The sequence below is a fragment of the Rhipicephalus microplus genome, chromosome X (genome assembly GCF_043290135.1).
Source record: "Rhipicephalus microplus isolate Deutch F79 chromosome X, USDA_Rmic, whole genome shotgun sequence".
Classification (NCBI taxonomy): Eukaryota; Metazoa; Arthropoda; class Arachnida; order Ixodida; family Ixodidae; genus Rhipicephalus; species Rhipicephalus microplus.
In genome coordinates, this window is record NC_134710.1 from 49,472,937 (window position 1) to 49,617,115 (window position 144,179).

The following is a 144,179-nucleotide window of genomic DNA, read 5'->3' on the forward strand; positions in this document are numbered from 1 at the left end:
CGGAACGGAGTGAGTCAAACTCACCAGGTATCTTGTGTGCAAGCGGCACCGAAATCTGATAATAATGCCGTCACTGATGGATTCGTAGAGTTGAAGAATGGGGAGAAAATTCCTATTGTGGGGGCTGTAATGTCAAAACAGCCAACCGGTGTTACGAAGGGAATGCCAACGCTTCCTGGAAAGATTGCAGGCAAGAAGATTACGGTTCTAAGAGACACCGGTAGCTCCACGGTTATCGTGAGGAGAAATTTGGTACGGGAAAGAGAGTTGACAGGCAGAACGAAACCGGTTTGCCTAATTGACCGTACGGTCCGGATGCTTCCCGAAGCAGAAATTGAGGTTGAAACCCCGTACTTCAGCGGGAAGGTTACTGCGCTATGCATGACGACCCCCCTGTATGACCTTGTCATCGGAAACATCGACAGGGCGCGAGGGCCAAGTGATCCAGCATGTTTGGGAGAAGACCCGAAGTTAGAGCCCTCGCCAACACAGCGGCCGCGAGACACAGTGAAGGAGCAGCCCGTGACGGATCTCACTAGAGCCCAAGGCCAAGCCGCGGCGCAAGAGACAGCGAAGGAGAAGACGATCGCGTCGAATAAGTTCACGGGCCGAGCAACCGGACTTACGTCGGCACGACCTCAACCGACCGACAGTGTAAAGGAGACGGAGTTGGCCAGCCGGGCAAAATGTAGAGGCATGATCAAGCGGGTAAATAAACAGACAGGACCCGACGAATGTAATGACGCGTTAACGGTGTCGGAAGAGACAACGATGGCTGAGACGACGCCTCAGATATCGTCGTTGGAAAGGGCTCGCCGGAAAAGAACGTGGAAGCACAAGAAGAGATCGAGCGAGCACCGCAAAAAGGGGCGCAAGCGCTGTTCGAAGTATTCAGGATAAGTGCTGAGGTCGAATCAGAATGTGTTTGGCAGTGTTGAGTGCCATATGTTGTGTTAACGTTGTGTTATCCTGTGTCACAAGTGTCGAAGTGTTGTGCTGTGATGTGATGTATAGTATTGTACCTTTGTTGTACTGAGAGAACTTTGTACATTTGTATTATTGGGAATGTGTGGTGGAGTGTTGTACTCATGTGCTTGTGGTTGTGTTTTCACGTGTTGTTTAATTGAATTACAATGTACAATTGTATTGCGTGATATATTGTGAATGTGACGTGTCACGAGCGACGGATTGTGTTACAGTCTGTGAGAATGCGTGGTGACTGTTCGCGCTCGTTTGTGTGGTTTTGAATATTATGAGATAATATTCTTAAAGTGGGGGGCAGTGTCACAGAACGAGCGCTAAAAAAGAGCGCGCCGCCAAATCCTTGCGACAACGGGCGGCAGAAACGCCGCGAGGTAAAAAGAGAAAAAAAAAAGAAAGCAAACATCGAGGGCTCCCGGGCGCGCGCTCTTCCCGCAGAAGCACGGCTCCGCAGACGAACCTCCTCACCCCACATCGGCGGCCCAGCAAGCCCGCGATTTTTCCAGAAAGAAGTGGGCGGGGCCATACCGAGTTGACTCACCGGCCGGAGAGGGCATTCCAACTGTCTCGCCCTCTTCCCAGCTTTCGCCGCGTATCGCGCCGACGAAATGACCAGAAATTTCTGGAAGGTGGCGCGGAAGGTATTTAATCGAGCGGCCGAGACGACAGAACAGGAGGTGACGGAAGTTAACGCCAGAGCGCGTAGGAATTCCGCCGTGGAGTCGGCGAAGGTTCTGCCCGTAGTGACGGAACAGGAGGAGACGGAAGTGAGCGCCAGAGTGCGTAGAGAGTCCGCCGTGTAGTCGGCGAAGTTTTTGGTCCGTAGGGACGGCTCGAGCTACAGGCAAGAGCGTGGGTTTACCGCTATCGAGCGAAGACGCGGGCAACAGCTGCGTGTGTGAAGCCGACGGATTTCCGGCGAAGAAGTTGAAGCTTGGAGAGTGGCCTATTGAAGACGGGAGTTTTCCTGGAAGAGAAACTCCGGGGAGGTTTCCTGGAAGAGAACTTCGAGAGCTGCGGAACGACAACAACGCTGGACTTTGAGTGAGTGATTCTCGGAAGAGTATCATTCAGACTTTTGTTCCATGGACTTTGGACTGAATAGGTTTTATATCTCTTTAGTCTTTAAGTGTCTTGGTTGTTCAATGCATGCGACTGCATTGTAGTGCGTATTGTTGTCTGTGTCCGTTGTTTCAAGTGTGGTTGATTGTACTGTGTAGTACATTGTCTGATTGGTGACGTATTATATGTAACTATTGTGGAGTGTGCATACGTGTGTATTGTTTTTGATTTGCCGTTAATGAGAATATAATTTTGTTTGTTTATCAACTCTCGGCTCTGTCTTGTTCTTTGGGCCACAGCCGGCGTCCGCTGGCGCACCAATAAGGACCACTTCTAAATTGTCCACGCTTTCGTGGTGCGGTTCGGGGGGCCGATACTTCGGCTCTTGGAATTAGCCCGGCGATTGCCTCCCTAATAAACGGGACAGGTGTGACATCAGCACATTCGAAACACGCGGAACTGACGCACAATGGGTAAGGACTAAGTTTGTCTGTGGTGAGGGAGTTGAGTTTTTAGCAGCGCACAACAGCGTTCTACGATTATGCATGTCGGCACGTTTTATTGCGTCATCAATTAATTGAGGCGGATATTTTTGTTTGACTAGAGCATCCTTTAGTGTTCTGCAATTTTTGTGAAACTCTCATTGCTCTGAGCAGATTCTTTTAAAGCGTAAGGCCTGACTGTAAGGGATGTTAGTTTTGCAATGTTTCACGTGGCTACTGTCAAAGTGCAAATACTATTGCCGATCTGTAGGCTTCCTGTATAGAGCAGTGGATAGCTTATCATTTACAATCGAAATGCTTACATCAAGAAAACTAAGCGTTGATGTGGAATAGGTATGAGAAAATGATATTGATGGATGGGCATCATTAAAGTCAGATATGAAGGAAAGCAACTCCTGTTCACCATGCGGCCAAATAAGGAAGATGTCATCAATGTAACGTTTATAATAAAAAGGTTTCAGCGCGCGGGTTTGCAAAAATTCACTTTCAAGATGGCCCATGAATATATTGGCATAGTTGGGTCCAATACGCGTACCCATTGCCGTGCCGCTAACTTGGACATAGTGTGTCCCTTCAAATTGAAAGTTATTTAGCTCTAAAATGAGCCTGAGCAATACTGCTAATGTGTTGCTGTCGATGAATTTACCCGGTGATGCTGCTTCATAGGACCTGGCGACTGCCGCTATTCCGTCTACATGCGGAATGTTGGTGTATAAAGACGCTACGTCTAGCGTGACCAAAAAGAAACCTTGAGGAACAATCAGATCAATTATACCAGAAACAAAGTCGGTAGTGTCCCTTACGTAAGACGGAAGTGATGCTGGGATACAACTGATCAGAGAATCGACATAGCTGGACAATTTTTCTGTGACAGTACCTATACCTGAAATAATGGGACGGCCGGGGTTGTTTATCTTGTGTATTTTAGGCAAAAGGTAAAAACAACCAGGAACAGGACTTAAGGGAATAAGAGAATGAATCGCATTGTCAGGCACCTTTTTTGTTTTCCAGAAGCTCTAGCAAAGTGCTCTGGACAAGAGATTTAAATTGTTCAGTGGGGTCGTGATCCAGACGCTTGCACTCGTGCCACAAACTGTATTCTGATGAAGGCCGGACCCACGGCCGAAACGTCAATAAAATCACTTCGTACGTGCGTCTTCTTTCCTATACAAATATATATATATATATATATATATATCTGTGCAAAAAGACCAGCTTGTGGAGTTGATAAAGAAATTCGCAGAGTGTTTTTCCTCTTCATCGAAAGTCCGACGTACTCCCGTAGCAAAACACCGCATTGTAATCGAAGGACATGTTACACCAGTATGGCAGCATCCATACCGAGTAGCTCCGAAAGAAAAGGAGGCGATAAAGAATCAAGCACAGGAGATGCTCGACGACGATGTCATAGAGCCCTCCAAAAGCCCATGAGCATCACTGGTAGTACTTGTAAAGAAAAAGGACAACACCATGCGGTTCTGCGTTGACTACAGAACACAACTTCGTCACGAAGCGCGACGTGTACCCACTCCCACGAGTCGACGATACGTTAGATAAACTGTGCGATGCTCACTTTTTTTTCATCGTTGGAACTGAAGAGCGGGTACTGGCAAATAGAAGTTGAACTAGATCGTGAGAAGACGGCGTTTGCGACACCCGACGGACTCTACGAGTTCAAAGTACTCCCATTTGGTTTGTGTTCTGCTCTCGCTACCTTCAAGAGAATGATGGACACTGTGCTCTCCGGCCTCAAATGGCAGTCATGCCCTGTCTATCTTGATGACGTAGTAATTTTTTCTACTACGTTCGAGCAGCACGTACAGAGATTGAGAGCAGTACTTGACGCTATTCGCACGGCTGCACTTACAATCAAAGCCGGAAAGTGCCACTTTGGATTCCGTAAGCTTCGGTTCCTCGGGCACATTGTCAGTTCTCACGGTGTCCGCCCAGACCCGGATAAGATCACTGCGGTCGAAAATTTCCCAAGGCCAAGAGACAAAAAGGCTCTGCTTATTATAGGCTCTTTGTTGAAAACTTCTCCAAGATTGCGGAACCACTGACACGGCTTACGAAGGAAGGTGTACCATTCATCTGGCACCAAGAGCAAGAAAACGTCTTCTCTGAGTTACGACGGCATTTGCAGTCACCTAACATACTCGGTCATTTTGGTGAAGATGCCAAAACAGTCATTTATACGGACGCCAGCAACGTTGGCCTCGGTGCTATTCTTGTTCAGTGGCAGAACGGAGAAGAAAAAGTTATTTCTTACGCAAGCCTCAATCTGTTGAAAACTGAGAATAATTATTCAGCCACAGAAAAGGGATGTCTCGCAGTTATATGGACCATCAGTAAGTTCCATCCATGTTTATACGGTACACTATTCCGAGCCATCAGCGACCATCATTCGTTGTGTTAGCTTGCAAACCTCAAGGATCCATCTGGAAGACTTGCTAGATGGTGCCTGCGTCTACAGGAATATGACATCACCGTAGCCTACAAGTCTGTCCACAAGCACAATGACGCAGATTACTTGTCACGAGCCCCAGTCCAGACATCATCTCCTGAGCATGAAGAAGATTCCGCATTTCTTGGAGCTGTGAATGTGTCACAGATGGCTCATAATCAGCGGACGGACCCAAAGTTACTTCTGCTCATTCAATACTTAAAGGGGCAGCAAGTCAAGTACCATGAGTTTTCGCCCGTGTACTACGTTCCTACGTTCTCCGCAACAACGTTCTCTACAAGAAAAACTTCGAACACACCAGTGAAACATTCCTGCTTCTGATACCATCGTCACTGCGAGCGGAAATTTTAGAAGCGTGCTATGCTGACCCATCAGCAGGTCACTTGGGCATTAGTAGGACTTTGGCGAGAATCCGCCAGAGATATTACTGGCCAAAATTGATGGATACAGGGCATCACTAAGTAAAATCATGCCGAGAATGCCAAAGACGCAAAGTACCACCCCTAAAGCCAGCAGGTTTTTTGAAACCGATAGAGCCACCGAAAGTCCCATTTGAGCAGGTTGGAATGGATTTGCTAGGACCATTTTCTATGCCATTGTTCGGGAAGCGCTAGATAGTTGTAGCGACTGACTACATGACCCTGCATGCCGAGATGGCATCTCTCACAATAGGAACGGCAAATGAAGTGGCTTAGTTTTTTGTGACCCAGATAATGCTGCGACATGGCGCAGCTAAAGTCCTTATAACTGACAAAAGAACTGCGTTCACTGCCAGGCTAGTACAGTCTGTCATGAAACTAACGCACACCGACCACAGAAGAACTACAGCGTACCATCCGCAAACTAACGGGTTTACTGAAAGGCTGAATAGGACGCTTGCTGACATGATCGCGATGTATGTGGACGTCGAGCGTCGGACTTGGGACACCATATTACTGTATGCTACACTTGCATGCAATATTGCAGTTCAAGAGAAAACCCACTTCACGCCTTTTCAACTTGTTTATGGTCGGACAGTAATAACGACACTAGACGCGATGCTGCCTGTCAACAGCACGAATGAAGGGGACCCTGACAAAAGCGAATGTGTAGAAAGGGCAGAAGAGGCGCGACAACTAGCACGGAACCGCATCATTCAACAGCAGGACGTCGTCGCGCACCGTTACAATCTAAGACGAAGGGACGTTCAGTACTCCCCTGGAGACCAAGTGTGGTCTAGACGCCTGTACGTGCACGTGACTTGTCAGAAAAGCTTATGCGGCGTTATTTTAGACCTTACAGGGTTCTTCGTCCGCTGGGCCCATTAAACTACAAAGTGATCCCTGAAGGTCAAGTATGCAAAACATGACGCAAGAATGTCCCGGAAGTTGTACATGTAGTACAGATGAAACCGTGCTACGACAGGAACTGAACAAGCGAACTGACTCACGTCGTCTAAAACAAGGACAAGTCCTATTGTTTATAAACTGTCAGCCGGCTGTACGCACCGGGGCGATGCGTGCTAGGAGGGGGACTAATGCCCTTGTTCGATATTCGCAGAAGACGCTTGCAACGATTTGCGTTCTAAAAGCCACCACACAAATAGCAGGAAAGCCGCGCCATGAAACGCCGTCCTGCACGCGCCACGATGCTACGCCACGGGACCGGCACGAGACTCCAGGGGAAGAGGAAGAGACCGACGAAATTGAGACAGCGAGCAAGAGACATTTTGGCTGACCATTTAGTTTTGAGTTACAGTCACAGGTTTGTCCTAAATAAATAGTTTGTGTAGTACCAGGTGTTCTTTTTATTGCAAAATATATATATATACATATATATATATATATATATATATATATATATATATATATATATATATATATATATATTGTTATTTATTTATTTATATTAGATCTCAATAATACTGTGTAAAAACACTAAAAACGAGCCCTTAAGTATACACTTGCTTTCCTTATTCATTAACGAGGGTCTCATACTGGCAGACTTGGTGTCTTTAGGTTGTATACGGGGGACTACTGATCAGCTGCCAGTTAGTAATAAGTTCACGTGCTACGTGACGCCAAACAGGCTCATAAAGATTGTGCCACACTCGCCGCCATGGCTAATAGTGGCACTGACCGACACTCTCACGTTTAAATTGACATAGATACCCAATAAAGTGGCTGGGGGGTTAGCTGTCGTGGTAGCTCAGTGGTAGAGCATCGAACGCGTTATTCGAAGGTCGCAGGTTCGGATCCTGCCCACGCCAAGTTATCTTTTCACCCACTTTTCTTTCTTCTGATTTACATTACAATTGGCCTAATAACTTCCCCTATACCTTCCTTGGCATTATTGTCTGTTAGATCTCAATCATACTGTGTAAAAACACGAAAAACGAGCCCTTAAGTATACACTTATATATATATATATATATATATATATATATATATATATATATATATATATATATATATATATATATATATATATATATATATATATATATATATATATATATATATATATATATATTTATTTATTTATTTAAAGGTAGTTTCAAGGCCCGAAGGCACTACCGAAAAAAGTGGTGCAAACAATCGCAAGTGCCGTTTAAATAAAAAGAGAAAGAAACAAAAAACGGGAAAAAGACAATTTAAAGGGCATCATGTCCGGCGAGCTTCAAGTCCTTTAGGTCCGCTAGACAGGTGATGGAGGCGGGAAGGTGGGTCCAGGCGGTGCTTGTCCTTGGCACAAATGAATCGTCACACGGTGTCGTGCGACAGGAGGGTAAGCCCACCTTGAAGCGATGGTCGGTCCTTGGTGATATTAGTCGAGGTGGATGAAAGAGGGCGTCCTTCAAATGGCTTTTATAATCATGGATTTTATGAAAAAGGGTAAGACGAGACAATTTGCGGAGCAATGAAAGATCAGGCAAGTTTAGGGTGCTCTTCGTGGATGTGAGACTGGAATGAAGTGAATAATTCACTAAGACGAAACGTGCTGCGCGTCTGAGTGGCTTCGAGAGATTTAATGATAATGGCATGAGTTGGGTCCCATTATGGCACATTCATACTCCAATTTGCATCTGACCAATGTTTTATACAATGCTAATTTGAGTCACGATGGAGCTGAGGAAAAGTTATGGCGCAGATAACCAATCACGTGGTTAGCATTCTTAATCACATATTCCGTGTGTTTATTCCAGGAACGATTAGAAGACATGTGAACACCAAGATATTCATAAGTGTCCACAGATGGTAATGGAACGGTAATGAGAGAATAAGTACGCAGACAGTGGGTGATAGTGCAACGGGAAACTTGCGCGCTCTTACATTTCGATATATTGTCATGAACCATGTGTTGCACCATGCGAATACGCTAACTAGGTCACGTCGAAGTTAAAGATGATCCACATGACTGGTTATTTTCTCGTAGAGGACACAGTCGTCTGCGAATAGAAGGACAGCAGAGTAAGAAACACAATAATGTAAATCATTAATGTAAACGAAGGAAAGCAACAGGCATAAATGGACCCTTGCGGTACACTATAGATGTTACTGCGGAATTAGGTGAACAAAATGATTAGCTGCCACATACTGGCTGCGGTAAGAGGGGAATTATTTGATCAATGCAAGTACTTCGAGGTCGATGTTCAGCTGAGTAAGTTTGAAAATCAGTAGTTCATGTGAAACGGAGTCGAATGCTCTCGCAAAATCTAAGAATATGCAGTCAGTATCAAACTCAAGATCTGCGTTAATTTACAAGTCATTAGTGAAACACAGCAACTGTGTTTCACATGAAACTGTTTTTCGGAAGCCATGCTGAAAAATACTAAAGAAAGAGTGTGATTCAAGATATTCAATGGGGTGTGAGTGTATGACGTTTTCTAACATTTTTACTGGTATGAATGTCAATGATATGGGCTGGTAGTTATTGGGGGAATGTACATCACCAGATTTGTCCACAGGGACCACCTTGCCAACCTTCCAGTCAGATGGCCACGGGGAAGTCTGTAATGACTTAAAAATTTTTGACAATAATAAAGAAGAATAGACTTGGGTACACTTCAACATTTTTGACGAAATGCAATGTGGATCATTCTATGATGACACTTTCAAGTTTGCTACAAGTCTTTCAAAACCAACTGCATCATTGAAAATGGGGACCATTGGCAAGAAATAGGCGCTTATTGAATGTGAAAACAGACTGGGGATGCTGTTATGAAATCGTGCAGCAAAGATATTACTTAGAACGTTGCATCACTGGCTAGGAGCGACTGGACCATCACACTGGATTAATTGGATATCTCGCATTTTAGTTCCGCTAATGATGCTCCAAAACTTACGTGATTTAGAGCGCAGCAGCGAAGGAAAAGTTTCATACAAATATTTTTCGGCTTTCAAAACGCAGTACAGAATGCTCTGTTAAGTGTATGATAGGAGCGACTGGTCTGTTCTGGCTGTTGATTTCGCGTGTCTGAATAGCGGCTTACATTAGCTGATTAGCTATTGCGTCGACCCTGATGGTCACGAAAAGTGGCCATCAGGGTCAACGCGAGTGATACGAAAATTCATGATATATCGATGTCACCTCATGATGACATCGTGAGGTCACCGCTCGCGAAAATAGCAGATGCCATAATGACATCGTAGTGACGCAACTGGGACATCACAATGGGGTGATAAATGATGACGTCATCACATCAAATCGTCATTTGGTCATGCCTGAGAGGAACTTGGCAGCACGTGACGTGCAGAAATCCTGCAATCTCTCCGATCACTGAGACCGTGCAAAATCCCACTAGGTGCGAAATTCTTTGGAGGTTGGTTGCATCCACATGATCGAATTAGAAGAAAAAAATTAAATGACTTTCGCTTTCCAGACATTTTAAACGTATGCACAAGGAACTACATCAGTTTTTCCGATGTCAATAACTGAAGGAAACGATGAAAAAACGTCTTTTTATAACGGATTGTGTGAACGTTATTGTTACCACATAACGGCCGAATGTACGGCTGATTTAGGGGTCTTAACCTATAAAAAGTCACACTTTCGCTGATAGGGTGAAGCAATGTGACAGGAAGAAATTAGAACGTCACTCGAAGAATGATAAGGAGCTTGATACTTTCAGAGCACTGCTGCCGCACCAAATGTGAATTCATCATCAGCATCATCATCAGCCAGACCACATCCACTACAGGACAAAGGCCTCTCCCAAGTCCCGCCAGTCAACTCGGTCCTGTGCATGCTGCTGCCACTTTATACCCACAAACTTCGCAATCTCATCTGCCCACCTAACTTTCCGTCTTCCCCTACCAATCTTGCCTTTTCTGGGAATTAGTTATCTTTAATGACCAGTAGTTATTTTGCCCACGCGCTACATGCCCAGCCCATGTCAATTTCTTTTTCTTGTTTCAACTATGATATCCTCAACCTCGTATTGTTCCCTGATCCACTCTGCTCTCTTCTTGTCTCTTAAACTTACACCTATCATTTTCCTTGCCATCGCTCGCTGTGTCGTTCCTCAATTTGATCTGAACTCTTTTTGTAAGCCTCCAGGTTTCTGCTCCGTAGGTAAGTACCAGCAAGATGCAGCTGTTATAAACCTTCCTCTTGAGATATAGTGGCAATCTACCAGTCATAATTTGAGGGCGCTCGCCGAATGTGATCCACCTCATTATTATTCATCTAGTTACTTCAATCTCGTGGTCTGGCTCCACAGTTATTACTTGTCTTAAGTAGACGTAGTCCTTTACAACTTCAAGTGCACTATTACCTATCTCCAAAAGCTGTTCTCTTCCGAGGTTTTTTACGATACCATTCTGCTGTCCATGTCTAATTGGGTAATTATGAATAGCAATTCATCCCCAAGTCGCCCCTTTTTCATATATATAGATGCGAATACATATACGGTGAATCACGGTGACGCTGACGCCGGCGGCAAAAAAACAGCCGATAGTGTCCATATATATTGCTATCGATAGAAAAACTTGGCACAGCTTTAAATTTCAGAACCTGCGAGCTTAGGCAGGCTTAGTGCTCTGAATGACCCTCCCTCTCACCCGTTTATTCTCTCCTTACTTCTTTGTGTTTCGCTAAATTTTGACATTGTTGGCTTCAAAGTGTCCGCAATCTCACCTATAGATTTAAAAAAGTAAATACATAAACTGACACGCTAGAAGCGAATTAATCAGCTAGTAGTGAGAGGGAAAGCACGGGATTTCAGATTTTCGCTTCAGAATAGATTCGCTGCTCTAAACGAGGTAACCGACGTTAGCGTGGATAGAATGAACGATAATATTACTAGTATCATCAAACAATGTGCAATGGAAGGTACGATCACTAGGCAGAACACTGGCAAACTATCTGCGGAGACAAAATATTTATTTAAGAGACGACAAACCATTCAAACCTCAAATGCGACCGACAAAATAGAGATAGTGAGGCTTTCGAAGTTAATCAATAAGCGTAAGGTAGCCGACGTTGAGGTACAACATAGAGAGAATCGAGCAGGCTGTAAAGAGCAGCAGAAGCCTGAAATCTGCAAAAGAAAACTTGGGCATATGCAAACATCTGATGTACGTGTTAAAAAACACGGAAGTTAATGTCCTAACCAACACGGATAGGATAGTCGAGGTGGCAGAGGAGTTCTACAGAAAGCTGTACAGAAAATGAAACAACCAGGGTGATATCGTAAAAAGCAAGAATATATCCCAGTTGAATTCGACAATATACCAGAAACGACAGGGGAAGTAAGGAAAGCACTAGAATGGATCCAAAGAAACAAAGTCGCTGGTGAGGATAAGGTAAAAACAGACATCTGAATGATGGCTAAGAAATTGTGTCAGAAAAATCGACCACCTCATTTACGAAGCGTTCTTGACGGGAAGGGTACCAGAAGCAAAAGAACGCCAACATCATCTTAATCTATAAGAAAAGAGACATCAAGGACATCAAAAGTTGTAGGCTGATCAGCTTACTGTCAGTTGTTTACAAACTATTGAAAAACACCGAGGTTAAGGACGTCATAGCTAAAATCAAGAAGAAATGGACATGGACCGGGCACGTAGCACGTAGGCAAGATAATCGCTGATCCTCAGGGGAAATGGCTGGATTCCCAGTGAAGGCGAACGAACAGTATAGGAAACAAAACAATAAAATATTTATTTATTTAATGCTAACAGTTTCGGCTGGGGGACCAGCCTTCTTCGGAGGATCTAAGTGAAATGGTACAAGTTCCCGTACCATTTCTTCGGAGGACTTAGATCCTCCGAAGAAGGCTGGTCCACCAGCCGAAACTGTTAGGATTAAATAAATATTTTATTGTTTTGTTTCCTATACTGCACTATTCTCGAAGTTTATAACTTTTATTACGGTAGCCGGAAGAAACTCTGATCATCTATTTCATCTATATATATATATATATATATATATATATATATATATATATATATATATATATATATATATATATATATATATATATATATATATATATATATATATATATATATATATATATATATATATATATATATATATATATATATATAGTCTGCCAGTACGAGACCCTCGTACTGGCAGACTTGGTGTCATTAGGTTGTATACGAGGGAGTATTTGTCAGCTGCCCGCTCGTAATAAGTTCACGTGCTACGTGACGCCAAACATGCTCATAAAAGAGTGGTTCACACTCGTCGCTTGGCTTATAGATGGCGCCGACTGTCACTCCTACTTCTAAATTCACATATAAACCCAAAGAAGTGGATAGCTCAGGGGTTAGAGCATCGAACGCGTTATTCGAAGGTCGTAGGTTCGATTCCTGTTCACGGCTGGTTATTTTTTCATCCAGTTTTCTTTCTTCTTATTTACATTCCATTGGTTCTAATAACCTCTCCTGTACATTCCTTGGCATTGCTGTCTGTTAGATCTCATTAATATTGTGTCAAAACACGGAAAAACGAGCCCTTAGGTATATATATATATATATATATATATATATATATATATATATATATATATATATATATATATATTTATATATATATATATATATATATACATAAGGGTACTATAGGTTGTGCAACACTTGCCACCATGGCTACTGGTGGTGCTGACTGTTACTCCCACGTTTAAAATACACATATATGCCCAATAAAGTGCCCGCGTCATTAGCTCCGTGGTACCTCAGTCTTGAAGCACCGCACCGAACACGTTATTCGAGGGTAGCGGGTTCGTTTCCTACCCATGGTAAGTTATCTCTTCTCCCACTTTTCTTTTTTGACGTTTACATCACAATTCGGTATAATAAGTTCCCCTCTATTTACCTTAACATTATTGTCTATTAGATCTCAATAATATTGTGTCAAAACACGAAGAATGAACCCTTAAGTATACACTTGTTTTCCTTACTCATTAACGAGAGTGTCGTACTGGCAGACTTGGTGCCTTTAGGTTGTATACCAGAAACGATTGGTCAACTCCCAGCCAGTAATGTGTTAAGGTGCTACGTGACGCCAAACAGGGTCATAAAGAGTGTGCCACATTCGCCGCCATGGCTACTGGTGGCGCTGACTGTCACTCCTACATTTAACATTCACATATATATATATATATATATATATATATATATATATATATATATATATATATATATATATATATATATATATATATATATATATATATATATATATATATATATATAAGAAGTGTATACCTAAGGGCTCGTTTTTCCGTTTTTAACACAATATTAATGAGGTCTAACAGACAGTTATGCCAACGAATGTACAGGGGAAGTTATTAGGACAAATGGAATGTAAATAAGAAGAAAGAAAAGTGGATGAAAACATAACCAGCCGTGGGCAGGAAACGCCCGTATGTACCCCTGCCTAGCTATCACACTAAGTTGAAGCCATGTGACAAAACAAACGAGCTGGCCCTGAAGGATAAGGTTACCAGCGTGCGAGTTCCATGACCACCACTTCTGCATGAGTCAGGAGAGTAAGCAGTCGCGCTGTTAAAAAAAATAACTTTCAAAGACATACCGCTTTACTTCTTGGTAAATTTTTCTACTCATTTGTATACGTTTTGCGACCAGCACGGCAACTACAAGTACCAATCTCGGAGGCTTTGTATATCAGATTTTCACAAATTACTTCAGAGGGCGCTATCGGGCAGCGGCAAAGTAGTACGGTGTGCTCCGGCACTGCTTGCTGTCATCGACAAAAAAAAGCCACCTCTGGGGCGTCAGACGGCACATTGCCGCATCCAGTACACCAGATTCAAGCTGACGCATTTTGCTGAGTGATGCAAACACGTCCTTACTTTCGTGCGAAGCTTCTCATTCCTCGCTTTCTATAATGAATGGATAGACTTTATTTAAAGTCTGGCAGTTTTGACGGGTGAGGTGGGGAAAGAGGGGATTAACCCCTATCCCTTCCCACTCTCTGTTGTTTATGATGGCGGTGCCTCAGGTGACCGCTCGAAGTCCTTGCACACGGGCGGCATCTTCAGCTTTCTGGACGGCCCAAAGCTGGTCGGCCAGCTTGTCGCTTTTGAGGGCGGCCTTCCAGCGGCAGCGCAGCTGACGCCGCCGATCGGCAACAGTGACCGCAGCAGCGGTGGAGGCCGGCCCCTGCTATGGTGTCCCCCTGCTTTCTCGCGTGGTGGTGGCAGCAGCACTTGGCCTCGGATCTCGTCCCGGCCTAACATGCGTCGCGAAGGGAGCGGTGGCAGGGACGTTAACTTTTTCAGCACACTCCCCAAGCATGTGCTTCAGTGTGGCGCTTTACCCGCACGCTTTACACGCGTCCGTCGGATATAGGTGAGGACAACACAGGCGTAGGACAACCGGGCTGGGGTACGTATTTGTTTGTAATAATCTCAGAGTTACGGCCTGTTTTTGTCCAATTTGTTGTGTGGTGGTGGGTATTTGCGTCTGTTTAGTCTGTAATGTTGTGTAATGTCGTTTAATGTGGTCAAGCGATCCCCCCACGATCATTCCAGTTGCTGTTGTGTGAATTGTGCCATCACCCCGCTCTCGTAGGTGAAGGCAGCCACCGAATCGGCCGTGGCTCGGGGGTGAGATCTCGAGTTGCAGTGTGGGCCACCTGGTTACCTGCGAGCGGGAAGCTGGTGTGAGCCGGGGTCCACAGAAAAAAGACATTCGCATTGTCAGTTTTGAGATACGAGGACGACGACACCGAGGCCATCGCTCCTCGAAACTCGCCACCGTCCTTGTTGCCGTAACTTGATTGTAGTATCCGGGCCGCCAGACACGAGATGCGACCAAGCGCGAAGCCACGGATGGCGGCTTGCGAGTCGCTGATCACGACCGCAGCTTCCGGTGCTGCGACTAATGCAAGATCAATCGCCACCTCTTCGGCCGCCTAACTATAAATAATTCACTCCTTACATTTTCATCCACTATTTTACGTTACTAGGCTAACCATAGATGGAATTACTAAAACGTATACCTGACTCCCGACTGAGTGCCACTGTCTACTTTTATATCTATTTACCAGAGTTTTATTTTCGACTCCAAAACAGCAACAAAACAGGATAAGCCTTGAAGGCAGCGCCTTTTTATTCTTTAGCAGTGTGAATTTATTCGCGTTTAATTTTCATCCACTCCAACAGCCCGCGACGTGTACGCTTAAAGTAAAAATCGCATAGACGTAGCCTACTAGTTCACAAAACATGTGACAAGAAACGTCAAAGTAGGACTGCGGCTATTGAAAATCAGCAAAACTCTGACATTGCGGACACCTTCAAACGAACAATGTCAAATTTCAGTGAGACTTGAAAGAGTTACGAGAGAATAAACGCGTCAAAAAGAGGATCATCCAGGGCCCTAAATTGGCATACGCACGCAAGTTCAGACGTTCGAAACAGCTCCGGGTGTTTTTCTTTCTTTTTTTGAAGAAAAAAATGTGATTTAAAACAGTTAAGAAGAGAAGGCCAAAAAATCTACGAGTCAGGTGAAGTTTAGAGCTAAGAGGCAGTCAGGTGGTATTCTACAGTGCTAAGCAAGTGCAACCGAAGACCCTTCTTAGAGATAGCGAAGAAGCCTAGCATGTCATGGCAAAATTCGGTTCAAATGGAGATACCGGACCATTCCCAATCGTATATTTACTGAAAACCCGTGATTAAAAAATTGTTAAAAAGAAGAGGTCTAGATTGCGGCCTCACTGACAACCAGCTTCCGGTAATGCACTCCTTCACCAGAGCAGGATTTGCCACCCTGGTGCGGTACCTGGCCGCAACCTCCTATGGATACAGCAATTGCCCATTTGCCTACACTCGCCAGCGGCTGCGAAGCAACTCTCCAAGGTGGTTGCCAGACCTGCTACGCAGCAAAGGGTGCTAAGAATCTCTGGGTGCGGAGAGGCCGCTATTGGAATCTGAACTTGGCTACCTTCAACGCTAAAACGCTATCAAGTAAGGCTAGTATAGCTGTGCTATTTGATGAGTTAGAGAATGTAAATGAAATGTATCAGGGCTCAGTGAAGTTAGGAAGACATGTGAGGCTTATGCAGTGCTGAAGAATGGGGACGTCCTTTGCTACCGTGGATTAGTTGCAAGAAACCAACTAGGAATGGGGTTTCTTATACACAAGAAGATTGCTGGCAACATAAAAGAATGCTATAGTATCAGTGAGAGGGTGACAAGTATTATATTTAAGTTTTACAAAAGGTACAAGATGAAGGTGGTACAGGCCTACGCGCCTACATCTATAGCCGTGATGATCATTTTGTTTAATGTTTCTATGAAGACGTAGAATCATGGGGTAATAAAGTGAAGGCACAGTATACTATTTTGATGGGCGACTTTAATGCCAAAGTAGGCAAGAAACAGGCCGGAGACCATGCAGTGGGGAAGTATGGCATTGGTTCTGGACATTCCAGAGAGGAGATATTAGTAGAGCACACAGATCGTAATAATTTACGGATCTTGTATACTTTCTTCAGAAAACGGGCCAACCTTAAGTGTACGTGGCGAAGTCCTGATGGCGAAACTAAAAATAAAATATTCTTAACTCTGTGTGCACACCCAGGCATTGTACAGGACGTAGAAGAAGTTGTAAAAATCAGGTGCAGAGACCATGGAACAATAAGTGCTTTTATTCATCTAGATTTAAAAAAGACAAGACAAAAACTGATATGCAACAAGTCAATGAACTTGCGGTGAGAGAGAAAGTAGAGGAATTCGTGCAAAGTTTCGCTTCAGAATAAATTTGAGGCACTCAAAGAGATAACCGACGTTAGCGTTGTCACAATGAACGATAATCGTACTAGTATCATCAAAGAACTTGCAATGAAAGTCGAAGGTACACTCACTAGACAGATCACTGGCAAATTATCTCAGGAGACAAAAATTGTTATCAAGAGCCGACAAACCACGAAGGCCTCAAATGCAACCGACTAAGTAGAGCTAGTGGCTGTCGAAATTAATCAATGGGCGTAAGGTATACCGACATCAGAAGGTATTCGCGGGTTTCATCGCCTAAAGGGGGAGCATAGGGTGGTTCAATATGGCGCCCACAGAGACTCGGTATCGGAGCCACTGAGCAGATTTGCGACCTGCACTTCAGTTTTTTTCCCCTCTGTGAAAAACAGTGGCTCAACCATTTTTTTTTTTTTTTTTGCAGTCGGAGTTTTTTGCAACTAGACGTTTCAGAAGCTCTAATACGATGCCTTGTTCTGAATGTCATGCATATACTTTGTTGTGACGTGAAGGCCTGCAGCGCATCACTTGTCGTTGTGCAAGGACTACACCTGCAGACGTCTCATGTCGGCCTGAATCCATATAAGGTCTAACTCACAAATGACGGGGAAGGTTCCATAAAAGAACGTTAGCTTGCTTTTCGTCTGTTTTCTTTTTCTCGCTAATCGTGCCGGACCGCAAGCGTGCCTTTCGTGCACCAACGTTGAATGACACAATATAATCTTATTGTTCTTCAATGCTCCGTACGTGTGTATCGTGGTAGTGTGGTGGTTACGATGCTCTGCTCTGACCAGAACGTTGCCTGTTCTACCCCGGTCACAGGGGTTGCTTTACGATAGAGGTGGAATGCTAGAGGCCCTGCACTGCGTGGTGTAAGTGCACCTTGCTTTCCACTAACGGCGTGCCTCACGATCATTGCGTGGATTAACACGTAAACTCCAGAAAAATCCCAGCATATCTACGGAGTGAATGAAGATGAGTGGGGCGAAGCGTCCATTAGTCCGTCCGTCCGTCCGTGTGACCGTTGTGAGTTCGTCAATCTGTGCGTCAGTCAATCCGTCCGTGCATGCGTCGGCACATCGTCCGTTCATCATATACAAGTATCATATCAGTATCAATCAGTATCAATTAGTATCTATCATATCAGTATCAATCAGTATCCATGAGTATATAACTATCATTCATCATATACAAGTTCCCCCAACCAAGGATAAACGAGAGGTGACTAGCTACTACTACACTCGGTGACAGCTTTTCTTGGAATTGGAGCGAAGGCTACAGTGCCGAGTTGCGTGAATCCTACCACCAGTGAGCGTTGTTTCACAATAGCGCTCGTTTTTTCATCGTGAAACATAAACATTTCTCTTTTATTTCCTACGTGGCACTATTTGAGACACGACGCAGGTCACACCAATAAGGTAGTCATAATTCCTTTGATTTTTTCCTTGGGACTTGGCGTTTTTGAACACATGAGAAAGTCCCGCCTTTTTACGTTTACCTCAAAGCGGCGTCGGCGTCTACATGAAACGCTGATGATGCGCCACTGTCACTTTGCACAGCGTTACGAGACGCGTGTCAAAACGAACTACTTCGCGTAGTGCTACATTTGCAGAAGCTCCGCCTCCATAGATTTGCCTTCAGTGCCAAGAAAAGCGTTCGCCGAGAATACTACTACTAGATACATCGCGAAAGCACGACCCACTGGTTAAGGAGCTTCGCCCCTAATAGTGTTGTATTATTTCCTACGTCCTTTCACGACCTCAGGTTTGGGCGTCTTTTTACTGATGTAACATTTCGCTAAGTTATCACAAAGCCAATATTTTTACGCATTTTTGCAGAAAAAAAAGATAAAAAAACTATGGGCCACAATACTAGCATTAATTTATATTCGCTGGTGCAGCTGTTTGTCGTTCAATAGCAAAAGTCCGGTCAAGAATTCAGTGCTAGGGCTTTCTGTTGTGCCACTTTGGTTTTCAGGGCCAAGCACATCGTCGCGATGTGCTTACAGCGACTGCTCGAAACAGGCAAGCTCAAGGGCATCTGCAATAATCATTACAAAAACCCTTCTGTAATATTATTATTTGTTGATTGCTGCGTGCTGTGAAACTGTGCCAATATAGGAGCTCAGGCAATAAATCAGCTCGTTTCGACCCAAATTAGAGAGGTGCTGCATTTTTTCGAGTACAAATCCTGGACTTTCTCCACCACCACGCCTCAGACATGCATGGTGGATTTGCATGTGAAGCTTTTAACTGTTCGGTAAGTTTTATGCTATACTTGCAGCCAAAAAATTTTGAAAAAAAATCTTTATTGGGCACGTGCCACAAGATGAACTAAATATTACACAGTAATGCCGGAATAATCTGCACACATTTTCAAATAATAAAAACCTTGAGAGCGCCTCACTGATACACGGGTGGTACGTTCGGCACCGGCTTGCGTCCTTGACAGGTTCTCCTTGTCGTGAGGCCACAGAGGTAAACATGGAGAATGCATAGCTGATGGTTTCAGTCGCTTCCTTGCTGGCTTCCGTATTTGCGGTTCTGCATATCAAAACACACATTCCAGCTTCACCAACGAATCTTCCTGCCAGGAATAGCTTTAAAACACTGATTACTTTCCTCAACACAGGACCTCGAGTGCATCTTTCACTAACCGTTACGTCTTCCTAAAGCATACAGCATGGCCTAAGTTGCTAGTTTCCATCACGCTGACAACCAGTGTGCAGCTCGAGCACGTTCAAGTGGTGGAATTACGTGTGCAGGATTCTGATGAGGCGAGATGTAACAGCGACCATAAACTGGGGCTTGACTCAAGCAAAACCTTAAGAAATGTTATATAAAGACCACAGCAATGTTTGTGCAACGCGATGTCGCAAGCTTCGCTTCATTTTTAATGAACGCTTCAATTGACCTCAGAAAAATAAATGAAGGCATGCACACAAATCAGATATATCATGTTTTTCTCTACGTTGCTGCAAAAGTATTAGGTGCTGAAAAAGTGCGCGCTGTACTTTGGCATCGGTGACGTGAGCGACTTGCGGAATCTCAACTTCACCATTCATTCTTTTTTTGTTGTTGTTGATATTGTTGTTGATGCATCTCTTGGGAAGGCGTGGAGGCGGACTCTTGTCGATGCTCTCTTTGTAAACTGCGGCACGCAGCACATACGATTCCATTTAAAGCCGTTAAATTTGGCCATTTCGTGCTAATTACTGCCATTAGGTGGCCGCGATCACAATTACTCGAAGAAAGAAAAAATTGGGAGATCCCACGTACACTGGGAATCGATGATACGCGAAGCAGGAATGAGAAAGGTTGATATGTCACTATAAAATCAGCACAACGTTAGAGACAAGCGTAAATTGTGCCGTACATGACTTCTATATCATGATTATCATGTTTGGAAGTATCATATACCTTTGTCATCCATTGACGTTAGGTCACCACAAATATGGTAAATGTGAAGCTAGCAAAACGACGGTGAGTACACTGTGAGCGTAGCATGTAGTTATGTTTTACATGGCACGCATCTCATGATTATCATGTTTGGACGTCTCATTTACCTTCGTCGTGCGGAGGACTTCGGCACCATGCCGTCTGTTTCGCGCGCTATAACGCTCGCGGCGTGACGTTGACTTTCCGCAATGGAAGAAGCGAGCCCATGGAAGCGTCGGCGAGGTCCGAAGTCTTGTTGTTTCGTGGGCTGCCACAAGAATGCAGACAACATCAAGGGATGCTCTCCACGGGCAAGATGTATCGGTTCCCCGGAAAGTTGTGCCGGGCAGCCGAACACTAAGCCGCGTTCGTAAAAGATAGAGGAAGCATGACTCGACAGCAAAATCGAGGCGAGCACTTCAACTTGAATGACAGTGCTCAAAGCTCAGCTTGCTGGCCTCGCGGCGAGGTCAGCGAGTAATGCTTCCGCGGCACGGAAGACATGACTCCAAAGCTTCTCGGTCATTTATTGCCATGTTCATATATGTTTAGTTTCTGTTTATTTGTAGAAAACCGCAAGTGTTTGCACATGACAGTACACGGCTGCTACTGCTAGATACTACATCAAAACCACAATTGCATAATTTTCATAAACGTCAACGCAGCACATAGATAAAGTGCGTAGCCTCGTGTCGACAAAATGAGATTAATTACCTCGAGGCATACGTCGTACACGGTATTCTCATGGACCTGAGAAATTCATTTCTGAGTGGCTGAGGCGACCTCGTCTTTTATAGCCTGCTTCAAATCATAAACGTGACTAAAGAGCTTTACTCCTGCTGATATAATCTATTTCCGGAAGTACTTGTCCAGCTCAGAGATCTCTTTGAAGCTGCACTGCAGGCGGTACATTGTGAGATGGCTCAAACGCATCACACGCGCTCTGCACGAGGGTGTAAGCGAGCGGCAGCGCGCTGACGGGAAGGGAAAACACGCGATATACATCCCCGATATATACCAGATATGGCACTGCCTGTCCAGAATTTTAGTGCCATCATGCGTTACCACCGCATGCAAGCCAGGACAGCGGACACCGGAGAGACAAGCCTAAACCCTGATGCAATTCGCCCCTCCTCATGCTGGCGTAAAGTTTCTGTCACGTTAATGGTGGTAACTATACTGGCCATCTAAATTTTATAAACGTTGCGTATGTACTCCGGTAATACAGGCGGCACGTCAGAATAACGTTACTTGTATACTTAGGTGCCATACAGGGAAGTTGGTCTACGTAGCACCATGCAGCCAGGGCTATAATGCTAGCAAGCTGTGTTGCGGAATGTTCACTCCGGAATTGGAATGACTCCAGAATCATTCCGCATTTTCGCTACAATGGAGTGTAATGCGATTGTACTTTTTTTCGCTTGTAGGAATGTGATGGAAATACAATTACATTTTTTTTTCGAAAATAGAGCACGTTTTCATCTACGCACACCTTTTCCAATTTCCACCATTAGTAAGTCAGAGCCTCGAATCTGGCAATAAGGCCGTATTTTTAAAATGGCTTGGCTGATTACAAGGATGGTAAATTTATAAGCAACGCGCCTAGTGCAATTCTGTCGTTATGTAGGCGGTGTTGCTTCGTTGTTAACCTTGAATTTTGGAGTCGTTTCTTCTCTTTTTATTTCTATTACCCAATTGTCTTGTACGTTCAAATTATCACGCAATATAATTAAGTGTATTTCGATAGTAAGTTTTAGTTCATTGCTGTCAAGTGTTACTGGTTCATATAAACTTATTCTTTCAATTAAGGAGTTTCTACTAATTTATGTTTTTTTTTTCTTTAGTACAATAGGTGCCCTTGCCGCCTAGACCTATAATTTGTTGCTTTATAATTTTTACTAACTAAATATCTTCTTTTTGTTTTCAAAGTATAAAAATAGCACTTATGTCTCCTCGAGATCTTTGATGCCCGAAAAACTGGAAGGCAAGTGCTTTCTAGGGCAACTACCGCAGAGGCAGCATCTGTTGAGACACAGTGCGGCAGCGAACCGGAAATCTAACATGAAAACTGAGTATATATCTCAAGTGTGCGAATATTGAGTGGTAATAAGAAAGGGTTTCCTTATCGATGAACATTATCAGGTAGATTGGAATGCGCTCAGTTTTTCAAAAGAGGAAATGCTTTTTTTTATCGCGTCAAGTTGAGTGCTGTTGCGACCGGGGTTTGCAGGCACCGGAGGTCCGGGATGAAGTTGTCGAGGCAGGAGGAAGAGGGACTTGGAGAGGGTTTATTTACATTATATACAAGGTGAGCTCTCGTACATGACGAGCTCTTTCTTACATGGGGATCTTTCGAATCTGGCGTTCCTCTACATGGCGCTCCTTCAAATGAGCTGGGCGGCTCATTATAAAGGGTATATTCTCCCCAGATCACTAGATCAGGGAACACGTGACGACGGTACTGTCCAATCACAGATCATACCCATTAAAGTGGCTTGGGAGATAGCTCCGTGGTGACTCAGTGGTAGAGCTTGGGACGCATTATTCGAAGGTCGCAGGTTCGTTTCCTGCCCATGGAAAGTTATCTTTCCTCCTACCTTTGTTTGTCTATGTTTACATTACAATTCGGTCTAATAACTTCCCCTATACTTTCCTTGGCATTTTTTTTTTCATTTAGATCTCAATAATGTTGTGTCTAAGCACGGAAAGCGAGCCCTTAAGTATACAATTCTTTCCCTTATTTATTAATGAGGGTCTCGTACTGGTAGACTTGGTGCCTTTACGTTGTATATGAGAGACTATTGGTCAGCTGCAAGCTTGAAATAAGTTCACGTTTTAAGTGACGCCAAAGAGTCTCATAGTGTGTGTGCCACAATCGCCGCCTTGGCTACTGGTGACGCTGACTGCCATTCCCACGTTTGAAATTCACATATATACCCAAAAAAGTGGCTTGGGGGAATGCTCTGCAGTAGCTCAGTGGTAGAGCATTGAACGCGTTCTTCGAGGGTAGCAGGTTCGTTTCCTCTACATGGCAAGTTATCTCTTCACCCACTTGCCTTTCTTGACGTGTACATAACAATTCAGTCTAATAACTTCCCTTATACTTTCCTTGGTATTATTGTCTTTTAGATCTGAATAATATTGTGTCGGAACGGGGGAAAACGAGCCCTTATGTATACACTTCTTTCCCTTATTCATTAACGAGCGTCTCGTACTGGCAGACTTTGTGCCTTGATGTTGTACACGAAGGGCCATTGGTCAACTGCCTGTTAGTAATGAGTTCAAGTGCTACGTGACGCCAAACAGGCTCTTAAAGAGTGTGCACATTCACCACCATGTTCTACTAGTGGCGCTGACTGACACTCCCACGTTTAAAATTCAAATATATACCTCATAATGTGGCTGGGGGGAAAGTTCCGTGGTAGCCCAGTGGTAGAGCATCGAACGCGTTATTCGCATGTCGTAGGTTCGTTTCCTGCCCACGGCAAGTTATCTTTTCACCCGCTTTTCTTTCTTGAGGTTTGCAAAATTTTGGTTAGTGTGAGTCCTTGTGAGTCTTATGCGAAACAAAAAACTTATAATTAATGAGGATGTATTCTTATTTGGCTGACCTACGGTTACAAATATTTATTGTCTTATTTTATGGCGTGCCTTGTAATCGTGAATGTTCCGGGTCGTAAAGCAACATAATTGATTTTTGAAATTGTAAATATGTCCCATTCTCCACACCCTTAGAGCTCGTTTTAGTGAAGGTCTTTGATAAAAACCACTGGCTCATATCTTAGAATAAAAATGATAACCTTAACTTAAACGCACGGATTTAGATGTGCCATAAAATGGACTACTGCAATTAGACATCAACAATAAAATGCTAACATGACTAAGAACCTAATGTATACTGCCTACTTCCAGGGTGCACACTTATTTGTAAAATTGTTTGCAGTGTATTTGGCCACCGAGCTAATGCCAGTCGTGACGGCGTGGTTTCACAATTTAAAGCTAGAATTTCCAACAAGACGTTAGGAGTTTCCCCTAAAAAGCCTGTAATTTTTGGTGATGTAACAAAGATTTTATGGATCGCACTGGCTTCAACTTTAGTGCTCATAGGTAGTGCGTTTATAGAGTACACCCTTCGCCGACTATGACTAAATAGGTTGAAGAATTTATGTTCATGCATACTACAAAGCTCGTATGGTCTTCTTCCAGAGGAGAGAGGAACGCATATCGGATTGCGATAATAACGAGAGGAAAAACTGAATAATTGTCTATATCTCAATTATTGTGTATCTATAGTGTAAAGTGGGTTGTGCAGCATGTTCTAGAACATGTGCAATGTGTAGGCCCGTGTGCTCAGATTTGGGTGCACGTTAAAGAACCCCAGGTGGTCGAAATTTCCGGAGCCCTCCACTACGGCGTCTCTCATAATCATATGGTGGTTTTGGGACGTTAAACCCCACATATCTATCAATTAGAACATGTGCAATTCACGGGAATTTTATTACGCGACATCGTGAAAACATTGAGCGTGATCGACAGTTACGTACCAAATCAACGGAGAATGGACACTGTATTCCACCTTCATAAATCATGCGGCTTCCAAGGCGACAGAGCAGCACGATTCGCGAGCAATGAGCGCCCCTTCGCTATCTCCTGCATTGAACTGCTTGTCCTCAAATGCCGCTTCCATTTTTGCATGGATAAATGTGGCCATTCTGAAATTACGAAGCGCAAAACGAAATATTCACAAGAACGAGAGAGACAGGACGGGCTTTTGTGAATGATCTGTCGATGCATTGCTTTGCGCTAAAACATTTCCAATAGCAATGCACCATCTCGACGAATTTCAAATTCTGATCAAAATGTATACAGACAACACAGGCTATCAACTTTTATATCATTTGCTGTCATGTGACACGTTGAAAGCGTTCCGAGTGGATTTCAAGGAGGAAGGGGGCAGCAACACACTGCTCTTTTGGCCATATATGCACTGCACCGTGCTCCCTACCGGTCTGCAAAAATTAGGTGTCTTCTTCCTCTTCTAACCACTACCACCATCACCTTCACCCGTCATTGTGTTCGCCCAGTCCATTCTGCGAAAGGCTTGACGACACGGACATTTCTCAGGCTCAAGTTACTTATACCTGAGCTTTTTCGTTATTTGTACGCCCCTGGGAATGCGGGGAGGCTACAAAACGCACCAACGAGCTCTACTTTCCAGGTTTCGGGCGTGCAACACAGATATCTGTATTCTTTCAAAAATGAACATTCGGCATAAGTCTGGTTGGTTAGGATAGCATAAAAATGGAAAAGAAGAACGGAAAACTCCAGCCAATATTTATATTAAGAAACCCGATGTTTTGAATCTTGATCAGCATTTTTATTCAGGGGTGAGAAGACCCGAGATGTTTGCCGCGATTCGTCGCAAGCCCTGGAAGTAGTGGGAGGGCAGGGTCCCTGGTGGTGCCGTTGTTGTCTCCCACTGTCTGCTGACTGTGCCAAGATTCAAAGGGGAGCCGCCGGTGAAGGCTTCTTTCTGTTTAGAGGATCACCACGCCGTCGGGACTGGTATGGTGGCCAACCCGCTTGCAGTGTTCTGCCTCTGCGCTCCTTTCACTGTTCATTTGACGGAAGTCATTCCTGTGCAGCCGCATTTTTTATTGGAAGTTCTTGGTTTAGCGGGCGCACGCGATCCTGCTCACGATGCCCTGCGCTCTTCCCGCAGATGCAAGGCCTTTGGACCAGCGGAAGAAACTGGCGATGGTGTTGGAAGGCATTTGGCAACGTCGATTCCTGCCTTTTTAACTTCACTGGCGCCCACGATGTAGAGGATCGACACGTGGCGTTGTTGCGGCGCAATTGGTGTCACATTTCTCCCTTCTTTTTTCTTACAGAGGGCTCTGCGAATAAACATCTTTGTAAATAACCATTGGTGCCGAGGTCATGAATTATTTTCTTTCTTCCGCCGCTGTGGTGACGAGTGGTGATTGGATGGTTGGTTATTTTGATTGGCGTTTTTATGTTTTTCATGTTTTCATCTTTATTCTTCCCCGAGAAATGTGATCTAGAACATTTTTGTACGTGTATGGTTGCTTTTCAGTGGAAGCTTGCAGTAACTCACCTCACCCACAGCTGCCAAGCACAAAACTAAATTTAGGAGGGGGGGGGGGGTGATGAGAAGGCATGGAGATCGCACAGCAAGATGTAAAGAGAGCATCTTTTGCGCAATGAAGCGTTGCTAAAGTGTTTGCGGCGCGGCAACCATTTAATTTACTACCATCGCATTTTCGAGTCGTACATTACGCCCTATCCCTCTCCCACCTCCGCCGTCCCCAACACACAGTGATAGGGGATAAGACTAGTGCGCGTCATAAATAGCCACCCCCCCCCCTCCTTTTTTTGTCCCTATGAGCACAGAAGCACTTATACAAAAAAAATGTAGTTTTTTTTTTTTTTTCAATCCATGCAGGGCCGGAAAGCTCGCTTGCTTGAGCGCGCGATGTTAATTGTTGAAGTCTAGGTTCCACAGAGCGCCGAGTGAGGCAAACCCAGAGGGGTTTTCGCATGAAGGAAAGGAATCCTAGCTTTTCGTGCAAAGCTAACTGGCTAGATGGACGCACAAAACCGCATGCACGTGAATCACCATATCAAAAAGTATTTTTTAATGTGGTTATTAAAAAGAAACGAAGAGAAAAGTGAGCCCCGTAACTGTCTGTTTCTGGTGCGACACCTAAACAGTAGCTCAGAAGGGATGGGCGTAAGGAGAGATTAAAAGGATAGGATTAAAAGGTATATATAGAGAGGGAGAGGCGCGGGGACAGGGAGCGACGGAAGTAAAGAGAAGATGGGAAAGATGAACGCGGTCGCAGGAGTCCGAGGACGGGGTACCACTGGCGAGAGCTCTTGTCGGCAACAGGAGATGGCGTAGGGCTAATCCAGTCAGCCTGTTACGCTGTCGTCATCGTCGGGGACCGGCGTCAGGAGGTGGCATAGGACCAACCCAGTCGGCCAGAGCTGCACTGTCGTCGGAGATCGTGAGGGCACAACTGGTCGGCACGGAATCAAGCGAGCGAGTCCCGAAAAGTCTTCAACGAAGGCTTTGTGGGCGCTGCTGCAATTTCCTCTCCGGCGTTGTAAATATGCGTGACCCCTTCAAAAAAGCTGCTGAAGCGCGAACACCAGCCTTTGTATTTCCGTACAAGTCTGCCCTCTTCCCGTGACTTGCTCGCTGGATTCCGTGCCGACCGGTTGTGCCCTCGCGATCTTCGACGACAGTGCAGCTCTGGCCGATTGGGTTAGTCCTACGCCACCTCCTGACGCCAGTCCCCGACGACGACGACAGCGTATGTCTCTGGCCGACTGGATTAGCCCTACGCCATCTCTTGTCGCCGACAAGAACGCTCGCCAGTGGTGCCATGTCCTCGGACTCCCGTGACCATCTCCATCTTTCTTATCTTCTCCTCACTTCCGTCGTTCGCTGTCCTTGCGCCTCGCTCTCTCCTTCGCCTCTCTCTATCTCTTTACCTTTTAATCCATTCTTTTCCCCCCACCCCTCATGAGCTACTGTTGAGGTGTCCTCCCCTTGAGGGACAGTTACGGGGCTCGTTTTTCTCTTCTTTTCATTTAAAATCACTCCCCCCCCCCTCTTTTCGTTGAAATGGTTCGCCAGGAGAGAGTGGCAGCCAACACAAAACCCGTGACGTGGGGGGTGGTTGTTTGTTTACCCAAATGACGAAGGCATATTTAGTATGCCGTATGACCACACGCAATTCAAAATTAATTTTAAATACGTTCTGGGCTACAATATTTGTTTATACATTTGGTAGATATGTGTATCTACACAAATTTATTTGACAGGTTATCTCGCTTCAAAATTTTGTTTCAGTACTAGGCATTGCTTCAACTCAAGGTACTTGTAATTTAAGACAAATAACAGGAAGAAAAGAGGGTGAAATAAGGAATATCAGACATGAGGTGGTTACTGCTTTTAAAGGAAAGAAAGGGGGAGGGAGTATTGGCTGGTATAAATATAAAAAACGGTCTCATAAATAAACGAGACTCTAACACTGCCCCCCCTCCCGCCAAACACACACACACACCCGCTTGCGTGTCTCAAGAATGTAGTCTTTGAAATAGGAAGCAAAGAAAAAGCACATGTCTTATATTCATTTCGCTCCTCTTGTATTCGTTGTAGCAATTGCATCATAAGTCGCTGAGCAGTGATGATGATGATGATGTACCTTCAGTTTGCTGGCGCTCGCCCACAAAGGGGGATCGGCCAAGAACCGGGCGGCAGGATCATAAAGTGTGTTCAGTCAGGCATTCAGGTAGTCTCGTAGCCGTATATAATAACAATAGGCTAACAGGGTAATCTCTTTGTTGCCCTTATTTACTCGCACACAGCAGAGAAAACCTCCCTGTGGCTATAACCAAATGTAATCCCTCCGAAGGATAAAATTAGTTCCACGTTTATTTTTAAACCTAGCTTCTCAATTGGTTCGACCAGGAATCTTTTTTTTTTGATAAGCATAACGTTTACAGTATAAAAAGAAATGATCTATTGATTCCGATTCCTTGCAAAAGAGACACAACGGAGATGCTGTTAGTCCAGCTTTATGTAGGTAGTAATTCAGATGCTGGTGATTGTAGTTTCTAACTGCCGAGATACACACCACTGTTTGTTCCAGCAATATCTTAGATGTACAAAGTCTCTGACTTTATCCAATGATATTTTTTTTTCTATTTCTTTGTGCAAACAAGCCTTTCTATATCATAGTGCTGTTACGTAGGCGAAATCAGGTAAAATAGGTAAGATTGGTCCGCTTAAAGATGCTTTGGCTAACGAGTCTGCCATCTCATTTGGATAAATTCCGCAGTGGCCGGGTATCCATAGCAAGTGAAATTTTTTCAAATTTTTTGGTAATAAACTGCTAATCATACTCATTATAGTCAAATTTTTTGCTGTTGATAGTGCAGTGCATACTGAGAGAGAATCGGTAAGTATGACCGCTTCTGATTCGCTTGCAGGAAGTTTACGAAGCGCTAGAATTATAGCAAGTAATTCAGCGATAAATATAGGCGTGTAATCTGGTAATCGAATTGAGAAAGACCAGTCGAGAGAAGTACAGAAGATGCCTATTCCAGCCTTTTCGTTCAATACGGATGCATCCGTCGCAATAATGTTGTTTATGGACAGATGAGTCAAGTAATCTTTTAACCGAATATTTAAATATTGAAGGGGCAGTTGTTTTGCATTAGAGGGGAAAATATCATCAAATTTAATTTTAAGTTTTGAATTAGGTGTCTTCGTTATGCAAATCTGATAAATATTTACATTGAGAGGCTCTAGCAACGCTTGGACGAACCTAATCTGAGGGGAGTGTAGTCTAGGCCATTGTGTTCCAAAGAATGCGGTTGGTTCTTGAATAAAAACGTATGAAGCTTGTCGCAGAGGCGAATTGTATATTTTTAAGAAAGTTTGGACTGTAAGTATTCTAAACCGAGTTAACAAAGGTGGAAGGCGCGCTTCCACATACAAAACATTATTTGCCACAAATTTTGGGAGTCCAAGACACAGGCGCAAAGCTTCTCTTTCTAATAATATTAATTATCTCATCTTGTAAGCCGCGCTGCCTGAAAATAATACACACCCGAATTCCATAATAGGTCATACATACATCTTGTAAATCATTATCAATGAACTCCTACGCAATCCTATTTTTCTGTTTCCCAATTTGCGTAACCACCCCAAGGCACGTGACGCTTTACAGCCAACCTCGTCTATATGGGTTTTCCAATTTAGCGTTCTATTATATACGATGCCTAGGTATTTCAGGAAATCGACCTGGGGAATGAGCTCGGTACGATACATGAGGGAAATGTTGACACGATCCTTAAAAGAGAATGGCAGAAGCGCGCTTTTTTTGACGTTCAATGACATATGAATATTGTCAAGCCATCCTTCTAGCATGTTCATGTAATTCTGTAATTTCTGATACAATGAGTGCAGATCACTGTTTGTTGCAAGGAAAGCAATATCATCTGCATATACGTAAAATTTGGATATCCTGATGAGTTGGAATGGAACTTAGTAATATGTTGAATAACACCGGGGATAATACTGAGCCCTGAGGTACACCTCGTGTCTGCCTATATTTTTTAGAAGAGCCTCCATCCAAGAAGCAATAAAATTCTCTGTCTTTCACAAACTCTGTAATCCATGCTGTTATATATTTTGGAAAGCGATGGTCTTGCATCTGCTGGATTAGGATAGGATATTCCACTTTGTCGTACGCTTTAGCTAAGTCTAGAGTGACTAGTGCACAGTATTCGTGGCGATGCCGAGCCAGCTGTATGCGACTTTCCAAATCCACATGTGCACACCAAATAGAGTATCCCGATCTAAAGCCAATTTGTCTGGGGTTTAGTATTGTATGTTCATTGATGTAGTTTATTATACGGGCATTTAAGACTCTACAAGCTTGACCAGGTTAGATGTCAATAAAATAGGCCTTATGTTATCCAGAGTAAACTCCATTCCCTGTTTCTTAAGTATCGGAATTATTTTGGAAAGCTTCCAATCGGCCGGAATCCAAGAATTTTTCAGTGAATAATTAACTATATTACGGATTTCATGTGGCGATATTTCGTATAACACTTTAATCATTGTAGAGGTCACCCCATCAGGTCCGGGAGCAGCGGACGGTAAGCCCTTCATCACATCCGCCAGTTCCGCTAAAGATACCTCCTGGAAATCACAATCCACCCTTAATTTCACGATGGACTTTGGCATAATTGTCGTAAACCTGGTTTGCAAGCCTTTAGCAATATTTTCCAAGAATTCAGAGAGTTCGCGAGGAGACATAATAGTGGAATGACTGCTTTCTGTCTGTGGAATCGTTTTTCCCGCACGTAAAAACCTGAAAAGCATTTTCTTATTTTTAGACTTAGACAGATAATTAAATTTATTCGTATCACAGTCTTTTTTTTTTGCTTTGCGCACTAGACGCTTAAAATCGGCGGCCATGAATTTATAATCACACCAATTTTTGGGGCATTGGTTAATTAACAGCTTTTTCCAAGCTGCTTTTCGCTTTCTATACCCCCTGACACATTCTAGATTCCACCACGGGCTAAAAGATCCCGCTGTGTTCGAGTTTACAGTAAACGTTGAGTTTTTTTTAGTGATCGTTTCAACACCGCAGATAGACTCATAGCCCTAAGGTCTTCCTGCATTTCCTCGCGAAAAGTTAACGTAGATTTTAAGTCTGTTTGTAATTTAGCATAATTTACGAATGAGCCAACTTTCCCTGCCAAACTAAACCTCGGGAACTTAATTTCAAACGTAATGGGAAGGTGGTCGCTGTTTGTAGCCCAATCTAATATATTCCACGAGGATATGCTTAAAGTGGGGCTGGAAAATGTTAAATCAATAGTCGATTTAGAGTTACCTTTTACAAATGTAGCAACGTGTGAGTTCAAGCCGGAAAAGTTATTATCCAGCGTCCATTCCCACAAACGTCTTTCGCATACATCAGATTTGAAGCCCCAAGAAACATGGTGAGAATTGAAATCACCACACAGTACTATTTCTTTTCTGCATGAAGCTACCATAATATCGAGGCATCTCGTGTCTTGAACTCCTGCAGGAAAGTATACATTTGCAAAAGAGAAAGGCGAGCAGTCTGGTAGTGTTATGTCTAACACCAGAATTTCGTAATTCGTATCCATACACTGATACGATATCTTGGCTCTGTGACTAAATTTAGTTGATATTAAGAAAACCAGACCACCAGCTCTACTCGGCCGATCCAGCCGTATTAATCGATAATTTTTCATGTAAAATTTTTCACCGTTACCAAGCCAGGTTTCCTGAATGGCAATTATGTCGGGAGAAATTTGCGAAGAAATATATTGTAAATCTGTCAGTGTCTGAATCAGCGCCTTTTTCGTGCATTTCATGAATCACTAATGCCATTGTGACCTACATAAATTGCCCATCTGTCTGTTACTCAAAAAAAGCAGTGCATTACGCACGAAGCCTGCGAGCTCCACTTGCCCCTACTTACCCATTGAAAGGAGGCTACTGCATTATTCATTTAATAGTAGCCTCAAGGCCGGAAGGCGTTATAGAGGCAAGTGGTACATTAGATAATAATTAAACGATTACCAGCTACTTGGAAGTAAAAAACAATACAAAGTGCAAGTTAAAAAGGAGTAATACTTAGCAGATATAAAGGAGAGTAAAAAGAAATAAATTTTGTTGTGATACAGTGTTAGCTATGTGAACAAATGGGGTGTGCTGACAGAACATTTACTCAATATGTATGCTGAAAAATAAAACACAGAACGTTTGCCTGTCCTCTTACATCTCCTTGCTGTTCTCTCAGGCATTACTCTTAAAAATCCTGAATTTCAGCTAAATAAGCAGATAATGACACAGTAAAGTAGCTTTTTTTTTTATGAAAATGTAGTTTTGGTTTTCACACCGCCGCCGACGACGAAAAGTGGCCGTGCGCCGCCGCCGATCATTTTGTCCGGCGTGCGCCGACGACGACGCCGTCGGTCGAAACCGCCTCGGCGCACAAGTCTAGGCAAGACAGCTGTCTGCGTCTGAAGCGGAAAACTACATTCCTGTCAATTCGATGTGTCTAGTTCATTGCAAGCCGTGGTTGAATAAAGAACATGAATTCGCTGTTGCAGCATGTTTTAGCAGTACTTCTTGACGGTATCGGCGCGCGATTGTACGCATGCTGCTCAACCGCGTCATACGGTGCATATCGGCTCGGCAACTACACACTGCGATAATCCTTTCGCATTTCGTGGGTTGATACATGAAGATGCGTCAGGCCGTGCGCCGGTCCGACCAATCCCACGGCGCCAACGCGCAGCACAGGCGACCGAACAGCCAAGCCGGCTCGATCGGTGTCTCACTTTTCCCACAGTGCTCCGCGCGCTTTCGTGGTGCCGGAATTGGTAGGCCAGTTTTAGCAGCAGACGACACGCACCAAAGGCGGCCCATGCTATGCGCGTGCTTCATTCGTGATTGACATTTGTCAATGAAACCATGCATTCTACCTGCAGTGTCCTAGGAAAAACTTTATAATTACCACAGCTTTTTTGCCAGCATCTAGATCATAGTGATGCAAGCAAAACACCCCTGCCTTACGCTGGCTGTTCGGTGGTGGCCTCTCTCGTCGTTCCTCAGAAACCTTGCATAAAAAAAATAAGAAGCGCGGCAGAGAAAACAAGATACGTAAACAAGCGGCAACCAAGCGTGTTTGCGAGCATTGCATCGAACCGTCGTCGTATAGAAGAAACGTAACTAGCATCAAAAGCACTGTCAATATGACTGATGTGATGAGCGCACCAACACGAGTTATTCCTAACGCCGCTAATGGGCCAAGCTCTTATGCGATTACTACCACGGACTGCGGCGGTCGGCTCGTGCTCCCAGATCTTACTGCCGGGACGCCCGCCATTACGATGTTTCCCTGGAGCAAATGTTTTTTCATCAGACGTCCAATTCACGGCACCGAACGGAGTGAGGACGATACCAGAAGTGAGGATATTCACTGTGTTAGTCAGTTGCGTTTGCAACTTGACGGCCGCCTATTCATATCTGGTAGTGTTTTCCGCCTCACGGAAGTCCACGAGGCGCGTGGCTCCTTGGATGTAGAAAAAAGGTTCCCGTGTGCTGATTCCCTTACGGGCGTGTATTCCATTTATCGCGGTACTTCATTCACTCGTAGTCAAAGGAACCGTTCTTCTCTATGCACAATTCCTGTAAAAGGCTCGTCGAACTTAAGCCGCCTCGAAGGGTGGGTTGTCGTCACGTTGCCCCGACTTTATGCTAATTTATCCTTTGGAGCTGCCATGGAGCATTGGTGCGCTGAGCCTATGATTTTGCGAGCATCGCGGCTTTGCATTAAACCGTCGCATCGCCACGACTGCGCCGTCAAGAAAAGAGCGGCTACCCCGAGCGCTCTGCCTCGGCTCCTTGTGCGACAGTCAGACGGCATGCTCATGCTTTTGTTCTACACCGTGGCCACTGATCCCTCTACTGTGTCTGGCTCGTTTTGTGCTTGTAAATCGGCTTTTCAAATAGTGTTCTCCAGCTACCACTCACCCGAAGAAGTGAACACCGTGGCCATGGCAACTCCGTTTGCAAACAATTCCCTGGGTGACGCATTTAAAGTGGTCAACCTCCAGAAGGCATTATTCCTTTTTCTCTACAAAGACAAGTCCGCATTTGGTTCCTGGAAGACGTTTTATGTTGGCACAGACTTCGATAGTCTCCAAGAATTGGAACTGGAACCTCCGGAGGCCGTGCGAACCTCTCTGACGGAAAGGGTGAGATTATTTTTATTTTAGTTACGGTTTTTGTTTCGTTTCTGACTGACAAAATATGCGGGCCACCGAACGTGTTGCTTTTGCCTAATCAGTATGTTGCTGTCGTTGCTGTCGACAAGCTCCTTGCTTAGACTCGAGCCGGTAAGGTGATCAGCTTTCTAATGTACTGCGATTTAAATGACACAAAAACAATATTTCGTTTAGCTCTAGTAAACACATAGTCACAATGGTGCTCTATAATTAGGATGAATAAATTGAACCTTTATTTCAAAGAAGCAGCTCTAGGCCGCAGTTTGGGAATAGGTGAGGATGGTTGGATGTGTATAGCGTAAGTATATTAAAACTTCGTGTTTACCATTTAACTTCGTGTTCATCTGTTTTCAGTAGAAGTTTCATGGAGTCGCTCTCGCTCGGGATGGTTGACCTCTTCTACACGACCCGAAACAGGCCACTTATACTAGGATAGGTCGCAAGTGCTTTTTGTGCTTCATCATTACGTTGTAGCGCAACGCCTAAGCTTCTTATGTATTTGCTTGGTAGATGTTGGATGTGTGTTCTTCCTCGCGAGAAAGCAGAGCAAACCAAATGAGATGGTGTAAATCTGCTCCGCATACTTCTTGGCAATGTGGGCATTGAGGAGAAGTGTTTGCTATTGTTTGTCTGGCTCCAATTCATTTGTCAAGTATAAAGCAAGAGCCGCCAGTTTCTGAACTGTGGTTCTTGCAGATCGAACTAAATAGTCATGTGCAGCATGTGCCACGAGCGCCTTACGTAGTTCAGTTACTACAATCAGAGCAGGGACGCTTTTGAAGCAAGGATTGGTACACCCGCCCCGAATGCCCCTGCACCACTCTTGTGTTTGGTAATACCCCCCCTCTCCCTAAAAAATATTCCCATTGTGTTGATCGAGAAGTTAATTGGGATTGGAAAAAGTACGAACTGGTTAAAGTTTCATGTCTTGGTGCCAATCCTGCTATAGATAAACAGAACAGTGGTCAACTTGACCATTGAAAGAACAAAAAAGTGGTGGCTTGCATTGCATAGGTGTAAGTGGCAAGCTTTCACAAAAATGGAAGTTTTTGCGTGTTAATTTCACTGTGTAAAAGAGGTGATATTTTATAAGACTGTTTTTTTTTAATGAGCAAGGCTAATTTTGGAGCATGGGTGAACCATGGCACTAAGTGTTTTTATGATCATGTTTTCTTAAGGTGGTGTTTGGTGAAGTACATGTGTTTCTTTTGTTTCAATCTTCCTTGAAAATTATTTCTTGTGTACTGGGCACATAAGTTTATGCACTGCAGTCATGGTGTCAAGCACCATGAATATATTTAGAAATTGCAGCACAAAGTTTGTGTGCCATTTAGGGCATGATTATTCAAGCATGTACAGGCTGTTCCACATAGTATAAAACAAAGAGTGTATTATAATGTACAACGAGTTGCCCCTTATGTGTGCGACAGCCTGTATATTTGGTTACCATATGTAAACATTATTACCCATTTCATTTACAAGATTCCGAACCCAGCTACTTGCTAGGGTTCAAATTTTCAGAAAACGAACCAATTTATGGGTTGGTTCCCCCCAAAGGGACAAACTTGCGAAGTGTGAGCTTTGAGTTAGTCTTTGTATCATTTTTTATCACATTTTTATCACATTTTTATCACATTAAATAAATATATAACTTTACCCCTTCTCTTGTGACCATTGAAGTAATATGTCGGAGATCAAGTGTTGTGCTTGGTGTATGACCAATTTTATCCCTTAGGCAAGGCATTGCAGAGAAACAGCATATAGTTGAGGGACAAAGATATGAAATAGTGACAGGAATTATATTAACAATTAACACTTGTGGTGCTTAACTTTTTTGTGGACTGGCTAAAACAACAGAAGCAGAAAGCATGCAAGATAGGATTTTGATATCTCTTGCTACTCCTTGAAGAATTCAATGTGTTTTGAGGGCTGCAGTACATTGGTAACATTTCTTACGAAAAATGTTGTATAAAATATAAAGAAAAACATTACCTAATTATCCAAGCTCATGTTTCATGTCTTTCTGCTAACTCCATCCTATTGATGGATGCACAGTTGCCCTGGCTTTATTTTGTCCCACTAAGGCATATAAAATTGATGTGTAATGTAAAATGAGCTTTGAAATTTTGCATGAATTTTGTGCTGACCTACTCTGAGCTTGGCAATGTGCTTGTGCCTTTGCTTTGTTAGTTGGCTTTACACAAACTATAGCAAAAAGCTGTTGTATGCCATAGTGCATAGCCAGCGTTATTTTTATATATGAACATTCATTCTACAACTTTTGTAAGCTTAGCGTGTGGCCAATTTTTATTAAGTCCAGCTCAGTCTGTCATAGTTGCATGGGTTTTGCCAATGCCTTTTAAGGTTCACAGTTGGCCTTATAAAATTAAGCGAGTTTGCTAGAATATAAAAAATAGAGCCAGCTCATACAAGATAAGATAAATTGGAGATCATTAGCAGAAGTTTTAGTCCTGTGGTTAACCTAAAAACATAGGCTAATGTTGGTGACGACCTACAGAAAGCTGTGTGTAATTTTGGGTGTGTACAATTTCTAATAAACTTTTTTCTGGTTTTTACTTTTTTATGTATTTTAGTGATTTGTATCAAAAGCAGTGTAATGTTCGTTTTTTCAGAAATATATTCATTAGGTGAAAAATAACAATGTCAATGTGGCTTTCCAGACATATACAGATCTATTCTCATGATGACGCTGTAGTAATCTGAATGAGAAGTGTTACTATGTTGCCTAATTGCCACTTTGCCATTTCATTTCTGATACAGCTGTCCCGGCAGACTGAGTTCTCAAAGTGCAACTCAATTGAATCATCTGAGAACAACAAAGTGAAAGACAAGGCCAATTTGGTGTCAAAGGCCCAACCTGTCGGTAAGTGAGAAGCTTAAACAAATTTTGCACTTATTCACTACAATCACTTTGTTGTTGTTGTTTTTGTTGTTGTTTACCAGAGGTTAATCATTTTGACTGAAGAGTGGAAAAAACAGTATGAACATGATGCAAACATTCTCCACATAATCCAAATAATTGCCCACATACTGGATCATTTTCTATTTCTTTTACATCTACATTAGGGCATTATCAGGGGAAAGCTCAAAGTGTCACCGGGGTCTTTGAGCTCACTCTTAATTATTTCATGCTTATAAATGAATTGTTCTCAAATAACAGTATAAGGTTTCTTGATCTTGTCTTGCACTTTCAACCTGACCATATTTGTTAGGGATGTTCATCCTCGTCAAAAAATAGGTTCTTGTCCTTCAGTGCCACACTCTCGAAGGCTGTAAAAAAAGGCATTGCCTTGTATACCATGAAGAATGCTTTATTCCACTCTTGGTGTTACAGTGGCTAGAATAGGAAAGTGTGATGAACGCGCCAGCTAGTGCATAATGCCTTGGGAGGAAACTGCCAGGTGGCGCTAGCACACATTTGCACGTCACCCAAGGCGGTGATGCGCTGCAAAAAGATGGGAATCAACCACGCGTGTGGGCGATGTGAAACGTTTAAAATACATTTTGTTGCTCATGGATCATCTCAAATGGCCACCGAGCAATTATGCTAGCTTGTGGAATTACAGGATGCCTGCGCGAGTGCGCGACTGAACCGAAATATTGACAGGGTGAGCGCGTGACGGCCCTGAAACATTTTTATCGATGTGAAGTGGTAGAAAAGTGTAACGATGAACTCAGTGGTGAGCCATTGCTTGCAGCACCTTCCACAGCAAACAATCGTTTCCTCAAGCACTAATCTGTAAATAAAGCCCCATCATTCATAATTAGCATGGCTCGCTATAGCTACTTCTGCTAACGAATAATCAAAATCTGTGATGAGAATAGCGAGCGGTATCTAGATGAAACTATTTTATTTTCTGCACACTGGTTGTACAATGCATTTACGAGTAGTGACTCACTGCCAGTTTACAACAATGCATTCTTAATATTTGGCCGCGCTTTTTTTTATTCACAAGAAAAAAGTTTCATATAGTTCACAAGCGCACCACAGAACATCGTTTCCCTTGACTAGGTGATGCGTCTGAGCTTCAGGTACTTCCTCTTTTCAAGGAAAGATGCTCGCTCCTTTTGGAGTGCCTCTGTGTGAAAACGCAAATGAGTGAGCAGAAAAAACTTGATCACTTGATTGGTGAGGCTTGGACCATGTTGTGCACAGCCCAGTGTGACATCTTTTTTTTTGCAAGCAAGAAACAAGCTCTTCCAAGCTGTAACTGTGAGTCTTGTTGTAGCTAAACCACTTTGAAAAAGTGATTTCAAGGGTGTTTACCAATGCGAAGGGCTTCTCTGAAAGGCCTACCCATAGGCGTCCACACGAGGGGGGCAGTCGCCCCCTCAATCACCTAGAAGGGGGGCACTGCAATAAACCTTCGCTCCTACCCTTTCTGAACAGGAATCCTGCCCACGCCTATGGGCCTAACCCTTTCAATGCGGACGATTTCGTCGTTCACAGTGTGCTCGAACTGCCGGGCGATGTACCTCTTGTCGAAGTGCAGCTCGCACACAGCCGAGTTTTCTTGAAGCTGCTTGTCGGTGCGCGGCATCGCTCTCCGTCACTGCGCAAACAAAGATTTGTCCTTTGGAATGCTGAACAACGCATGCTTCTTTTTAGCTGGCTTGTAGCCTGTAGTGCACCCCGAGATGAAGCAATGACTTTATTTTCGCGCCATGAGAGTGCACACAGAAGCATTGGTGTCAGAGTGCCACCTCACAAAAAGAAACAAGGATGAACGTGCCGGATGAAACTGTTAGAAATGTGCAAACAACGTATAAACGACTGCGCGCGCACCCACGTAGCTCCTTCACAGAGGCTTCACTGTGCTTCGTAGGCGCCGCTTGCCGCTCATCACACTTTCCTATTTAGCCACTGTGTGTACACAGGGTGCATCCCACTGTTGCCAACCAATTTTTGAACATGCCCTGCATCATGGTCTCAATTACTCTACATTACCCTCGACATTTTTTTTCTACCCCACATTTTACCTTACGCCTAAAAATGGCACAGTGTAACAAGGAAAATGTACATACTGCACTTTGCTGTACCACATGCAAACGTGCAGTGGGGCTGAATTGGGCAGTTACTTTGAATATTGGCATTTTGAAAAGAGAATAAAATTCGGAGTTGAAACTTTTGAAGAGACAATGAGGAACAAGAAAGACAGAAGGTGGGAACAGGAAGCGTCATGGTACTTGTATGAGAAAAAGGTTGACTCACAGTTGAGAAAAAGAGCTAGGGGACTTTTCATCAAGTCTACATCTGGCAGTGTAAGTGATATTGTTGTGGGAAGAAAACAGGCGCACGAGTGCAGAGTTTGTGTGTTGACAGCAATTGCAGAAGTTGCCAATGCAGCGATAAGCCCCGCATCTTTCTCCAATCTGAGCAAGCTTTCCCATTCTCTTTACCGCAACATTACCCTCCCGGTGGGCATAGCTCCATTCCTGTGCAAATCATGGCACATCAGTTAAGGCGGGTATGTACTGCTTAAGCCCGGTCGCATAAACAACGTCGCTATTGAGGTGAGGTAGCAAAGACCTGTTGCCTGGTGTGATCTCGTACGTGGCGTCAGACAATTGGCGTAAGATCTTTTACGGACCAGAGTAGCAACAGAGGACTTTTTCAGCCAAGCCGACACAGTGTGAGGGCGTCCAAAAGAGGACAAGAGAACCAGAAGGAACTTGTGTGTCTCGGTGCTGGCGATCGTAGCGTTGCTTTTGAGAAGCTTGCGATGTTGTGACGCGTTGACGAGCAATTTCTCGGGCATGAGCGGCCAAAGTGATTGCATCGTGGGTGTAATCGGTCATTGAGAATTTGACACCAGATGGTAGCAACATGTTGAATGATGTCAGCAGTATTTTTGTATAAAGATGTTTTACTACAATGTATTATAGCGCTTGTTCTTTTCTCTTCCATTGTATAATTTTTCTTCATTTTATTCTTTGATGCAGTTTCCTTAATCTTTATGCTTTATTTATGGTGAATTTTCTGTAACCCCCCCCCCTACTCAATGCTCTTCGAGGCCAAAGGGTATTATGAATAAATAAATAAATAAAGCAGGGTCGCAGCGGTACAAATGGGAAAATGGCGGTAATACGGCGGTTTCTTGGCGGGCTGCATTCTAAGCAAAAATTATGTATGATAAAGCGACGTCGCAGTCATGGTGATCGTCAGAAATGTACATGACAATATGTCAGTTAGAGTGCAATTCAGTCACTTGGGGAACCAGTTCATTTGAGGGTGGTACGCAATAGCGATCTTGTGTTCAGTGGCACAGGAGCGGAGCAAGTCATCAACAACCTTCGACAAAAAGTAACGGCCACGATCTGTTAGTAACGGTCGAGGGGCGCGGTGGGGCAGGATAACGTATTGGAGTATAAAGTCTGCAACATCTGTAGCACAGCTAGTTGGTATCGCTCGTGCGATGGCGTATCTTGTTGCATTATCTGTCGCGACAGCAATCCACTTGTTACCTTTGGTAGAAACAGGGAATGGGTCAAGTAGGTCGAGGCCCTCACGGGAGAATGGTTCTTTTGGGACTTCAGTTGGCTGAAGCAAACCAGCAGGAGGCAAAGTAGGCGGAAGAAGCGGTGCTTTACGCAATCGTAAGTCCGAGTGATGCCCATTTGTCCAGCAGTAGGAGCGTTGTGACATTCTTGGAGCATGGCCAGTCGCAGGTGCTTGGAACCGACTAGTAAGAGCACGGTACCGTAGGACTGAACATAGCGGCGATATAAAATTCCGTCAAGCTATGTGAACATATAGAAAGAAGGGTCGGTGGGCATGCAGCTTAGGTGGTCCATAAAGCCCTAACCACATGCATGCAATTTCCTTGCGACAGCATCAAACGACAGCGACGAGCGACAGGATTTGTTGTCGCGGAGGCCTATCCTTCGCCGCCGCTAGTCGCGTCGCGCGTTTCTAGAAAACTAGAAAAGATCGCTTGTCGCCCGGAAGCCAGTGTGGCGCGTTCCTGCAATATGGCTGCGCCTCTGATCATTGCTTCGGTTGAAATTTGCTCTCGATGCTTGTTATCCGCGTCTACTTCAAGGAATGCAAGGTATCGACTATCTTTTTTACATTCACGTCTCACGCGGAGAGTGAGAGAGCGGCCGTATTTTGTCTTAAATCTTGTTATAGGTTTGTTTTGATGTCCTGATGGTAGCTTGTGACAATATGATCGCTTGCTACAATGCGAAATCATCTTGCGAAGTGTGCCGTAGCTGTCGTAGCGTACGCTTCTGGGCAGCCTGTCGTGGTTAAAGCAAATATTGCATGAAAAGAAGGTCGTAAAATGCTTTTGTGCCTTCCTTATGTCACACAAGGCAGTAATAAATTTGGCATGTTGTCATCGACCAACTTTTTAACTTCTATTCGCAATTTACTGGTATTCATGCAATAGTTTTCATTCAATCAACAATGGCACTTTGTCGCCGACATGCGGTTGGAGCAATTGTGACGCGACGGCGCAACGGAGCAAATTTGTCGCTGTCGCTAGGAAATCGCGTACATGCGGTTAGGGCTTAATTTGTGGAGAACAGGGTCTTGTCGTTGCTCGCTGCCTACGTGGAGAAAGCCAGATATGGATAGAGTACAGATGTCCATGTTACTATTAGTGTTGTCCGGTTGATCCAGAGGATTGCAAAAAAGGCAGTCAGCATTGTTGTGCATGCGCCCAGATTTATGCACTATTGTTAAGTCATACTGTTGTAGACCCAATGCCCAACGCACTAGTCATCCAGTTGGGTCTTTCAAAGAGGACAACCAAGAAAGGACGTGGTGATCAAATGACGACGCGGAAAGGACGAGCAAACAAGTACGGTCGAAAGTTTGCGATAGTCCAAACGAGCGCAAAGCATTCCGGCTCAGTTATCGAGTGAGTGCGTTCGGGAGTGGAGAGAAGGCAACTCTCATAGGCGATGACACGGTTGTGACCCTGTTGATGCTGAGCGAGAACAGCGCTGATACTATGACCACTCATGTCAGTGCGTACTTTAGTGGGTGCGGAAGAGTCGTAGTGTCAGAGAATCGGTGACCTTGTAAGCCGCTCAATAAGGGAAGAGAATGCTCGCTCTTGATGAGATGTCCAGAAGAAAGAGGTATCCTTCTTAAGAAGGTCGATCAGAGGACGAGCGATGTTGGCTTTCTTTACAAAGCAACAGAAGTATGAGCATAAACCCATAAAACTGCGACATTCTTGTCGATGAAGGCATCGAAAAATGTTGCGCAGTGCGAAATTTATTTATTTTTAGTCAGGTTGGATTCCTGCGGTGTTTACGAGATGTCCGAGCACGGTAACTTCGCGGTAATCGAAGTGGCACTTAGAGGAATTCAGCTGAAGGCCAGCAGAGCGAAACACTGAGAGGATAGTTCTGAGGCACTGCAAATGGCTTTCAAAAATCGCTGAAAACACGATCACATTGTCTAGGTAACAGAAACACATTGACCATTGACCATTTAAGCCTCGCAAGAGGGAGTCTATCATGCGCTCGAATGTAGCTGGCACATTGCACAGTCCAAAAGGCATGACTTTGAATTGGTATAAGCCATTCGGTGTTACGAAGGCGGTTTTTTCACAGTCCATCTCTGCAACACTGATCTGCCAATAGCCTGAATAGAGATCAATTGTAGAAAAATGGTTCGATCTGTAAAGGCAGTCAAGGGCGTCATCTATGCAGGGCATTAGATGCACATCTTTTTGGTTATCCAGTTCAGGTGATGGTAAGTTGTTGTCCCCCCCCCCCCCCCTTTTTTTTTTTTGCCTAGACCACTCGGGATGCCTACGGGCTACTCGATGGTTCAACGATGTGCTTGTTCATCATCTTGTCTGCCTCTTTCTGTATGATGGTCCTTTTTGCAGCGGAGACACGTTATGGCCTCCTATGAATGTGACTTGCGCCACCGGTGTTGGTGCAATCGGTGACAACAGGCGTCTGTCACAGAGGCCGGTCTTTCAAGTCAAAGACATCCTGATAAGATGACAGGAGGTGACGAAAAGCTGTTGTGTGTTCCTCAAGGAGGTCGGGGACAATCATCTTAGAAATGTCGTTCGCAGTCGACGAAGATGAAGCGACAGAGGTGTGCTGGTATCGGATAGAGATGCAGTAACCAAACAGGAAATCTTATACTCTTCCAAAGGGTAGAGATTTGTCATTGCGATGCCCTGGGGAAGCATGGGCGTAGAAAATCCAAAATTAATGACTGGTGTGCAAGCTAGATTCTCTTGTATTCAGACTATTGCACTTGGCAGGGCAATATTTCGTGTCATAGTCATGTCGGCGAGCGGCAACTTGACATAGTTGCTGTCTTGGACGGGAGGAGAGGGCATCAGGATAACAGCTGTCGCAACCTGTGGGGACAGACAAGCGAAGTCCATGGAACATAAACGGTGTGGTGCAGAAGTTGCGGCGTCAGCAAGGAAGAGGAGGTCAAGCTGTACAACTCCATCAGAGCAGTCAATCTGGGCTGTGTTCTGGGCAAGAAAGCCTATGCCCAGAATGAGGTCATGCGGACACTGTTCGAGCACAATAAGTAAAACTATAGCGTAGCAGTTGCCGACGGGGAAATTCCGACGCCTGACCTATCCCCTTTGCACGTGCAGCGACGCAAGCTTGCCTATGGGCAACTTTACGTACCACTGAGCTCGTCGATTGGTCCTTTGTCCTACGAAACGGCACATTGGCCCTGCGGTGATGCAAGTTCGGCCGCACAGTTTGCATTTTAATTTTCCTGTGCTGCTTTGCCATTTTGTAGAGCCTGGGACTTCCTGGAGAAGCAGTATTGATAGAACGAAAACCTCCGAGATAAAGAGGCAACTCATTACCGCTAGAGGAAGAGTGCTCCTCGCACTGCGCTTTCTTTTCCCGCTGCTACGACGCCTGCTCAGGGGGGGGGGGGGGGGGGGGGGGCTTGTTTGGTCGTTGGCTGCGCACCGATGACGTATCGCTAACGTCATGTCATGTTGCAGAAGTGGGTGGAGTTATAACAGCGGGCTATGCCTGCCCCTCTTTATGACAGAGAAGGGTGATGAGGCTGCGTCAAAATTTGAAACCAGCTGAAACTAATGTTCTAACCTCTGTAATTATTTTATTATAGCATGAATTTGCAATATTCTTGCGAAAGCAAGTTCACATAGCAAAAGTGCGCATATTCCACTTCATTGCAATTTTCTCACCACAAGGTTTACAGGCCTGGTGAGCCGCTATAGCCAGTGGAGCTCTGGATGAAAGGTTCCATTCACTTTAGTGACTAATAAGAAGTACTAATAAATGTTAAATTTCTCTCTCTCTCTCTCTCTATGGCCCTTTAAAGAAATCGTGCCATACATTGTGCTAGACATGGGTGCACCCCTAGCCTGTTTGAAGTTACTCTCCTAAGACGCTATCGACAAAGGTGTGCAAAAGACATAATTGAGGCCTCTGCTATTTTCCTAAAGGGCGAGCTATGTGTAGATTTCCATCACCTGATCGGATTGAGACAAGAAAAACTACAAGCAATGAAGCATTTAGATAATGATATCTGCTATATGACATCACCCACATGATTCAAATCGTAACCTAACCTTTCATGCTTTCCTGTATTTATATATAGTTGGTTTCTTCAATAAAATTTCTAGCTGGTAGTCAGCGCCTGTCCTCTTGTCACATTCTTATGTCCTATGCTCACGCTTTATTTTTCCACTTTTCAGTAATGTACCAACTAGCCCGCCTTTCGCTGCTTGTCCCGTATGTTTTTGACAACATGGAGTTATCTACAATCCTTCTGCATTAACTTATGTATGAATCATTTTTCAGCCCGCCAGCAACGATCCCTCTCCGAGTCTTCTGCATACCAGGTTTGTGCTGTTACTAATTTTTTAGTGGGGTTATATCATGCTTTTAGGATAACAAAAAAAAATCAAATTTTCGAGCTTAATACTTTGAAATTGTGCATTGTGTCATAAGGGATGCCATAGTAGAGAGCTCTGGAGTAGTTTTCACTGTATAGGGTCCAGTGACAGACACTCCAACTTAAGTGCACAAGTGTTATTGTGTCCAGCACCGTCTGAATGCACGTGTACAGCCGAACTTTTTTAGGTTTTATGCTAGGCCGTTGAACTTAGTGTCCACTTCGTGTGGTGGGTAATTTGTTAACACTATAGTGTATACCAGAACTTATTAAGCAAAAGGAGGCAGGGAAGTAAAAAAAAATCCTTTGGGCTAGCACTTGAAAAGTAATATTTGTTTACTCTGGCATCCACCTATGTTGTGCCCCCACTTTGAAGGAGCACTGACATCAAATTTTAAGATCTAAATGTGCCCATCATTCAATCACTTGGTATGAATAGGTCATCTTGGCCAAATTTGAATGGCGTCCATTGCGTCAAGTTATGTTGTTTCGACGTCAAATAGTGAAGAAAAGCTAAGGAGAAAAAAACGAAAAATAGACTGCCCTGCGACATCGACAGTAGTGCTACGTGTTTGGTGTGATACATTCCACAAATACCATCCCGAGTCGCGATACGCTAGTAACGATGACGTTGACGATCTCTGAGTGTGTTTAGAGCCGACTCCCAGCCATGCTCTCACCTGGCTCTCCTTGTAGTGGCTCTCCTTGCTATATTGAAGCGTGTGTGCGAATCATAGTTTTGCATCAAAGGATTTGCGTTGTGCTTCACTGTGTGTGAGTACGATCATTCAGAGTGACAATACGTGCAAAAATGTCGGGGCGCGGAACCTGCACATCGAGGCGCAGAAAAAGCGGGAAGTGCGTGGCGTTTTATGCCTTTCCAAACCATGAACCTCAACGCAGCGAGTGGGTTAACTTCGTTCGCGTGGTTGGAAGAGGGACTGGACGCCTGGGAAGAGTAGCCGCATTTGCTTCCTTCACTTTGCGGCGAACTGCTACAGGGTAACTCCTGTGTTGGTGAACGGGTTGGGTTTCCCTGGCAGTCGGAGGCCTCTTCTCGAGGCCAGGTCTATTCCTACCGTGTGCCCTGCTGCAGCTGAAAGCAGCGATTCACTCGCCAAACGTCCGCGACATAAGGTGCGTAGTTGGTGTTCCTGAGCTCTGACAGTATGGCCGGGACTGGTAAATACATTGCATTTAACGCGGAGTTTGTCAAGCAAGGATAGTCGGGAACCGCGGGGATACCCAATTCCAGGTTGCTATCATCATCACTTGCCGATGTTGACCGCGACGACGGCAAGGACGACGATGTTGGCGACAGAGGCATGTCTACGCCTTCAAAGACACAGCTGGACTGACTGTACGTGCGCTCCTAGCAGACGAAACGCCGGCGTGACGTCACATTTTTTGTAAAAGTGGCATCAGCTGTGCAGCGGCCTCGACGTGGTCGCGAGGTAGCGCTGCCAGCACTACAATTTGGCGGGCTTTCCGCCCATTTTGAACCGCGTTCGATAGCAAATATATTAATCAATATTACAGATACTCATTCGTCACACGGATGCGTTTTAGTTCGTGAATCGCTACTAGGGGGTCGATAGCTACTCGTTGACGCAGAAATCTTGACACGAGTAAATTTGATGTCAATGCTCCATTAAAAAGTGAAGAAAAATGAAACTACATCATGCAAAAAGGAGTGCAAGCTTTTTGTGTAAATATTAGGCATTCTCATGCTTTTTATTGAAATTAAGAGATCTACCTTGTGTGTTTTCATTTCTAATCTGATTTAGATGTTGCTTTTGATATTTGCATTTGGTTATTACTAAATGTATGGGGGCCTTTTCCAGAAAGGTCTTATTGGTGTCAAATTTGGTAAACCTTTAGCTCAGAGTTTTAGTGAGACTATCTCTGACAGCTTTTCAAAAGACATTTCTTTGTGAAATTGTATGTGTATCATATTTGTGCTTATCCGATGTGCGATCTGAACCTTGCAGGATAGTAAAAGATGCAAAAAGGCATAACAAGCCAAGGCTTGTTGATACTTCCTTGATTTTTAGGTTAATGGACTTTTCGCAAAATTTTGCAAGTTGGCAGCCACGTGAGGCTTTATTATAGTAACAAGAAAGTTTCATCCATCTGTTGCATAATGGCTGTCTTCTGTAGTTCGCTTATGAATAAAGTCTTGCAGCATAAAAAAGGGAGTGTCCAGATGAGGTTATGCATTTGACCACTTCACTTTCAGCTAGGTTTTATTTCCCAACTATATTAGATATAAACTAATCACATTACACATGTTATTTATTTATGCTGCTGATCTTATGTGTGTGTGTGTGTGCACATGGGCTTACTTAAAAATTTACTTTGCACCACCCTACACTTGAGAACAAGGTAACTGACTGCCCCTTGTCCAATATTGCTGCCCTTTTTATAGCTGCAAAGGTGAGATTGTTTGACAATACAAAGGCCCAGTAATGTTCTCCTTGCATTTTTCTTCCAAAGGATGCTAGAGTGCAAGTGTAATGTTTTACCCGTAGAAAGATTTGCAAAGCAGTGACCTTCTTTTTTGCTTGTGGAAGTTTCAAATGTGTTGATAGATGGCGAAAAAACAGAGGGACCATCTAAGCTGATATTTGCATTTTACCGTATTTACTGGCGTAATCCTCACACTCGCATAAATCTTGCAACCCCCACATCGGCCAATAAAAATACGATTTCTTTTTTTCCGCGAGTAATTATCGCATTCCCGAAAATTGCTGCAATAATGTCGTCTGCTCGATCCAGTAACTGATAATGATAGTGCACTCCATCTGAGATGCGCCATCTCTTAAGCATCTAGCGTTCTATTATATTGCACGGAGATTCAAGCCAAGCCAAAGTGGCAAGTGCGCATTGCAGCGTGTTTTGTACATTGGGTCCGTAATTTTGTTACGCTATGAGGTGATACCAAAGCTACACGGCTGCTTTCAAGTTGAAAGTGATTGATCATCTACTAAACAATGGCAACAGGGCCACTGGTAGGCCCATCGAAGTCGACGAGTTTTGTGTTCGCTATTGGTGACGGCAGGTGAAAGCCACCAAGATGTGTTCGGTTTTCCGTGTGCCTAAGACTGGGATGGATAACTTTATTTCATCAGAAGGCAACTGCAGATGATTCTGTGTTAAATGTCCATCAGCCTAATATTGACGTCGTACCCTAACCTTTTGCGGGCTACTGTTGAGTGATGAACGTAACGCTACACCAGCAATGCCCACGAGCTTTGCATACGGTCTTCTAATTCTTGACTATTTACTTGCACCTTTCGTGCCTCAAATAAATTTTGCCTTGTATCGAACCTGTGGTTTTATTGTTGAGGTAAGTTTTAATGAGTACTTCTCGAAGCTTGCAGTTAGTTGTTGGCGTGATAATCCCGATTTGCGGCCACTTCGTTTTCTTTTTCGCTCTGTACATTTTCGCAGAAAGTTTTCCTCGTGTGATTCTCGCACCTCCCAACTTTGCATCGATTTTCCGCCAAAAACGTGTGAGGATTATGCTAGTAAATATGGTAATAGATCTTTCATTGTCACCAAAAGGAAAGTTCATCATAATGTTGTTTTGATAAAGATTGTGTATTTTTGTATTTGGCTAGTGATATTTACCGGTTTGACATTTAACCCACCCAATCAAAATTTGGCATTAGGAAGGCTTTCATATAGAGCACTAAATTTTTTTTTCTTGTCGTAGTGTTCACCATATTAACAAATACTGCTGCTTTCACTCTTGTAGTGTACTTTAGACAAAGGGCATAGCGACAAACTTGAAGCCCTCTCATATGAACTTCCTGCAAACACAAAGACATGCTATTGTTTTTTATTGTGCCATGTCAAAAATTGTGTGTAATATACTTTGCAAGGGCATTCATTTGCCCCAATTGATTAATTATGATTACCTAAAGCAGCACATAAAGACAAGGTTCAAATATTTCAGAGACATACAAGCTATAGAATATCATTGAGCTGAGCTAGTTGGTACATATTCATGTTAAGACTCAATGCACAAACACAAGCAAAAAAATAAGGGAAGGTTTCAGAAACGCCGACATTTGTGGTGTCTTGACTTCTCTCCTTTTTTGTGTTTGCACACCTAGTCTTTTAAAATGGATACGAGCAATATCTGTCTATCATTGATTGTTTGTCTTTTTGTTGACGCTGTATTCAAGACGATCGCAAGAGCTTGCATTTAACTGGTACGAACACCAGAGCGCATTTACTTTCGATAGAGTCAAACGGAGCTGGTCATGTGATGCAAATATTTTCGAGGAAGCAGGATGTTCCCATGACAATAATTGAAGATATGAAGTTATAGAGTTGTGTGTGTGGGTGTGTGTACAATTTATAACAGCTGAAAGCAAAGCTTTCATGTCTTCTTGCGCAGTTTAAGCATCTAGAGAGTGGACCACTTTCAGGGGAAGCAGCCACATCTGTATTTGAGAGTTCATAAGCACAATGCATAACTGATGTTTGGCATAAAAGTTGAAAGGGAAGCACTTTTTGTATATGTGCACGACCGTGCGATTATGTTCGACCACAGTAGTGCATTTTAACGGTCATTTTGAATGCAGTAGCATTCAAGAGCTATTTTGACAGAAATTCCAGCGTCTATGTTGGCATGGGCGTTGTCAGTTGCCAGTGAAAAATCGAGAACAATGCAAATGAAACAAATGAAAAAAGTTTTCGGGTCCGACTGAGGTTCGAACACAGGCCACCTAAAGCAGGAACACCTGCTTGCGTGGTAAGCAGGTGTTTTACTACATAGGCACGCTGTTTCTTGAAACTGCACCGGGTAAAAACACTGTAAGAGTGTTATTTAGTGGAAGGTGTATTCTTAACGTGCCCTATATTGCATGGCAGAAGCATATAATTGCACCAAGCATCAAAATATGTTAATTGTGAGTGGGTGTTTTAAAGGCCCACCCATTACGAAGCACTCAGACATATTTATTCGTTATGAGCAACAGAACCATCAACAAAGTGAACAGCCGCACGGATTTTGCCCTATGGACGCATAGTGGGCCCGTCGCTGATTCAGAGATGTGGCTATAAAAAGAGATAGTCACATCTCTGAATCAGCGACGGGCCCACTATGCAGTGATTCACAAAAGGAATAATTATAGTGCAGTGGGCATTTAACAACTGTGCTGGCAATGCACATTCAATGATTCTTTAAAACGGCCAGTGTTACACGCACAGTTGTTCATTTCCTTTCGGCATGATTGAGGCCTGCACTGAGAACCAAAGCAGGTAAGCAGTTCTGAAGGTGATGCACACAAGGCCCAATTACACCATCACAATCTACTCTTGAAGGCAAAGCTCAAGCATCCTCCAATTTCTGACACATTCACAATGTTAAAAAAAGGCGAAGCAGCTTTCTTTTATCATTTGTGACATGCTGAGTACGTGCTGTTAAGTGCTTGTTCGCATAGGTTGAAACAAGCACTGTGTGTCAACTATTGCATTATTATGTTCTGCCCTTGCTTTGTTCGAGCTCAAAGTTGCAGTTCCAGCTGAAGCAGCTGATGGTGCATTGCTTCAACTGTTGTAGAAGGGTTGTCAGCACATATAACCAACCACAAGTCATTGGCCGCATGTTTCTACACTCTGAACAGGGGAAGGGGTGTGCAAAGGCTGTACTCTTGTTCCACTTAATAACAGTTTTTTGCTTTACATAGGAAGAAAATTTACTGAGTTTTGATTTGAGGAGCAAAAATGGCCATGAAATGCTTTTTGTCAGCGATGGAATGCTGCTAAACATGTCTTGCGTAAAGTAGCACTTTTTCAATGCATCAAAAGCCTAGTGTGTCATCGCTCTGGCAGTTGACCATTATTTATAAATACCAGTAGCAGTATTTGTAAGGAAAGAAATGTGACAATGCAAGCTCTCATGTTTCCTGCATAGTGTTTTAATAATTCAAGAAATTTGACTTGCCTTTGTTTTGAGTTGTAGTGTGTGACTGCACTCTGCAATGCATCTTGCAAGAGAACTTTACCAGTCTTACATGAGGCCTATATGTCATAGTTTGCGTAATATTGTCAGAGTTTGAGCAGGCAATAATAGTGTATCAAAATTTATATTGCTGCTAACTGAGATTTTTCACAATTTTTGTAGATACCCCAGGTGTCTAGGCGAGGCATTCTGAAAAATGGCACCGACTGGAGACGTACCATCTCAGAGTCAAGTGATGAATTTTTGTCATCCTTATCCCTTGATTCAGACACTTCGCTTCCAGCCAGCTCCCTTGAAAGCGTCCAACCTAAAAAAACGGTTAGCTTCAATAACCACGTCACCAACATTGTATACAGGTATACCTCTTTCATTTCCTCATTTTTAAAAGAATACATTCCTGGCAGTAACTAGTTGTAGTAATCAGTTATGATTCTAGAGAAGTGTCTAAAAAAAAAACTTGTGTCGTGGGAAAGGGTAAGCCAGACAAGAATGAAAGGTGTATGTGACGTCACTTTTAAAGATCCTGCACCAGCTTACCTTTATGTTTCAAGTGTATTGACATCTTCGGAGGCCCACTTACTTTTTTTGAAAATGAATATGCGCTGAATACTTTGCCTTTGAATATGTAGAGCCAAAAAATGAATTTGCATAGTTTCATTTTGTACTGTGCCACAACAGTCTAAATTAATTCTATGGCTGTTCTGGCACAATTTTCTCACAGAAGCACCATATATATATGGTAGGGTATCTTCATATCAGCATGTTATTGTATATGTATACATCGATTTGCAGCATCAGACACGTTGACAGGACGTTGAAGATCTATCTTATTGGAAAGAGGCTACTCAATGGCAGGCACAGCTAGGTTATTCAAATGTTTAATCATCATCTTTCTGCAAAGATAAGTCTTCAATCTTCGAAGGTGTTATATTCACTGTTTAAGTGGTGTTCTGAAGGATGAGCCACACCCTGTAGGCTGTTTACTAAAAACTGCTTTATTTTTGCAAAACGGCGCCTGTTTGCAGAGTGTGCAATCCTTAAATTGTGTCCTTCTTGAAGGGAAACAGCATGAAAACATTAGCCCAATATTCCTTTCGCTCCGGCCGCCCGGCGGAGTGACCAAAAGCTGGCGTTTGGAACTCTTGGAGTGGCACTACGCCTATTTGCCGGTAATGGCAGTGCTTCGCTTGTAGAACATCACATTCCTTCTCTCTTAACTATACTCGCCATAGCGACCTGGGGGTTGATGACGCTGTTGCATACGTGATGCCATTGTCGTGTCCAGCTGGGTCACCGGTTCTTGTGGCCCTGGCTCTTCTGTTAGGCTGAAGCAAGACGACACAAAGAAGTCTGCTGGTGGATCAAGCATGTATGGCGCCGGCACGGTGGCTTGCCGAGTTGTTTGGCATTGCTCTTCGTGCCCGCTTGACATGTGGTCTTTTGCCTGACTTTTGTCGACACCGGGTTTTATATGGTAAAGGTGCCTTTGAAACGTTCCCGTTTCACATTTAATCATCCAAAACCTGGGCCCAAGCCTCTCTATTATTGTTCCCTCCATCCATGCAGGGCTGCCCCCAGAATTTCAGATGAATACGGCTTGCCCTGCGGAAATTTCCTTCGGGTAGTTATACTCCCTGGTGTTCGACTGTGTTTTCTCGCACGGCTGGGGCTGAAGTTGTGTGAACGCAGTGACCGTCGCTCCCGAACGTTAGAGTGGCTGGTGTTTTGCCCATTGCAGTTTATACCGTGATGTCCTGCTTAAGTAAAAACCACACCAGCTTGTATGCAAATGTATGCAGCCTGTATGCAGTTTTTTTTTAACAACCCATGATACCAGTAAGTGGTTGATGGTCTGTCATTACAGTTATTTGTTGTCTAGCAATGTACTTGTGAAAGTGGCTGACACCGTATACAATGGCCAACCCGTCTTTGTCAAGCTGAGAATAGTTCTTTTCCACACTTGCCAATGTTCGTAAAGCAAATGCTACGGGTGTCTCTCGGTCAAGAGCGTGTTCCTGAGCCAGCACTCCCCCATGCCATATGGTGACGCGTCTACAGACAAGATATGTGTATGCAACACTCACCCCAAACAATCGCTATGCCACTTGATGTTTCGACTATGTCCTCATGTAACTGCCCACCTGCTTGGACCTAAAGGTCTGCAGTATGTATTAAATAAAATTAAATAAAAAATAAGAGGTTTGGTTTCATCGTAATGCACAAGCACTGTGGAAGTGTGGACCATGTGTTTGAGCTCCTCGAGGGCGGTTTTGTTGTGCGCTTCCCACTTCCAGCACGCATTTTTTTCCAGCAGCTTGTACAGTTTCGCTGCGACATGTGCCCTGTTCTCTAGAAAGGGGTTGTAGAAGGAGATTAGCCGAAGAAATGCTCAAAGAGATGTTTTGTGAGTTGGTTTTTGTGCCCAAACTAAGGCCTCAATTTGGTTCTTGGGGGCGTGCACCCCTTTGGCATTTATTCAGTGTCCCAAAAACTCAACTGACCTGATGCCAAAGTGGCATTTGTCTTGCCTTAGATGTAGGCCTCTCTCACTTAGCCTCGTTGAAACCTGCTCTAGACAGCGTTTATGCTGACAAGCTCCTTTACAGCTGATAATCATATCGTCAATGTAGACACTCACCCAGGAAATGCCGGCCAGTCTTAATTTCATTATTCCTTGGAGGATGGCAGGTGCGACGGATACTCGGAATGAAAGCTGATTCACATTAAAACTGTCCCTTGGTGGTGTTCACCGTGAGGAGTGCTGCTGTTTCATCATCAACTTTCAAGTGCTGGTATGCTTGGTACAAATCGAATGTCGAGACAAGTGTTTCACCACGCGTATTCGCAAACATCTCTGCTGTAGTTGGAAGAGGGTATGAGGCCTTCTTTGCCGCTGCATTAACAGTGCTCCTGTAGTTACCACACTCACATAATGGTCCATCTTTCTTCGGAAAGAGAACCAGCGGTATCACCCATTTGGAATGCTTTATCGGTGAGAGGATGTCCTGACGATGCAGGCAGTCAAGCTCATCTTTCGTCGGCCCCTACAGGGCAAGAGGCACAGGGCGAGCCTTAAAAAATTTTGTGTTGGTGTCTTTTTTTCAATTCAAGGTGAATTATGGGGCCTGTGTAGCCATCAGTATACTCTCTGAACATGTCTGGGTGCCATAAGATGACTTCCTTGATCTCATCGGTTAGATGTTCCACCTGGTTGATTCCGTGAACTGGGATATGGAGAGGAGCAAGCCAGTCTCGTCCCAAGCGGTTGTATCCAGCTCTTTTCATCGCCAGCAACAGTACCACGCAATCATCTGCCTTAAACTTTACCCGACATGGATCGGTTCACAGGACATGCAGTTCTTCCCCCGACCAAGTGCGCAAGTCGTGTGGCTCCCGTGAAAGTTGAGGGGTGTTCTGTGGCCATGCTTTAGGTCTCCTGTCTTATCAGGGAGCGTGCGGCATCTGCGTCTACTTTAAATTGCAGGGATTTTCGTTCCACTTCTATGTCTACCAGGAACTTGGGGCACTGTGTGTGCCCACTTACTGCATGCAGCTCGTAACAGGAATCGCTGCTTTCAGCTTCGCCATACAGAGGAAGTGCGTTAACACTGTGCCTCTGTTGCTTGGTGTGTTCACTTGCTTTCTTTTACTACTTCTTAGGTTTAATGCAGGCGTCTCTGATATGACCCACTTTTGAGAAAAAATGGCACTCTGCTGTTTTGAATGTGCTCCATGAAGGGTTGTGCCGGCTGTCACATCTGAAGCAACAGCTTTGGAGAGGTGGTTTCTCATCTTGCTTATCGGGAACGGCCTTATTGACCTCTCCTGACTTCGTTGCAGCTCTGATTCCCTGCTGCTGCCTTGATGCACTCCGCTGATAGGGCTACATCTAAAGTGCGTTGGAAGGTCAGCTGCTTTTCAGCAAAGAGGCATTTGTTGGAGATGTTTATCGCAGATGCTGCACACGAATCTCTCTCAGCTTTACACCTTGTGGTAGCATTGTTGGGTTCCGTTGTAAAACGGTTGCTTGACTTCCCGTGACGAAATCAGTGTCGCAGGTGTAGCCGCTGGTACACCAAAGTTGCAGTCCACTGTCAAACTTGTGAGGGCTGCGACATAGCTGCTGATTGATTCACCGAAGTTTTCGTCTCGTCGCTGGAAGACCGGTTTGAATCATTGTTTAAAATTGCTCAAAGATTTCATAGATTTCTGGAGATATGTGGGGTCGATGGAAAAAGAAATAACTCTGTTCCTCTAAAATGCATGGCCAAGGTGATTGATACTTATCAAGGCAAAGTAGAATGTGTTGGCAAGTTTTTTTTATTTTTCAGCATTGGTTCTCAAACACAAAGCGAGATGTAGTAACTAGAGCCTCTATAATGCAGCGGGGGAGTTTTTTTTTTTTCACTCGAATGTGCAACTTTCCTTTCATCCTTTCTTCATGACTGTCCAATAGTGACGATAGTACAGAGGAACTTAGATAAAAATAAATATTAAAATATAAATAAATAAATTTTTTAAAAATTACAGCATATCCACCGGGTGAATGATGGAGAGTGGGGCGAAGCTGGGTCTGAATGCCACTTCCGCCTTGCTTCGGCCTCCCGTTGTCACACTGTAGGGTCCTCGCAACGCGCTTCTGCCTCGTGTGCCCGCTCGTCGGGGTCCCTTCTTCGAATGCAAGCCGCTGCTGCTATGCACGCCTGCCGCTCAGCAGCCTTGTCCATCCTCCGTCGCCGAGCCTCTGAATGCCCGGGCACACCAAAAACGGCGCCTTTATTGTACTATAGAGCGCCCCCTAGCGTACGGCACCACCGAATAACACGCGATCATAGTCGCGCAGTCGTCTCTCTCTTCTTTCTTACGTGTGACATCAAGCTTTCTTTTATACAAGTAACACCCTCTAGTGTCGTACCATTTGCATTTTTCAGCATATAGTACAAGCACCACCCTCTATGGCCGGTTCAAGAATTAACGAGGGGAGGCTACCCACAACGGGGACGCACGAGTTGCGCCATAAGGAGCTTTGCCTTAAAAACCTCTTCTCAGCTTAAATACTCATTATAAGCTTTTACTCTGTTTACTCTCTCTCTCTCTCTCTCTTTCTCTAAAAATGTTGAGCGGAGTACGGAAAAGCAAGTAAGTAATGCGATACATTCGGTGGCAACTTTTCTCGACAGCATTGCAAAAGCTACAAAACCGAAGCACATGCCGGCTCCCGTGTCAAAAGATAGTACTTTAGTTTGCTGATAATTTTCATCTGTGCCTTGCTGAAATACATGCTGCTTTATTCACCATGAGACTGAAACAGTTGTGGGAAATCGTTGGTAGAACACAACTATTGTTCACATTGCAAGCAGGCATTTCTTTTCTTTTAATTTCGTTGGCAGCACCTCCTTTTCAGCACGCTTGTTTTCTAATGTAAACATGGCTTCCATCACGTAATGAGTCTGTGTGCTGCCGCAAACAAGGTGTTTAGTTCTCCACAAAAATATTCCCCATACTATAGCATACCTGCCAGGTCTTTCGGATTTCAACCTTTTCTTCCGTTTGTACGGCTGTCGTGGAAATCTCCCGGAAATTGAAATTTTTATGTGTGACCTGGCCGCATTGACAACAAAGCAGCTCAATCCACTCCAGGCTTTTTGCGAACTTACCCCATTTTATTGTAGATGAATTTAAGAGGCGTTTATCTAAACATATAGTGAAATCTCAGTGATGCAAAACCGCGGTAGATACAAAAGTTCCCCAGATAAATTCCACCATATTCATTGGGCTTAATTTCGAATGTTCCTGCTGTCTAATTCTTTGTCCCTCTAATCTACATTTTGTTTTCTTGCCATTAATTCTATTTCCTAGGCTGTCAGTTCAGCAGTTGAAGTGATTCGATTTCTAATTACCTTGTTGAATATTTTTACGTTATCAAAAACAAACTCCTCAAAGGGTTAGCATCTGTTATGTATCCCGGTCCAGAGGTTTTAGAAGTCAAAGGGCTGTCAAGTTTTTTTTTTCACTTAATAAATCCTTAGTATTTAATGAGATTGGATTTGTAATCTACTGGTTTTCTTTGCGACATGTTATGTAGAGTTCTTTGAACCTAATTGATATATTCACATGGGATTTGTGCCTGCTCTTTACTTTTGTTTGTATTATTTCAAGTTATGCAAAAGCCACATAAAGTCGTTATTGTAGGGGCTGTGTTCTGCATCTTGCACATATTTTTTTAAACTGTGGTGCTTCATCTAACTCCCTTTGTGTCGAATGTATGCTGGAGAGATCTCTAAAGTTGAATTCTGTAGTTATAATATTAGACGAAAGAACACTAAGGTGCTCCATGCCTGATGAACACAACCGCAGTGAGAATCTGGGAATACTGAGGAGGAATGGCTTAGCATAAAGCTCATTACAGAGGAAAAATTGTTTAGCATGAAGCTTATTTAAAATAAAGTAGTCGTGAAGAAAGCAAATAGAGGTATGAAGAGAAAAAAACTTGAACCATCTCCCCGAAGGGAACCCTGATGGGATGCGAAGCAGCAACGTTGCACATGTGTGGCGACACGCGTTTAACAGCGCTAAAGTGAGTGCTGAAAGATTCGTTTGAAGCGAGGGCTATTGAGGTCTTGTGGGTGACATGTGCAGATATATTTCAATGCGTACGGTCGGGGCACGTCAGGTTTATTGCACATGAAGCGACGAATCGGCGGTGTAGCGAGTGGCGGTCGCAGCAGGTGTTGCGGGCGAATGGACGAAGTGGCAGCTGCTGGCACCGCGGTGAGCACGCGCCAGGCGAGGGAGAAAGTGACATCAGTGCGCACTGTGAAGGGAGCGTTACAGCAGTGGCATGACCTACTTGGCACAGTGCCAACAGCTGCGGCGCATCGGTACGAAGAGACAGCATTACACAAACTAGTCAGAGCTGCTTCGCATCTGAAACTGGCCACAAGTGGGAGTTGAACTTGCATCTTCTCATTAGTTCGTTTTGTAAAATGTTGCTCCACTCACACTAAAGTTGTTGTTAGTGCCATTCCTGATTAGTTGTGGTCACTGTGCTTCATTGACACATGACAGCCATTCCGTAGAAGCGTGGTCTATTTTTTTTTTAAAGACTATCGTCTTTCTTGGGGACTTTCGACGCCGTCTATCTTTCTGTCTGTACATTTGTCTGTCTGTTTGCCCTAATGACATTCTAAACAGCACCCAATGATACATCAAACGGCCAAACCCATCCGCAGCGCCCACCAATATCGCTCAAGTTTCAGCGTTCATACTTGTGGAATTGTGAATTCAAAAGCAATTATTGTGCATATCTGAGGCACCATAACAACACGACGATATTTTCTATATGTGGCTTTACACTTGAAAAGGCACACATAATTATAAGGACTGTAGCGTTTATCACGAACGCGATACTCAAAAAGGCAAGTGTTTCCAACCCTTCGCTAAGACGACACGGTGGTGGCACCTGCCCGTCGCTTTGCGTTCTACACCTTATAGCCTCCAGGACAGGCACGCATCTTTCTCCGTGGGCGTGCACGGCTTTTTTCATTTTTGAAGGTAACTGCCAGATGGCGCTCGTGTCCAATGTGCCTCGATGTGTCATTCGCCTTCGCTGCACTGATCGAGACTCTCTAACGCAGCGCTTCCAGAATACAATTCACTGATTTACTCGCAAAGAACATCAAATAAACGTTTTGATCACTCTCTTCACAAGCAATACTATTGTCTTTCGACGACATTTGCAGTGAAACATGCAGATACGGGGCCAATTAATTTTTTTCTTCGTTACTTTTTATTCTCTTTTGAGGGGTAGTGCTGTGCTCGCTGAGCTACAAGTCAAGAATTGTTTCAGAATTCGGTGATTTTTCCCTTTGCTTAGTTGGGACCCCAAGCTATATGGACTGCTTGTATGTACATTACAGAAAAGAAATATATTGAGCTGACATTTATGTGTGGATGTATTGATTGCTAGGCAAGAGAATGCAGGCTGTGTAAATATTTGTCGAAGCCTTCTCGAGCTTCTTCTGACCAGCATGTGACAGTGCCTTTGCGACGGCACTCTTGAGATGTACTTATTTTCGTGAGAAAGACAAGCTCATTTGCATCTAGAAAGAAACAATAAAGAACTTCCACTTGAATCGTGTCGATTTCTGTCAGTTATGGAGGACATCATGCATTGGTTTCCTTACATTTGTTGCATTGATATGTTGCATTGATATGTTGCTGCCAAGTTAGCTTACCGTACCATCTTTGTGGCTCTTTTGCAGGGCCGATTCAAGTGTTCTTGCCCGTTGTCACAGAAACAAAAAAAATGCAGCAAAGAATTGGTTTCCTATGATTTGTCGCATTGAAATGTTGCTGTCAAGTTAGCTTACAATGCCCTCCTTGTGGATCTTTTGCAGGGCCAATTCAAGTGTTTTAGCACGCCGTCGCAGAAACCAAAAGAAGGCAGCAAACAAAAAGAAGGCTGCTGCTCGACGCGCATTGAACCGTTGCGATTCAACTGACACTTCCGGTGTAAGCAGCGGCAGTGAAGCCAGTCTCGAAGATGTCTCACAGAGCTGCCAGGTGCACCCCTCAGAGTAAACCTGGAGAGTAGGGGTTTAAAACATCGGTGGGAAGTGTTCTCACACTAAGTGTGGGCTAGCCATCTTTCAACATAGTGTTATACTCTCTCTTGCTCTGACTTTTAGTTTTTGAGCATTCTTCCAGAGATTTGATGCAACACCCGAGTGTTGACAAACCCGTGAGACTTTTGTTCATACAATTCAAGGGCAAAAAGAATGCTCCACTCTCATTCAGGTCTGCAGTAGTGCAGCTACTGCTTCAACCCAGTGCTTTATTGGCCTTTTGTGTGCCCTTACAGCATGATGCAACTGTCTTGCTTGGAGGTTAATAAAATTTTTCTTCATGGGTTGATGCTATAGAGCTGCATGTACCTTTACATTTTCATTCTTACTTGGATTGCCAGCTTAAGCAGTGGTTTACATTTGTAGAAAGTAATTCTTTTGTGTCGTTTGCTCGAGTATATTTGCTGGCATCAAAGAGGCATTTATATAAAGAACCAGCACTTTCTTCTTTATTTTCTTTAAGGGATTCATTAGCAATTTCTATCATTTTGTATATAATTTCCTGCGCCTTTTGCAGGTGAAGAAAATCCTAAAATATTTTTTGTTTATAAGTAATCTTTATACACATTGCATTAAGAAATGTATTTCCCTCTGGTGCTTTAGGGCATTTCCATTTGTTTCTTTATGTTCTGTAGAATATTAGGATGTATTTACACATTGCATCTATACATCTGAAAATTTTTTCAAGCCATCATGTTTAGCACTTTCTTTTGCTCATTTTTGAGGCCATTTTGTTCTGCTTTTGCCTGTCCCTGTGATTTTTCTTTAGCGCACACTTTTTGGTGCATCAGTCCTGTTTTGCAAGTGGTGTTGAATATGTTTTTTTAGGATGTTGGAGGCTAGCTTTTGTTTTTTTTATAACTCTGTATGGTCTTTTGTAAGCCTGAGGTACTAGGTAGGTAGGTAGGTGTTGAATTGTTGTCCATGTCAGTTCCCTGTGATACATTATACATAGTACAAATGTGGTGAGCTCTTTCTGCCTGACGGGGTCTTCCTATTCTACTGCAGCACAAGTGATGTTCCACTGCCTATTTGTTATAAACATTACACAAAGTTAGATACGTCAGTGTCTGCTTATAAAGCCAGTCATTGAGAGAATATTTTGTCAAAGCTGTTGCCATGATTGTTGAATGTGTGCATAGGTTTGCAACCTCCGACTTCAATAGTCAACTGTAAAATAAAACTAAACTTCTGTATGAGTGCTTCAGCTGTTTTGAAAGGATTGAAAAATGCTTTATTGCAGTGCAGTTGGTGGCTTTGAGAAATATATGTTTGTCTTCACTTAGTTGTCTGTGTGTTTAATCGCAGCCATAGCAAGAATGTGGCAAGTGCTAAGTGCTTCTCTTCATACTTTGCAGGTTATACTAGAAGGCTACAAAAGGTTCTGTCACTCCTTGCAACTGTCTAAAACAATAAATATAAACAATAGCAATAAGCAAGGCATATGCAAGCAGTACAACTCTGGAAAAGAATTAGTAACTCGAGTTTCTTTCTCATACCAGTGTATTGCATCATTCTTTGTCATTATGGAATACCAACTCTTCACATGCTGTATAGCGTAACATTAAGTTTTACACTTTTATGTTGCAAAATACGGGATGCAGTAGTTACATGCATAGGTTGGCGAACTCACTCACGAGTCGACTCGCTCAGACTCGGATCGAGCCGCGAGCGTGAGTGAGTGCAGATGAGTAATATTTTCGCGAGTAATACCCCTGTCACACGGGCACCTGCGAAGACCGTTTAACTCCCTCGTCCTTACGACAACGAAGATGCGGTCCGTGTCACACGGCCACCCCTACCCAAACGAAGGTAAACGGAGCCGATAGTTATAGCGCGAGAACAAAACGCCGACACAGAGACAAGAAGGACACGAAAGACACGAGCGCTCGTGTCTGCTGGGGACGAGAATACCTCGTTTCGCTGCGAAGGGAGATCGTTGAACGTCCTTTGCGAAACGCTCTGTTTACGTAGAAGTGTGGCAGCTTGGGCTAGTTGGTCTCCCTTCGCAGCGAAACGAGGTATTCTCGTCCCCAGCAGTCTAGAGGTCAGAGAAAAATTTCGAGCACTAAGTGGCCGCAGTAAAAGAATAATACATTTTGGCAATCTTAAACGTTCTTTCGTTGTAATACTCATTCACAACGCGTGTTTGTTTACATATATTTACGCCCGCCAGAGTTCACTTACTCTCAACACCGATGCTCTACACTCCGTGCCTCGCACGTGGTGCCTCGCGAGTCGGGCCGGCCGGCGCCATTAAAAAATATTTCGTCCATGCGTGCGGTTGTGGTCGTCGCTGTGTCACTCATGGCTGAAGAACACAAAATGTGCGCTCACGAGGCAAGAAAGCACAAGAACTTTTGCAGGCAACAAACATTTAAAATCGCAATGTGGCCAGCGTCACTAGCAGCATCGCTACATTTAGCATATTTGTTTTTTATTTGAAAATATATATATATGGTTTGTTAGCCTCTCACCGTCTTAATAGTGTTTTCTTGTAAAAACCCCAGAACGAGGATTTACAGAAAAAATAATAGAGATGAAATTAGAATACTTTTTCGAAAATCAAACAGCGCCAGCTGAGCTCTCTCGCGCCAACTGTTACAACCTTTTCATTGCCATGTGACATAGAGTTTCTCAAAAATAACTAGAGGGCACTCTGGCGCTGCGATCGTGCAGCGACCATGGGTATTGCGGGCGGCGAATCGTATTTGCGCCTTCGTTTATTACTGGTTACGGTTTTGTTTTGAAAGAAAAAACAAACCCTTTTGAACTTGAGGACTTGATTCAAAATAGTAAGCTTAAAAGAATAAGGTTGTGAAGCGCAAACGGTGAACATTTGCTAATTTATGTTTTCGTGAAAACACAGCTTCAAGCCACTTGAACACACACGGGGCCAGAAGCAGGCCAGAAGTATAAAAATTAGACAAATGTGTGTACTACCCATCATTTCTATGCTCGCTGAAGCGCCGTGTGTTGCAACTCCCATAGGCACTAGCGCCAAAGTTCCCTCTAGTAAGTATTGTGGGAAACTCTATGCCGTGTGACACTCAAGGAGTGTCACACGGCATAGTGCACACGGCATGACACTCATAAAACTTGCTGGAGTGGAAGGGGCGCTGTGCGAGTGAAGCCAGCTGCCGCCATCTTGCCTGTGGCAAAAAGCGGGCTCAGCGCCATCGCAAGCTGCTGATTTCGTCCGTTCTTGTTTCACCTTGTCGACATGTAAAGACATATGGTTTACAATGGTTGCTTCTTGCGTCGTTCACAGATGTGCTAACAGGTTAAAAAAAGGTTGTGGCCTTACATTCCACCTGTACGTACACGAAAACGTCTTCGACATAGCCATTCCGCGCTCGTTAGTTACTAAATTGCAAATATCTCTGGCGCGATCTAAGCGTGCAAAACATAACAGTCCGGATTTATTTTACAGGTTTCCTTAAGATTCTTTTCAGTCGATAACTCTCGGTTCCACTGTTGCTTTCTTTTCTTTTGGGAATACTTCTCTGCATTCCACTTCAAGTATTTCATGAAAAACTTCAGAATATCTTCTTGAAGTTAGGGAACATTTTGACTTTCCGTTGTTTTTACCTCTCTTTGTTTTTACTGGAATGCTATGTGCATGTTCTCTGGCAATGACCTTTTTAGTATTAGCAGGAACACTGATGCGTTGTACACGCTCTTCAAGCCTAAGTACTTCAGTCCACTTGTGCGCACTTGCACATTTTCTGACAACCTTCCTAAAGCTTCATAGTCGTTGCAGCTTGCTAATTTATTAAGAATAATTAGCTCTTTCATATGCATTTAAACAAGCACTTTGTCTTTTCCATATCACTGCTTGAGCAAATGCATAGCTTCCTCGTAGTCGTCTGAAAATTGCAATCCCTCCATGATAGCTGCCTCATTATTGCCCTGAGCAACATGATGCCAGACATTGAAATAGATGTTAGTGGCATCAATTCATTATTATGCCACTTAGATGCAACAAAATCCATTGGACTTGATATACTGTCCCCAGTAATTCTCAAAGAGTGTCGTGACATTATTGCTCCATATTTAGGTATCATTTATGAACTCTCCCTTGAAACTGGTCTTATTCCCCAAGATTGGAAGACAGCTAAATCTGTAGTCAGAAAACTTAGAGAAAATTACAGACCCATCTCATTAACGTTGGTGTGTTGTAAAATATTTGAACACAATTTACATACTAATGTTTAATACTAATTGCTTGATTCAGACGCTTTCCTTACTGCCTCCCAGCACAATTTCCGAAAAGGTTATTTCTGTAACACACAACTAATAGAATTTCAGCATTTCGTATCCAAAGCCATTGATAACAATAGTCGTGTAGACACGGTTTTTATAGATTTCCAAAAAGCATTCGACACTGTGTCTCATAAGCTCTTGGACGTAAGGCTTGCTTCACTGGGCATAAATAAAAATGTTCAAACATAGATACGTAATTATTTGAATGGAAGAACCCAGTTCATTGTCTTAAATAATGTCAAATCTTCGTTCATAGCAGTAACTTCGGGCGTTCCCCAAGGGAGAGTTTTAGGACCGTTACTGTTCCTAATCTACATAAACAACATAGTTGAAAACATTACATCACCTATAAAATTATTTGCTGACGACTGGGTCATATACAAAGAAATCACGACTGAATCTGATACTCTCATTTTGCAAACTGACCTAGATCACATAGCGGACTGGTGTAAAAAATGAAAAATGAACTTAAATATTAAAAAGTGTTGCAGCGTGAGCTTCTCAAGGAAAATATCCAAATCATATTATCAATATAACATCTATGGCGTACTTATTAACACACACTGCAATTATAAGTATCTCAGTGTTCATTTTACTGAATCGTTTACATGGAGCAAATACATTGACACGGTTATAGCGAAAGCTAGTAGGATGTTTTACTTTATTTGCAGGAATTCCAAACAGGCGACGCACGAAATAAAGAAAACTTTATATCTTTTGCAGGTCAATTCTATACTTGATTATACATATGTAGTATGGGACCCCCACCAAGGCTATCTTATAAATTAAAAAGGAAAACTTCAGAACCAAGTGACAAGGTTTGTTTCAAATAATTATAGCCCCTATGCAAGCATTTCACAAATGAAGGCCACTTTGGGAAGGGATCTGCTACGTGTACGTAGACAGAAACTACGGCTTAAAACTTTTGCACCAGATATACCACTCTAACACAGGAATCAATCACCACAGCTACCTTGTTCAACCCCCCTACACATCCACTCGCTGTGGCAATAGCAAAAAGATATCTACCTTCAAATGCAGGTCACACACTTTTTTCTACTCATTCTTTCTAAAAACAATAAGAGAGTGGAACAGCTTAACTGATGACTTAGTTATTATAACAAATAATTTATTTTTTTCTTAGCTGTGAAATTGCGATGGTGGTATTTTGTATGTGTTTATGTATTGCTACGAATTCTTTCGGTCTGATTGCTTTTGTTAACCCCCTATGCAATGCCTATATGGCGATGTAGGTACTCTGTAAATAAATAAATCCTGGTTAGTTATGACGTCAGGTACGTAAACTTTTGGTTCTTGTTGGCTCAGATTGACGCCAAGATCTCTGCCACTTCAACTTGTTGCCATTGCCCCGCCGCGGTGGTCTAGTGGCTAAGGTACTTGGCTGCTGACCTGGAGGTCGCGAGATTGAATCCCGGCAGTGGCGGCTGCATTTTCGATGCAGGTGAAAACGCTATAGGACCATGTGCTCATATTTGGGTGCACGTTGAAAAAACCCAGGTGGTCGAAATTTCCGGAGCCCTCCACTACGGCATCTCTCATAATCATATGGTGGTTTTGGGACTTTGAACCCCACATATCAATCAATCAACTTGTGCCACCAAACTTGCCTGCGGCCCTTGCCAGCTTCATGATTAGCACTTGATTGCTCCCTCACTGTCTTGCGCTATTCTTGTCGGCCAAGGAATACGTTGATGATGTGTCAAGCACTACTTTTCGTTTATACTCGGTGGTTTTCACAAACACTGATTTTGCTGTTTCCGGCTTCAGAAACTGCCCCATCTATTCGACAACTTTTTTTCGTTAACATGTCCGTAATGGCTCTGATCTGGCTGTCTAGCAGTAATTAATATTTCTGTACGATCTTGATTCTCCTGAACCTTCCTTTCTGCTTTTCTCAATAGGTTCATCATTTAAATCCTCAGTGTTTTCTATTCTTCGAAATCACCTTCGAAGGCGGAAAAACAGACGACAACTCGCCTGCTTTCATCGCGCGCCGTGAATTGTTTTGACCGGTGTAAGGTGTGGCTGGTGTGAATAAATGGCAACGTCTGACCACTCTGACTTTCATTCGCGCAAGCTAGACTGTGTTGTTCAGCCCAAATAACCGTAATCATCACTCAACATGCCCAAGAAAAAGAAAAACAGTGGACACACTTGCTTTGTTCTTGAATTGTGATAAATACGCGAAAGTCACCGGACGTTTGGTGCATTGCTTGGTACTAGTTGAGCACTTCAATTTTCGTGATGATGCAGCTGAGTTTGACCTTTATTAAGATGTCTGTGTCCTCACTCACTGTGATTATGGGGCTGGAATTTCACACCTGAAGCATAACGTGTAATAACCTATGCAAATTTATTAAGGCGAGAGCCTTACATACCTCATTAAAAACTCGCATGGTCCCCTAACCATACACCTAAAACAATTCGATGGCAAAGGCTACCTTCTTTTACTTCTCAGTCGATCTACTGATCATATACCTCGCGAGTATACGACTGTCAGCAGGATTTTGCCGCGAGTGCAAACCAGTCTTGCATCATGGCCACGGAGAGGGAGAGAGCACTGGTGTAGCTTGGGTGTCGACAAGTTCTGGTGTGGCTTGAGGGTAAGTGCCACCACTATTAACACCACCCTTAGCAAACTTGCTACACCTAATGAGGTTTTCTACTGCCTCCAAAAGTGGAGGCAGTGAAAAACTGGTATTGCGTTGCCTCCATGATCAGACCACCTTTGACCGAGCTCGAATGTCATGCGATGATGTGATCACGTCAATCCACGTGATGTTTTAATGACGTCGCAATTTTTGGTGATGTTCGAAGTCATATATGTTGTCATCATCACGTGATGATTTTTGGATTACTCGACGCCGCCAACGCGGGGTGCGAACGGTGAATTAAGTTTCACGTTTGGTGAGGCATTTAAGCTGAAAAACAAAAATTTACCCTCGGTGGCTTCAGCATCCCATGACAGTGGCGTCAACAAGAGTGCTGAAAAAACCAACGCGTGATGGCATCACTGTAGGACGTCATCGTGACATCACGAATCACCAGAGTGTGCAAGGTCATCATGTTGGTCTCATGATCGCGTCAAGACACGACATCGTCGCTTTGCACTGCCATTGTGATCCATGTGCCTGCCAATCACAGAGGCCAAGCAAAATCAGGTGAGGTGCTGAAACTTTGAAATGCCTCCAGCCTCCAGTGACAACGACATGCTAGGGATGTCCACAGGACACCCCTGACCGGATATTTGATATCCACTATATTTGCAAAACAACACTGGCGGACATCACTTGCAGGTCGATTGGGCCGCACTTTTCCAAACCTCGGGTTATCCCTTGCAAGTCTCAAACAAGCCCTGAATAAAACACTGCGTACATGACAGGGAGATTAAGGGATGCCTTTATTCAGGGTGTGTTTTTTAAAAGCAGTCTTCTAAAGATTTTTTTTAAATCACTGAAGTTGCAATATCAGAACTTCTAAGCATGAATAAGTTTTCCTGTGCTTTCAGATACTAATTTAATTAGTCCTTCTAGACATGCACTAAAATTACTGACATTAGACTAAAGCACACAAATTTTTTACATAAGTGCATTTTTGAAAAGAACTAATCAAATTAGCCCCTCAAAGCATAGAAAAACTTATGCATGATTTGAACTTCTGAAATCGCAACAGTTTCATTCAATGAAATTTGACAGATGGCAACATATAATGCTAAACGTACGCTTGTGCTACAAAAACACTGAGCCAAGTGTATTGCATACACACTTATTTATTTAAGAACAAAACACACACATTGTGCACTGTGGCTAGATGTTGCATACATTAATAGGCATGTTTAAGTACGTGTAAAGTGGAAAAGTGGAATTAAATATTGCAGAAATATGTATCGACAAGTATGGCAGAAACTACTAATGAGAGACAAAGCTGTGATATAACAAAACAGTACATGACACACCCCTAGCGTATGTCATTTCAGTAGGGTCGGGCCCATTCCACGTCTTCAACTTGCACCCCAACGTCTTAATGTTTCCGTGGAGTCGACCTGTCAAATTAGGAGGTCTCATTCAAGCAAATGCAAAGAAAGCAAACGCCTCTATTAAACGTTATTTTCCCACTACATACATACGATTCACAGGAAAACTGTCACAGAAAGCAAAAATTATTGAAAGTAACTGACTAAAAAAATCCGTTTGCTGTCACTCCCACGCATTGAGAAAGTGAAGTTCTCTACACAACGATGTATTCTCACATGGTGCACTGGCTCAGACAGTTAAGGCGATCTGATACTGAGCATGAGATGGCGGGATTAAATCAGAGCTGATAGAGTCACATTTTGATGGAGACATAAAAACAACTATAATAATATTAACCATATTCCATGATATAATTATAAGGTTGCCACAGTGGAGGGCTCTGGCGATTTTTACCACTGGTGGTGTTTAACCTGCACAGATATCGCACATGGGCCTTTAGCATATTACCTCCATCTGAATGGGACAGCCTCTGACTGCAAGGATCGCACCCATGATCTTCAGGTTAGCAGTCAAGTGACTCCATTATAGCAAAGGCATAGTGCCATTATGCCCACGTACTTTCGTTGTAAATCATATCGCGTTACCCAGGGGGGTAAAAGTTAATATAAAGCCCTTTATTATGGCACATTATGGCACATAATTCATTATAGTTTTTAAAGTGAAACTCCAGAATATAATGTGCAAAATTATGTTCTTTGACAAAAGGTGAAGAGCAGTAAGTAATGTGGCTCTGGACAGTGAGGGCTGGCAGCATCAACTTCTGCACTATATTTAGGAAGCCTACTAAGAATGGCACAAAAGCAGATTATTTGCACCATTAACAAAAAATAAAAGGGTGACCCTACCTTGTTAGTGGTAGTACACGTAGTTGGACACATAAAGCAAGTTTAGCTCACTGAAAGCCGGTCACCATAGAAACACATTAGCAATATTATAAATATGTTAAACAACAGATCTGGCTTTGTGCAACTGTAAGAAGAAGCCTAAAAACAGGCAAGAACATTTAATAATGGCATAGGCAATTGCAAAGGGCAAAAACTCATCTCTGTTGTGCACAGAGCAGCATGAAAACCACAACACAACAATACTGGCATGCTGCAAAGGTGAGATACATCATTACAATATATATGTGTATATATATATATATATATATATATATATATATATATATATATATATATATATATATATATATATATATATATATATATATATATGCGTTATTCGAAGGTTCCAGGTTCAGTTCTTGCCCACGGCAAGTTATCTTTTCACCCACTTTTCTTTCTTGATATTTACATTACAATTCAGTCTAATAACTTCCCCTATATTTTCCTTGGTATTATTGTCTGTTAGATCTCATTAATATTGTGTCAAACACCAAAAAAGGAGCCCTTAAATGTACACTTCTTTTCTTATTAACGAGGGTCTCGTACTGGCGGACTTGGTGCCTTTAGATTGTATACGAGGGACTATTGGTCAGCGGCCAGCCCGTAATAAGTGCACGTTGTTGCGACTCTGGGTCCCGTGGGTCTCAGTTTGGTAGCGGGCCCCCATCCTAGAACCCATCGTCGAACAAGTCAGATGAGGCGCTCGTAAAAACGACAACAATTTATTTACATGGTTAGTAGCTGAGAATTCGAAAAGAGGTGATCAAGAGATCAGAACTGTACAGGAGAACTGTTGAACTGTGTAGCTTCAAATATACAAAAGTCTTCCGCTTATATAGCACCGTGTTGCCAACCCTGGGCCCATTGTCCGAGGCTTCGGCCAATACGGCGCTCCATGGTCTAGGTGCTCCACCCACAAAGGAGGGGAAAGACACCACAGAATGCATGTGGAGAGGGCACAGTCTACACGATGCCCAAATGTGGTCACAAACGCACTGCACCGACGTTTCGCACACGTCACCAAGATTTCGCGCACGTCCGATGATCTTAGATGACCTTGGTTTCCAAGACTCTTCTGGCAGTTGGGTGAGGTTCAAAAAACCGGCTCCCGGTACACGTGTCAAACTTGCCTCACTGCGTTCGGGTAGGACAATGTAGTGGTCCGCCAGCATATCGTCAAAACATGCCACTCCATTCCGCCGATCCTATGGAGAAAGAAGAAAGAAGGAGTGGTCGACTCATCCCTCGTCGTCGAGGCGAATTCCCGCAGCAGATAGTGCCTTTTCCTTTCCTTCAACCCCACATTCCATTACTCGTTGTTTGCTAGAAGCTGCGGCTTAGCCGCGAATATCTGGGGCTCCGCTCCTCCTCGCAAGATGCAGCCACAACCACTTTGGTTTTAGCTTTCAGCCCGAACTGCAAATACCATGCTGGTTCTGATATTTCCAGATCCTCGCTGACCTCGAGAATGGCCCAGCTGCTTCTTGTCTGCCTAGAAAGCCTTGCATAGCGTCGAGCTCACAATCGCCTTTCTTGGCTCGTGCGTTTTCTTTGCGCGAACCGGTCCTGGACCCCTTGTTAGCGTTTTGCTTACAGGAAACCAACCCGTTTTGACGGCACATCCTTGCTTGGAATGCGTCAAAATATTTTCGTGCATTTCGTAAAGGCCGAAACACTTCAATAACGATGACGGTCATAACAACGTGCAACGTGACGTCAAACAGGCTCATAAAGAGTGTGCCACACTCGCCGACATGGCTACTGGTGGCGCCGACTGACACGCCCACCTACTGTTCCCATCTCGTCCCCATCTACCAGCGCTCCGGAGCCTGGTGGAGTTCCTGGATGAGACGGGAATCGTGGCCTACCGCTGAGGATGGGGCCCTTGCCACCCCTACCCTTGCTTCTGGACTGCTGCTTCTGTTGACGACGACCGTTCCACTGCTCAATTAATCTTTCCTCTTCTTTCCACTTTTCTCCCTTTTCCCTTCCCCGCAGGCACTGCGCCGTGCTCCCGACCGGGTTGCAGAAATTAGGTGCCTTTTCTCATCTTCTAACCACTACCACCACCACCACTCCCACGTTAAATTCACATGTATACCCATTGAAGTGGGTGGGGGGATAGCCGCCGTGGTAGCTCAGTGGTGGAGCATCGAACGCGTTATTCAAAGGTCGCAGGCTGCGTGGTGGCGGGGGAGGGGGGGGGGGGGGCGCTGCTACTTTGGTGGCGTAGGCCGCAGCAATATATTAATATTATATATATTGTAAACTTGCCTAGCTCTGCGTGACTCGTTTTTGATGGGAGCTGCTGCGCTTCGCTCATCCACTCTTGAAATTGCGGCTCGCGAGACTTTGGGCTTTCACTTGTTCTTGGGCCACGCAATTTGAAGTGTTTGTAGTGAAAGCGAGATAAGAATTTGCATGATTAAGAAGTCCGCACTTGCGATCTACCGAACGTTTAAGCAGGAAATTGCCAAGGAAAGGATCTATGATAATACTCGGGGTAGTTCTCTACTGTTTGAGGCCAGGACGACGAGTGTTGCGAACCAAGACAAATCGGTCCAAATACGAAGGGGTAGACACGGTATGCAGTGTGGAGAGGGGAGGAAACAGCCGAACACTTGATAATGTTCTGTAAACGGCTTTACCTTATAGTTCAGGATGATGGCGCAGAGTTTTTAAAAGCACTGGAGTTTAGTGACAGGGAGGGCAAAATAGACTTTAAGCGGGTTGAAATAACTAAAAGGAGTTTATCTATTGGCGGCTAAAGTCAAGGCACGAGTGAAAACTAAACTTTTCACTGCAAAGTACCAGTTTTTAACTTCACTATTTAAAGAAACAAAAAGAATGATCTAATTTTTAGTTCACTAAGCATTACGGCTAGATGGCGTGAGCCACTGCCCGTGTTAAAGGGTACAGTCATATCCATTCATCCATGCATTCATCCATCCATTTGTTGTGGTGCCTCATTTGAACTTTTGAACTTAACGAGCGAGTCAGTAGGTGTTCTGTGAACGAGTCAACTTATACTGGTCGTGGTCCTTATTCAGGGTGTTCTACCATGGATGTCATTGCAGCGATGGAAACAAGCGCGATGAAAGCTTGTGCCGAGCTCGAAGAATGCGTAAAACTCTACAATGAATCCTGGAGGAGTTTGTATGACGGTGAGTTTTGTTTACGCTGAAGCACCCGTGTGACAATCGTGTTACCCGTGTTGTCGTAGTAACCAGTTTTCAAGGTCATAAAATTGCATTGCATGTCAATAAAAACGGTGTCAGAGCATTCAACCGGAGTGAATGATGATGAGTAGTGCGAAGCGTCTGTCAGTCCGTCTGTCTGTCCGTGCGTGCTTCGCCCCACTAGTCATTATTCATCTCTTCGATATGCTGTGATTTTTCTCCCATGTTTTTTTGCGCTTCATCAGTTTCAAAAGCATGGTTATTTCTTCCGCCACTTCCTGAAGGCTTGTCCCCGAAATCCCGGGTCATGAAAAAATAGTTCCACATCCCACTGGTGTCTGCCTAAGGTTAGTTACGTGTGTCGATTACAGCCATGTCGCGATTACAGCAGTATCTGTCGCTCATCTTATTGCTTTTCTTCGCTATACAATAATGCTCTTTATTGGTGACTCCTTTGTACCTCGAAAAGCGAGCGCGTAATTTAAACAGGAACTTTGGAGGACAATTAAGGACGAGCCTACGTCTCTGTTTAACGCGCTCGTATTTCAAGTATTATGAATCACCAACTCCCGAACCTGCCTTCATAACAAGTCGATAGCCACTGCTTGCTGCTTCTGGAATGTTGGGGCGATTTCATTGAAAAAAAAAAAAAACTTCATGGTGACGTTTTTGAGTTTCATTATTAATATGTAAACTGCCTATGTTCACAGTTTTGATCCAAGGTGGGTGATTTAAGGAGACACTCTAGCAGTCGAAGAATTGAAATGTAGGTGGTGGACTTTTTTAGCTCTGTAGTAAAAATGCAAAGCAATTGAAATTGGTATAGCCAAGTGCACACACACAAAAAAAGAGTCTTGGCAGAATATTAGAAACAAACCACACTTAGGAGTGTCCGCGGTAATTAATGCATGCACTGCCTTGAAAGTGCTGAGTTGCGAAGCATGAGCAGAAGTAATCGCTTTTTCACTTACTTGGTGGTGTTGAACGATCAAGTGCTTATCCCGAGGAGTAAGTTTCTTTTTAAGTTGACCTTTCTCTACCTGTTCTGAAAAGGTTGATATTGAACTGCAAAGTAAATTGTGCATTGTGTAAAATAGACAATGCGACAGGAGTGAAGGTTTCATACAGTATTCATGAGTTGCTACACTCAACTGGGCTACATTTTGTATCATTTATGCAGGGAATGAATGAAGTAAGGGAATTTTCATGGACTCATTTTTTTTTTGTTTCACATAACCTTAGAAAACCAGCAGATAATGAAGCCAAGAGACGTATATGGAATGTGGATTATATTGGTTGAAGTGTATTCCAATAATTGTGATATTGATGTGAAAAAAGTAAAGTGGTTGAAAAGTTAAGTTGCCTCTGGCAGAAGATTGGAGATTCGGTCTCTGTCAGCGGCAAGTTGTCTTTTTGTCCACTTTACTTGCATCTGTATCACAATTATTGCAATACACTTGAAACAGTGATATTAAGGTTACATATACCTCCATTGGCTTCATTGTTTGTTGGTTTTCATAAAGATTGATGCAGAAAATAAGAATAGGAAGACAATGATCATCCACTAAAAATTAGTTTGGAGGTCACAGCTTAATTTTACAGTTTTAGTTAGTGCATTCTAAGTTGGTTGTATAATACTTACACACCAAGCCTTGGGCACGCGATGACAACCTCCAGGTGGTCATAAGTGATTCAGAGCCCGCCAGCGTGCTAATTTCTTGTCGCCATTGTGATACCTTGGGGTTCTAAAATATTTACATTAATAATCAAACAGTTGTGTGTCATTCTGCCCTTTGAAAGCAAAAAGCAGTAACAGCTAGTGTGAACACATGAAAGCATTACTACATGCTTTCTTTTGATGTCCCGCTGCGGTGATTTAGTAAAGGTACTCGGCTGCTTACCCGCAGGTTGTATAATCGAATTTCGGCTGTGGTGGCTGCATTTTCGATGGAGACGAAAATGCTGTAGGCCCGTGTGCTCAGATTTGGGTGCACGTTAAAGAACCCCAGGTGGTCAAAATTTCCGGAGCCCTCCGCTACGGTGTGTTTCATAATGATATGGTGGTTTTGAGAAGTTAAACCCCACATATCACTCAATGCTTTCTTTCGACACCCATATGTAGAAAAAGGAAGTTTGACAGCCACTTGAGTCTTTCTGAATACTGTGAAACACAATATTAGTGAGAACTAGCAGACAATTATTCCAAGGAAAGTATAGTGGATGTTATTAGTTGTAGCTAATGGAAATCTGGAGAAAAAAAAAGTGGACAGCTGGCAGGGTCCAAACCTCTGACCTTTGAATAACGTGTGTGATGCTCTACCAACTGTGCTACGGCAGTGGTCATTCCTAGATCTTCTTAGTAGGGTATACGTGTGCACTTAAATGTGGAAGTGTCAGTCAGCAATGCCAGTAGCCATTATGGCCAGTTTTTAGCCTGTTGGTGCCATGTAACATGTGTTCTTATTACGAGATGGCAGCTGACTCTTGCATCAGGTCTGCCAGAATGAGACCTTCATTATGAATGAAGAAAAAAGTGTCTTTTCTTCATTCATAGTGAGAGTCTTGTTCTGGCGGACTTTATGCCTCCAAGTAGTATGTGAGGGATTATTGGTCAGCTCATGATAAGAAAAGAAGTGTAAATTGAAAGGCTTGTTTTTTTTTTTTTGGATGCAATATGGCTGAGAACTAACAGACAATGATGCTAAGAGAAGTATATGGGATATTATTATGTGCAATTATAATAGAATTGTGAAGAAAAAAAATGAACAAAAAGATAACTTGCCGCCGGCAGATTCCGAACCTGCGACCTTCGAATACCGCATCCGATGCTCTACCACTAAGCTATAGTGGCGGCCATCCCTCCATCTACATTATAGATATATAGAGGTGGTGCTGACTGATGCTCCCATGTTTGAATGCACATATATACCCAATAAAGTGGACGGAGGGATGACTGCAAACGTAGCTCGATGGTAGAGCATCGAATGTGTTATTCGAAGGTCGCAGGTTCGGATCCTGACGGTGGCAAGTTATCTTTTTTTTCTGCACTTTTGTTTCTTTACATTTCTATTACAATTACATCTAATAACGTCCCCTATACTTCTCTTGGCAATATTAATGTGTTAGTTCACATTAATATTGTTGTTCATAAGACCACTTGCTACGTGATGCCTATAGGCAAGAAAAAAAAGTGTTGCACACTCACAGTAATGGCTTGTGGCATTGCTGACATTCCTATGGTGAAATGCACATATATACGCTATAAAGTGGGTGGGGAGAGGACCACCGCTATATCTCAGTTGGTAGACTATCGGATGCATTATTCGAAGGTCGCAGCTTCCGTCCCTGCTGGTGGGAGGTTATCTTTTCCTCCACTTTTCTTTCTTTACATTTACATTACAATTACTACTAATAACATTCCTGTACTTTCATTGGCGTCATTGACTGCCAATTCTCACGAATATCGTGTCTAGCAAAGAAATGAGCCCCTACATTTACACCCCTTTCCTTCATTCATAGAGAGGGTCTCGTTCTGGCAGACTTAGTGCCTTTAGGCTGTATGCGAGGGATTATTGGTCCCCTGCCAGCTCATGATGATCGCATGCTACATGACACCAAGAAGTGAAAAAAAAAAAGGAAATGTTCTACAATCAATCAATTTTATCAATGACAAACAGGAGCGAAGAATAGAAGCTACCATTTGGCAGTTAGAGGAGCACTGTGCCTTATTAAAGAATGGGGGGAGAGGAGAGGGAGTGTATGAGAAATGAGTCCCTTGAACAGTTGTTCAATTCGTGTGCATGTTTAGTCAACATACATCAAATATATTGCACTATTATTTAGCCCTTTCAGACTCGGAATAATTATTTTCAACAAACGCAACTGGTTTTTACATTTTAAGATGTCCTATTTTGCGGTCCTGTGAAAATTGTGTTACACAGTTTCTACTCAACCAAAGGCACCATTTTTTTCACAATTATGTTGATGAAATTACCCATTACACCAATGGCATATGTGCAATGACATGGGAATTGCACGAGTGATGTGCCAAAACTGCCACGGCTTAAAGCAGAGGCTACTGAAAGCGTGGCATAGTAATGCACTGCAGTCTGTATTGATGCACATGTTTAAAATGTTACAGTAAATTAGAGTCTTTAAACAGAAACCCAAGGGGCTAATCACCAGTGTTATGGTATCTCTATTAGCACAATTGAAAGCTCACTGGTCAAGTGTCTAGTCGCAGAACGGCAATACAAAAAATTCCATGAAAGATTTATAATCAGAATTCTTCCCTGTGTGGTGACCATGAAGTCGTACACAAAACATGTGCTTTAAACAGGGGGGGGTGGGGGGGTGAGCACAGCATTGATTTGTGTTGGTTCTTTGTGGTTTGCTTTATGTGCGTGCACTCCGCGTGCATGCGGTGCAGCCTCTTTTCATGAGCCACCTCACTCCACATAGGTTGGCGTTTCTATATATGCGTTGAAGCATATTTCTTAGCATTTTGCACATCGTATTTTGAAAAATCAATATCGCGAGCAGTGCTAAAATGTTTTGCTCTGCTGCGTAATCATGGCTAAGCTGTGCTCCGGTGACTTTCTTGCTGTTAGGAGAAGCTCTGCAGCTGGCTCCAGCACATCCCACCCCAGCAACGTGTGGACCTCGCACATAACCAAAGTAACATTGTGCACAAAGATTAGCAGCTACGCACTTGCTGCGGAGGAGACAACTTGAGGCTGTAAACAAACCAAATCCATGAATGGCTGTGGATGTCTCAGGCTGATGCAAAACCTCATCGCAATAAAACTTGAGGCTGAGATGCCGTCATCCTCAAACTCAACGCTTGTCCTTATTCAGTTCAGGTGGCGTTCCAAGACAGTTTCAAGGGGTGTGTGTGTTTTGCAGCGCTGGTGCGCTCCCATGCTCGCGTGACAACAACGCCATAAGAACGAATAGTGACACTAGTTGCGACCCTGTGTCTGATATAATGATACAAGAAAAACTAAAGCTGCTGAAAACTGACAGAGAAGGCCACCTCGACACTTTAAACATGCGGCGGACCTTCGCAAATATTTTTTGTCGAATAAATTTTCAGTGACTCCTAGCAACAGCTTTCTATTAAATAGCTGGCATAAATTTCTGGCAATTATGAGGCTCAACAGTGTTAAATGACGAAGCTGGCACTTTCATTCGATATTTGGCTTGTAAACTTTCTTTTCATTACAAAACTTCGGTATTACTGTAGGATATTCACGAGGCGGGGGGCATGAACTTCTGTCAAGTTGAACAGTCAAGTGCATTTTCCCAATCACACATGTATATTAGTTCGCATAAAAGTCTATAAAAAATCACCATGTAGGCAAAATGGGCAAATTCAAATTGATTCTGAAAGTAGAGTGGTTGGACTAACCACTCGAAAGTGCTGGATGCACGGGAAACAAATTTAACATGTCAAAATTGATTATTTAAAGTGTCTATCACTGGTGATCGATTTGAATAGGCACGATAACGAAAGAGATAAGCATGAAGCATTGTCAATTTGAATATTAATTGTTATGGTTAGACAAGAGCAAAGTTCAATGCCTATGGAAGTGCCTCCTACTTATTTCTATTATAATACAAACTCAATTTCACCATATTAGCAAGCAGTAATTATAATGTTTGGTACTTTAAACTTAATGCATGCCCACATAATGACATTTCTTTTCCAAATCACCTTGACAGAAGAGTAACTCAAATGAATGTGAGTGTGTAAAGAGTAGCAGAAACAAAGCAGTAAGCTAAAAGCAAAAGTAAAACAGCTTATTTAGGCTGCATTTTAGGAAAGATAGATTGCAGTCACCAGACAAAAAAAAAAAAAAGCTTGAAACCCTAAGTAATGCAGGGATGCAAGAGAAGGACAACTAGGAAAGCACTTGGGCTAACTGTAACATGACTTCAAGTACTTCTTTTGAATAGAAATAGCAGGAATAAAATTATATGATACACCAAGATTTCATCTGATAGGTAAATGCTTGTATTAAAATAAGCACTGCGAACGGCAGTGTTATAGTGAGAAGTCTCATTTGTGCATAAGTCAATGTCAATTCAAACTTAATCCACAAAATCCTGTGAAATGCTGATATGTGAAAGTTACAAGATTCAAAGCAGCTCCATGCTTCAGATTTTGTATCGAAATACTATACAGGAGAGCGGCGTCAGTATTTGTGCGATCATTGCCACACGGATTGTGGTACGCGGCCCTGGTAAGTGGCTGAGGGTAAGTGTCGTGGCACTGACACGACTAAAATGAAAAAACAAAACAAAACGAGGAAGCAAAAGACACACGAGCAAGCGCTTTCTATTGAGTCTGCAGAAGTGCTGTTATCTTACTGTGCTCCGACAAAAGGTGTTTTCACACCTTATTGCCTGTCCTCACTGATGTACTGTCACAGAAAGATCAAATTCTACTTCCATTAGTTTTATTCTGGTGGCAGTGTGGCACCAGTACTAGCTTGAGAAGCGAAGTCAGTCAGCTACTATTGTTACGCACACTAATGTTGCGATAGCAGTATGTTGTATCTAAAGATAAACAATACATCATTGAATGTATCAGAAATTCAGATACTCGTGTTGCGAGACGTATCGCGATGCATATACAAGATACCCAAACAGTATCTAAGATACATGTATCTTCAATACTGCCCAACCTTGCTGGGGGGACACGCAGGTATATTTTTCGTGCCAACAAGATGGCGCTGCCATCTTTTCAGTGGGCATTAGGCGCATTTATTTGAAAGATGCAAAGCTGCTTTCCACCTCCTTCATGTGAATTCATGTTTAAAAGCAAAATGCTTGCCACAAGAAAACCCATGAATTTAGTTTCTGTGACAGAAATATTTATTAGGTAGACAAAAGGTAAACTTCAGTAGGAATATTAACCAACAAGATGGTTTTGCCATTTTTGCCGCAGGCATTTGATACATTTATTTGAGAGATGCAAAGCTATTTTCTGTTTTTTCATGTAAATCCATGTTTAAATACAAAGTGCCTGCCACAAGAAAACACATGAAGTCAGTTTCTGTGATAAGTTGGTTTCTTTCCTCGGTGCTGTTTTTTTCTGCACCCGCAAAAGGCACGAGCCTCGATTAGATGCGCCGAGATGTTGGGAGCACCACGGAAAACTCCTACACTTAGTCCTGTGGCACGTATTTAAAAAAACTGCGCAAAAAGTTTGCAAGCAACACCATGAAGGAGTGTGCCATCTTTTAATTCCTTAGAAAGAACCATGCCACCTCACGTCCAATCCAATACACAATATATACTAGTTACAATTTCAAACTTCAGATTACAATGCAAGATGGAGAGCTTTCGTGTGTAGGTTACTGGTGGGTCACGTGCCACCCATAGCACAAAAACATTTTTATTGCGTGCATCATAGTCGTGGAACACTGGTTTGTTATAGCCGTTAACATCAGGCAAGTATTCTCCTGGGCTTGTGTATCCTCATGCAACAAAAATCATACCTCTGCATTGAATTGTCAGTTATCGCAGCTACAAGCAGATAAAAGTACGTAACTTCGCAGCCGCATAGGGCGAGCACAGGCTGTAACCCACCGGTGGCTCACGACATAGTGAATGTGTTAAATGACAACCCGGTAGTCAGTCAGCAAGCAGAGCGGCAAATTCCATCAATTACAAAAGTGACTGACAGTATAATGTCATGATGAGCTGTAATGTTATGTAGCTAAAGCAATCCCAATAAACTGTTTTGAAATGAAACTATAATGTACTTAGAGCATGAAATACAATACCCTTGAAATTCTAACTGACATTTCTTTCAAGTGAAACAAAGTTGGTCATTGTGAAATTTTTAAGCTCACATTTTTGTGCATAGGCGTTTGCAGCTGCGTTGTATTGGTGCATCACAGCAAAGTGGTATGGCAACAAAATGTTTTGAAGTATCTGAAGATACAATTGGGAAGTATAGTATTGGATACAATAATTTGCATTAGTATTTTGTCTCTGTATTTAATACTTTTTGCTTGAGTGTCTTGTGTCGTATCGCAATATACTATTTCAAAGTATCTTCGCCTAGCCTTGCTAATAGTCTAAAAATTCTAATTTTGAGCAGTCTTTCTGGTGCACATGAAAAGATCAGACTACATACAGGAAAGTCAACCACCCTCAAGGCTCTTTTGCTAGGCTGTGCGACATACTGTTTTTTTGTGTGTGACTTCTGAAATGCGATTTAAAAATAAAAATCCTACTCTGATTACCAAAAAGAAGCTTAAATCTGCCAATAGTCTTTTCATTTTCACCAGGATCTAATTACAAATTCTGCCTAGTTGCTGGTCTTTTTAAGTCGGTCTGTTAACTAGCTAAAGGACCTGCAGCATTGACTCAATATTAGAGACCGGATTGTACGGAAATGCTTATTTTGTTCCTTGCATTTTTATCGTGCATCCTTGATATATGAGCATGCATCAGAGCTTAAGAAGGGCTTTTATAGCGTTTTTTTTTTCAGTGCCTATAAATGCCCATTTTTAACGTTCATGACTAAATTCTTACAACTGCCTATAAATGGCTATTTACAAAATCGGTGCCTACATGAATACCATTTAACCTCAAATTTTTTTTTAGTTCAGTTGGAGACGGATATTCATGTTACAGAGCAAAATGTAGCTTTTGTAAATGTATGGGGTGCATCCTATATTTGATCTTGGAAGTTCATTTCAGCACTGTCAAGGCTATAAGGCTCCTTAGCGAATAGGAAGGCCGATTATCATCTACACATGCGTTCGTCAGCGTCGGATCGACTGCTTGGCATCTCCTTAGTGTCTGCTCGCATGCGTAGGAAAGAGCAGGTGGTTCTGTGCAGCTGTAAGACGATGGAGAACGAATACGAAAGTGTGGAGTGTCATAAGGGCAGGTAGAGTGTATTCTAACCATGACACATAGTGTCGCCTTGCTAGAACTGCTCTAAGGGACGATGTACGAAAAACACACCTAGCATTGTCAGGGCTGGCACCAGCACGATTTGAGAGCCGCGGGAACACCAATGCAAACTAAATGTGGCAACTTAATCTTGCATTTCGCTTGATACGAAGTTAAAAATGAATTAACGTGTGCAGATTTCATTTGTATGTTTTAATATTTCTTTGAACTTTCATTATTCTATTCAAGCAACAGATTGCACAAATTAGACACGTCTCTTGAATAATTGTCTCAGTGTCACGTACTATTTTGACGTACACAGGACCAATCTTTGTGCACGTCATTTTCACCTTGTTGGACGCACGCCCGTCATATGAAGAGCCTGTGATACAATTTCACCGCTTTCCGGGGCACTTGGCTTTGTAAATCCTGGCTGACGAGACAGACCGTGAGCACCCAGTGCATGTATTTCTCTTGCCTGCTCGAAATTCTGAACCCTGGAGAGGTACCCTTTAAGTTTTCACGGACTGAGCAGAAATTGACCCTCTGCGATTATAGACCTGATGAATATGAAGCTAAAAGACCCCCCCTGACCTATTAGCGCAGTCTGGCTATTTGCTCCTGCGCTGCCCTTCTCGGTCATGCCCAAAATACTGAGACCTATAAGCCTGTTTTTTCGGTGGCGGACACTTTGCTCACCATGCTGCTCACTAAAAGGAGAGACTGTGCTCAGCGATCCTTTCGGGAAAAAAATGGTTATGCTGAACCATTCATGCCTTTGTACTGTCATAAACTTAAACATTTCTTGCTTTCCTGTCGTACACACGGGTCCCGCACGTATTTCCTTGAAAATTTGAATTTTTGTTAAAATTTTTTCTGTCTATATTTATGACTTTGGGGGCCTAAAATTGTGTTTCTTCAGTCTATTTTAGTGCCTAAAACTAGCTTTTTAGTGCCTACAAATCCGGCCTCTACTCATTATCTTCGTACAAAACCGTGAAAAGCATTTTATCTCTTTAATGTTATGGGTCTACTTTAAAGTTTATCACTTGAATTATTTTTTTATGTATTACATAAAATTTTAAGGTGTGTAAAATGAGGTTTTCATTTTTTTGTTTTTTGGGAATATAGGAATGTTGCTGTAGCCCCAACTTTTCTAATAGAACATCGTAGCTAGTTGTTTTAAATGGTACAAATGCTTAATGTATGCAATAAGTTAATGTGTGAAGTATAAATTCTGTATGAGTTAATTTTAAGTGCAGTATAACAAAGGCTCAGCTTCAATGTCATTAACACCAGAATAGTGCTTGGATGGGTTTGTTGGTCGAAAATATCTATGTACTCTTACGAAAATTGCAGCAGCTTATCAGGCACGATCGCAATTCGTACCTGTAGGTGTGGATGAGTGGAACATAATTATTTGCTCTGTCCTGGTACTATTACATCACCTTGTCACTAGAATATTTTTGCTTTTGTTTTCTTTTTATGTGCAGAGCTTACATGCAAGCCACAGAAACACAAGCCCAGCAATATTAAGTTCCAGCTGCAAGACAAAATAGTTAAGGCTGGAATTTCAAGCCAGGATCGCATGCAGGGTATGGTGAAAAACACTCGGCTCTTAAAGAAGCTCAAAATTGATGACACTACTGCAGTTGATGTTTTGACACATTCAAATATTGACAAGGCTGCTTCAGAGGCTGAGGCAAAAAGGTGAGTAGCACCAGAGCACATTGCCCATCGCCATCACGTTAGCTGCCATATAACTCTTTCATTACCGAGCGAAAGTGGTTATTTTTCATATGTCTCGGAACTATTGTTTTTGCCATTTTAAAAAGGACTCCAGCACGTATTACAACATAACAAATTTTATGCAATGAAAGGCTCTTTCCAAAAAATGTATGTTTTAGAGCAACAAAAATAGTTTTCAATGAATAAAAATGTTAAAAGGGTGTAATTTTTTTGTTTCCAGCTGGTAAAGAGTGAAATAAAATTCTTTATATATGCAACAATATTTGAAAAAATGAAAATTCAGAATATACATTTTGAAGATAAATGACTCAGGAACAATATAAGAAATAATAAATGTTGTAAATATTTTTCTTTTGACATAGACAAAGAAAATCGGAACCGAGGTGCTGCTTCATTGCTAATGTCATACGGTGAAGCATTTTTTTTGTGAGACACAAGTGAACGCATACAATTTTCTCTCAAATTTTTTTTTTTTTTTTTGATAAGAGCCTGCAAGTGTTCAAATATAGATGAATGCCCGTGATGTGAATAATACCTGTACAAATCGGATGTTCAATGAACTTTGCTATTTTGTCTAGCGTCACCTCTTTCCATGAGCCATCTCACTTCGCATAGGTTGGCATTCCAATATATGCATCCAAGCATATGTCTTTCTGTATTTGCACAACGTATTAAAAAGAACAATATCGCTCACACTTTTAAAAAGTTTCACGCTGCTCCGTAGTCAGGGCCAAGATGTGCTCTAGTGGCCTCCATGTCATGTGGAGATGCTCTGCAGTTGGCGCCAGCACACTGCGCCCTAGCGATGTTTGGACCTCGCACGTAACCACAGTAGCTATGACATTGTGCCCAAGGGTCAACAGCTACGCACTTGCGGTAGAGAAGACAACTTGAGGCCGTAAACAAAACAAATCCATGAACGGCGATGGATGTCTCAGGCTGATGCAAAACATCGTCTTCATAAAACTTGAAGCTGAAGTGTTGTCATTCTCGCGCTTTAATCTCGTCGTCATTCAATTTAGGTGCGGTTGCAAGACAGTTTCGAGCAGCGCATTTTTTTCGTAGCGCAGGTGTGCACGCATGTGCGCGTGACGACGTTGCCATAGGAGTGACTAGTGACACCAGTTGCGGCCCTGTGTCTGATATAACGACACAAGCGAAACCGAAGCTGCTGGTAATTGACTGAGAAAGCCACCTCCACACTTTATACATGTGGCGGGCCTTCAGAAATATTTTTTGTAGAATAAATTTTCCCCAGCTCCTAGCAACAGCGATCTAATCAAGAGCTGGCATAAATTTCTGGCAATTATTACTGTTTAACACTGTCAGATTGCAAAGCGTACCCCCTGAATTGATATTTGACTTTCAAAGATTATTTTGATTGAAGAACTTTGATGTTACTGTAGCATAATCAGGAAAGGAACCCACTTCTTTCAATTTCTCCAGCCAAGTGCATTTTCCCAACAATGCACACACTTGATTTGCACAGAAGTTTGTCGAAAATCCCTATGTTGCCAAAACGGGCAAATTTAATTGATCCTTTAAGTTGAGTGACTGGACTAATGAAGTAGAAAGTGCTGGGTGCACGAGAAACAAATTCAACATACTAAAATTAACTATCCAAATTCTCGATCACTGGTAATCGATTTGAATTAGCCTGGTAACGAAAGAGTTAAGCAAGTTGGCATATATATACATGGCTGAAAAGGTCGCACTGTGGAGAGTTGGTCTTTTTCTCACGAGAATGTTGCTTTGTTGCCTGATATAAGACAAAGTTATTTTTTTTACTTTGTAAGACTTATTTTCTGGTAAAATTTTAATTGATGGGCTCGTTTTCTTATGGACACACTATTAATGAGAACTAACATACAATAATACCAGGGAAAGTATAGGGATTGTTATTAGAAGTAATTCTAATGCAAATGTGAAGAAATAAAAGTGGACGAAAAGATAACTTGCTGATTGAAGCTCTCACATTAAAATGCACATATATACCCTATAAATTGGATGGAGGGATGACTGCCACCATAGCTCAGTGGTAGAACTTTAAACGCATTATTCGAAGGTCGCAGGTTCGGATCCTGCTATCCTTTCATCCACTTTTCTTTCTTCCCGATTTACATTGCAATTACTTCTAATAACAACCCCTATGCTTTTCCTGGCATTATTGTCTGCTAGTTCTCATTAACATTCTCTTCTAAAATAGTTCTGACCAGTGAAGTCTTCTCACCTGAGCCTTGAGCTGGAGAAAAGCTAAGAGACGTATGATGGGGCCTCTAAGCAGTTATTTGTTTGAATGCAAATATGTTCCAAAAGTCGGGTCAGTTCATGGTTACAAATGTGTACTCCAACTTAATAAAATATCACAAAAAAACCGCCAGGCCTGCGTGGAACGCGCAGCACATACACAGCGAAAGCTAGAAGAGCGGGCTTTCGAAGCCTTTTCTAAACACACTTTGGGTGACTGCTACAAGCAAACTGCTTGGTACCCACTTTGCCATAAATAATCATGATTTTTGTGTAGTTGGCCAGAATTCACTATGCCAGTGGTTCTCAGCCATGGATGTGCCGAAGGACCTCTTGTCGGCTGGAAGTGACGGGGGACCCTTGCAGCGGAGGGGGGGGAGGGGTGGTGGTGTGTAGGTAAATTAACACAACTGGTGCGTGAAACAAGGGCCTTTTATTGCTACTGAAAACATCAATAAACATGCCACATCGCTTCAATTTGGACAGTTCATCAATACGTGGCACTGTCATGCTTAAAGAAAAGTGAGGGTTTCGCGGATCATGGAAATAGCATCGCAGACCTTCTAGGGGACCTCTATTTGAGAACCACGGCACTATGCTATCCTTCGTCATTCTTTGGAAAGGAATTTTGTGCAATTTTTTATGCAGTGGCTGACGACGATGAAAAATTGTGCCTGTAGTGGGTATGCGTCACAGTTAATAGGTGATCAGGAAAAAGTTTTCTAATGGGTTGAAGCATCAGATGACCCGCTTGTTATGCAATTAGCATTGTGTGACACCCGGCGGTTCCTTTGATGTTCTAAAACACTTTATCACTCATAATAATGCGATTCCTTTCCAGACATCAAGCCTGCCTAAGGCCAGTTTAGACACGCGTTCAAAGTACTGGTGTGGCTCAGTGGTATCTAAAACTGGGCTGGGACGCAACGGACTCGTGTTTAAATCCCATTGTGTTTAAATCCATTGGTGTTTTTTATCTACCATCTTTTTTTTTATACTGGTTACGGACATCGGTGGCGGACAACTACGGTGCCGCGCGTGACCCAAGTTCTGATCTCACAGCAGCTTTTGCTGTAAAAAACTACATAGACAATTCACCACTTATGCTGGTGGCATCCTCAGTATGCATTGGCACCAAATGAGCAGATTTCTCCAAGTCAACTGCTAGTTTTGCATGTCCCCGTACACATACATTGACGAAGCAGGCATATATATCGGCGAAAGAGGCAGGAAGCGGTCAGCGAGGCTCAAGGAGTGCAAAGGGGACATTGCTAAAGCTACTGATGCTAGGTATTCCAAGACAAAACTCGTCGAACACTGCTGAACGATTGGGCATGCCTTTGATCGTGAAGTGGGAGTGCGGGTACACACAACACACAGAGAAGAGCCCCACAGCATGAGCACTCGTGCTGTGTGGCTCTTCTCTGTCAGTTGTGTGTTCCCGCTCTCCCACTTCGCTCAAGGAATATGAACTACCAACTAGCCCATCTTTTTATCATGCAAAAAACAACTGCAGCCCCCTACTGGAGGTGTATAGAGACATACGAGACTAGCAGTGAACTTGGTGACCTCCGCTGATTTGGCACCAGTGCATACTGCCCGCATAGGTGATGAAACGTCTAGTATGTAGTTTTTGTTATGTTTTGTTAAATCGGAGTACATATTTGCAATCAATATTTGTTTGAGCATCCAATGGTTCATGCTATTGTTCAAAGGTTGGATAAAGTGTCTCCAAAGCACTAGAAAGGGAGGTTGGCCTGAAGGAAATGCTGTGTTCATTAAGTTTACTAGCAGTTGCTCAGGAGGTACTGCTCTCGGCTGTCTGTGTCAGTAGCACAGTATGATTGTAGCTGGTCAATTAGTAATTTTTTTTACATAATGAAGGCTTAATGTGAAACATATTTACAGCAACTTGTATCCTTGCAGGAAAGGCAGTGAGTATGTTATGGTGCATTGCCATGCACTCGTTCACTAGTGCTAATTCGCTTGCTGAGCAAATCCAGTGGGCTTGCACTAGCTTATGTCTGGAGAGCATACAATAATTGTGCGGCATAAAGGTTTTTAAAATTCAAGATAACTGCGTCTTGTTGGTATGAATCTGGTCGTTAAAGGTAATATTGGCTCTTATTTGAGTCAAAGCAACGACCGATTGATACGATGCATACCAAAGATGCTGGAAACAAGTTACTTATCCCTAAATTTGTGCATTTGAATCTATAAGTACTTTGCTATTGGATTCAATACGACCTGCAATGCATGAACCATGCTTATAGCAATGCCTGGAGTGGAGAGAGTTTTGTCAGGACAAAAAAAAAACAGCTACAAGATCACGCAGTGTTGTGGCACGCAATAAAAAATGCTGCCCTAGGGCCAAGGGCGCCTGCACCAATATTTATAAATAATTTTCATCGTTAAGTAAAACCCCTTTATAAGAGACACTCATATAAGAGACAAGTGAGTGTAAGAGACACCAGTGTGCCTCAGGAAAATACGGGGTGATAAGAAAATGCATATGAGATACCTTGCTTATAGAGAATTGCTACCCGGAGCATGCCTTTGATAAAGGGGTTTAACTGTATCAGCATTTATCTGCACTGCTCAGTGTGTCAATGTATTGCTATTTTATAAGGACAGCATCTGATAAAAACTGAGTGTCTACATTGTTTGCATCCGAGAGCTTCTCTGCTTTTTTTTTTAGAGTGTCACTATGACCACAGTTAGGGCATTGCAGCTCATATTGAAAACTGTGATATTTATGTAGTGAAGGAGCTCAAGGTATACAGAAAGTCAACTAAAAACCATAAATATACTGAAGGACCTGTATGAATACCAAACACATAATTACACCTTCTTGGTAGGAAGCGCAGCAACTATTACAAAGAGCACACAACACAAGTGCTTAACTTCAAATAAACATTTATTGCAAGCATCAGAGTTTATAAAGGGTGTGAAAGAGAAAAGAATAATAATAAAGAATAAAAGGCAGACGAACAATAAGCACACGTGCAAGTCCTGTGTATTACTTATCCATTATTATCTATCACCCCATCCAAAAAACAAAGTTCTTTCCGCGAGAGCAAGATAGAGGGTGCACTAACACACTCAAAATCATCACATGTCATTTCCGCTGCTTCAACAAGCAAACGGGTTAATAAATCTCTGTCCCAGTATAACACGCAAGTGTTATCAAAATACGGAACACAACTGCACTCCTTACAGTGGATCGCCAAGTGACCATCGGTAGCCTTTTGCACTTATTGTGGTGCTCTTTTAACCTCTCATTTATGCATCTTTCAGTCGTTCCCACATCAACAAGACCGCATGACTAGGGCTATCTGTAAACAACCGACAGTGCACACTCAGAATATTTATTGTGATGCTTAATTTGGCAACCTATCTTTTCTTTCGAAGCAGGACAAGTTTTGTGACATATTTTTGACAGTTTCTCTGGAGCAGACATCCTACCAAGATGGATTCATACCAACTGGCCCGACGCTATTGTTTATAATTACACAACATGAAAAGCATGCAAATGATACATGCAAAGCTCTCCCAAGCACTTTGATGCCATCTGATTGCAGTGGCTTTGCCTGTTGTGTTTTCGCTTTTATTTACATAACTTTCCATGTGTCCCTTCACTGAGCATAGTGCTGATGTATCCCATTTTTGTGTTTCAAGTCACTTTTAATCATTCTGCTTTGTAATAGTAGGCATAGACAAAGTGTTTCCTGCCACAGTTTCTTTACTAACTGCCATGCTCCTTTCACTGGACTTAATTGTAACGAGTTATATGGAATGCTACTCACATATGTGCATTGCTGACGAAGCATTTCTAACAGAGTTGCCCTTTTTGTTCATTCTACCCTCAGTAAAGAAGAAAAGCTGCTGTCGAAAATCCTGAACATGGATCTTCAGCACTGCCCGAGGCTAGGAGTTCTTTCTTTAGGTACTGTCAATACAAACTTGTGCAAATGGGCATGTGGTAACACCTGTAGAAAAGCGGAACTGAGCAGCCTCCTAACAAAACTGCTTTGAGTGAGAGGAATGATGTAATGGCCTACACATTGATCTCTCTTGCATCTTCAAGTCTATTTTTGTGCTTTGGAAGGTGGTCCTTTTAGGGGCAAAGCACCTCAGGGTCAAGGTTGTTGTGTGTTGTCGTTGATGATGATGTGAATGATGATGAAGAATAAACACTAATCCAGACAGGGACAGTGCCACAGGGGGGAGGCAGTGCTGGAATGTTTCTACTGGGGGAGCACCCGTGATAAGAGAATTTCTTAGGGGGGGGGGGGGGGGGGGGCTGGAGATCTTTTGGAATTTTAACCTACCCCCCCCCCCCCTCGAGGAAATTCTCTTATCACGGGTGCTCAGCCAGTAGAAATATTCTGGCACTGCCCCTGGTACCAGACCACACATTCTCTTTCTGCCATGAATGAAAATTAAATGAATGTGCTCTTGCCTGGGAAAGGCAACGCCGATGCAGGCAACAAGTCACCTTGGTGGTGAGAGCTCGCGAAGCAGCGGCAAAGTGGCATTGTCGACACCAGTATCAAGAACAAGCAACTTCTCTATGGCTGTCCCTGCCATGCACTTAAAATTCTTCTTGTGGAAAAAGCATAGGAGCTGCTGGCAGTAATTGTGGAACAAAGAATTTCATAATGAATATACGTCACTAGACCCAGATAGGTAATTGGACACTGACATAAAAAAGCAGAGCTAATGGAAGTCATGTTATGTTGACTAAGGATCTGCCACGTATATACAAAGTGTGTACACACCCTTTAAATGCATGAAAACCCTTGAATGTAATCAGTACATTTTCAAGGCCCTTTAATTTCGTGACCAATAAAGCTTAATATTGACTCTTTGACCTGCTTTTTATGGTAAATGAGCAATGTAATGAGTACATTTTCAAGACTCTTTAATTTCGTGACCAATGAAGCCTAATATTGACTCTTTGACCTGCTTTTTATGGTAAATAAGCAATTATCTGGCAAACTCTCAGTTTTAGAAGAAATGGGCTGGTCCGAGTGCTCATGTTCTGCTTTCTAGGACTTCTGCAGAATTGAAAACCTGAGGCGCATATTTACACATAATGTTGCTCAGTGTTGTCTCCTCTTTCATCCTCCTTCATCGCCCTGTTCTATCATTTGCTTGATTTTCCAACATGTCGGTCTGCCTTCTTCCACTTTCAATTCACTTCATAGTTACCAAATGCCACCTTTGACTCTTGCACTACTTTTCTGTCCTCTCTTTCTCTTGTGTGAGAGGCACATGAAGTGAACCTCTTAACGCTCAATTCAATCTACGAAAGTAATCAGCAGCTCAAAAAATATCAATGGACCTCATACAGCTATAGTTTACTGTACTTAAGTACTTGATGTTCACAGTGCCGTTCATTGTAGTGGCATGAGACCAGTTTGTATCAAATTCAATACATGTCAAAATTCAAAAATAGGAGAGGCCTGCTGACTCTTGGCTGTTAAAGACGCATTCAAAAATCAATTGGTCAAAAAAAAACTTAATGCAGTAATTGCTGTTTTGCATGCTTTCAGCAGACCACTACACAGAAAAGGTAGAAGCATCATACGCTATCACTGTTGTAATGAAACTCAACAGTTTGCCAAAGGCTGAAAACAGTCGACGAGAAAACGGAAGAATGTTACTCTTGTGTCAAGGTTGAGCTGGAGAAAACACGTCCGCCAAGAACAGGAGTCCGTCACCAACTGATTTATTTACACATATATACACATAGTACATAACACTGCCACACGAGGTGCCACATGACACTTGAAACAGAAAGCGAAACCGAACAGGACAACACAACAGTTACCTAGCTAATCAATACCTAACTGCTGCATGACTGTTGGGAGATGATTTAGACTCCAACCAAAAGTTTTGAAGAAACCCGACGTTTCAAAACCGACTTGGTTCTTTCCTCAGGTATGACTGCAGAGGCTACGTAGCAGCGGCGTCTTCAAAGCACTCGCGGGGTGGATAATGACCCCCCCCCCTCTCTCTTGTTTTGCCGTGGAGCACAGTCCGTGTGTATGCACTGGGGGAAGGGTTCTGAGAGAGCGGTTGATACACACGGACTGCGCTCTATGGCAAAACGAGAGAGAGAGAGGGTCATTATTAAGACGTCGCTGTTACGTAGCCTTCGCAGTCACCCCTGAGGAAGGAACCAAGTCAGTTTCGAAACGTCAGGTTTATTCAAAACTTTTCGTTAGAGTCTAAATCATCTCCCAGTTTCACACCCAACCAGACAGACTTCTGTCGAGTGTTTACATTCAAGTGAATGTTGTAATGTCGGTACGTTAGTAAAACTAGAATTTCAAATATAACTTTTTTATGTATGCTGCACTAAAACTATCCGTACTGCTGTGGAACATTGTTAGAGCAAAAAGTTCCTAATTTGGATGCAGTTTTGTATCCATGAAAAACATTTGACAGGAATTCTAAATTTTTTGAAAGTTCTTGAATTTTAGGATTTGAAAACCATATGAACTAGGCTGTGTGCAGGTCCTTGAAATTCCTGAATTTTTTTATGTCTTCAAAAACCATTGAATTTTTTTAGAAAAGCTATCTGATACTGAGCTAGGGGCCTGTTTCATATGGTAAATCAACATTCGTATGGCTAATTTTTTATGCAGGCATGAGTATAATTCATATGTCATTTACTTCATGTCAAATCTGAGAAATGGGGATAAGCTTGATCACTCTATGCAGTCAGAAAAATATTCAGTGATGATATTTTCAGCATCAAAAAAAAAAAAAAACAGTTGAAGCATTGTGCAACGTTATTATCATAGTGAAGTCGAACAGTTTGCAAAAAATTGTAAAAGTAAAGTAGAACTGAAGAACATTACCTATAGCTAATAATGAAGTCCCAGCTCCTGTATTAATGTTGAAAATTTTTATGCATGTGAGTAACATCATGTAAACACATATATAAATATATATATATATATTTTTTTTATTTCTAGTGTAATGATACCATTTGTAGTATCTTTCGCCAACATAGTTACAACAAAAGAATGCTACCTGTGATGCTGTTTTGCACCTTTGAGAAACCTTTGACAGCGACTTGAATCTCCTTAAAAACTCGTGAATTACAGTTTTTCAAGCCTGTAGAAAACCTGTATTCAATTTATATGAGCACACTTCCTTCCCTGAAACAATTTATCAGCAAAACATCGCATTTTCTGATGCCTTTTCTCTTGTGCATGCGCATTTTTATGAAAGTTTAGTTGTCTATAAAGTGTGATTCCAAACCATTTTAATCACTTTAGTGTGCATATACTGTTATGCTGCTGAGGAATAGAAACTTGACGTGCAACTACGTTAATAAATTTTGAGTAAATGAAGACAAGGCTGGACTTTGAAATCTTTGTAAAGTTTTAGTTGCCATGTCACATTTATAACTAGTGTTTATTTTTTATACTGTTATGCTCTATTTTTTATCTTTTGTTTTTTGTAATTTATTTTTGTTAGCAGGTGGTCCAAAAATTTTGGAGCCCTCCACTGCAGTGTGTCTTATAATTGTACTGCAGCTTTGGGATGTAAAACACCAGTTAATATTGTTTATTTTGATTATAGATTTCACATAGGGCATTATACCACTCTAATGAATTGTGGTGGAAGTGGCCCAAGAAGACATATTCTTCTCAAAAAGTAGAGGTATGCAATTGTGAGGATGTTGTGTACTCCCTTTCTTACTTGCTTGCTGAGAAGCAGGGCTGTAGAATTAGTAGGAAAAGCACGACCCTAAAGTGTTCTACTTTCTTTTCAGGCTAGTCTCTTGTTTTTTAACTCCTTTAGAACCTCCCTGAAGGCATAGAAGTACTCTGTAAGTCTGCTTATTTTGCTGCGAAGTCATGACCTCCTCCTTTTTTTTATACCTCGCACCCTCTGCTGATACACTTTCAAAAACGTAGCCTTGAATTCAGATTGCATTGCTTTCAAACCACTACTCATTGTCTATAACAGTTTAACAGAAGGCAACAACATCTATAGCTTCAGTGGGTTTCTGTTCCTTTTCGACACATGCTAGCCTTTGAACGAAAGAAGGGGAATAGGCCAAGGGCCCATTTTTTTGTAAGACACAACCTAATGAAACCAGAGAAGGCTGAAGCCAAGGGACATCGTGCAAACCGCACCCATTGCCAGATACATGTCTATCATAGCAAAACATTTTGAACACTGGCATTGTGCATGACCCACTCGCGGGGTTCACAAACAGCAGCCATGGCGCTGGTCGGACAGTCGGTGACAGTTCTTAATGTTGGGATATGGCAAAGAGAGATTAACAGTTATCTCTCATAATTATATGGTGGTTTTGGGACGTTAAACTCATCGTATCAATCAATCTCTAGGTTCCTAGTTTTTTGTTTTTGTTCATAAATGTTGATCACACTTAGCTATTGTGTGTATGCCTAGTAAGAGCAAGCACTGCAGATATGCACTAAGCTCTTTGTGTTGACCCCACGTAACAGCATATTCAGCATTTACACGAACGACATGTTTGCATGCCTCAAAAAACATTGAATGGTCATGTATTTTTTTTTTTCAAAAAGCACCTTACAGGTGCATATTATTCGCAGTTATCTCCAGCCTAAAAATCAATTGTAAGAAACACCAGGCCTGCGCGGATGGTACAGTACAGTCACATCGAAAGCCAGAAGAGCGGTGTTTCAAAGCTTTTTTTAAACACTCATTGCATAACTCCTGCAAGCACACTTGCTGGGTACCCACGACGGGATTAATAATAAAACTTTTAGGGTAGTAGGCTGCCATTCGCTATGCTACCCTCCATCAATCTTCTGAGAAGCGTGGTATCCGCTAAACTATTTTGAGCCCCCACTTTCGACAGTAGTCACTCTTGGCTGCACGCTGGGGAAACAAACAAGTAAGGCAAAGTTTCCCGTCACAACAATAATAACTCAATTGTGTTCTGACAGCAGAATGAAAATGTTATGAGGTAATGTTACAAATGGTGAAATTTTGCCAACATTTCCGCTGTGATGATTTTCCTTGTAGGTTCTTTGTGGTGCAGGTCGCCTATGCGACGTTTTCACATCTTGTGCTGTAATATTGCAGAGCAGGTAAGCGCTGAACAGGGGCCCCATAATTTTACATCACTTGTTCATGTTTTTATTCTGCTGTGACTTGTTGATGCAGTTACGGATTGGAATGAGCAAACTTTTAATAGACCAGTTAAAGCATTTGCAGCTTCCAGAAAGTAATTTTCTTCGAAAAGGGTATATCATCACCGCTGCTCTGTTGAAGCTGTTGCGAGCCGATGAGTGTGACGAATCCTTTTTGATGTTTAAGTTATTCCCCACTGAAATGCCAAAAACTGTTTTTCAGTCTCTGATAAACCTGATCAGCCTTGCTTATGGTAACTTAAAAGTTGGAGCTATAGCGGCAGTAAAACCAGGTAGTAAAACGCGGCTTTACAGAGGTAATAGAATATTTACTGTACATTGATAAATGAGGGTTTGTCGAACGTATGCCATTTAACGTGTATATATGTATCCTCGTTGACGCTTGGTACATCTCCATCTTGACGACTAACATCCATGATAAATGTATTAAACAAGCTATTGTGTTATGCCAAAGCATAATCAGACCGAGAGAGGTGTGATAGCAAGGTGAGCATCGTATATTGGACACGGAAATCGGGCTAAGGGCACCATTCCTTGGCCTCGTCTTTTAAAGTGTGATTGAACTTCAGCAAGCAAATTCATATCAAAGTGCGAGCAGGTCAATGGAGTTCTCTTTCCTGATATATTTATATATATATATATATATATATATATATACATACATACACACACACACACACACACACACACACACACACACACACACACACACACACAGCTGACGAGCTGAGGTAGGTCTGCCCCCCACTTGCGAAAGAGTTGATACGCCACTGTGCCATATGTTCATGCAGTGGCTGCAGACGAGGAATTATGCCTGAAGTGGGTATGTGCCACAGCTTATAGGTGATAAAGAACAAACTTTTGTAATGAGTCGGAGTATTGGACGACCCAATCGTTATGCTATTCGCATTGTGTGGCACCCGGTTGTTCCGTTGATGTTCTAAAAGCCTTCATGACTCATATAACACAGTTCTTTTCACAACAAGAAGCTTGCCTAAGGCAAGTTTGCGAACAAGTCCCAAGCACCGGCGTAGCTCAGTGGTAGAATACTGGGCTGGAACGCAGCGGACCCGGGTTCGCGCCCCGCTGTGACCTTGGTGTATTTTACTTGCCAAGTTTTTTTTTTCTTCGTGCCATAGTGGCTACGGACACCAGCAGCGGCGGCGGACAACTACGGCGCCACACGTGACGCGAGTTGTGATCTCATAACAGCTTTCACTGTAATGAGTTAGTTATTGTTTGTAGTGAATGAATTGCAACTGTGATTGGACTGATGTAATAGTGTAAGGTCATGGTGTAATGTAACGATGGATGCCCAAGCAAGATACTGTATTGGTTATGTGTATCACACATAAAGATTGGCACCACATTCATCCAAAAATAAGATCTTTGAAGTTCAGTACGAGTTTGATGCATTATGGCTAGCCCTAAATTATGTGCACACTGCAGTAAATAGCATACTTTAGCTCATGTGGCTCTTGGACAAGCAGGCATTGTGAAACTTTCTTGCTTTTACATGGCATACTTTTTTTTGTATTTCCTCCAATGACATTACACCGTAATGTATTCTTTGGCAATATTCTTAATGTCAATAAATAGTGTTTCCCAAACAGTGCATAACTTTTATGTTGTGATGTTGAAATGGGTCTGAGCATTGCAAAGAGTGGGATACAAGAAGTAAATGCAGCTGAAGAAGATGCTTGGGCGTGTTGGTGCATCTCGGGGAAAAACACTGCATGTAAGACGGCACTGAAATAAGGGGGGACACAAAGGGGGGATATCAAATCTTGTTTTCTTTTATCATTCTTTATCATTGTTTTATTTTTCTTTCGTGAAGATCTATGCAAATAAGTATATAGTATGCGGTCTTCATGAAGAAACTTTGTTGTAAGTTCAGTGCTGTTGTTTGTGTCTCCCAAAAAGTGGCTACTTGACCTGGTTGGCATTGCATTTTTGTAAGAAATATACTTTTTTATTGCGCAGGAAATGTTTGGAAAATAAGACAGATAGGACAGTGCACTTGACAGGACAGAGTGCACTCCAGATAGAGGAGTGCACTCTGCCGCGCCTTTTCGGCTGCCGCAAATCGAGCAAACGGTGTGTTTCGGACGGCGTTTCGCTTCCGCTACTTGCGAGTGCTTTCGTGGTCGTCCCTCTATAAATACTCGGGAGGCGTCGAAGCCGGTTCTCCTAGCCGGACCCGTAGGTATCGTTGTGTGCTCGCTCTCATTGGCCCGCCTAACCAGAAAATGCCTGCGGTACACCCATTTGGATAAGAGTGCACGCAGATTCGGGCCTCGACGGCTACACACTTCCTCGGGCGGCCGCCTCCCGGCTCCGTGGAGCGCGGGATGCACGGTCCCATCGACAAGCCTCTCCCGTTTTTACCGTGGCGTCGCGATTCACCACGGGCGGGTCGGTCTCCTCCGCAAAAAAGGGGGACCCCCGCTTTTTGTTCCACGAAATTGCACAAGCTTTTTTCGCATCCACGGTTTGCCACCGCACACCAAAATGCCGATCCGGCTGCCTACTTTAGCCAACAGGTGGGGCCAGGCGCGCCGTACTTGCGTGGCACTTCCCACGTCCACCGAAGTCGGTGCCAAGGACCACTTTCGGCGCCGGAGCCGCGTACGAGCCTACTCGAGGCGGAAGAACGAAGCCAGCAAGGGCCTGGCCGCAAGTGCGTTCAAATGTCGGGACGTCCAAGTCCCTCGTTCTTCCGTGCTTCCTCTTTCGGCAAGTCATTGCGGCGCTCTGTCCTATTTGTCTTCTTTTTGAAATACTTCCTGTGAACTAAAAAAGTAGTATATTTCTTTAAAAAATGTGTCTCCCATTTTGTTAGTGCTCAGTCTTTTGGGCTGTTTTGTTTTCCAATATAAGATACTAGAAATTTCGCTCTAGTAGGCACTGCACCTGATAAGTTATAGCACCATGGCGTGAGTTGCTATATGCTGAGGTGATTGATAAGTTCACTCAATAATAAGCTTTTGAATTCTATTCTTCTCTCTCCCTCAGCTTACAAGGACGGTGAGAAGTTGATACCGTACCACATTATCACAAGTGGCAAGGACCCATGTGATGTTGCTGATGAATTGTGGAACTTTGCAGCAAAGTGCTCCATCAAGAAGTAAACACTCGTATGTACACTCCTGTTCATTCTCATCCCACCTCCCTTTTTTTCTCAGTTCTGTGCATGTGTGCGTGGTGCTCTAAATTTCCATATTTCTGGGCTAAGCTGTATGTAGCTATGTGGATTTGCAATTCATGCTGGCTATTCTTGACTAGAGCAAACATCTTCTAATTGTTACTTGTCGATTGTATGGATTTTTTTATTATTTAGCATGGCTAGGTGCAAAAAAAGATTCTTTGAAGGAGCAGAAAACTCATGCTACTGTTTTGCACGTTTGAAGATTCACTTGCCGCAGTCCTGTCTCAACATGATTGTGCCCATGAGACTTTGTGTATGCATCAGCTTGGGAATCTGCTTAGTTACTACGTTAGAATATTTGCCTATTTTGGACTGAGGCTGTAAATTTATAACTCTTGTTGTAAATTGCACATTAATATTGTGTTGTAAAACAAAGGCACAAAAGACAGTCCTGTGTGATAAACTAAAAAGAAGTGTACGACGCCAGTCATCTAAAACATAATACTAATCTCCACTTCCCTGATCTCTCTGCGCCCATCAATTACGCATCAGTGTGTCTTCAAGTCGTTGTTGCATTTCTGGGGAACATTTACAAGCTGCAGACATTCTCTTAATCGTAGAGCAAGAGTTCAATATTTTTCTGTCTGTATACTGCTTAGAATTAACTCTGAATCTGCATAATTTAGGAATAATGTATAGGAAAAGTGTCGGACCTTGACCATCACAACAACATGGCATGAAATGTGACACGGTTGAATGTAATCCAATAGTGCAGATAAAATGAGGTTTAAAGAAAGCTGAGGAGAAGTGGACACAACACAAGCCCTTTTTTTTTCAACTTGAGATTTTATTGACAGAACGTGTTGAAATGCTTGTACAATGAATGCTACAAACAACTTGTGATCATCACTCCTGCTAAGTTTTACGAGATAACTGATCTTAATGCTTGGCTGTCAGCGATGTGCGTTGTATAAAAAGGAAATTTGTTTATCCTGGAGGGTGTCCAAAGGCAGACTAACACACTTATAGCCTTCATGTTGTATTTTGTAGGCCTCAAAAATTCGTGCACCAATTGGTCTGGTGGCATAAAATAATCTTTGAGCAAATCCTACAGTGCACATACATTCTCGACAATGCATTGCCCTTCAAGGCATTTTGGTTCTCCCTAAGGTGCGTGGTCGCACACCTCCCTTATTAAACAATGTACACACAACCATAGGTCAGGAGGAGACTGTACAAGACATGAATGTTGTAGGACACAAACACATTAGTGTGTTTTACGAAACATGACCTTTAACAGTGTCAACCTTTTTGTTTGGGTTTACTCTCCACTGGGGATACAGCAGCTGCTTTTTCTTTTAGCTGAAAAATTCACACCATGCCGTAACCTCACCTTTTTTAACTTGTATGGCATAGTAGCTTTTGTTCCTTTTCCTTTGCTCATGCTGTGTTTTTAATGTGATAGCATTGTAAAGAGCTCGTTTCGCAGAAATTCAGGCGTATAGGTTGGTGTCGGCATCATTGGTTGTAAGCGAAAAATCATTTTGTGCGTGACTGAAAAATTGAAAATGATGCAAATAAAATAAATAATAAAGAATCCTGGGTCTGAGTTGGGATCGAACCAGGGTCACTTGCATGGCAAGCAGGTGTCCTATCTCACAGCCACCCATCTGCTTGTGAATACAGGGAAAACTTCCTTGCTTGGAAATGTGGTGAAAGTAACTTTTATGCTTTACAAACACACGCATCCTCTATACATACTTCACAGTACAACATGAAATATTGCAGTAATAATGAGTGGTATAAGCGTACATATCCAGCTGGTATCAGAACTTGTGATTATCATAATGACTTAGTGGTTTCACCCTACTACAAAAGACACACACGTTACTGCTCCTATTCTTTTACGGTCCTGCTGACCCGTAAGTAGCGATATCTAATCCCGGCCGCGGCAGCCGCATTTTCGATGGAGGCAAAAATGCTTAAGGTCTGTGTGCTTAAATTTAGGTGCATGTTACAAAACCCAAGTTGGTCGAAATTTTCCTAGCCCTCCACTGCAGCGTCTCTCATGATCATATGGTGGCTTTGGGATGTTAAACCCCAACAATTATTATTATCTCTTTAGCCCTCATAATGGTTGCATAGCAATTTTGAAAAGGTTTCATGCACTAAGGGTTAAATACGCACTAGGGACAGGATATTGCTATCGCAGTCAACTCTTAAAGCAAAAGCTTAAGGGTCCCCTGATTTTCTTACCCTTCAATGTACAATTTAATTCTTGCATAGGCTTCTCACAGACCAACAATATCACACTCCCCTGATAACTTTCTTTTTTTATCCTAAACATCTGTACCTTAACATTTTACGCCATCCTTTGGTCATATGATTTGGTTATCGAAGATCTGAGGGCTGAAAAGGCAATGGTATTTTTTATGATCTTAGTGGGTTAACCGAAGGATTGCTAGGGTTTCAGTGTATGAGAGCACTATTTCAACAGGTTTGTTCATCACCGAAACCCAACCTTAAATCCAAAAAGTGTAACATACTTTGCAATGGCATTTCACATGTGCATTTCAGGCTAAGTCCTTTGTCCTAACAGGTTTTGAGAATGTTTATTGTATTGATATCAAAGTTGCTCTTTTCTACAGAAATGACAGAGGTGGAAGTGCTGTGCTGATTGTGTCATTTTGCGCTAATCTGACCTGCTGCGCCAGGCTGCGGATAAACAGCGATTCTCGCAATATTTGTCGATTGGAAGTGAAAACCTTTAAATGTAGTCAGTGATTATTGTCGACTGAGCAATAATGAGTGTTAGCTACACTAAGGACACGACGGCATTCATATCCAGTGGGATTCAATCGTGTTGTAACTCTGTTTATTCTTGGGGCTTGCTAGCGCTCGCCTCATTGCTCTTATCGCTGTGCTTGCCCCGCAAAAGTGGTGGCACTAACATGAATAACTTCATTATCTAGTAATACAGTGAAACCTCGATAATTTGTACCAGCTGGAAACGTGGCACGATCATGCACTAAAAGGCAGTGCGCACTTACAAGTGCAAATATGCATCATCTCTTGACATGTCCTATCGCCACCATAAACACAGTAACATAGTAGAAGTTGTCCCAATTTCTCTCCAGAAAGTCTTTTCTTTCTTTTTGCAGAGTGCAGAAAATGTACTGGCACTCTCACACAATTGTTTTATAGTGCGCAGTGGCGATGCCTAGGAGCAGTTTGAAACTACTACAGGGTCCAAGATACACAGCGATTGAAATAACAGATCGGACACTATCGGCCTTCCGTGATAATATGTGCGCTTCTCCACCATGGTGTGATACTAAGCGACAACTGACAGTCTCATTGAAAAACCGTGCATTTGCAGCAATGGCATGCAGCACGGGGCCTATGCTGCCTATGCCATTGCTGCCAGGCGGCGTTCTGTACCACGTGCACGAATTTTCTGTGTGGATTGCTCGACCCCACTTCGCTCCAGACCGAGCACAGATGACCAGAGTAGTTAGTGTGTTTAATTAGCATGGCAAATAAACTTCCACCAAGTGACGTGCGTCGCAATTATTTCTACTCAGTTTCACAGATCGGGTGTAATTCTGCGGAGGCTAGCGAGATTCCTTGCAGTAGACAAGTTCACATAAAGAAATAGTTCCATCTTTTTACCACATAGAATGTATTTTTTTTTTTCGTTTCAGGCTGAGTATGAAATGGGCATGTTTTGTATCACACGCACACACTTGCACCAACACACATGCATACACACACTCAAATTTTCAGGTGGTAAGTCTGGTAAGCTCATTAGTACTGAAAGTTTAGTGAAAAGCATTGGAATTTTTTTTTAACAGAGATAATTTTGATTGGTGATGATGTTTGACCCTAGAATGCTGCTCCAAAACTAACTCGCATTGCTCTAAAACACACCTTTTCGGGCTCCACACCTGCTCTAAAAATCCCCTTTTACTGTTCCGAAGCTGCTTCAAAATAGCATTATATACTTGTTTTTGTAGTTGCCCCAAAACAGCCCCACTGCGGTGGTCTAGTGGCTAAGGCACTCGGCTGCTGACCCGCAGGTCGCGGGTTCAAATCCCGGCTGCGGCGGCTGCATTTCCGATGGAGGCGGAAATGTTGTAGGCCCGTGTACTCAGATTTGGGTGCATGTTAAAGAACCCCAGGTGGTCGAAATTTCCGGAGCCCTCCACTACGGCGTCTCTCATAATCATATGGTGGTTTTGGGACGTTAAACCCCACATATCAATCAATCAGTTGCTCCAAAACACTGAAGTCCACTTCCAACCCTGAAATGATCAACTCAACAAAGTGCCTGAATACATTATACAAGAGCCTGAGTTCAGATGGCTTTCTATTCAATTGTCTTGTCAAGCTCGTCCAGGAAAATGTTGCGGAGAGCTGGCACCGCTTTCCGTCCTATGCGCAGCCCCGATTTTATTACAGACATTCCCTTCCACAGAAATCCCGCATTGGTTTACTGCCCCTCCACCCTCCCCCATCCCTTTTTATAGTGGATGCTTATGATCAGTGTTATTATACCTATGTCTGCTAGAAGTAGCTATTTGGTCTGGTAATACATTCTTCAGTTTTGTCTTATTAGTGGGCCTAAAGGTTGCAGGATCAAATCCCGACCACATTTTTGATAGAGGCGAAAATGTCCAAAGCCTGTGTACTTGGCTTTAGGTGCATGTTAAAGAACCCAAGATGGTCCGAATTTCCGGAGCCCACCTCTATTTACAGCATCCCTCATAGTCATATCGTGGTTTGGGAATGCTAAGCCACAGCAATCATGTCTTAGTTAGTGGTAATTATTCATACTATTCAACCCATCAACTGTAATTCTTTATAAAAGACATGTTGCAAGCATGTGTTATTTATTATTCTATTAAATCTACACCGTGTTCTTTGATAAAGCCTTAGGTTTATAGTGGTATTAAGATCACATAACATGACGGATTACACAGACGAGTGCTCCTTTTTTTTGCATCTTAGCAGTGATAAACACATTCATCAGTATCCCCTTGCTAACCTTCACTTCACTTGCTAGTTTCTGAAGCAAGAACTTGTTTAATAGGTCAGCAGCACTAGCTTTTACTTTCGCCTGCTTCAAAGGCACTCGTTTGATGTTCTTGTTCATAGCTGCTGTTCTCTTCTCTAAGGACATTCCTTCTGTCATATGTGGGAATTGAGGCCGGTCCGCTGCCTTTGCGCGGGCTTTGTCGCCGATTTCTTCGTTCTCATGTCCCGACATGTCTCCCCTCCTCCGCTGTCTGCCGCGCTGGGGGAGCAAAGTGACGTTTAACCCCCTCACCCTGTAGCGGATGTTGACTATGGCGCCGCGCGTGGAGTCTCCCGGGAGGTTTTTGCGCGCTGTGTCGGGAGCGGGCTGGGAGGCCTCTCCAGGGACGACATGGGGGTAAGCACGCTTTTCCCTCCGTCAGCTCCCTGTGGGGCTGGTTCGGACTTCGCCAAGAGTGCCTTGCGCCCGCGGCAAACGCTTACCTTATGTCGCCCCCCCCCCCCCCCCCCCCCCTCCGAATGCTAGGCCGAAGGGTGGTACGGTGTCCTAGTGCGTGGCCTAGCTACGCCAACCCGTCTCCCTTCGAAGCCAACACGAGTGCCTTTGCCCTCGCTCGAGCAACCGGGCCTTGGTCCTGGTGTCTCCGTGGATCACCTTTACCACGGAGACGTGCTCGTGGCACCCTGTGTTGTACTTTTATGCCTGTGGCGTAGGTAAGCCCATTTGCTTTTGCGCCGCGCCTTTGCAACGGGCTGTACTGCGTTTTGGTGTTGCCACAGACAATAAAGTGTTGCGACTTTGAGCAGTATCGTGTTCTCGCCACGGCGACGGTTAACGCGTGCCCTGTGGCTCGCTAAGACCGGACCCACGTTAGTGGCCGTTACTCCTTCGGGATACGTGTCACTACACATAACAATAAAGAAACCTCTTTTGTCAGACAAAACTACCATGAGGTCAGAAGTAGCAAGAAAGTTGATGACTGATCTGGTGCTCTTTTCGCAGGATGACGGTCGAGCCAGCTTTGACAAGGCGTTGATGCGCTCTCGCAGCACACCGACCTGGAATCTTCACACGCTGGGGCCGCTATTGTCTTTAACAGCATTAGCAACTCTACTGGCAGTAACTGTGGCACGGGACAGAATTTGGGACCAGGACAAAGCAAGCATTCTTCTTCTAGAGGAATTCGCTAAAATTATCCTCCACGAAGAAGCAATGGTTAGAGTGCTCGGCTGCTGACCTAAAGGTTGCGAGTTCGTACCTGGCCGCAGTGGCTGCATTTCGATGGAAGCGAAATGGTCGAGGCCTGCGAACTGTGCGATGTCAGTGCACGTTAAAGAACACCAGATGGTCAAAAGTTCCGGAGCCCTATGCTACGGCATCTCTGATAATCATATCTTGGTTTTGGGACATAGAATCCCAGATATTATGGTTGCTAAAATTCAGCACACTACTCTATGCCGTACCTGACTTTTTTGTGTTTGAAGGCAAAAAAGGGCATGTCTGATGCCAAAGTCATTCTGTTGCCTGGTTGCTCACAGAAGTTTCTCGACGCATAAACAATCCTTGAACAGTCGTGCCTGATACCAATACTCTGCATTAAGTGCTCGGCACATCCTCTTGCAGTGACAAACATAAAAGCACAGTCTCTCTTGTAACTTGTCTACGCGCTCTTAAAGGGACACTAAAGAGCAATTTTTCATGTATTATTATAGTGCAATTTCATAATGCCAAAATTACCACTCTTAGCACGACACAACGCTTACTGAGCGAGAAAACGTGTTAAGAGAAAATGTGGGGTGGCGACGCCACCTCGAGATTCCCACATCAAACACCTTGACAAAAGAAATTCTGAAGGCATCTACTAAATCCTGCGTAGCTTCCAATCGATGAAAATGAAGTACATTGTAATCTGTGGTTGTCACAGGCTTAGCACACGTTTCACAAAATTTTATCGAACCAATGCCAAGAAAATACAGTAACCACATTTAGAAATTTCCTAGGTTACGCACGGTGATTTTGCCGCGAAGTTTTAAAATAAAACCTATACCTTGATTTTCTCTGCTTATAATGAACTCATCAATGCGATACATATTGCATTAGACTTCTTGGAGTACAGTTTGTCAATCTAAACCAAGCCAATGTTCCTCTTCAGTGTCCCTTTAATACTACAATAGATCAGTACAAACTCGCCCGAACTTCTGTGCTTCTAAACCTTAGGTTTATATAAATTATATTGATTACAATTTTTGTCATTTAGGATGAGTTCTGTATTACATTTGTTTGTAAATTACTTTTAATGTAAACACATACCTTTTTAGTTGGTTCTTTCCATTATTTTCCTTTCTATATGCCGTGCTATATTATTTGCCCACTTCTTTTTTTTTTGTTATTTAACTGCTCTTTGCCATCAAATGATGATTATCAAGGAGGAAGAGGAGGAATAAATGAGGAAGAACAGGGAGGTTAGCGGATGTCAATATTGATGTTTATCAATATTGACAAATGACTAATAGGAGGTCCTCCTGACAGATTTGGAATTCTTGGACGTCCTTTTGTATTAACGATGAATAAAGAATATATTGAATTAAATAAAATCAAAACTGCATATATTGAACTTAAAAAACAAAACAAATCACTTTGATATATCATAGAAATAAGTATACAGCTTTTAAATATCTATTATATTTTTGATCCAAACCTCAGTGTGGAAGTTGGCTTGGTGGCACTGTTTCACAAAAAAGTAATATAGCCGCTTTCGTAGCAGTTTGTGGGGATTTTTGTTGGTTTATCTTGCTTAAGTTGAGTTCAAGTTGCATGCAGGAGCAATTATGCGGGAGAAGATACATCATTGAGACAAACAGCACGTCACTATGTTTATATGCAGTTGCGTGTACTCATCGGGAGCCTGAACTCCACTTACAAATGCGTGCAGAAAGACATCCTTTGTGGAGAGAAAAAGCCAATTTTTTTGCAAGGAAGGTCAACTGCTTGAAGCGTTTCAGGCTGTTTAATGTGTGGAATGTCCCTGCTATTTTTGTATGATGTCCCGTAGGTGTTTTTACGAAATGACCTTAAAGTGTTGCCATTTTCTAAAATAGTTCTATATAAGAAATAATCCACCTCTTCCATTTTCCTGTGCTGCTCTTTGCCGTCTTGGTAGGGACCAGGAGAACCAATATTACCAGAAGTAAGGCCTCAGGGTGGAGATGTTTCGAGACTTTTCCACTAAGGGAAAGGCCCATGCGCTTTAGCATCATGAAATAGGCTGCTTTGATTTATCCTAGTTCGATGTAGTCAGGTTTTACTGCAGTGTATGCCTTTTATAACTGAAATTTCAGCTGTCAGTACAATTGTAGCAGTTTGATGCTATTTCACTGTGTCCAATAAATCTGAAATGCTATTTTTTTTATTTATTTACAACGTAATGTAGCCCATGTGGCCCAAGCAGGAGTGGCAGGGTACAAAATAAATAAACGTACAATGCGCAGTCGAAAATCTCAAACAAAAATGATGCATAGTAATAGTTAATGTATAACTAATGCTAGTATCATTAATTGACTATAATTGCCACCACTTCACAAGGCCCACCCAAAATAGTGAACTAGCGCTCCAGCTCAGTGGAGGGCTATAAGATAACACGCATTCAAGCTTCTCTGGTGTCAGAAGCATGCTTTTTGAATAAGTGTGCAGTGTATTGGAAGGAATGAAGTCAAGCGTGGTTCCTGCAGTATCAGCCACGGTCTGATGCACTATACTGTAGACCTTTTTACCCTTAAGGAGGTTTCAAGCAAGCAAGGCACTAGTTTACCTTACCGAACTAAGCAATCCCGATGGAGTCGGTCAGTGAAGGCTCTCGCACAGAGTGGCTTCCCAATGAAAAGAGGGCAATTTGTTGGTTGTACTATACGAACGGGTACTGTTCGACGTGCTGTATCGTCTAAAAGTACTTTAAAAAGATGATACGCGTTTGGACTTATGAGCAAAGTTCGGTGTCCGAAGAGCAACTCAAGCCCTCTTCCAGAAAGTGTCATAGTAAGACGTCTGGAAGCCTCCAGGGAACACAGGTATGCTAACCAGAGGGATGAACCGGAAGGTGATATCGAAAGAAAATGGGATAACTTTTTGAGTTCAGAAGGGAAGCATCCAATCTGACCAGAGAAAAGATTAGAAGAAAGGGGGCCCTATGGATGGCAAAAGTAAACAAAAAGGATAGAAAGGCAGCTGCAAAGTTTTGGAACCATCTCAATTGTCTGAGTAATAATACAAGCATGGAACAGAAGTTTATAACTACAGTTCAAGGGATTAGGCTTTTTTAAAAAGGAAGGAGGCAATGGAATATATAAGAACAATGATGACAGAAAATTTTAAACACTATGTAAGTGCTGCATGCACCATACTGAATTAGGATGGGCCAATTAGCACAGTGTCTCCACTGGGACACCGAGAGTGAGAAAGGGCAAATGAGGGTTCCTAATAGCACATTAACAGGCCCTGACGGCATCCCAATCATGCTAATAAACTAGGACCAAACTCTAAGCGAACACTAAGAGAGGCACCGAGCAAAGCAGTAATGAATGGTGAAGCCCCGAGTGGGTGGAAACTAAGCAGGATGAGCACAGGGGGCCAAAGCTGATATGAACAACTACCGTCTTATAACGGTGACATCAATGGTTTACAGGCTGGTGATGCAGATAGTAAAGGAAAGGCTACAGACATGAGTGGAAAATGAGGGGGTTCTGGGAAAACTACAAAATTGGTTCCATAAACGAAGGAGGTTGGGGGACAATCTGTTTATTGAGGCAGTGTATTCAAATAGCAAAAAAGAATGCAGGCCTCTGTGGCTAAGCGAGCTTACGATAGTGTGATTGAAGAAGACTTTTGGGGAATGCTGGACGTACTGTAGGTGGAATAACTAATCTTCTAAAGGATATCTGTAAAAGTAACAAGGTAGTTATATAATGAGAAGAACAGGTATACAAACCTCTATATATAGATACGTGGACTTCGACAGGGATGTCTCTTGTCACCTTTGTTATTTATGCTGTCTACAGGGACTAGAAGCCAAATTAGAGTGGAGTCAACTCGGCTTCAGCTTCTCTTTTGCCAAGCAAGGAAAACTCGTTGAACATTCATTACCAGCATTTATGTATGCAGAATATATAGTAATAATAGCCGACAACAACAAAGATCTGCAGGGATTGATAGACATCTGTGGTAATGAGGGAGATAGGTTAAATTTGAAGTTCAGTAGGGAAAGATCGGCAATCATGATAATTAATTATAACAAAGGTAGTGAGCATAAGATACAGGAAGTCACGCTAAAACTAGGATATAAAAAGAAAGTAAAAAAGAGAAAGAACCACTGTCAACAATGAGAACGAAACCAACTGTCCGTGTACGTGACATTCTTGTCAGAGCAAAAACAAACACCCCCAAAATTCAATCAGGGTGCCATCCCTGCGGAAAAGCTCGATGCAAGGTATGCCCACAGATGGTCACAACACGTGAATCCAAAGCGAACTTCTCGGATTTCAAAGTCTGCATAACTGAAAGCCTTAATTGTGACTCCAGTAACGTAATATACATGCTACATTGCAACATCTGCGGACAAGAATATATCGGCCAAACAAACACGCCATTTCGGCTGCGGTTCAATAATCACCGGTACCACGCCACTTCACTGCCGAAGCTACCTTTATCTAGACATCTGTGCCTGCCAAACCACAGTTTTGAAAATATCAGCGTAATTCTTTTGCAGTCCGGTTTCTCAAACAGACGCGAGCGCGAACAGCGTGAGGCATATTTTATTTTCAAATTTCGTACAGTAGTAGCCGGCATCAACTAGGACCCCGGAAAACTCAACTGCCTCCGAGAAGTAAGCCAGGAGAAAATTGGTGACAAAGATTGATAGCTGGAGACCATGCTTTTTTCTGACTGACTCGTACGTGTACACTGTCCTTTCTTTTTTTTTTCCACATGCACATACAAAGTGCTTACCTTCGCCTACCACTTGATGACCATTGAAGGGAAACGGACGAAGATTAAAGGTAAATAGCCGACCGACCCATTAACGGGAATTCCTTCCTTTACACACGCCGCCCGCCGACCGACCCATTACGGGGAAACCCCTTTCTTTATGCACGCCGTCACGGACCCTCCCGGCACCGCGGCGACAATCTTGGGTGGCCCGACACACGTCAAGAACTGAACAGCACGTGATATGAACCGTATGTGGATGTAGAAGGACAGTTGGCTTCGTTCTCAGTGTTGACAGTGGTTCTTCCTCTTTTTTACTTTCTTTCTTTTCCTTTTTCGTCTTTTTTCTCCCCCTTTTTTGTTTTTTTTTCTTTTTCTAGTTCTCTCTCACTCTCGCAAACATTTTTCAAGGCGAGAGGGACGCGGCAGCAACGAAGTTTGGAAGCTCATGTCAGTATAACTCATCCCCTGATGAAGGGAGGACCCCTCCCGAAACTGTTGGGAAATAAATATATTTATCCTTGTTGACAACGCTCCCGTTGTGCCATATCTCACATATATATATATATATATATATATATATATATATATATATATATATATATATATATATATATATATATATATATATATATATATATATATATGTATGTATATGACACTCGGTGATGATGGGGGACCGACTCTCTGCACGAGCTGCTCTTCTTGCGAAAAAGGCGACCCACTAGAAAGCTCTGGAGAGGACGACCCACTGTTCGAAGGCTTCGCCACAACTACCCCGGGTATGGAAAGGGAGCCGCCTGGCGAACTAACAGCTGGTTACTATGAGCGGGTCATGGTAGGCTTTGAGGCGCTCCACGTTGACAATGTAGCGCCCTCGACGGCGCATGTCCGAAGATGGTTCGATGGGTTCGATCAAGTAGTTTACAGGGGAAGTGCGTTCGACGACACAGCAGGGGCCTTCGTATTTGGGCAATAATTTTGAAGATATGCCAGTTGCAATGGTAGGGATCGAGAGCCAGACTAGCGCTCCAGGGAGGAACGTGGGCGCAGTAGTGCTGGCGTCAGCGCGAATACTTTTTTGCCGCTCTTGATCATGCGCAGTAAAGGTCTTTGCAAGCTCTCGATACTCTTCAGCAAACTTGGCTGTAGAAGAATTAGGCGCGCCCACTCGGATGGATCTGGCTTGTACGAAAGTATCGTGTCGATGGTGTGCGACGGGTGCCTTTCATATAATAAAAAGAAAGGTGAAAAGCCAGTAGTGCTCTGAGGGGTGGTATTGTGCGTAGGGGACGAAGGGTAGAATGGCATCCCAATTTGTGTGATCGGCGGCGACGTACTTGGAAAGCATGTCGCCGAGCGTACGGTTGAAGCGTTCGGTGAGGCCAGTCGTCTGCAGTTGGTAAGCAGCAGTTTTGCGGTGAACAACGTTGCACTCTTTGAGAATGGCTTCGACGAATTCATACAGGAAGATGTGGCCTTGATCACTGAGTAGTTCCTGGGGTGGACCGTGTCGCAGCATGAATCCTTGGAGCAGGAAGGAGGCCACATCGCTCGCTGTAGCCGCGGGGAGAAAGGCAGTTTTGGCGTATCGCGTAAGGTGGTCTACAGCGACGATGGCCGAGCGGTTGGCAGGGCCGTCAGCCTGGCAGGGCAAGGTAGAGGTTACAGATCTACCAGCGACAGGTGCGTTGAAGTTTTGCGGCGCTGACAATCTATGCAGGAGCGAACGAATTTCCGCACATAGCGGTACATGCTGCGCCAAAAGTACCGTTGGCAAATGCGGTGGTAAATCTTTGATACCCCGGAGTGCGCACATTGCGGATCAGAATGAAAGAATTCGCATATGTCAGAGCGCACACTGCAGGGTATGACTAGTAGCCACTGGCGGCCGTCACCGTTGTAATTGTGTCGGTGGAGGAGGTTGTCGCGAAGTGGAGTGAAAGGAACTTTATTTTGTCCTGGAGAACTGGTCAGACACCCCTTTAAGAGGGGTCCGCCGCAGTTGCTTGCCGCTTCCACGCCGGGACTGGAAGATTGTGGCCCTCCGCCCGTTCGCAGGCTTCCTGGACTGCCGAGTATTGGACTGAGAGTTCGGATCTTTTATGAGCCCTCTCCCGGCCTTCTTCTGTGCTGAACTTTGCGCCATGTAACGCCGGGCACTGCCAAGGCATGTGAGCGAGTGTGCAGTTATGAGCCTCACAACTAGGGCATCCTGGAGATATGCCATCAGCCAAGCGGCTGAGTGTGCTACACGATGGGAATAAACCTGCCTGTAGCATCCGAAGAACCGACCACTGCAGCCGAGTGAGCTTAGAATGCGGAAGCGAGTACCTCCGCTTAGACAACTGATAATGGGACGTCACTTCGTTAAAAGTGACAAGTGGATCTTTAAAGTTATCTGCGAACCCACCTCCGTACCTGCCCAGACCGCCGTGACACGTAATTTCTCGCGCACGGTTATGGACAAGTTCGTTGGCGTTGCGAAGAGTCTGATGCACCTCTGAGCCCATGTGGGCCGCAAACTAGGTGATTGTGTGGTAGCCTACTGCACCCCTGGAATTTAAAATAGCGGCAGCCTTTCTAGAGATTACCCCCGAGGCAAAGGCCCGGGTGGCAGCCCTGGAATCAGTAAATATCTCTGGAGGCGGAGGGTCCGTCATCGCCAAGTCTATCGCTACCTGCTCTGCTATGGAGGCAGGCGCTTTCCCCACGGAAGCTGAGTTGAGTACGCTACCGCGATGATCAACGACCACAGCTGCAAAACAATCGTAGCGGCCATACTGCACCGCATCGATGAATGCTACTGTGTCCGTGGACGTAGCCACGAAATCAAGGAGACTTGTCCCGTGCCTTTCGCCGGCCAACATTGTACTGTGGATGAACGTTAAGCGGGAAGGGTGCCATCTCGTACGTGCCCTTCATTGTTTGTGTTAAGATCTTTTGTTCTTCCCGTGTCGTATGATGATATCCCAGCGACTGTAGGAGACGCTGCTCAGCTTTCATGGAGGAGAGTCGCATGACCTGAGCTAGTGTTTGTGCCTTGGTCACCTCCGTGAGGGTGTTGTGCATGCCCAGACTCATGAGCCTGTACGTGCTGGTGCTCTTAGGGAGGCCTAGTACCCTTTTGATGCTTTTACGCACTAAAGTGTAGAGTTTATCCTCCTCGCGTTTAGACCAATTTAGCGAGGATGGTACGTAATTAATGTGGCTCACGAGGAATGCATGGAAGAGCCGAAAGAGATTGCTCCCTCATCCCTTCCCTGCGGCTTGAAACCCTCGATATTAGTCTGAGCATGTTCTCCGTTCTGGAGGTGATGCGAGCCAAAACCTGCGAATTTCTGCCATAGGATTCAAGAAGGAAGCCTAGTACCCAAATACAATTGACTCTTGGAATCGACTGTCCATCCCGCGTGGTTATAGCAATCTGCACCTTATCAAGCGGTGACCCGTTCCTTCTTCCGGGTCGAACTGTTCTATATATAAGCAACTCGGATTTAGAGGCAGATAGCTGAAGCCCTGTATCCTGCAGAAAACATTCTGTGATTGACAAAGTAGATTAAAACGCCTCCTCCACTTCAGCATCCGAACCGTCCATGCACCAGACTGTAATGTCGTCGGCCTATAAGGCACGGTTGGTATTGGCTACAGTGGAGAGGCGCTCCGAGAGGCCTTTCATGGCTATGTTGAACAAAAGGGGTGAAATTACCGCACCCTGCGGCGTGCCCCTCGCACCCAGAGTGAAGGCCTCCGATTTTAATTCGCCAATCTTTATGGTGGCTTTGCGGTCCCTGAGGCAGACGTGAACATAGGCGTGGAACTTGGGACCTAATCCCATGCGCTCTATCTCCTCCAGTATAAACTGATGTGAAATCGTATCGAAGGCCTTGGCGAGATCAAGGGCCAATATTCTTCGAATATCTCAGGTGTGTCGGTCGATAATTTGCCTCTTAATCAGCAGCATCACATCCTGGGTAGAGACCTGGCCGGAAACCTACCATGTTGTACAGAAAGAGCTCTTTATCCTCAGTATGCCGATATACTCTGTTGTTTACCGCATGCTCCATCACCTTCCCCACGCAAGATGTGAGGGAAATGGGACGGAGGTTCTCCATGGCGAGTACCTTGCCCGGCTTGGGAATGAGTATTGCCGAGGTTGTACGCCAGGCTTCAGGTACGCGACCTTCTGTACAGAGGATATTGACCTCCTCGGTTAACTTTGGGATTGACTTTCCATCGAGATTGCCCAGCAACCTGTTTGTAACGCCGTCTGGACCAGGGGATGAGCGGCTATAAGCGCATGAAGCACCTCTTCGATCTCAAGGTTCGTAAAGAGCGAGTCGATTTCCTTAAGCGCCTTCCCTGGTAGACCGGGTAATCCCTGTCACCGGAGGGGCCAAGCGGAAGATATCGCTCTGCCAATTCCTTCATTAAAGTGGTGTCAGTGACTCCACTGCTCTGCTGTGCTTGAACTAAGTGGTCAATTTCCAACCTCTGATTACTTTTGGAGTTCGTCTGATCGAGTGGTACCTTCAACAGGTTCCATTTATCTCTGGTGTGCATCTGCCCATCTACTTTTGAGCAAACCATGTTCAACTGCTACCCAGAAAGCTCCTAAAAATATGCTTCAATATATTTACTGAGGAGAGCTATGCGTTTGCAGAGCCTCCTATTTAGCTTTTGTGTGTGCCCTCTCTCAACCAGTGATTTTTAGTCTCTAATAAATGCGCAAGACACGAGTCCATCGTATCCACCTGTAAGTCAGTTTGGACAGTCTTGGTGGCGAGGAGCTCATCCTCCGCGAGTCGAGAAAAAGAGTTCCTCTAAGGTGGCACATTCGGTCTCATCAGCTTTTCGGCACTTCCTGAACTCGTCCCAGTCTGTCCACCTATACTCTTTAGGTGGAGCCGCCCGGATTTGCTGCGTGACTGCGAGGATGAAGTGATCACTTCCCAGGCTTTCCTGCAAGTTAACCCACTGAACTCTCCCCACACTTTTGATGAAGGCCAGATCCGGAGTGTTGTCTCTTAAAACGAAATCGCCCAACCGGGTTGGGAACTGAGGGTCCGTGACCAGCTCCAAGGAATAGTCTGTCATAGCTTTAACAAAGTTTTTCCCTTCAACAGTTGCCTTTGGACAACCCCAGGCTGGATGAGGTGCATTAAAGTCACCGATAGCTACGAGCGGTGACTTGCCTGCAAGGGTAGCTGCCTTTGCGACCACCGAGGAGAACGCCTGCTTGTGATTTCGAGGGCTGCTATAAACATTCAGTACGAATATGCTGCACTTAAGCCAATTATTCGGAATAATTTAAACCAGCTGAGCCTCCAAAGTAGAGTTGCCGAGCGCAAGCGTGTGCTCTAAAAACGCACATTTGTTTGAAACCAAGACAGCCAGACCACGTTGACCATCCCCACTAAACGATATAGATCGATAGCCGGGCAAGGCAACCGCCGTGTCAATGGTTTCTTGTAAAGCTATCACATGCGGCTGAACCGCCAATGAAGCAATGTACTGCTGGAGAGAGGCCTTACGCTTCCTGAACCCCGCACAGTTCCACTACCAAATGATGAACTCAGTTGCGTTGGGAGCCATGTCTGCTGCTACTGGTTTGCCGACTTAGCGGCACGTCCATATCGACGGGAGCCTAATCCATTGGCGTACCGGGGCGCGCAGAGGGAACAAGTGAAACAGGCGTCGCCGGGACAAGAGTTCCCGCCTGGAGCGAGTCTGCTTTCGATCATGGCAACTTTACATGCTACGAGGTCAAAGCATTCCGCCTGCCGTGCTACCGCCTTTTGTAAATCTTTGATTGCTCCCAAGACGTCCAAGTCGGAAGCCACCGCTACCTCTCCTTCCGTACCTATCTTTCTCTTAGCCGGCCGCGGCTCTACTGACGAAGACAGCAAAAATACAGCCTGTGCTGTATTTTTGAAAGCTTCAAACTCGACCCTCATCTACTGAAGCTGTGTTTTTAAGGCAGCATTCTCTTGAAGTAAGATTGCAATTCTAGGGTCTTCTTTTTGCTCTGGCAGTGCCACGTGCGTTACCTGTGCTGACTGCTGCACCGGGCTTGGCTTGGCACGATCAGCCTATGTCTTGGGAGCTTCTTGGAAGCGTAGCCTAGAGTGGGAGCGTCTTTTGGAGTGCGCGCACCCCTTGGAGTGGGCGTGCCTCTTGGAGCGAGAGCGTCCTCTTGAGCGGCTGCGACTATTCTCAACAGCTGGCGAGGGAGAGCGCATCCTCAAGGTTGGTACCACGCTGGAATCCCGTGACGTCAGACCCACTTGGTGCTGCCTGCGTTTCTTGGCGGCCTTTCTACGCCGTCTTCGTCGCCTTACCAAGTAGGAGACTAGATGTGCCCCCCCCGCACAGGGCACATGTCTGCTGGCATTGGTGATCGTTCGCGGGATTGTTGACAGCACACCCACGGCACACTTTCTTCGTCGGTGTCGGGCAGACATCGACACGATGGCCAAGAGCTCCACATCCATAACAAACGCCAGTCTGTCTCCTGTACAAAGTACACTGTAGCATGCTTGAACCACACATAACATAGTTGGGTACATTGAGACCACTAAAGAGTACGACGACGGTAGTCGTTTCCTTGGTGCGATGCACCTCCATGGCTTTAGGGTTGCGCTGGTTGACGATCATCGCCGCCAACTGTCGCTCATCGATGTCCACGTCGACGTCTCGGATAACACCTTTGCAGGTATCGTCATGAGCGTCCGTGTAGGCCGAAACGTGATACTCAGTCGAGCCAAGGCGGATGAGTCGCAGCGCCGCGTAGGCGCCCGCGTTGCGGGACGCTGGCGTAGCGACCACAACGATATTCTGAGTTATGTTCGGGCAGACGATATCCTCCAGTGTTTTTTCCAGGGACAGTTTTTCTGCCGTCTCCAGGGCTTGGGCTAGAGGAATCAGGCTAACTTTCTTGAGATCCGGGCCTCCTTTCGGTCGGACTATGAGTTGAGAGAGAGAGAGAGAAAGAACTTTATTTAAGTAAAAAAATCACAGAAGAATGGCTATCAGGCCGTGCTTGGCCACCACCTCCTCAGATCGCTGTATGGCCCGGAGCTGTACTTCTAGGCTCGTATGGCTCCTCGGCAATCGGGGAAGCCTCGATGCGGCTGCAAAACGCCGAACGACGCCATGCGCGGTGGCCGTGCGATGGCCAGCCGTTCCCCCACTTTGAGAAGAAGCAGACGCTTGTTGTCGGGGAGAACGCTTATTCTTACCTAAAGCAGTCTGCCAGTTCTAGGTGGTGTTGGCCACCCAGGCACGTTAGCGTCTTTTTGGGAAATAACTTCCCTATCCACCACCATCACCTCCGGCATCATGCCGTTGCGTCGGCACGGACAGATGCCCGGTCGAAGAAAAGTCTTTAAAAAGGGCAAAATATGGGCCTACCAGGTCAAAAATGGGCTCGGTAGAATCCTCTCGATGACATCTGTCTAAGGGTGTACAATTCCGAAGGATTGAAACAATACTCTCGCAGCAATCATTGGAAGACGACATAGACGCCGCAGCGTCTCTCGCTGACGCAAGAGCTCAGAAAACACGTCCGTTCGCACTGGACGCTCGAGAGAGACTCCAGATCATCGCGAACGGCAAAATGGTGGGCTTGACGATGCAACGCGCGAGTGGATGGAGTGGATGGATCAGTCAGCAAGTCTATCAGTGAGGCTATCCATTGATCCTTGCACTGTGCAGTAGCAACGATATGAATGCTAATGGAAGAAATGGCAAGGTGAGACGCTGAGTTGGGGGCATTGTCGTCGGGCAAGGAAGAGCGCGACAGGGCGTCGGCGTCAGCATGTTGCCTTCCGTTGCGGTACAGCACGCGGATGTCGTAGTCTTGCAGGCGAAGTGCCCACCGGGCGAGGCAGCCTGAGGGATCTTTTAATGACGTCAACCAGCACAGTGTGTTATGGTCGGTGACGGCATCAAATGGGCGACCATACAAATAAGGTTGGAACATTGTAAGGGGCCAGACGATTGCCAGTCATTCTTTCTCAGTGAAGCTGTAATTAGTCTCGGCTTTTATAAGCGTACGGCTTGCACACGCCACGACATATTCCGGGAACCCTGGTTTGCGCTGCGCAAGAACAGTGCCGAGGCGGACACCACTGGCGTCCGTGTGTACCTCTGTAGGGGCCGTAGGGCTGTAGTGGAGGAGTATGGGAGGCGATGTCAACAAGCGACGGAACCTTGTGAAAGTGTAGTCGCACTGTGATGACCACGAATGGAGAGGCCCGTTACTTCCGAAGAGCTTCGTCAGCGGCGATATGATAGTCGTGAAGTTTCGAATGAAGCGCCGAAAGTAGGAACACTGTCCTACGAAACTGCGCAGTTCCTTGACGGATGTCGGCTTAGGGAACTCGGTCACGGCCCGAAGCTTAGCTGGATTAGGGAGAATTCCGTCCTTGGACACGATGTAGAGTATTGTAAGCTGCTGAGCTGCAAATCGGCACTTCTTTAGATTCAGTTGCAGACTGGCGTCACTCAGATGCGTTAAAACATGCCGCAGGCGTTGAAGATGCGTGGAGAAGTCCGGAGTGAGAACGACGACGTCATCGAGGTAGCACAGGCACGTGTGCCATTTTAGGTCACGCAGAACGGTATCCATCATGCGCTCAAAGGTGGCGGGTGCATTGCACAGCCCGAACGGCATGACGTTGCATTCGTACAAGCCGCTGGGGGTGACAAAAGCGGTCTTCGGCCGAGCGTCCTCAGCCATAGATACTTGCCAGTACTCTGAGTGCAAATCGAGGGATGAAAAGAATTCGGCTCCTTGCAGGCTGTCAATCGCCTCATCTACCCGTGGCAGTGGCTATACACGTCGTTACGAGTGATTTTGTTGAGGCGTCGGTAGTCCACACTGAACCGCACAGAACCGTCCTTCGCGACGAGAACGACAGGAGACGCCCAGGGGCTGTTAGAGGGTCGAATAACATTGCGGCAAAGCATGTCGTCGACTTGTTCGTTGATTACGCGGCGTTCTGTGGGAGATAAGCGTTATGGACGTTGTCGCAGTGATGGTTGTGCACCTGTGTCGATGCGATGCGTAACGGTGGATGTGCGGACGAGAGAAGGTTGAACGACATCGAAAGAGCGGAATTCTTCCAACAGGTCCAGAAGCTGGGAACGCTGGCCCGGCGTAAGGTTGTCGGAAATGGAGGGACCGAATACATCAGCGGATGATGAAGCAGATGTAGAAACAGCACTAAGCGTACTGGAAATTCGGCAGTGCGTGTCATCGGGTTGATGCATGACTTGTGCGTTTTTGATGGGTTCCACGCTGCCGAGACATTCCCCTCGCACCAACGTAACACTGTTCGGAGATGAGTTCAGAACAAAAATAGTGGTGCTGCCGTGGGTGACTTGCATGGTCGCAAAAGGAACCAGCAAGCCTTTTCAGATGAAAACACGGTGAGATGACGAGAGGAGTGCAGCGGTGTTGTGAAGACTTGCGCAGTAGACCGACACCACTGCGAACGAGTTTGCAGGCACTTGCGTGTCGTCTCTGACGAGTAACTGTCGGCCGGTATCAAAGAAGAGAATCGTAAGTTCTATTTCTGCTGGTGCGCAATGAATGGCGGCGTCGTGGCGGGAGAGAAAATCCCATCCTAGGATGAAGTCGTGAGAGCATGAAGGAATTAGGATGAACTCGACGGCATACACCACGTCCTGAATGATGAGGCAGGCTGTGCACATCGCTGTAGGGTGAATGCTTTGGGCGCTGGCTGTACGGAAGGAGAGCCCGGAAAGTGGCGTGGTCACTTTGCGCAGTAATGGGCTAAGTTTTGCGTCCATGACGGATACGGCGGCTCCAGTATCTACAAGGGCACCATCCACAAGCACGTCTATCACGTTCGATGGGCTTTCCTGAGGGCTTCCGCAGTACGACAGCGTCCCTCGTTGACTGCGACAACTAGTTTTCCTGGTCACCCTCGAGTGAACGTGGCCGCATCGGCGACAGTGAGCGACGTCGCGGAGATGGTGAACGGCAAATAGACGGAGCGGGGCGGGACGACAGTGACTTAGGCGGCGGTTGGTCATAAGAGCGACTCGATTGGCTGGGGAAGTTGGACGCGACCTGCGGTCAATTGCTGCACACGATTGCAATAGCGTGCTACGTGACCGACGCAACCACAAGCAAAGCAGATGGGGGCATCGTAAGAAGTGCGTCATCGGTTCGCGGGTCCCATCCATGTCGCAGAACGCTATGGGTGAGCCGGCTGCTGATATGACTGCATGGCGGGCGGCATTCGGGGCACGTGGATGACGTCAGCGTATGTAGGCGGCACAGTTTCTTTAAAGGCTTGGGGCCTGGCGATGGTTTCGGTGTAACTAAGGAGGCCAGCCACAGGAATCGGTGAGGGTGGCCTGGCGACAACTTGGGTGTAGCTGAGTGGCGCAGATACAGGAGGCGGCTGGTAGTATTTAGGAACGACCTCCGCGATTTCCTGCTGAATGTCTCGGCGGAGGGGAGGCAAAAGTGCACTTGACGGCTGTTGAGCATTTTGCGACGACAATTGCCTGGCGAGCCAGTCCCAACACAGCAATGCAACGTATTATACAAGGTATGTATGTTAGAACACATGAAAATTCAGAGCACGGCACACCGAACTCACACCTGAAAATGCACTGAAAAAATGTACAATGGAAGTCGTGAAAATGTACTCGAAAAAAATGAACACATTTCAATACAATATTGATTTGGATGCGTTGGACCTTTGCACGAACAATAGTGTTCACGAACAGTAATGAACAAGAGTTCTAGATCACGTAGTCTTCGAACCGACGCGGCTTCTGCCGCTTCCGCTTAGGGCGGGCCCTTTTGGGTGTAGAATCAGGTGTCTCTGCACCTTGGTCACTTGTGCTCTGATGTGACACATCAAGAGCAGTAGAAGATTGTGAAGGCTCTGAACGAGCGTTAAAATTCGCGGTCTCATCAGAGCTCGCAGCATGAGCTTTGAAAGAACTTTGTGGACCGGAGTCTGGTTCAACGGTCTCAGCCATATTTGAAGGTTCGAAGTGAACCGTAAGACTTGGTGTACTTGAACCAGTGACACCGACTGGTAACTTAAAGAGAGCTGGCTGGCAAATTCCTTACGCACGAACGACTTGATTTTGGCGAGCAAAGTTATGTGGTCAAGAACTGCTGACAAGGCCGAGATATTAGCGTCACGTGATGGCATTCGATGGGTCATAAGCGCTGCCACCGCAGCTGCTCGTAACTTTGGCATAGTGTAATGACCTCTGCCACAGTGCGAGGGTTCTTGGCCAGGAGCATGGTAAATGCATCGTTGGCGATGCCTTTTAGAACATGCGTGATTCTGTCAGCCTTGACATGTCCGCGTGCACTTTCTTGCACAAGTCAATCCTCGATGTAACTTGTGAAGGACTTGCCGATCTGCTGTGCTCGTTCATGTAACCACTGTTCGGCTTGCAGCTTACGAACAGAAGGACGGCCGAACGCGTCGACGACGGCGGCTTTAAAAGCGGACCAAGTCGGGAAATCGGATGCGTGGTTGTTGTACCATATGCCGGCCACACCCGCGAGGTAGAAAACCAGGTTGCCGAGTTTACCTGCCTCGTCCCAGTAATTGGGGACGCTCACGCGTTCGTACATGGCGAGCCAGTCCTCGACGTCGGTGCCATCCGCGCCGGTGAAGACAAGAGAGTCGCGGATGCGGAGGACACCGGGACATGGTGTCGGCGCAGGAGGAAGCGTTTGCTGTGCAGCGTCTTGGTCCATGGTAGAAGACACGGTACGGGATCGAAGCTCCAAGGGCATCGAATGCAAACCGAAGGTGTTTGAAGGGCACAGCACTCTCCACCAAATTGTTAAGACGTTTATTGGCGGTCATGCACTCGGCGATGATGCACGACGGCGACAGTCAATGCGGGGACCGACTCTCTGCACGAGCTGCTCTTCTTCTTACGAAAAGGGCTACCCACTAGAAAGTGTTGGAAAGGATGGCCCACTGTTCGAAGGCTTCGCCACAGTATATATATATATATATATATATATATATATATATATATATATATATATATATATATATATATATATATATATATATATATATATATATATATATATATGTGTGTATATATATATGCGCTGCACTCCCCCATGCAAAACAATACATGGTTTTTCAGCTGCGCGCGCAGCTGTGGCCATGCTGCTGCAGTACGCGCGCGGAGCTGTTGTGGTGCGTAGACCGGTCCACCTTTGTTTCCTCGAGATTTCAGGTGATTGTGGTGCTTTTCAGGCGCGATGCCAAAATTCTGCTGACGCCAAAACGCACCGTCGTTCGCACTGGACGCGCACCGCGCCGTCAAATTAACGCGGAATCAGCGCTTTCTCTAAATAGAGAGGCCTTACGCCGAATAGTGTGTGTGTGTGTGTGTGTGTGTGTGTGTGTGTGTGTGTGTGTGTGTGTGTGTGTGTGTGTGTGTGTGTGTGTGTGTGTGTGTGTGTGTGTGTGTGTGTGTGTGTGTGCGTGCGTGTGTGTGTGTGTGACGTATGGTGGAATGGATGGTTTGTAGAAGCGGAGAAGGAAGAAGTGACAGTAGAATAAACATGGCGCTTGTCGATCACTGGTTGGTCCTTTCGGCACAGCGATCCAGACGCGTCGGGACACGTCGCCATTGGACCTCGGTGGAACTACGTGGTGCCGTGAGCTAGCGGATTTCATTCCGGTGCTTCCTGACTGCTTCAAGAGCACTTTCGTGCTTCCCCCTGTGGGGGAGTGGCCGGATCGGGCGGTGCTGTTAAGCCTATTAACCTGATGTCTCTTTCCTCTCCCGGCCAGGCATATTCTGCCTGGTCGGCGTCCCTTCCTAACAGTGATTTGCCAATCGATCTATTTTTGCGCAGTGGTCTGAAGAGCGTTCCTGTGGCCCTGGTTCCAACCAACGGCGAGTCTATTCGCATGAAAAACCCGAAACTGATTCAGGAAGAACTCCGGAAGATTTCCGATCATTACCAAATGATTACTGAGGTGCGTCAATTTGGACGTGGAGGCATCCTGTGCTGCTCGCCGGACCAGGCCTGCATCACAGATCTTCTAAAATGCACAACGTTTGCCCCAAATCCGGTGAGCTGTTTCGTACCTGCCCATTTGGCCTGTGTGAAGGGACTGGTTCGAGGAGTGGACTTGAGCCTTACACCACCCGAAATACTTGAAATGTTTGCGGCCGCAGGAGCAGTCTCTGTATTTCGATGCTCGCGTAACGTTGAGAACAAAAAGATCCCCACAGAGTCAGTGATTGTGATATTCGTCGGCACGGCTCGACCAACCGAAATTAAGGCATGGTCACTAATTTATCGTGTTGATGCACTATCCCCTCGTCCACTGCAGTGCAAAAAATGCTGGAGGTATGGGCATACCATCAAGAGATGTAGATCGGATGTGAGGTGTCGCATATGTTCTGACCAACATAAACCCGACGAATGTTCAACCCAAGTGGTGAGATGCTGTCTATGCAGAGGAAATCACGCGGCTGACGATGAAAGTTGCCCCATGAGGACATGTGAGTTGCAACTTCGAGAGATCATCGAACAACAACAATGCTCCCGGCGTGAGGCCCGATCTATTCTTTCTGAGCGCCCACGTGGCTATGCCTTCGTTGCCAAACGGGCAAACCAGATGCTTGAGTCATCGTTGCCTGATTCAATAACATCAACGGTGGAAAAGGCCATGACGAAACTTATGGAATCTCTATTCGTGAGCCTAACGGAGTCATTGGCACAAATAGTGAGCACTCAGTTGAATCAAATATTGCAGGGAGGTAACCAACCTACCGTGCCCCCTTCACCAGTTAAGGTTACTGATATTCCATCGGAACCAGGCCCTTCGAAGTCAAAGCCAGACATGCCGAACACTGGCCGTAGAATAATTAAGCCTCTTGTACAGGACCTAGATTGGAGCTCGGACTCCGATTCTCATGTCTCACAATTAGAGCAAATGGACTCTGACTCAAGAAATATGAAACGACGTGCTTCTCCTGAGGCACAACGGTCCTCAATTAGTCCTAAATCAAGAAATAAGAGATATCAGAAGGAAAACCCATGAAAAAAAGATTTTTTTAAAGGATAGCATCTTAGAAAAAGCAGTGAGTGCTGCTGGTATCTCTTCAAAATAGGGAATTTAAAAGTACTACAGTGGAAATGCCGCTCCATTTTTTCAGCAGCCACAGACTTACTTCAACTTTGCGATAATTACTCCCCTGATATTGTTGCTTTACAAGAAACTTGGCTTGCAGAAAATAAGTATTTTAGGATTAAAAATTACCGCACATTTCGTATAGACCGCCCAACTCGGGGTGGAGGTTTGGCAATATTTATCTCATCTAAAATCGCCCATAGAGCTAAAATTATTTATCAGTCATTGGCTTCAGAAAGCGAGATTTTAGCAATAAGCATTACTATTCCTGGGTCCCTCCCACTCTCATTTATTAGTGCTTATTTTCCTGCGGGTGTTCTAAATTCTTCCGTCCTAGATACTGCAGTTCAATATTGCCAAAAAGATATTGTATTAGTAGGTAACTTCAATTCTCATCATATATCTTGGGGTTTTAAAACTGATCTGAATGGCAAACGTTTATGGGATTGGGTGAACAATAATAACTTTATATGCATAAACACAAAAACTCCTACTTTTATGTGTAATCAGTCCTCCTCGGTACTCGATCTAACTTTTTCTAACGCTAACTTCTCCATCTTATCATGGTCTGCGATTAATTCGGGAACAAGTAGTGACCATATGCCAATATTGTTCGAGGTAGTATGTCCAACAACCTCCAAGAATAGATCTGCCGTAACACATGTAAACTTTAATACTTTCGAGAAATCCTTACGAGGCGCTTTATCTAACCAAACGAATGATGCAGAACTAGACGCCATCAGAAGTAGCGACATGTTAAAAGAGTCGTTAAATAAACCAAATTCACCATTGAAAGCGCTAAACCGTCTACCAACCCTTGGTGGAATGCGGACTGTTCGCGGGCTTATAGACTAAGAAAGGCTGCATGGAAAAAATTAATCTTCAACCAGTGTCCCAGGAACTGGAGTGATTATAAGTATGCAGCCGCTATTTTTAAGAAAACCATCGCTAATGCGAAGGACAAATTTAACAACGACCGATGTGAGTTCCTGTCAAAGCCGGTCAATAGAAAAGCACTTTTTCGCTTTCTGAGAACTAAGAAAGTTCTTCCGGTACAAAGAAATACAGAATCTGTAGTATCATCACCAGTTTAACTGAAGGCCCTTCTAGAAGATATAGCTCAGGGCCTAGAAAGTCGCTTTACGATACTTCTCTCATACCAAGCCCAGTCCCCCCAAAGGGCTGAGGATTTTGAAGAGGTTACGCCTGCAGAATTAGCAAACGTAGTCAGAACACTACCCCATTCGGCTCCTGGTCCTGATGGCATGACGACATCAGTGATAAAATCTCTGCATAAAATATACCCACTTGGCCTACTCGAAATTGTTAATCACTCACTTAGAAGCTCTTGGATGCCACCTGATTGGAGAATGACAAAAGTGATTCAATTATTAAAAAAGCAAGGCGCTGGGTTTACCTTAGATAATATCAGGCCCATTTCACTTACATCTAACCTAGTAAAACTAGTTGAAAGAATTTTATGTAGACGTATAGATCGATGGATGTCAGAAAAACTGACACTGAGCCCATGTCAGATTGGATTCAGGCGTGGTTGCTCCATTTGGTGTGCGCACGTGGATCTCGAAAGCAGAATTCAACTTGCTCGATATCAGAAACAATACTCCGCTTTGGTAACCTTAGATATCACAAAAGCCTATGATAGCGTGGAGCATGTTAAACTGCTAGATTCACTTCAAAATTTAGGACTGCCTCAATACTTTGTGGCCTGGATCCATGCTTTTTTAGGTGATAGAGAATTTTACTGCTCGAAATCTGGTGTCAACTCTTCAGTATACAGGCAAACGAGAGGTATACCGCAAGGGTCAGTACTATCGCCCTTATTATTTAATGCTCTACTATGTTCCATTCCCACACAGCAACATGTACAGGTCTATGTGTATGCCGATGATATTGCATTTTTTGCTGCGTCGGCGGACATTCACACATTGTACCTGATTCTGCAGACATACATGAATAGTCTGGAAACGTGGCTGGAGGATATCAACCTATGCCTCAATACAAACAAAAGTACAATCATAGTTTTCGCACAAAATGCCCCAGTGCGAATTTCACTAACCTACCGACAGGACACCATCCCTCAGGTCGAGTCAGTTAGGTACTTGGGGGTAACCAACACCGAAACACTAAACTGGAGTCCCCACATAGAAAACATGGCCGCTAAAGGAGCACGTGCCGTAGGGATGCTGCGCAGGCTCAGTAATTATCGTGCCGGTTTGCGTAGAGACGTGCTCATTATGATATATTGCATGTACATTCGACCGATACTAGAATTCGGCTGTGTTTTGTTTTCTGGCGCTCCGGCCTACAGAGTTCGACCACTGATTCTGCTAGAACGGGAATCTTAACGCTTATGCCTAGGGCTACCCAAATATGTTGCCAACAATATCCTATACGAAGAATCCCGCCTGCCTTCTCTTATCAAAAGATTTCATATTCTAACAGTACGTACATTCCTTAAAATCTATGCATCACCTCAGCGGAGGGCAAAGTATGTGTTCATTAGCCAGCAGACCTCATTCTTCAACCACCAATGGCCTAACTTAAGGTGTCCTCAAGTAATATTTACTCAGAGACTTTTGGAGCCCTTAAGAGTTAACCTTTGGGAAACACTTGTGCTCAACACTGTAGATGCAATTAGGATAGAATTTGACGATATATATCCCAAGAATGCAAAAAATTTACCATATCAGTATATAAATGGCATTTTGGAAGATCGTTTGGCCAATCTAGAAACATCCATTGTGATAGCGACTGACGCTTCGGTTTATGGAGAGAAGGCTGGTGTCGGAATCGTATCATCTTCTCTAGATTGGGCTTTCGCAATTCGATTACCCGACTTTACACCTATTTACCAAGCTGAACTACTGGCAATTGTCCTTGCATTGCGTAAAGTGCCGCAAGATCTATCAGCGGTGATTGTTATAACAGACTGTCTCTCGGTCTGTACTGCCTTAAGCTCACCAACTTTTTCGCGTACCTTAGAAACTTTCTACTCGCTCATTCCTACACATGTGCGACTCGTCCGACTAGTTTGGGTACCAGGCCATAGAGGTTTAGCTCTGAATGAGCATGCAGATGCACTAGCTGTATCTTTCCTTGATTGTCCTGTTGTACCTATTTTGCCTACTTCTGAATATATAACAGCAGCACGCTTTGAAAAACGCACAACGGCCAATAACTTTGAAAAATCCCTTTTGTTTGTATCAGACTTCACACAGCTAAAGTTCCCTTGGAAGAACAAGTGGTGTTCCTCAAGGAAGGAAGAAATAGTAATTACCAGGCTGCGTTGTCGAGTCCCCTCATTGAACTTTTACCTTCACAGGTCGGGTCTGGCACACTCGCCTTTGTGCTTTATTGTAATGAGAGGAAATCTTTGGAGCACCTCTTTTTGTCATGCCGAAAATTGAAAACTCAAAGGAAAAATCTACTAGAAGAACCCCTACGAAAGTTGGGCTTAAACTTGACACTTCCGGTGATTCTTTCATTTGGTGCAGTCACATCTGGATTCAGCCACAGGAGCGTTTTTACCGCTGTTACAAATTTCTTACGAGAATCTAAAAGAATGGAATAAAAATAGGTAACTTCAGTTGATTTATGTATAATTTTTTTTCTCTTTTTTGTATGTTTATATGTTTTTTTTTTCAAGGTTCTTTTTTTTGAAATTTAACACCTTTTATTATTACCTATACTGCCTAATTAATCCAACCCTCTATTTCAAGAAGTGAATTAATTTAAAAAGCAAGGCACCGTCCCATTCATGGCCTATCCCCCTAGGTGGGTTGCGCCAAGGTGTTGAGGAACCAACCAACCAACCAAGCATGAGCCAGGCCACGTCTGCTACTCGTCTTAGCGTCACGCGAGTGGACAGGATGAAGACCTGTCCGCCACTCATCAGCCATGCATCATTCATGATGAAGCCACCGGCAATACGCCTCAACTGAATATCGACCACAGAAGAGGTCGCAAGCAGTTACTGACATCATGGCAGAACCATCGACCGACCTTCCCATCCCCAAGTACACCGGAGCAGTGGACGATGGACCTGTACAGGACTGGTTCGACCTGTTCGAGCTCCACGCTACCGCTGCATCTAGGTCGGAACGGGAAATGGTTACGAACTTCAGTGACTACGTCACTGGTGAGCCATTTAAATTTTACCTCCCCCACATATTCGAGAACGACGAGTCTTGGTGAAAGATAAAAGAAGAAATGATCACCTGGTTTCAAGACTGTAATGAAGATTCGATTAGAACACGCACTCTCAGTGCATTCAAACTCAGTCACCGCAGTCATAATCAGCCTTCACGCATTCGAGCACAGAGCATGAATTTACAGTTCCCGTCAGGTGAAGTTAGCCACATGCTCACGGAAAGACCACGCAGTCATTTTCCCAACCTTCCACCTGGTTGCTCATCCGCGGAAATACCACCTGTGCTTAACTCTCCGCTGCATAAAAGAATTGAATCCACTACTGATGACCCAGATGCATTTACTACTTCATGCCGCATGCGTACTTTTCAAACTGACTTGGCATCCAGCTCAGCAGTTCCACAAAGACAGAAGCATTCACAATCAGCATCTTGTGAAGGAAAGTTTTCTGCAGAAACGTCTAGTGTTCATCAATCACAAGATCGAAGCGACGTGAATCCAGTATACAACCTCACTGCAAACAATGAAAACAAAAGCGCAGGTGTGACTTCTGATGACACAAGTACTCTTCAGGCAACCACTAACAATGAACGGTTTATAAATACAGAAGATTCAAGTGCACGAAACCCCCCTCATTGTTTTGTGCCGGAAACACCTGCATTTTTTCGCGTCGTAGAAGCCTGTGGATGACTTGCTAAGAATGCTGGCACACGACGATCAATGTCACACCACAAGCGAGTTGACGAAACCAAGGTACTACAATGTCAACGTATACTTAAACATTGTCAACGTCGAAAGAAAACTGCATCGAAACCAGTCTTAAGGCTTAAAGAGCATTGCAAAAAAGCGTGTCGTCGTGGATACATTCTGCACCGATAATCAAGATTGCACCTTCGATGAAAACATCTGCGACATCGCCATAAAAAAACCCCAAAAGCCACAAAACCACCCCTTGTACTCGGCAGGAACATAGCCAGCGTCCAATCAACCTCGAACAATGCACACACAAGCTGCCTGCATTGCCTGTGTATCACCCACGACGACGAATTTGACGCTTACGAAATCAGAACTGTCGATTCTGCAAGGTGTTCGAACCGATCGTTCACTTTTCACAAGAATGCCAGCTGCGACTTCCGCTATCTCAACGTCCGAAGCATTCTCGTGTTATCCAGGACGCAACCACCAGTCTCGCCCGCCAGATCTCTTATTGATATCACTGGGCTGCTGTACTCTCCCCTCAATTCTTAGCGACGAATAATACGACGCATGCATTTTAAAATTTGTGAAACTACCTCTTCATTTTGACATTTGTGACTTCTGAGCGACTCGAGCTCGTTTACTTTTTCTTGTTTGTAAGTTGTAACTGATGCTTTTTTTCAGGGGGAGGGGGAATCATGTGACGTATGGTGGAATGGATGGTTTGTAGAGGCAGAGAAGGAAAAAGTGACAGTAGAATAAACATGACGAGGCCACGTCTGCTACTCGTCTTAGCATCACACACACACACACAACACACACAGATATATATATATATATATATATATATATATATATATATATATATATATATATATATATATATATATATATATATATATATATATATATATATATATATATATATATATATATATATATATATATATATATATATATATATATATATATATATATATATATATATATATATATATATATATATATATATATATATATTGGAACAGACTAGAAAAGGGTAGAGAGGAGAAGCAGAGGAAGACGAAGAGTCTTGGCACGATCGCAGTGTGCTGCCGCAAACGACCATCGTTCACCTCCTGTAAATAAAACCATCTTATCACAGCTCGCTGTTACAGTTGTGGTGGAGGTGCTGGGGTAATCGACACCCGAAGACGGAAGGTGAACCGCAAGTTCTTCGACGGAGCCGTCGCATTGCTGGACTTCCACCGAATCCATCTGGGCTGGACATGTCCCACAACGCAAATGAACACCGACCCCTCTCGACTCCTGCGCCGACCAGTTCGGCTCCACAACTGAGAGATGCTCGTCCCTTTGCCGGCAGACCAGATGAAGACGTCGAGGCTTGGCTCATCCATTACAAACGGGTGAGCGCCGCTAACAAATGGGATGTCGCTTTTCAGCTTTTGCACGTCGTGTTCTTTCTGACCGATACTGCATTAATGTGGTATGAGAATCGGGAGGAAACGCTAACGACGTGGGACAGATTTGTTTCTGAAATCAAAGAGCGTTTCGGCGACCCAACAACGATAAAAAAGAGCAGAACAGACGCTAATGCAACGCGCTCAAGTGCCAGGTGAAACTTGCACGACCTACATTGAGGAAGTCATAAAGCTATGTAAGACCATTGACTCCGGAATGTCTGAGGAAGACAAAGTCGGGCACATTCTAAAAGGAATCGCCGAGGATGTTTACAGTTTCCTCATCGCGAAAGACACCTTGACATCTGTCACCGATGTCATTCGTCATTGCCGCAATTTTGAGCAACTGAAGACGAGGCGCATCACGCCAAAGTTCGGCAGGCTGCCCAATGTGACGACCATCGCGAGCATAGACAGCAACCAGGCACTTGATCTTGCAACAACAATCCGGCAGATCGTACGTGAAGAACACGGCCAGTACGCGCAAGTGGCAAACCGCCCAAGCACTCATCCTCCCTATCAGCCACCAGAGTTCGAGCGAAACGTTGCTTCATTCTCCTCGCACCGAGTGGCGGAGGGCTTTGAGGATTCTGATGCCACACCTCAGTATCAGCCACGTCTATACGATAGAAGCCCTGCCTATGACGCACGATCACGACGAGCACAGCCACATTCTTATACTCAGGGTTCTCAGCCGGACTACGTCCCGCTGCGGCAAGGACAGTACCAACCCTACTACCAAGATGTGACTTACGACGAATACAATGAATTCCAGAGAGTGGCAGAAACCCGTTCTTTGCGTGATAACGAACTTCCTCACCGACAGCAGCGGCCCAGGATTCGTTCCATTCAAGATAGTATAAACCGTGACCCTCCCGTGTGCTACAACTGTGGTTTCACCGGGCATATTGCTCGGTATTGCCGCCAACAACGGCGCCAATCACGAAGGACACCAGCCATGTCTTCGCCACCAAGACCCGGTGCTTCTAATGACCAGCGGACAACGGACTTGTTTCCAAGGGACCGTTTTTCGCGCGAGACCAGACGCAATGATTCGCCAGCATCCGAGCGGAGTTTGACACCACCATCCAAACGTTCTCGTCGCTCGCCGTCTCCTCTGCGTCGTTCTTCTCCGCCGCCGGGAAACTAGCATCCGCGGCCAATGGAGGTGAGGTCGCCGGACGGTCTTTTCAAGATATACCTCTGCCTATTGTTATGATCAAAAACAAAGTGAATGTGTTGATTGATGGAATACCGACGATGGCGTTAGTTGACACTGGGGCGACTGTGTCTGTGATGAGCCTCGCCTTCAGAAACCGCTTAGATCGCAAAGTTATGTTTTCATGGGACGATACAATCACCTTTCGTGGTGTAGGTGGCGAGTGGCTTAATCCTCTTGGTGTATGTGCTGTCAGTGTTTCATTGGCTGGAAAAGTATTTGTATCGGAATTTCTGGTTTTATCTCGTTGTTCGCACGATGTCATTCTTGGTATCGATTTCCTGGAACAATGCGGTGCTTCCGTTGACTGTGGTAGTGGGGAAATATCACTAAACAATTTGTTTCCACTGTCGCTTTCCGAAGAAGACTACCGTGGCGAAGACAGGAACACACTTAGTGTGATTGATGAAGTGATAGCACCATCTTGGTGCCTGACACCCGTTCAAGTCTCTTCCACAGCGGTTGATGATGCTTGTGTTGACCTCGTAGTGGGGCCTCTGCGCAAGAATTGTTTGAAGAAGGACATACTTGTGCCTTGTTCTGTTGTGTGCATGACGAAAGGAGTAGCAACATTGTGGGCGCTGAACTGTTCTGCCACGCCGGTTGTGCTTCCTCGCGGGATGAAGATAGCTCTCTTTGATGAAGCCTCATGCAACTCGATAGCAGCAATAGCTACGGACCTCCCCACCTCTTCCTCTGCTTGTGATATTCGCCATAATGAAGATCTAATGCTCGCTATGATCAGCAAGACTCTGAGTACGACGGAACGGCAAGCGCTGGTGCAGGTCCTTTCCCGGCATGTTGCTGCTTTCGACTTCAAACATAGAGATGCACCCCTTCAGTTACCCTCGTTCCGCACTCGTCACAGAATAGACACTGGCTCTGCACACCCCATCCGCCAAAAGCCCTACCGAGTGTCATCCTCTGAGCGCAAAGTTATCGCCGAACAAGTAAAAGACATGATGAACAAAGGGGTCGTGCAAGAGTCGTCCAGCCCGTGGGCAGCCCCGGTAATTCTTGTCAGGAAAAAGGATGGTTCCTGGAGATTCTGCGTAGATTATAGGCGTCTAAACACTGTGACGAAGAAAGATGTATATCCCTTTTACGGATTGATGACGTCATAGATGACTTGCATGCCGCTTCCTATTTTTCAACGCTTGATTTGCGGTCAGGTTATTGGCAAATACCTATGGAACCCGACGACAAAGAAAAGACTGCTTTCATAACTCCGGATGGCTTATTTGAATTTAATGTCATGCCTTTTGGCCTTTGTAATGCTCCAGCCACCTTTGAAAGATTTATGGACACAGCATTACGTAGTCTAAAATGGGAGATATGCATGTGCTACCTTGACGATGTTGTGATCTTTGGCCGTACGTTTGAGGAACATAACAACCGTCTCAGTCTTGTTCTCGACTGCATCGAAAAAGCCGGGCTGGTTCTGAATTCTAAAAAATGTCGCTTTGGCGAACGTCAAATTCTCGTGCTGGGGCACTTGGTCGACAAGCATGGCGTCAGACCCAATCCTCGCAAGATAGAAGCAGTGAGCTCTTTTAAATCACCGCAGTCCGCACGAGAACTTCGCTCATTTGTCGGCCTATGCTCATATTTTCGTCGTTTTGTTCCACGATTTGCGGAGATCGTGTATCCGCTGACAAACGTCTTGCGACAGGATGCAACCTTCAACTGGACACCAGAGTGTGACGCCGCATTCTCACAACTTAAGTTTGTACTAACGTCAGCACCACTGTTGCGTCACTTCGATCCATCTTGCCCGACCGAGGTCCACACGGACGCTAGTGGTATCGGTGTAGGCGCGGTGCTTGTACAACGTCACAATGGCGCAGAGCATGTCGTGGCATATGCCAGCCGTTGCCTGAGCAAATCAGAACGCAATTACACAGTTACGGAACAGGAATGTCTGGCAGCTGTTTTCGCTGTACAGAAGTTTCGTTGTTATCTTTACGGGAGGCCATTTAAGATAATTACCGATCACCATTCGTTATGCTGGCTGGTCGGTTTGCGTGACCCCTCTGGCCGCCTCGCACGTTGGGCGCTGCGACTTCAGGAATACGACTTTACGGTGTCGTACAAGAGTGGCCGTCGTCACGCTGACGCAGACTGCCTCTCCCGGATTCCTCTTGCGACTACTGACTGCGATGCTGAGAATTTTGACGACTGCCTTGCTGCTGTTACAAGCACGTTCCCCAACGCGGCTGATTTCCAGAGAGAACAACGCAACGATCTCAACTTGGATCCTCTTTTTGCCGCCGCACGTGCCTCCCAACACAGCGGTCGCTTTACGGTCCGAGACAAGTTGCTCTATAAAACTAACTACTCTAGACCTGGAGCACGTTTTCTTCTAGTTGTCCCCGAGAGCCTTCGCTCCGAAGTTCTACGTGCCATGCATGACGATGCGACGTCCGGTCACTTCGGCTTCAGAACGCTGAACCGCACGTAGGAACGCTTTTACTGTAAATAAAACCATCTTATCACAGCTCGCTGTTACAATATATATGAGCAAGTTCAAAGACATCATTTCACGAAAACCATATTGAGCGGCATGTGTAACGTGTGTCAATTTCTTTATTTGTAAATCTCATTTGAGTGGCTTCACGGAGGCCACGTATAAGCAAGGCGAAAAAATTTAATTGGATGAGATGCAGCACTAAAGCACAACACTTCCCTATATTCGTCAAAATCAGTGGAGCTCTGGCGCAATGTGGTGAAGCAGGGTGGGCCCGGTGTTCATCCACCCTCGAACTGTCTCAGTTTTGCATGATCCCCGCAGGGGCGCCTGCGCAAGTAGGCGTTTGGTGTGTAGCGACACCATGGACCCGAGCTAACGGGGGAGTTTTGACTCCCTCCCACGCCTAGCCGCGCGTGGCTTTGCCGTGTCCGGCGAAAAGGGGATCCTGGGGGTTGAGCCGACGCTGGGTGATTGGACCTTTAAGGCCCACCGGCAGAGGCAACACACCTCTTTGGCCCCGGCTTCACGTAGACGGCATCCCAGGATTGACCCGCCCGGGGGGAATCGGCAGTTGCCTTTTCCTGTCTCCACCTCACATCTTCGTCTTTTCTCTCACTTTAAATCTTTCCTGTCCTCTACTCATTTCCATTGACTTCCGTGTTTCCTGGCGGCAAGGGTTAACCCTGTGTGGCTATCCTACCTTGGATACACCATATTCGGTTATAGTGGTGGCGTACAGCTGGCATCTGCGGGGCCTGTACTTACAGACCCTGCAGCGTCCCCTTGTAGGACTCCATGGTGGGTGGCTGGCGCCGCTGCCGAAAGTAAGCATTTACATACGGCTTGTTCCTTCCCCCCACTCCCTGATCGCCCTCAGAAAAGAGTGCACACCGATGAAGTTTTCCAGTTTTTTGGTAACCAGAAAGTAGTTTTTCCCCGATTCCATGTTATCCACGCTGACACACCCGGTAAATCAGTGCGAACACTTTCACCTTTTCTAGTATCTAAGTCTTTGACGGAAATCTTTGGCCCAGGATATAAAACAACGAGAATGGCAAGTGGTAACCTCCTGTTGGAGCTCCGCGACCAGAAACAATATGAGAGACTGCCTAATCTAGTGAAATTTGGAGATACCAAAATAATAGTAACCCCACACCGAACCATGAACACCACCCGTGGCGTTGTTTCAGATGATGACCTGTTAGAGCTGACAGAGGCTGAACTCCTGGAGGGTTTCAGTGAACAGAATGTCATCAACGTGAAAAGAATTAGGATGAGGCGTGATGGCAAAGAAGTCCAGACTAAGCACCTGATACTCACCTTCAATTCAAGTGTACTGCCCGACTCCGTTGAGGCTGGATACATCAGGCTTCAAGTGAGGCCATATATACCAAACCCTCTCCGATGTTTCAAATGCCAGCGGTTCGGCCAATGTTCACAGAACTGCCGAGGCCGCCTAACTTGCGCGAAATGCAATGCTCAAGAACACACATCAGATGCCTGTGAAAACTCTCTTCACTGTGCGAACTGTAATGGGGAGCATGCCGCGTACTCGCGGTCATGCCCATGCTGGAAAAAAGAAAAGGAAATTGTCACAATTAAAGTAAAACAAAACATTTCATTTAGGGAGGCACGAAGGCAGGTGTCCTGCCTTCTAGAAACCAGCTTTGCCGAAGTGGCGCGTCAGGGGGCAGCGCCACGACGGCCCTCGGCGCCTGTCTGGCACACGCGTAGTGAGCCAGCGGGGACGCCATCCACCCCCTCGGCGGTTGCAGCCAGTGCTGCTCCGCCATCCAAGAAAGACCCACCACCCTCCGGGCTGGGGGCCGCGAAGGTCTCGTCTTTTGAGGCGAGGCCCTCAAAACAAATGCAGCGCTCGCAAGAGCGCGTGTCCAGCGCCTCGCAAGAGGCAATGGACACAACACCGAGCGTGAGGGCGCAGCCAGCGCCTAAGGATCGGCGCGACTCCGTCGACCGATCCAAAAAAGAAAAATCTCGTGTCATGGCCCCTGGAAAGGGTCCGTGAGTTAACTTTCCATCCTTGAGCACACAGCACAAAACACATCAAAAATGGATACACAGATCTTACAGTGGAATTTGAGAGGACTTCTCCATAACCTCGATGATATTAGAGAACTTCTTAATAAACATACTCCAAAGGTGCTGTGTGTTCAGGAAACACATCTCAAGTCCACACGAACAAACTTTCTAAAGCATTATGCCATCTTCCGCAAAGACCGTGACGACGCTGCCGCTTCGTCAGGCGGTGTCGCTATAATAGTTGATAAAGGTGTTGCCTGTAAGCAATTAAACCTCCGAACTTCTCTTGAGGCAGTTGCTGTCCGAGCAGTGCTGTTCGGGAAGCTACTAACAATTACCTCTATTTACATTCCCCCGTGCTATCAACTCTCAAAGACACAATTTCAAAGCTTCATTGATGAACTTCCTCTGCCATATATAGTCGTTGGTGATCTAAATGCACATAATCCCCTATGGGGCGACTCCCGTTTAGATGCGCGAGGACGCCTAATAGAACACTTTCTGTTTTCGTCAGGTGCATGTCTACTAAACAAAAAAGAACCAACGTATTATAGCACTACACACAACACATACTCTTCTATAGACCTGAGTATTGTCTCGAGTGCTATAATTCCATATCTGGAGTGGTTCGTTCTCAAGAATTCTTTTGGGAGTGACCACTTCCCGATTATGTTAAAGTTAACAAAAGAAGATACATGCTCGCCTGACTTTCCTCGCTGGAACACCAAGTCAGCCAACTGGGAACTGTTTCGAGAAATTACATTTTTAGACGGAGATGAGATTGCTGATTTTAATATAGACGATGCTGTAGCATACCTAACAGGTTTTATTATTGACGCTGCAGTGAAATGTATCAAGCAAACCAACGGAATGACCAATAAACGTCGCATCCCATGGTGGAACGACGATTGTCGGAAAGCGCGCAATAGACAAAATAAAGCTTGGAGACTACTCCGAAATTACCCAACGGCTGAAAACCTCAACAATTTCAAACAGGTTAAGTCCCAAGCCAGAAGAACGCGTCGCCTTGCAAAAAAAGAAAGTTGGAATAGGTACATCTCCGGTATAAATTCTTACACCGACGAAACGAAGGTTTGGAATAGGGTGAACAAGTTAATGGGTCGGGAGTCACACCCCCTATTTTTGGTAAGTAGCCGAGGGGAGAGCCTGGAGAAGCAGGCGGACTGCCTAGGCGAACACTTTGAATACGTCTCGAGTGCATCGCACTACACAGAAACGTTCTTAAGATTCAAAGAACGCGAAGAGCGGCCACCCCTTAAATCTAAACGTCCATCCAGGGAGGCTTACAACTGCCCATTGTCATTAGCTGAACTTATGGCATCTCTTGCGCACTGCAACAACTCGGCGCCAGGTGGCGATCGTATAACGTATGAAATGATCAAGTATCTTCACCCAGAAGCACTAAAAACGCTCCTAACCCTATTCAATACCATGTGAAAAGCTGGATATATTCCATTGTCATGGAAAGAAGCGATAGTCATCCCGGTACTTAAACAAGGCAAAGACCCGTCCTTGGCCGCCAGCTACAGACCAATAGCGTTAACAAGCTGTTTGTGCTGTCGTGATCCCACCGCTGATCACCAGTTGTTGTGATCCCGGGGTGCTGTGGTAGCGTTGTGTAGCTTCGGGTTGAGGAAACGAGCGCTTACAAGTTGGGGATACGAAAAAACAAACAGGTTTATGGCACTATTTACAAATATTTACAGCATGAGGTTAAGAGTTCACAAACCACGAGCGTGGTGGTTAAACCGTTACTTGGTTCAGAGCCATCACATACTACGAACGTGGTGGTTGAACCTTTACTTGGTCCAGAGCGACGTCCTGCACTCTGCGGCGCCGTTATAAGCCCGGTCGGGCTCCTCCTTCTTCAGTGGAACACCAATCACATACACACACAACAGGTGAGGGGTACGAGCATGCACGGCGCACGTGAACAGCCAATTTCGAGTCAAGATCACTGCACTTAAAGGTGGCGCCAGAGGGGCTCTTGCTCGTCGTGTGTGTCACTGGTCGAGGGGTCCCAAGCTTCGGACAGCAGACATGAAACGGTCCGCCAATCTGTCTGCTCAATTAGCAGGGCACTTTGAGGCGGCGGTCGCCGTTTCTACAAAGGAAGACGCTGTCTTTGTTGTCCCCTCTGGAACGGCTTACAGCTTCGTGGCGACGTGACGTCTCATCCGCCGGCTAGCAGGGACAATGCCTGGCGGGCATAGGCATTCGGCGAGCCAGCTACTTGTTTGAAGATTAAAAGAGCGCCGCTCCCCCGTCATTTCTGGACGCTGGTTCCGAGAAAACTGGGCTCTAGGCGTGGGAACGCTGCCCGGCCACGCTTCTCAGCGACAGCATGTCGCCTACTGATGCCGGTCATAACAGTGCAAACTATATGAGAAAATATTAAACCGGCGCCTAACCCACTTCCTAGAAAGTAACAGTATACTAGACCCTCTTCAGTGTGGTTTCAGAGAGGGGAGGTCGACAATAGACCACCTTGTTCGCATAGAGACATACATCAGAGATGCATTTATTCCTAGGCAGTTTGTACTTTCGGTATTCTTAGACCTGGAGAAAGCGTACGATACCACATGGCGATTCGGGATTCTACGCGATCTTGCCGCATGGGCATCCATGGGAACACGCTAAACACAATGAAAAGTTATCTGTCTAACCGAACCTTTCGCGTAAAAGTGGGAAATGCTCTCTCTAGATCATTTACCCAAGAGACTGGTGTTCCGCAAGGGGGCGTGCTTAGTTGCACACTCTTTTTTGTAAAAATGAACTCCCTGCAGTCAGTCATTCCAAGCGCGATGTTTTATTCTGTGTATGTTGATGATGTGCAGATGAGTTTCAAACCATGCAATATGTATATCTGCTAATGACAAGTGCAGCTTGAAATGAATAAATTCTCTAAATGGGCGGATGAGAATGGTTTTAAAATAAACACCCAGAAAAGTACTTGTGTACTGTTCTCCAACAAATGAGGGGTAATGCCACTACCAATTATTACGATCAAGGGAGACCAACTCTCTGTGAGCAGCGAGCATAAATTCCTAGGAACCACTTTAGATTCTAAGCTCACGTTTATTCCCCATGGTAAACATGTAAAAATGAAATGTCTGAAAGCGATGAACCTCCTAAAGCTCCTATCACGTACAACATGGGCTAGTGATCGGAAGTGTCTCTTGAACTTGTACAAAAGCACTGTTTGGTCGCGCCTTGATTATGCCTCTATAATTTATCATTCCGCAACGCCAAGTGCTTTGAAAATCCTAGATCCCGTTCACCATCTGGGTATCCGACTGGCAACCGGTGCTTTCAGGACAAGTCCGATCTAGAGTCTCTATGTAGAGTCGAATCAGTGGTCACTTCACCTACAGCGATCCTATAGCAGTTTCACTTATTTTATAAAGGTACACGCAAACATAAAGCATCCTTCTTATTCAGCTATACACGATATTACCGCTGCCACCCTTTACCATAATCGACCCGCAGCGAGAAAGTCGTTCTCTTTGCGTGTGAGAAGCCTAAGTGAGGAAATGGGTGTTCCGCTGGTAGAACTTTGTCCTATGCCCCCAACAAAACATTTACCGCCGTGGCAGTGGCAGCTCATACATTTTGACACTTCCTTTGCCGAGATCACTAAACATGCACCAGAAGCACATATTAAAATGGATTTCCGACAACTTCAGTCCAACTACTCATGCGTAGAGTTTTATACTGACGCTTCGAAGTCGCATGCAGGGGTAGCTTATGCAGCCGTCGGACCATCCTTCTCGGAATCCGGTGTGCTGCACCCGGAAACAAGTATATTTACGGCTGAGGGATGTGCACTATTGTCGGCTGTGAAGCATATACGGAAATCAAACATACAAAAATCCATTATACTCACAGACTCGTTAAGCGTCGTAAATGCATTAAGATCCCATTTCAGATTCAGAAATCCGGTAATAATTGAGCTGTATTCCGTTCTGTGTACAGCATATATGTCCAACCAGCATGTTACTATTTGCTGGGTTCCTGGCCATAGAAGCATCGAGGGCAATGTGTTAGCTGACCAAATGGCCACCTCAATTATATTGCGCGCTATTAACCCCATCGCTACTGTCCCTGCAACAGACCTAAAACCCTTCCTACGTAAGAAACTGCGAAACCACTGGCAACGCTTGTGGGGCACAGAAATAAATAATAAGCTTCACTTGATTAAGCCGCGGTTGGGTTACTGGCCCTCCGCTACAAGAACACGGTGAACTAATGTCCTATTCTGTCGCCTCAGAATAGGACACACTTATGGTACCCATAGCTTTCTGCTGACTGGCGATGAACCTTCTACTTGTGGTAGATGTGCTGAGAGGCTAACCGTCCTCCACGTCCTCCTGGAGTGTCGTGAAGCTGAAAGTGAGAGAAAGAAATATTTTGCTTTAGCGTACCGCTATAATCTTCCTCTACATCCAATTATGTTTCTCGGTGAAGAGCCGCTTTTTGATGCAATTCAGTTTTAAGCTTTTCAAAGGATGTAGTATTGAATGTTTTTAGCCCAACATTGAATGTTTTTAGCCCAACAGGTTCATAGCGCATCCTCTGTTCAGAGTTTCCGCTGTGATAGCAGCTTTCAATGAGCCCAGGCCTCCATGCTCTTGTTTTAAGGGCTCTGTCGAGGCAATGGTGCTCCATGCCAAGTTTTTATTTCACATACATATCACTTTTAAACCATTTTATGTTTCCATAGAACACATCATTTGTCATTGCCATAATTTTACTATATATATATTTTTACGCACCTACAGCGACTGTATTTAGGCCCATTTACAGCCACGTCACATCTGTTTTATCTACACTGCACATCGCACAGTTCATTATCATCGCTCTGGCGCTCTTTGGCCACATCTGGCCCTTGCGCCAATAAACTCCACTAATCATCAGTTTTGCATGATTATGCTCAATACACGCACGCATATAAACTCGCACTTAAATGTACAGGAGAGGGAAAGGGGGGAGAAGAACTTGGACTCGCTCACACCAAGAATTTGGCTAGCAACCCACAATTACTCAGAGAAATAAGGAAGAAACTTGTCGTTGCTCTACTGCCCCGCAATGTCCACCTAGTGCACAAGGCAGGTCGTCGCAAGGAAAGAGCGCGATGATACTTCAGCAAATTTCCAAGAACAAGATCGAGGCAAGCTTCGTAGATGCCGCGGAGTACCGAAATGGCAAGGCTTTTGCGGTTTCCGTTGTGGACACGCAGGGCAAGATGGTCAACTATGTCTCGATTCGGACGATGCACCCCGAAGTGGCCGAGCAAGTGGCCATTGTACTCGCCATGCGAGACGGTCGGAGAGACAGCGTGTATAACGACTCCGAAGCAGCTGTCAGGGCATTTCAGAAAGGCTGGGTAGCACGGCAAGTAGTTCATATTCTGAGAGGCTCCAGAAACATTGACATCGCTACACACAGCATCTTCTGGTTCCCTGCTCACGTCGGGGCAATAGACGGGGTTCCTCGGAACCATAACGAGGCTGCACGTGGCTATACTGACCGTGCTGCCCTCGGACACTTTCCTCTTGGACACAGGGGCGCTCCTATAGAATGCGATAACGAAATTCTTTTGTTTAGATAGAATTAAGGCTCTTGCCGCCACCTCATACCAAGCTAAACAGAGCGCAGGCGGTCACGCTCAGACTCCTGGAAACCAACTCTTACCCTAATCCTGCGTTCCTTAATAGTATCCATCCGTAAATTTACACAAATAGTGCTTGTGTGGCTTGTGGCGAAGTTACTACCTTGCCTCACGTACTCTGGTAGTGCGGGTCGCTGGGCCCGACGTTCAACAAGAAAAAGTGGGACACGCTCCTGCGAAGTCCTGTCTTTGAAGATCAAATCATTGGCGTCCAGCGTGCCCGTGATCGAGCCGGCAGGCAGACCTGTTGGTTCCGTCGTGGGATTAGCCCGGTGCGCGTTTTGTCGCGTTTCGCCGGAACAATTAATGTTCACTCACTCACGCACTCACTTACGCACTCACTCACTCACTCACTCACTCACCCCAGTTTTTTTTTTTTTTTTTTGCCGTGGCACAGAAAACCCAATATAACACTTCACCACACCAGCCTGCCCAACTCCCTCCCCCCTCTTCAAATAAAAAGCCTCCCCCCCCTCACCATCAGCAAAGAATATGTGCCTATGTGCCTGACCTTTGGATTGCTGCAACCGTGTGTGATGATGATAAAAATATCGAGTTGCTCCATCGCCCGAAGTAGGCTCCGAATGCATTTCCCTCAGCTTAGCTTTCATGGACACTTTCTACAAACTCACACATATATGCTTGTTTTCGTTTCCTTTTCACCAAACTTGTGGTAAAGAAGATTGCAAGTAATGAATATTATGTTTTACCTTCAAGTCACTTCGTTAAACACCCACATTTGCACATAATAAAAAAAAAGGTTCATGCTTACCATATGAAAGAATTAATTATATTCCTTCAATTTGATTTCAAGGTTTAAGTCACTTCGTTGAACACCCACATTTGTACATAATTAATAACCCCAGGTTCATACTTAGCATATGAAAGAAATAATTTTGCTTCTTCAATTTGATTTCAGGGTTTCATCACGATATTTTTAGTTATTGTAGGTTATGCACTTTTCTAGAATAAATTAATGTAAATAACCTCTATTTTTTTTTAAACCACGTTGTTTGCAAATTGGATAACTTTGAGCGAACTGCATGACCTCAAGCAGTATTTGAGATAAAATACGTTCATGCGATTATTTTGCACAGTTCAAATTTCCCGCTGCCGGTCATTCCGTCAGTCGTCGGCGCGGCACAGAAGCGGCTATTGAAGTTATATGTATGACCCCATTTAGTGCAACAAAAGAACAAGACACAAAAAATACAGCTGCAATAAATAAACGGTCATGTGCATCAATCTTTATTGAGGCAAAAATTATCGCCTCAATTTTCGTAAGGAATACTGGCACGGTTGTACTCACTTCCGGCCGATAGCCCGATATCAGGACGAATCCACGTTTGTCGTCTGCTTCACTGTCGTCTGCGACGAAACTCAGGTCTTCCACTGTCAGAGACGCAGCCAAACGTTTGTTTTGTTTTGGGGGGTGTTTTTGCTGAGGAGAGTGCCTCCGAATAACGTCTATGTATGTTCACACATGTTTGCTTGCGAGCGCACGCGCACACACACACACGCGCGCGCGCGCGCCACTATAAGGACGCGCTTGCGTCATTCGAAGCTCTTCAACGGTCAACTTGCCTTCACGAACAATCGGGAGGCTATCACACAACGCTACAAGTCCTGAGACAGCATTGTAGAGTCATCTAAACTTTAAGGATAGCCGAGGAATCATCTTAGCATTTTCATCGTGCGCCTTCCGCCTCTTTATCACCGTGTGACTACACTTACTGTACCAGCATACTTCTAATGCAGCAAAAAAAGTTTTCAAGATGCACTTTTTTGTTGTTTTTTAGAAACAATAAATCACACAAACATAATAACCTCAATAACGCAATACAAAGGCAGCCATGTACAAACAAATACACAAAAACTTGCAAACACTGCTCCATATACCTAAATTTTGTTGATACAAAAAACGTTAATAACAACAACAAACAGTAATATTTTTATGAACATCGTTGTAACACGGCTTGTTTACAAACTAACAATCAATATTATTTGCTGAAATTGAAAATAGAAAAGTCTGGCAACAAAAAATTTAATTTTCAAAATGTTGGCAACATGGCTCAATAAAATAAAATTGTTGAATGTCAATGCATAAAAATGTAGTAGTCTATAGTATGTTACAAAAACATTTTGAATTAATATAACAAAAATTTGTTTGTTATAGATTTGTTTTGAAAGTCTGGCTACCATTAGTAATGACAACTAAATGTTGACAACAATACAAAACCTGCGCGTTGTTATAAGTTTTACAAGTGTACCGAAAAAGTTCACTTTAAAAATGTTATTAAATTGAAAATAGTTGATTTTAGGAAACAAATAGTGCATGCCAACAATCAAGAGTTGTGATTGGATTGTGCCTGACGCCACTTCCGGCTGCTCGCCGCTGGTACAGTAGCTGGAATAGAAAAGTGTGATCAACGTGCCGGCCAGCGCGTAACGCCTTGGGCGGAAACTGCCAGATGGCGGTGGCACACGTTTGCACGTCACCCACGGCAGCGATGCGCTGCGCAGAGACGGGAATCAACCACGCGCGTTGGCATTGTAAAACATTTAAAATATTTTTTTTGCTCGTGCATGGCCTCAAATGGCGACCGAGAAAACGTGTTCATTAGCGTCTGGAAAACAGGATTCCTACGCGGGTGTGCGACTGAACTGAAATATCATCAGGTCGACAGGATGCCGAAAGTGAGCGCGTGACGGCGCTGAAACATTTTATTGATGTGAAATGGTAGGAGAGTGGAATGATGAACTGAGTTGTGAGCCATTGCTTGCAACACCTTCTACGGCGAACCATCATTTCATCAAGCTATAATTTTTAAATAAAGCTCCATCAATCATAACGTCATACTCAGAGACAAGAATCACGAGTGGTATCTAGATGAAAACTTTTAATTTTCTGCACACAGGTCATACAACGCATTTACGAGTAGTGAATAACTATCTGTTTACAACAATACATTCTTAATAATTGGTCGCGCGTACTCTTTTATCCACAAGAAAAAAGTTTTAAAGTTCACAAGCGTCCCACAGAACATTGGGCTGCAAGCCAACGTGATGCGCCCGAGCTTCAG

At 44.2% G+C, this 144,179-nt stretch overlaps 2 protein-coding genes and 1 long non-coding RNA gene across 3 annotated transcripts; 2 read left to right on the plus strand and 1 right to left on the minus strand.

Moving 5' to 3' along the window:
* The first annotated feature begins 33,847 nt into the window (after positions 1–33,847).
* Positions 33,848–60,857, plus strand: LOC119176019 (uncharacterized). Its single transcript, XM_037427122.2, has 5 exons — positions 33,848–35,001; positions 37,813–37,915; positions 45,838–45,878; positions 52,071–52,264; positions 60,308–60,857. The coding sequence occupies exons 1-5, from the start codon at positions 33,997–33,999 to the stop codon at positions 60,489–60,491; spliced, it is 1,527 nt and encodes a 508-aa protein (XP_037283019.2). The 5' UTR covers positions 33,848–33,996; the 3' UTR covers positions 60,492–60,857.
* Positions 60,858–70,449: 9,592 nt separating this feature from the next.
* LOC142775172 (uncharacterized) lies at positions 70,450–72,678 on the minus strand. Its single transcript, XR_012886677.1, has 2 exons — positions 72,392–72,678; positions 70,450–70,948 (listed from the first exon to the last, which is right to left on the minus strand). It is a non-coding gene; the product is annotated as an uncharacterized LOC142775172 (long non-coding RNA).
* Positions 72,679–72,688: 10 nt separating this feature from the next.
* On the plus strand, positions 72,689–106,590 carry LOC119176020 (uncharacterized). The gene is made up of 5 exons (XM_037427123.2): positions 72,689–72,907; positions 83,332–83,548; positions 89,704–89,780; positions 98,020–98,141; positions 104,193–106,590. Exons 1-4 carry the CDS (start codon positions 72,805–72,807, stop codon positions 98,133–98,135), a joined length of 513 nt encoding a protein of 170 aa, XP_037283020.2. The 5' UTR covers positions 72,689–72,804; the 3' UTR covers positions 98,136–98,141; positions 104,193–106,590.
* Positions 106,591–144,179: the final 37,589 nt, after the last annotated feature.

Bases quoted from the DNA above. Each gene is read 5' to 3' on its own strand.
- LOC119176020 (XM_037427123.2), top strand. From the start codon at position 72,805: ATGGATGTCATTGCAGCGATGGAAACAAGCGCGATGAAAGCTTGTGCC. The intron at 83,549-89,703 runs GTGAGTAGCACC...TTCTACCCTCAG, and splicing joins TCAGAGGCTGAGGCAAAAAG to TAAAGAAGAAAAGCTGCTGT. The intron at 89,781-98,019 runs GTACTGTCAATA...TCTCTCCCTCAG, and splicing joins GCTAGGAGTTCTTTCTTTAG to CTTACAAGGACGGTGAGAAG.
- LOC119176019 (XM_037427122.2), top strand. From the start codon at position 33,997: ATGACTGATGTGATGAGCGCACCAACACGAGTTATTCCTAACGCCGCT. The intron at 35,002-37,812 runs GTGAGATTATTT...TTTCTGATACAG, and splicing joins GAACCTCTCTGACGGAAAGG to CTGTCCCGGCAGACTGAGTT. The intron at 45,879-52,070 runs GTTTGTGCTGTT...CAATTTTTGTAG, and splicing joins CCGAGTCTTCTGCATACCAG to ATACCCCAGGTGTCTAGGCG.